This window comes from Pseudophryne corroboree, chromosome 6 (assembly GCF_028390025.1).
Source record: "Pseudophryne corroboree isolate aPseCor3 chromosome 6, aPseCor3.hap2, whole genome shotgun sequence".
Classification (NCBI taxonomy): domain Eukaryota; kingdom Metazoa; phylum Chordata; class Amphibia; order Anura; family Myobatrachidae; genus Pseudophryne; species Pseudophryne corroboree.
In genome coordinates this window covers 138,298,855-138,443,033 of record NC_086449.1, presented here as the reverse complement: position 1 = coordinate 138,443,033, position 144,179 = coordinate 138,298,855, and the positions used below count along the sequence as shown (strand labels likewise).

The following is a 144,179-nucleotide window of genomic DNA, read 5'->3' as shown; positions in this document are numbered from 1 at the left end:
GCAGGGCTCTCCATCCTGCCTGGTGAACTAACCACCCTTCTCACCAGCCGACCCAGGACAGGGACCCGCTGTTACTACCATCTGGGTCTGGAGATACTGCAGGGCCAAGAGGAGTTGATTCCCGGCTCGCCCCTGCACGTCTTTCACCGCCGGAGTCAGCACATGCGGTGTGCGGAGGGCAGCGGTTGCCATATTTAATCTCAGCCACACCAGGAGCTCCAGCTGCGGGTGCACGAGTCCGGGGAGCAGGTACCGCGCTGGTCACTGCCTGCCTCCCATGGACGCTACACTCAGGGATAGGGGTCACCTTTCTCTCCCTGCACGCTCCTCATAAGCTCTCTCCTGCTGGGTTCATCACCCCCACGCTGCTCCTTACCTGCCAGCTACCTCTGTGTCCTAGCGGCTGCATTGGGGAACGGAGGACTCCCTTCCTCTCTCCCTCCTCCACTCAGGCATCCTGATAAGTGTCTAGGACAGGCTCATCACACTGTACCCTGTCTTTCCCATACAGTCAACTTCTTTGCTGCTGCTGCTGCTGCATATACCCTTGTGTGAAGCTCAGTGTTACATGAGGCAACATACCTGTCGCTGCTGCTACATGTGCATCTGTGAGTACCCAAGTGATATATGTGTCGTCGTGTCTACTACTAGTGTCGCTGCTGCATGTGCACCTGTGAGATACCAAGTAATATATGACACTGTGACTGCTGCTGCCTGTGCACCTGTGGGACACCAAGTGATATATGACACCATATCTGCTGCTGCTGCTTGTGCACCTGTGAGACACCGAGTGATATATGACACAGCGTCTAAAGATAAGGATAAGGATACCTATTCAGATCACTCTCTTTCCCCCACATCTGCCGGCCGGTGAGATTCCACTGATAGGCTGGCTGTGGCTGACAAAATCAGTTCTTCCTCTGTTCAATGGGCCAAAGAAATCTCTGACATTATTTTGCCTCTTTTAGATGCTAAATTGGCTCCATTAATGGAGGCTATTAACTTGGCTGCTGCTCAAATAACGCAACACACCAAATGTCTTGTGGAGGCTAACGACTGCATTTCCACTTTAGAGGATGACCATCACGAGGCCGTCTCGCAATTACAAACGCATGACGCCACCCTTGCGGCTTTAACCGATAAAAACAAAGATCTGGAAAATTACAATCTGCGGAACAACGTATGCCTTATTGGCCTTCCGAAATCAGTCCCCCCCAAAGATCTTATGGGTCTGGTCTCTCACTGACTCCCTGAGAGTCTGGGTCTTCCTTCTTCTCCTACAACCTACATCATACTTGGTGGAAAGAGTGCACCGTCTCAGTCCTGACAAACAGTCACCTCAATAACGCCATAGACCGGTGATCTTCAAGCTCTTGAACTATCTAGATAAGGTGAAAATCATGGAGGCTTACCGCAAATCCAACAACCTTTGCTATGAGGACTCCAAACTGCTCCTTTTTCAGGACATTTCTTTTCAAGTTTCTTCACGACGCAGGGAATTCTCTCCGGTCTGCAAAGAACTTTTTTCACAAAACATTCGATTTGCCCTCCTTTACCATGCTAAGCTGAGGATCTTTCATGCCGGCAAACCATACTATTTCGAAACCCCTGATACTGCCAGCAATTTCCTACGCTCTTTATCCTTATCCTCCTCTGATTCACACATGGACGATGCCGTTTGACTGGTCATGGTTTGATAAGTATTGCCTAGTAGTCTAATTTCCTTTCTCTCCTTTTAAATGGATGACACAATGTTATGTTTATTATTTGTGTCTTTGTTGTTGTTATTGTTGCGGGGTATTTCCCCCGCTATAAAGTGGATGCTTGAGTGGAGAAAGCTCCTCTCTCTATTTTTCCTACCCATTCCCCACTACCCTTCTCTTACTAGTCTTCATAATATTTTAATTGTATTGCGATGGTTCTTAGAACTGTCAATTTGGGCTGAAATTTTTTTTAAATCTTTGGACAGGTGGCAATTGTTATATGCTATTGTTGCACTTACACGTATTGTAATATGTCTTGTTTTTCTGGTTTACTTTCTGTATTTCTTTTTGCTGGTTATCTTTGGTCCCTCCCCTGCTCGCTGGGACAGGTGGATGGATGCTTCCTTATGGCTTCCCCTTCCATGTTCCACCAGACTGGGTGTTGGATGATGTTGAGGTCTTCCGATACTGCAGTCCTTGTCAGCGTCCGGAGTCTTACCGGTACGCTGGGGCCACGGGGCTGGCTTCCTTGGCGTTGTGCGGACAGCGGCGGAGGTGGGCTGCTGCGCCGGATCCGTGGGGAGCAGTAGCGGAGGTGAGGGGGTCCGCTCGTGGCGGCGGGACGCCGCTACAGCGGGTCGCTCTTGCTGAACCGTTGCTTGGAGACCAGGGGCAGTGAGCAATGTGGCTTTGCAAAAAGGTCTGCATTACTGGGCGCCGCCATGTTGGAGACCAAGTTTTAAGCATAGTTCCTGTTTCCTGTTTCTTCCAGCCAATCCAGGGGAAGCTCTCCCTATAAAAGGTGGCTGGTTTAGGACAGGGATGCCAGTGCTTCAAGTTACAACCCTGTTGTAGGTGCTTTAGCCTGTGCTTCCAGGATTCCTGCTGTATCTTGGTTCCTCCTGATCCTGCTTGGTCGGTTCTCTGTTGCTGCTGCAGCCCTGCCGTTTATTGCCTGCTACTGCCTGTGGAAGCGCTCCTGGAAAACCCGGTCCAGTAAGACTCTTTGGGCACAGTCGGCCCCGGGTCTTCTGCCTCGTCTTTCAAGCCACACTCCACAGATCTCCTTCACCAGCCACGCCTTTGTACCACTGACCACAGCCTGCAGATTATTATCTTCAAGCCTCGTTTTCCAAACCACAGTCCACAGTCCTTGTCTCCAGCCACGTTTTCAACTACCATCCACAGTTCCACAGTTCATCATCTACAGTCTCGTCTTTCAAATCACAGTCCGCAGTTCTTCACCTCCAGCCACGTCTTTAACCATTGTGCTTCAGCCTCAGTTCCCTACCTCAGCCCTGTACATAATAAATACTTTCCATTGACTCTCAAATCCCGCCTACGTTCTTCATTGCTCCGTGTCCCATGCGAAGGAACTATATCCAGCCCCCTCATCTGGTTCATTCACAGCCTGCTACCTCCTCGGGCAAATCTCAGCTGCCGGATCCTCAAACCCTGCCAGACGTGACAGTAAGCACTGGCCCAATGGATTCGACGGGTGATCAGGCCTCAAGAGGGGATTCAACTGCAGATATCTGGTCTTGCTTAAGTAAGCAGGAGGCCACACAATCTCAAATCGTGCAGTTCATGCAGAGTATGTCCGAACGTCTCGATTCTCTCTGTGTTGCCATGACGGCACCTCAAGTATCTACAGCTGCTCCCACATTGGCACCTCCGGTCCTGCTTCCTCCTGTGCCAGTACCACTTCCACGTTTGCATTTGCCACCTCCCAGTAAATTTGATGGGAATCCAAAACAATGCCGCGTGTTTCTTAACCAGTGCGAAATCCAGTTCGAACTACAGTCGGCCAACTTCCCATCAGCACGAACCAAAGTAGCCTATATAATTTCTTTACTTACCGGGCAAGCGTTGGAATGGGCTTCACCTTTGTGGGAGAGGATGGATCCCATCTTATCTAACTATCCAGAATTCATGGCCACCTTTCGAAGAATCTTCGACGAACCGGGCAGGACTTCTGCCGCCTCATTGGTGAACCTGCGCCTGCGTCAGGGCACGCGTACGGTCAGTCAGTACGTGATCCAGTTTCGCACCCTTTCCTCAGAACTGAACTGGAACGAGGAGGCTCTCATTGCAGCTTTCTGGAACGGTCTCTCCGAAAAGATCAAAGATGACCTCGCAACTCAGGATGTACCTGATAAGTTGGATAAACTAATTTCTTTATGCAATAAGTTAGATCTGAGGTACAGAGAACGCTGTATGGAGAGGTTGCGGTCAGATCGCCCTAAGCCTAGAGTTGTTCTTCCACCAACACCATCATCACCAACTGTGGAAGAACCCATGCAGATTAATCGCTCCCACCTCTCCAATGAAGAACGTCAGAGACGTCGACAAGGGAACCTCTGCCTGTATTGTGGTGCATCTGATCACTTTGTTAAAACTTGCAGTCTACGTCCGGGAAACGCCCGCTCCTAGTTTGTGCTGGAGAGGTCAAGCTAGGAGAATTCTCAGAATTACATACCAAGAAAGAGTCTGTCCTGTTAACCCAATTGGAGCTCCCTTCTTCTTCTCTTCTCATCCCTGCACTACTCGACTCCGGAGCCGCCGAAAGCTTCATTACGTCAGCTCTGGTCAAACGATCTGGAATACAAATGGTTCCTTTGGATCGTACCATTTCTGTTACCGCAGTGGATGGAAGTTATATCCCAGAGGGTATTATATCCTTTCGTACTATTCCTCTCAAGCTGAAGGTCGGAGGTCTCCATTCAGAAAAAATCTCTTTCCTTGTAATTCCTAAAGCCTCTCATGAACTAATCCTAGGGTTTCCATGGTTAATCAGACACAATCCCCACATAGATTGGCAAACTATGGATGTTCTCTCTTGGGGACAAGACTTCTTTCAGAACTGTTTACCTTCAGTTAGACCTCTCTGTTCTTCCAACCCTTCCAGCCTTCCTGTGGAGTACCAATCTTTTCAAGATGTTTTCAGTAAGCATGGGGCGGAAACCTTGCCCCCGCATCGTACTTGGGATTGTCCCATTGAGCTAGTACCCAGTAAGACTCCTCCCCGAGGTCGAATTTACCCTCTCTTACTTCCCGAGACACAGGCCATGTCGGAGTATATACGGGAGAACTTGGAGAAAGGGTTCATCAGGTCTTCTACATCTCCGGCCGGAGCAGGGTTTTTCTTCGTCAAAAAGAAGGATGGGGGTTGCGGCCCTGTATTGACTATAGAGGTCTCAATGACATAACAATTAAGAACAGATATCCGTTACCTCTGATTCCAGAACTGTTCGACCGTGTTAAAGGAGCTACTGTATTTACAAAGTTGGACTTACGGGGGCCTACAATCTTATACGTATTCGCCCAGGGGACGAATGGAAGACGGCATTTAATACCCGCGACGGCCATTACGAATACCTGGTAATGCCTTTTGGCCTATGTAACGCCCCAGCCGTCTTTCAAGAGTTCGTTAACGAAATCTTCAGAGATCTCCTCTATGACTGCTTGGTAGTGTATCTGGATGACATCGTAATTTTTTCTAGGGATCTGAAGACCCACCGGGAACAAGTCAAAGAAGTGTTAACTCGTTTACGAAGGAATCAGTTACATAGAAACATAGAAACATAGAATTTGTCGGCAGATAAGAACCACTTGGCCCATCTAGTCTGCCCCTTTTTTTTTATATTATTTTTATCTCTAACCTTATTTGATCCTTATTTCTTTGTAAGGATATCCTTATGTCTATCCCATGCATGTTTAAATTGCTCTACTGTCTTAGCCTCTACCACCTCTGATGGGAGACTATTCCACTTGTCCACTACCCTTTCTGTGAAATAATTTTTCCGCAAATTTCCCCTGAACCTCCCCCCCTCCAGTCTCAGTGCATGTCCTCGTGTCCTATTGCTTCTCTTCATTTGGAGAATGTTTCCCTCCTGGACTTTGTTAAAACCCTTGATATATTTGAAAGTTTCTATCATGTCCCCCCTTTCCCTTCTCTGCTCCAAACTATACATATTGAGATTTCTTAGTCTTTCTGGGTATGTTTTGTGATGTAGGCCATGCACCATTTTAGTTGCCCTCCTTTGTACAGTTTCTAATGTATTAATATCCTTTTGAAGATATGGCCTCCAGAACTGAATACAGTATTCTAGATGAGGCCGTACCAATGACCTATACAGTGGCATTATTACTTCTTTCTTTCTGCTGCTGATTCCTCTCCCAATGCAGCCAAGCATCTGACTAGCCTTCCTCATTGCCTTGTTACATTGCTTACCTGCCTTTAAGTCATCTGAAATAGTGACTCCTAGATCCCTTTCCTCCTCAGTAGTTTCCAGTATAGTGCCATTAATACTGTATTTAGCTTTAGGATTTTTGAGACCCAAGTGCATGATTTTGCATTTTTTGGCATTAAACTGTAATTGCCAGACTCTTGACCATTCCTCTAGTCTACCTAGATCCTCAATCATTTGTTTTACCCCACCTGGTGTGTCTACCCTGTTGCATACCTTTGTGTCATCTGCAAAAAGGCATACTTTCCCTTCTGTAAGTTAGAGAAGTGCACCTTTGAAGTACCCACGATTCCATTCCTCGGTTACATTCTTTCAGGGCAGAGGTTACAGATGGACCCCGCTAAAGTCCAGGCGATTCAGGATTGGGCACTTCCAGCTACCCTTAAAGGAATTCAACGTTTCCTGGGGTTTGCTAACTTCTACCGAAGATTCATTCAAAATTATTCTTCTGTCATAGCTCCTATAACCGCATTAACTAGGAAGGGAGCTGATCCTGCCAAGTGGTCTCCGGAGGCTTTGGAAGCTTTTTCATCTTTAAAGGAGGCCTTCACGACTGCTCCAGTTCTTCGACAACCCGATCTCAGCCGTCCGTTCTTGGTGGAGATTGATGCCTCTACTGTAGGAGTAGGAGCAGTATTATCCCAGCTTTTCAAGGACAAGAAGGTCCATCCTTGTGCATTCTTCTCGCGAAGATTCTCCCCCGCTGAACAGAATTACGCTATTGGGGAACAGGAATTACTGGCAATTAAGTTGGCCTTTGAGGAGTGGAGGTATTTGTTGGAGGGAGCTCAGCATCCAATTTCGGTGACCACGGATCACAAGAACCTCCTGTATCTACAGTCAGCCCGATGTCTGAACCCACGCCAAGCAAGATGAGCACTCTTCTTTACCCGTTTTAATTTTAAACTCAGTTACAGACCAGGTACCCTCAACAAAAAGGCAGATGCATTATCTCGCTCCCTAAGTTCAGAAGAACCCTTTGGCCGTTCAAAAGAGCAATTTACCCTGGAATCCACCTCTTTTTCTGCAACTAATACCTCTCCACTTCCTCCTCCAGGGAAGATCTTCGTTGCACCAAATCTTCGCAAAAAACTTCTTACATGGGCTCACTTCTCCTCCTTCATGGGCCATGCGGGCGGTCATAAGACACTTAAATTCATTCAACGCTCCTACTGGTGGCCTCATCTCAGGACTGACGTTCAGGAATTCGTAGCTGCCTGTCCAAAATGTGCCCAGCATAAAAGTCCCAAAGGTCCACCAGCCAGGTTACTCCATCCTTTGCCGGTACCACTAAGACCATGGACGCATATTTCTATGGACTTTATTACAGATTTACCTATGTCTGGTGGGCGGAACACCGTATGGGTCATAGTTGACCGATTCTCTAAAATGGCACACTTTGTTCCTCTGGCTAATCTTCCATCTGCATCCCAGTTGGCAAAATTGTTTATAGCAGAGATCTTTCGACTCCATGGTCTACCCCAGGAGATCGTGTCTGATAGAGGTCCTCAATTTGTGGCCAGGTTTTGGAGATCCCTATGTTCTGCTCTTGGCTTGAAATTAAACTTCTCCTCAGGATATCATCCTCAAACGGATGGTCAAACAGAGAGAGTGAACCAGGATCTGGAGACTTTTCTGCGTTTATTCATGTCCTCCTCACAGGACGACTGGCTGGACTTCCTCCCGTTCGCAGAATTTGCCCATAACAATCTTTATCACTCTGCCACAAAATCTTCTCCATTCTTCATTAATTATGGTTACCATCCAAGAGTTCCTGACTTCCAACTTCTGCCTACGCTCGAGGTTCCGGCCGCAGAGTCAACACTTCGTCAATTTACTGAAGCCTGGAAACAAGTTCACAAGACTTTGCTCAAGACATCCAAGAGATATAAGACCTATGCAGATCTGAAACGAAAAGCTGTACCAAGCCTTAAGGTAGGAGATCGGGTTTGGGTTTCCACACGTAACCTAAGATTAAAGGTTCCTACAAAAAAGTTTGCACCCAGATTTATTGGGCCTTACCCAATCGAAAGAGTGTTGAATCCTGTGGCTTATAAAGTGAAATTACCTCCGCAGTTAAGAATTCCTAATGCATTTCATATTTCTCTCTTAAAACCACTGGTACTTAATCGGTTCAGAGCCGCTCTGCCTAAATCACCCAAGATCCAATCAGCACATGGAGATGAATTTGAGATTCACAAGATCCTCGATTCTCGCAGACGTTATGGTCGCATCCAGTACCTTGTTGATTGGAAAGGGTATGGGCCAGAGGAGAGATCTTGGGTAGATGCAGAGGATGTCCATGCTCCAAGACTTCTTCGGACATTTCATGCCAAGTTTCCAACTAAACCACATAGGTGTCTGGAGTCCACCCGCAAAAGGGGGGGTACTGTCAGCGTCCGGAGTCTTACCAGTACGCTGGGGCCGCGGGGCTGGCTTCCTTGGCATTGTGCGGGCAGCGGCGGAGGTGGGCTGCTGCGCCGGATCCATGGGCAGCAGTAGCGGAGGTGAGGGGGTCCGCTCGTGGCGGCGGGACGCCGCTACAGCGGGTCGCTCTTGCTGAACCGTTGCTTGGAGACCAGGGGCAGTGAGCAATGTGGCTTTGCAAAATGTCTGCATTACTGGGCGCCGCCATGTTGGAGACCAAGTTTTAAGCATAGTTCCTGTTTCCTGTTTCTTCCAGCCAATCCAGGGGAAGCTCTCCCTATAAAAGGGGGCTGGTTTAGGACAGGGATGCCAGTGCTTCAAGTTACAACCCTGTTGTAGGTGCTTTAGCCTGTGCTCCCAGGATTCCTGCTGTATCTTGGTTCCTCCTGATCCTGCTTGGTCGGTTCTCTGTTGCTGCTGCAGCCCTGCCGTTTATTGCCTGCTACTGCCTGTGGAAGCGCTCCTGGAAAACCCGGTCCAGTAAGACTCTTTGGGCACAGTCGGCCCCGGGTCTTCTGCCTCGTCTTTCAAGCCACACTCCACAGATCTCCTTCACCAGCCACGCCTTTGTACCACTGACCACAGCCTGCAGATTATTATCTTCAAGCCTCGTTTTCCAAACCACAGTCCACAGTCCTTGTCTCCAGCCACGTTTTCAACTACCATCCACAGTTCCACAGTTCATCATCTACAGTCTCGTCTTTCAAATCACAGTCCGCAGTTCTTCACCTCCAGCCACGTCTTTAACCATTGTGCTTCAGCCTCAGTTCCCTACCTCAGCCCTGTACATAATAAATACTTTCCATTGACTCTCAAACCCCGCCTACGTTCTTCATTGCTCCGTGTCCCATGCGAAGGAACTATATCCAGCCCCCTCATCTGGTTCATTCACAGCCTGCTACCTCCTCGGGCAAATCTCAGCTGCCGGATCCTCAAACCCTGCCAGACGTGACAGTCCTCATGGACAAATCGAAGACTTCTCTTAAGCTGGTCTCTTGGAATGTGGAAGGGTTGAACACCCCAATTAAGAGGTAGAAAATTCTAAGTCATCTCAAAAAATTTCGCCCTGATGTTGCGCTTTTACAAGAGATGCACTGGCTGCTCACGGACCCGAACGTAGTGCGGGATAATTGGATTGGTGGTTATAAATGTGTCTCTTACACTACAAAAACTAGAGGAGTGTTGCTCTTATTTAATAAATCTTTGCATTATGATATTAAGGGTGAATGGATGGATTTTGATGGGAGATTTTTATTTTTGAAGGTGGATATTGAACGGGAACGATTTACCTTAGAATGTATTTACACCTCCACAGGGCCAAATGTTGCCCTTTTTTTCTACCCTCTTTGTTAACCTGCAAAGATGGATGGAAGGGTCTTTAATTTTGGGGGGTGATCTAAATGTAGTCTTTGACCCTTCCCTCGATGTGTCAAGTGGGCCCATGCAGCCCCGTCCACCTTATCGTTATTGCTAGACTCACTGCAACTTATGGACCCCTGGAGGTTCTTACATCCTGACTCTAGGGAACATACCTTTTTCTCTCATCCACATAATGTATTCTCTCGTTTAGATTATTGGTTGGTCTCTGGTTCATTGATTCATAGAGTTGCAGACTCGACCATAGCTGACATGCTCTTATCTGATCATGCCCCCATTACCCTTACACTTACCCTATCAATGCCTCATCCATATTCTCATAATTGGCGCTTCCCAGACTACCTAGCCTCCTCTGATGATTTTAAACTTTACTTAACCCAATCCTTTCTTAACCATGCCCAGGATAATAGTGTATATACAGATGATAGAAATCTTTTTTGGCAGGCTTCAAAACTAGTCCTTCGGGGCCACATATTATCTTATGCCGCCACTAAGAAAAAACATTTCCAGGCCAGATTGTCCCATGCAACCCACGAATTACCTCAACATACAATTGCTAGGTAATCCTTCTGAATCTAATCGACTATTATACAAGGATGCCAAGTCAATCCATGACACCCTTTGTGCTGAGCAGGCTAAACTATCCTTATCATTTCAATCCAATAAATATTTTCGATGGGGTAATCACCCCGGGAAATTGTTGGCTAACTTAGTGTAATCTTCCTCGGCCCCTAAACACATCCTGTCTATTCAAACCGGGCAGGGCTCCCTAGCACTGACTCCGGAGACAATTAGTGATGTTTTCCTTGAATTTTTTTGAAACCCTCTACACAGCACCCCCTGATCAGCCCATCAAGGGTCTGGACTTCTTAACTCAGGCAGGCCTCCCTACCCTTTCTGACGATGATAGAGAACTTCTTAGTTCTCCCATCACAGACGCAGAGTTGGAGATTAAATCTTTACCTAACGGGAAGGCCCCAGGTCCAGATGGCCTATCTGCCACATACTACAAACTCCTCTCCCCACACATTCGGGAACACCTTTCTAGACTCTATAATTCAATCCTTACAGGTCATTCGGCCCCTCGTGATTTTAATACCGCTAGGGTAATTGTTCTACCCAAACCAAATAAAGACCCTACCTTAGTTTCTTCATATAGACCGATTTCCCTCTTGAATCAAGATTTCAAGATTTTTACTAAAATTCTTGCTTTCCGCCTCCAGCTGGTTTTGCCTAAATTATTACATCCTGCACAGACAGGTTTTCTTTGCAACAGACATTCGGTTCGTAACGTCCGCTCCTTGTTGGCAGCTATGTTTAAGACACATAACTCTTGGGAGACGGGAAACATAGTCCTCAGTTGTGACGCCGATAAGGCCTTTGACAGGCTATCCTGGGAGCACTTAAGTAGAATTCTTCAACATCAGGAATTTGGCCCGGACTTTTTACATGTGTTTCACACCCTTTACCACCAACCACTAGCCTATTTGACAATTAATGCCCATAACACCCGTTATTTTACATTGCATCGTGGCACCAGGCAAGGTTGTCCCCTCTCCCCGCTTTTGTTCAACTTGGCATTAGACCACCTTTTTCTGCATTTTTTAAAGGAAGATAGATGGCATGGAATCAAAATGAACCATCTGGAACTTAAATTCTCGGCATTTGCCGATGACATCTTGTTTTATTTTAGTAACTCACGTGTGGCACTGCCCCATTTGCTCTCCATTTTGAATTCCTTTGAATAAGTCTCTGGGTTTAAAATTAACTATTCAAAAACTGAAGCTTTGGCCTTTTTTCCCTTTGCCAAAACTGTCTGGAGATCTTCGTTCCCCTTTCACTGGGAGTCAGATTATAATATCACCTATCTCGGCATAAAAATCCCTAATCATCCCTCAAAACTATACACCTTAAATTTTTCCTCACTTCTTGCCAGGATTTACACTGACTTCTCTAAATGGGCTCACCTCCCTTTGACATACACTGGCCATTGTCATTTATATAAAATGATTACCTTTCCACATTTTTTATATGTATTGCAGATGCTCCCATTGATCCCGCCTAAAGATACCTTCACCCAACTGAACAAAGCATTGACCAAATTTATTTGGGCAGGTAAATGGCCAAGGGTCTCGCTATTTAAATTGCAACAACCAAGGACCGTGGGTGGTTTAAATTTACTGTGTTTGCGCACTTATGCAATGGCGGCAAACTATAGAGTTGCTTTGGACTGGATCAATGGACGCAGTGTATATGCAAATCAACAGCTAGAACAAACCTTCATGCCGAACTGGGACCTGGTCTCTTGCTACATGCTACGCCCCAATCCATGCCTGATTTTGTGAAAGATAATGTCCTGTTGTCTTCTACTTGTATGGCGTGGAAGACGGCGCGCTCCAAATCGAAATTGTCGTGGCAAACCTCTTTATTCCTGACCCTCTGGGGTAATCCCAATTTTGAACCACATAATACTTCTCCGATATTTTATACATGGTACAAGGAGGCCTAAAATATGTCCACCATTTTCTACGTAAGGATGATTTAGTCCTGTTCACACATTCACAGTTATTGGAACAGTTTCCATCCTTGACGATCCCCTTATTTCCCTTTTTACAAGCGAGTAGCTATGTACTATCAGTTCTATCCACTCTGACTGAGATAAATAGGACCAACACTTTAGATAAAGCATTACACCATGATCCCAATGGTTTCTTCTCTACCGCTTTTATATACACCCAATCACGTCCTTTACTTAACTTGGAATCTGGGGATGTCGGTTTGGAGAGATGTTAGTCGGAGTTCCCAGACCTTTCACTGAAAGCCATTTTAGATGCCACTATGACTTTAGATAAAATATTGGTCTCAATCTCCTATACAGGGATTCACCAAAAAATTTTTATGCAGGGCTTATTTTACTCCTAAACTGAAATTCCTCATTGGGGACGCCCCAACTTCTAATTGTTTTAAATGCGTCTTGCCGGAAGCAGACATAGTTCATTGCTTGTGGTCCTGTCCAAAGGTACAAGCCCTATGGCAGGCACTTCAACTATATATTGCGAATGAATTGAAAATTCGGTTCACTATTACTAAATCCTGGGCATTTTGGGGTATTTACCCTAAGACTCCCTTTCCTATGTTATCTAAAGGTAATCGTAATTACGAGTAAATGTAATTTACTCGTCAAACTGGCTGCGGCAGCAAAAAAAACTATACTCTCCCAATGTATACCCCCGGATTCCGTTCACATTGCACTACTCTACCCCAGAATTTCATTCTTATTTCAGTTAGATTGGACCAACACCACGCTTCACAAAGAAAAATTGACGGAGAAACATTTTGACACATGGCTCCCATACATTCATACTCTATCCCTGTCACTAAAAGGGGCCTTGCAGAAATGCTTTCAAAATACTGATTGGTACAATCTGACAGTGTTATGCTATGTACACATTATGCGATCCCATGCGATACGATATCGTATGATATTGTATACGATATCATATCGGATCGGATCGTGTGTACACTACAAACGATGTCAAACGATGTCTAGAAACAAAGTCATCAGTGGAGTACAAAAGCACACAATATCACCTCATCAAGACTGCATGCAGTCTGATGTACGATGTTGCCGGCGACCCGCGGGAGCACGCATTGTACGGTGGATCATGCATACACATTATTCAATATCATTTAGGACTGAACAATATCGTTCAGATTGTGAACGATATTGCATAGTGTGTATGGGCCATTAGACTCTGGTGTTCTGTTCTAACCTGCCCCTGGATAGGGATATCATTTCCTCTCCCAAAGCCGTAATTTGAACATATTATATCTGTGTTCTGCGCTTTACAAATTACGCTGTTGATGCTCTTGACTTTCTTATGTTGTACTGTTTCTTCCCTTGATTGCTTGCTGTAATATTATACAAGACAACTCCGATTCTGTTCTGTGTATTTGTGCAGTATATGTGTATTGCTTGTATTGCTTTTGCCTGTCAATAAACTTTTTTTGGGGAAAAAAAAAAGATAATACAGAGAATGTCTGAAGTGAGCAAGGAAGCAAAATGATAGAGGAATTTGGTGGGAAGGCCAGGGGGACGGTAAATAACAGCTACTCGAAGGTAAACCTTTTAAAATCGGTGTATAGCATGGACCTCAAATGTAGAGAATGTAAAGGAAGGTTCTGGGGGTATGAGTTTGTGGAAGTAACTGGCGGATTGAAGGACCCCAACAACAATGTGAGGCCCACAGTGGAAAATGCAGCATAAGAAGTGGTATCAGAGGGGGAAACCCAGTTTTCTGAAATGGCTAGGAGATTCAGGGAGTTGGGGTTAAAAAGGTCAAGGGTGGGGACCAAGTTGTTACAGACAGATCTGGCAATCCAGAGGGAACAGTTTGTGGGGGATATGTGAATGAGATGATCAGGGTTGCTGTAGTGTTGAGGTGAGATAACCTTAGAAGGCAGGGATGATGATGGAGCAGTCATGGTGTGAGTGCCTGAGCTAGGAAGGGAAACTGCAGGAGGTGAGCAGGGAAGGCGTTCAGTGTGATGTGGATGGAAGTGTGGTGAGATGACAGGAAGAGGAGGGAGGGAGCAGGGCTGAGTAGTGTGGTAGTAGGACCATGGTGGGGCAGAGGTGAATGAAAATTAAACCAGGAGTGGAGGGGAAAGAAAGCAGAGGGGTGGAGGGGAGACAGAGGAGAGGAGCGAGGAGGAGGTATAGGAGACTATGGGAGGAAAGAATAAAGGTGGGAAAGAATAAAGATACATGATTAGGTAGATCACAGTTTCTCAAACTCGGTCTTTGGGATCCCAAACAGTTCACGTTTTCCGGATCTCCTCACAGAATTGCTAACGTGAACTGTGTGTGGTCCTGAGGACCGAGTTTGAGAACAGCTGTGGTAGACACTGAGTGATGGGGAAGTTGAAGAAAACCTGGACGTAGTGTGGAGTGAGGTAAATAGGGGGAGGAAAACTGGAAATAGGACTGGAAGCTGTAAGAGAAATAGAGCAGTAGATCTACACAAATGCAGGTGAGAAATGCAGTGTTGGTAACAGTGTAAGCATAACGGCAGTAAATTTAGTTTAAAGTGAAGTAACAGCGTAGATAATATGGGCGCGTAGAGATTGATTTTGACTGTGTAAGAAATGAGAGGATGTGAGGGCAATAAAACAATTACAATTCAGCCAGGACTTTTAAGTGTATGAAGGCACAATTGCATTGGCACAGCTGTGCATTAAAAAAAGAAAGTACAAATAAAAGCATTTTCCCATGAAATGGAAAGTTTTTGAAATGTCCAAAACAGGGAGTTCAGTGCTGAGTAACCAGATTAAACAATCAGGAGGTGAATGATGTGATGAGTAAGTGAACTCACATTTGTTTTTTTTAAAGTAGTCCTTCAGTTTTCTGATTTTTGATCGGGTGATCTCCTCCTTTTTCACTGTGGTTGAACGTCGATATAATGCTAAAGTTATGCTTCAGTTTTATCACACTATGATAGATATGCACCCAGCCGGGTGTAGTATGGTATGCCGGCGGCCGGGCTCCCGGCGACCAGCATACCGGCGCCGGGAGCCCGACCACCGGCATACCGACAGCATGGTGAGTGCAAATGAGCCCCTTGCGGGCTTGCTGCGATTCGCCATGCTGTGGGCACGGTGGCGCGCTATTTATTCTCCCTCCAGGGGGGGCGTGGACCCCTATGAGGGAGAATATCTGTAGGTATGCCGGGTGTCGGGATTCCGGCGCCGGGATCCCGACATTCGGCAACCTGAAGACCACCTCACCCAGCCTATACAATGAGACTTAAATACACATAAAATGCATGTGTTCCTCTACGGGATACAGTCATTAGGTTGCCCACTATTGGAATTTGACGGCAGATAAGAACCACTTGGCCCATCTAGTCTGGCCCTTTTTTTTATCCTTTAGGCAATCTCAACCCTTTTTGAACCTTAATTCTTTGTAAGGATATGCATATGCCTATCCCAATCATGTTTAAATTGCTCTACAGTCTTAGCCTCTACCACCTCTGATGGGAGGCTATTCCACTTATCCACTACCCTTTCTGTGAAGTAATTTTTCCTTAAATTTCCCTGAACCTCCCCCCCTCCAGTCTCAGTGTATGTCCTTGAGTGCTAATACTTCTCTTCCTTTGAAGAATGTTTCCCTCCTGAACTTTGTTAACACCCTTGATATATTTGAAAGTTTCTATCATGTCCCCCCTTTCCCTTCACTCCTCCAAACTATACATGTTAAGATCTTTTAGCCTTTCCAGGTAAGTTTTGTGATTTAGGCCATGCACCATTTTAGTTGCCCTTCTTTGTACACTCTCTAATGTATTTATATCCTTCTGGAGATATGGTCTCCAGAACTGGACACAGTATTCCAGATGGGGCCGCACCAATGACCTATACAGTGGCATTATCACTTCTTTTTTCCTGCTACTGATTCCTCTCCCTATGCAACCAAGCATCTGACTTGCCTTTCTCATTGCTTTGTTGCATTGCTTTCATGCCTTCAAGTCACTTGAAATAGTGACTCCTAAATCCCTTTCCTCCTCAGTAGTTTCCATTATAGTACCCTTGAAACTATATTTAGCCTTTGGGTTTTTGAGACCCAAGTGCATGATTTTGCATTTTTTTTTTAGCATTAAACTGTAGTTGCCACGTTTTAGACCATTTCCCAAGCCTACCTAGGTCATTAATCATTTGTTTTACCGCTCCCGGTGTGTCTACCCTGTTGCATATCTTTGTATTATCTGCAAAAAGACATACCTTCCCTTCAATACCATCTGCAATGTCACCAACAAAGATATTAAAAAGAACTGGACCAAGTACAGATCCCTGGGGTACTCCACTGGTAACATTTCCCTCCATAAATTGCACTCCATTAACTACAACTGTCTGTTTCCTATCCTGCAACCAGTTCTTATCCATTTAACTGTTTTATAATCCACCCCCACGCTTTCAAGTTTATTTAGCAGTCTGCGATGTGGGACAGTGTCAAATGCTTTACTAAAGTCTAGATATGCTACATCTACAGCTCCCCCTTGATCTAATATTTTCGTAACAGAGTCAAGAAAGTAAATTAGATTTGTTTGGCATGATCTCCCACCAGTAAATCCATGCTGTTTTGGATCCTGTAAGTTGTTTGATTTAAGATATTCCACAACTCTTTATTTTAATAGTTTTTCCATTACTTTCCCTACTACTGATGTAAGGCTTACTGGTCTGTAGTTACTTGCTTCTTCCTTGCTTCCACTTTTGTGCAGTGGAACTACATTTGTTCTTTTCCAGTCCTCTGGAATAGCACCTGTATTTAATGACTGGTTAAATAATTCTGTTAAAGGTGTAACCAGCACATCTTTTAGCTCTTTGAGTATCCTTGGGTGTATCCCATCTGGTCCCAGTGATTTATCCACTTTTAGTTTTGAAAGTTCTGTTAGGACCTTCTCCTCTGTAAATGTAGTTTTATCTACCTTATTTTTATGAATGTCCTTGCAACTTAACTGTGGCCCCATCCCTCCTTCTGTAGTAAATACTGAGCAAAAATAATTATTTAGGTGATCTGCTATTGCCTTGTCTCCCTCCACCAAATGCTCACTCTCTGTCTTAAGTCTTATTATTCCTCCATTTGATTTTCTCCTTTCACTTACATACTTAAAAAAAAGTTTTGCCCCCTTTATCTACTGACTGGGCCATTTTCTCCTCAGCTTCTGCCTTTGCATGTCTGATCACTTTCTTAGCATTTTTCCGTCTGTCAAGATACACCTCTTTGTCGTTATTATTTTGAGTCTGTTTGTATTTCCTAAAAGCCATCTTTTTTTGCTTTCACACTAGTTGATACTTCTTTAGTGAACCACACTGGCTTCCTTTTCCTGGTGCTTTTCCTAACCCTTTTGATACAAAGGTTTGTTGCACTTAGTATTGCACTTTTCAGTTTTTCCCACCTCTCCTGCTCTCCTTCCAAGTTCCTCCAGTCCGCCAATGAATCACTTAAACATCTCCCCATTTTTGCAAAGTCAGCATTTCTAAAATCCAACACCTTTGTTTTTGTGTGACAGGAGTTGGATCCTGTCTTTATTCTTAACCATACTGCTTGATGATCACTGGATCCCAGGTGCTCACCCACATATATGTCGGATAGCCTATCACCATTTGTAAGAATTAAATCTAATATTGAGTCTTTGCGAGTGGGCTCCCTCACCAATTGCTTGAGAGATGCTCCCTGTAAGGAATGTAGAAATTTGGCACTTCTAGCTGAACTTGCAAAAGACCCCTCCCAATTTACATCAGGTAAATTAAAGTCTCCCATGATTATGACTTCTCCCTTTAAAGCCATTTTAGTGATGTCCAACAATAGGTTCCTGTCCAAATCCTGCCTCTGGCCTGGTGGTCTATAGATCACCCCAATGCGAATAATGTCCTTTTCCCCGGGTTTCTATGGTGACCCAAAGGTCCTCAGTTTTGTCTTCAATATTTTGTATTAAAGTAGCATTTATGCTTTTTTTTCACATACATTGCTACCCCTCCACCTATTCTTCCTATTCTATCCTTCCTAAATAAATTGTATCCTGGTATAGCTATGTCCTAGTCATGATTCTCATTGCCCAATGACTCTGTAATTGCCACAAAATCCAGGTTATCCCTCGTCATTATCGCAATTAGCTCTGGAATTTTGGGGGTAATTCCAAGTTGATCGCAGCAGGAATTTTGTTAGCAGTTGGGCAAAACCATGTGCACTGCAGGGTAGGCAGATATAACATGTGTAGAGAGAGTAAGATTTGGGTGGATTATTTTGTTTCTGTGCAGGGTAAATACTGGCTGCTTTATTTTTACACTGCAATTTAGATTGCAGGTTGAACACACCACACCCAAATCTAACTCTCTCTGCACATGTTATATCTGCCCCACCTGCAGTGCACATGGTTTTGCCCAACTGCTAACAAAATTCCTGCTGCGATCAACTTGGAATTACCGCCTTTGTCTCCTAAGCTCCTAGCATTTGTACACATAGCTCTAAGAATTTTGTCTGTGCATTTGTTAGTAGTAGCCATGTCCAGACCGTACAAAATAAATGACAAGTTTATAATTGAAATGACCTGTTTGGGGATGTTGCTCAGTGTTTGTTTTTTTGTTTTTTAATAATCAGCAATCACACTCTGTCCTTTACACCACGACACCTCACTAAATGTAAAGATATAGTACACCTGACCACAATGGCCAAATGATCAAAGGAGGTAAACACCAGAGAGCATGCAATAATAATAAACTATGTTTCACTGTGCAACTTCCCCACACATGCAATGCCAATTACAAGCCAATCATTACATCAAAAAACATACATGAGTTTGCATAAGAGAGAGCTGTAATGAGCAGTTTGGGGATGTCTTCTGATAGTTTAAAAAGAAGATAACACTGGTACAGGTGAGAATTCAGATGTTTTTGGTAAGCTATAGACATAAATTTGAATAGTTGCATTAGGTCAACATGGTCATTAGGTTGACATGAACAAGGTCGACATGAGTATATCACAATTTTTTTTTTTAAATCTTTGTCATAATTTACGATCCACGTGGACTACGAATGGGAATAGTAACTGGCGAGCGAAGCGAGCCATGCGGGGGGACACGGTGCACTAATTGTGGTTCCCCGTCACTTTACAAAGAAAACGACACCAAAGAAAGTTAAAAAAAACTAATGTCGACCTTTTTCCATGTTGACCTAATGACTGTCGACCTAATGACCCATACCCTCCCCTACAATGGATAGTAATAAAAGTGGCTTACAAAAGCAACCATGGCATTGCAGGATACCATGTATCATTAAGAAATAAAATAAGATCCTTCCTTCACGCAGACAAGAGTAGATTTGCCAGTCGACTTGGAAGGTACTTTTTGTCAATAGCAGATTTTCGATATCTAAAGCAGTGTGCAGAATGTCCAATTACCTTTGCATTTAACTAAATAAATCCAGCACATGAGATAGAATACTCTGCAGTATAGTAGTTGAGACAGAATATCCTGATTTACCCCGTATTGAGGATTTCTGCCGTGCTGCCCCACTAATCAGGAACTCCCTCCCTCGCTCATTCAGACTCATGGTCAGCCTCAACATCTTTAAATGGAAAGCAGTTAGTTTCCCGGCTGTAGGGATCCCAGCGGTCAGGATACCGATGCCGGAATCCTGACAGCCAAGGGAATCCTGGCGGTCAGAATACCGAACAGGGCCCGGAATCCCTCCTTGGGGGTTGGCCTATGCCATCCCCCGTGCGGGAATAAATCAGGCCCAAAGCATGGCGAGCACAGCGAGGGATTACGCTGCGTTCACCGTCGGGATCCCGCCTGTCAGGATTCCAGCGTTGGTTTTATGACTGCCGGGATCCCATACTGAATCCCTTTAAATAAGCCCTCAAGGCTCACACAAGTCTACCAGCAATCATAACTCTCTACCCCAGACTGTCCACCCACCCTTTCCTGTTCACTCTCCTGGTGGGTGTGGTCTGTTAGACAGTTACAAGGTCACAGTCAAAAGGTCGACGTGAAAAAAATCTGGGTGTTATTTTGTGTTTTTAAACATATATCACCCAAATTTGTTGATGTTTCAGCTTGCCACAAGGTTATTAAAGGTAATAGTTTGTGCAATGGATAATAAAATGCAGCAAAAGTTGTAAAAGCATGAAAAACCCCCCTAAAAAACATGTCAACCTTTTTCACGTCGTTGTTTCGACCTGTTTATAAACCACCTCCCTTCCCTTCCTCTTAGGGACTTCTGTCTTCGCGCTCTCCTCCTACACTATCTTTGTCACCAATGTTACTCTGCTCCCATCTCCCATTCCATCAGTGACTCTGATCCTGCTCGTCTCCCTAGGGTACAGACTCATTGATTGCTGTTTGCTTCCTACTCCCGTGTCACACAGGTTGTGGGACCCATTACCACTAGCAAGTCTCCCTATGCTCCTCTCTACCCCAGCCATTGTTTGCTTATTTGTATTTTGGTCATTCTTTGTATTTTTGCATGATACGTTATTTAGTTTTCATTTTACGGTGACAACTTGTGGCACCCTAAACATAAAAGTTAATAACAATGAAATTGCTCAGTTGACATTATACTGATGGGTAAGGTTCTTTCACATTCCCTACATGTTCTACATCTGAGAAAAAACCCGCACATCTAACATCAGAATAAAGAGTGTTCAATGAGTACTTTGCCTTTAATACAGACCTGTCCTTCCAATAATATGGGAGGATCCTAAAGCTAGGTACACACTATACCATGGGTCTGCAAACTCGGTTCTCATTACCCCACACAGTGCATATTTTGCAGGTCTCCTCACAGAATCACAAGTGAAAACTCCACATGCAGACCTTTTAAAATGTGTCTGTGAGTAATTAATACACCTGTGCACCTGCTGGGTTACCTGCAAAACATGCACTGTGTGGGGTAATAAGGACAGAGTTTGCAGACCTATGCACTATACAATTATCTGTCCAACCTGGCTGGTTGGAATGAGGATCTGGTAATGTGCCGATCATTTATTTGCTTCCAAAAACTGGAAAATGAACAAAAATGGTCATTCAGATAAACTGGTTAAACGGATTGTACCAATTTGTCTGAACGGCTGTTTTTGTCCATTTTCCAGTGTTTGGGAGCAAATGGGCGTACCTAGTTTTAGGCTACTATAAAGGAGGAATTTTCATACAGTTAGCCTCTGTCCAAAAACCGCAAACACCACCTTGTTATGGAGCTAGAGACACAAACCCGGTAACTGACTAACAAACAGCTGAGGATTCCTTATCTACAAGTCTCTTGGTCAGGGGTCAACTTAACTAAATATTTTTGGCAAATGCTGTCAAAACCCTACTGTGGCTTCAACAAACATTTTATACTCACATGAACACAGCGGACTCTCTGCTAGCTGCCAAACATACTCACAATAAAATCCTCCCAATTAGAGAAGCAAGGAACCTAAGAAGTAACATGTGCTCTTAATAAAATTGTGAAATGTTTTCAAGAATTTCATGCAACTATCATCCTCCTTTTCAATTTCCTGACCTATAAAATGTAACAATAACTTGTTTCTTGCCAAATGGCAATAATCTCAGATGCCCGACAGACTAAATAAGGACATATACTCTGAGGAAGATGTCCAGGATAATCAGGAGTCACAAATTTGGGGTGTTCCGGGAACAGCCAACCAGCACTCTACAATAAATAGTTACAGATTACTCTCACCGCCATTGTACACACAGCTAAACTGGCAGGGCCACCACCAGTGCAGTGGGGCATTATTACTAGTGTTAATAAACAATGAGCTGACTAAGGGCCCTCTCATCTAGAAGTGACCGTGGCACTTCCCCAATGATTAAAAGCCTTTTATTGAGTTCTACTTGTCCAAGGGACTAACAGGTATAGCCCGCTACAAGATAGCCGTCAACTACCATTAGGGTGGCCAATCCCGGGATCGGAATCGGCGGGATCCCATGTTTTTGACCAAAAATTGTCCGGGCTTCCAATCCCGGGGATTTCGGGATTAGGAAACCGGACAGCGTTGAGCAGCCTTGGGAGGCTCAGACGCTGCCTGTCTCCCCCTGATCACCTCCCCCTGCCCCTGGCTGTGTGCACTGTGCAGCATGACGTGAAGTCAGAGGTCACGCTGCGCAGCCAGCCGCCAGCCTCCCGCCACCCGAACCTCGCCTCACCTCTTTGCAGCAAGATGACCCACCTTCCCTCCCATCCAGATGAGGGTAAATTATGTGAACTGGGCGGGGAGGACATTGAAAAGGAACCAATCCCGGAATTGTTAATTTTTCAATTCAGATTCCCAGGATTGGCCACCCTAGCTACCATGGACTGGGGAGAAGACCCTAAAGAGTGACATTTTAAGAGGACATGATCATTTAATATTTATTGGTAAAAAGCTCCTTTTTCAGCAGGAATTGACATCTCCGTTCAAAACTGGGTGGAGACATCCCTAGCAGGTGGGCTAAATATACAGGGTGTAGGAGGATTGCAATATTCTACTCCTGAGAACATACATGCCACTAATCCCATGCTCCAGGAGGAGATATTCCTCTAAGGCATCCTTCACTGTGGAAATGAAAAGGGCCTATAAATTGGACGTTGCTTGAGAGCAAAGACATTTTGTTGACTGGGTGAAAGTCATGTCTTCTCTTGGTGTGTCTGGAACGAGCGCCACGTCTCGTGAAAAAATAGGATTTTGGTACTTACCAGGTAAATCCTTTTCTTTGAATCCATAGGGGGCACTGGAGTACTCTTGGGATATGGACGGCTTCCGTAGGAACAGCACTGAATATTTAAATTTAGAACACTCCACCCCTCCATATCCCCGAGTACCTCAGTGTTTTTTACTGAGCCGAACAGGAACTATAGAGAGGTTGACAATGGAGTATTACATATAACGTAACGGACAATAACGAAGTTGACACATAACGTTACTGAGAACTAAACAGTTGACACCCTAACCAGCACTTGATAATTTGAACCAGTCGGTGAGAGTGTGTTACCATAAGATCCTCAGAACTCACCACAACTAGGTAAAACTGCTCTGGGTGGGCGTCCAGTGCCCCCTATGGATTCAAAGAAAAGGATTTACCTGGTAAGTACCAAAATCCTATTTTCTTTTTCATCCACTAGGGGTCACTGGAGTACTCTTGGGACGTACCAAAGCTTCCCCCGTGGGCGGGAGAGCTGTTTGGCACCTGTAACACTAGGCGGCCAAAGCTAGATGCTGATGCCGCAAACGTATCAAACTTGTAAAAGCGCACAAACGTGTGCACTGAAGACCATATAGCCGCACGGCAAAGCTGCGTCGTAGAAGCTCCCCGACCAGCTGCCCATGAAGTTCCCACAGAACGTGTGGAATGAGCGGTTACTGATGTAGGCGGTTGTAACCTAGCATGAAGGTAAGCCTGACGTATGGTCAGTTTTATCCATCTGGATAAGGTTTGTTTAGACGCTGGCCAACCCATCTTGGCAGCATCATAGAGAACAAACAACGTATCCGTCTTACGAACTGAAGACGTTCGGGATACATAAACGCGTAATGCGCGTACCACATCCAGAGTTCCAGAATGTGCTGTCAACACAGGAACTACTATTGGTTGATTGATGTGAAAAGATGACACTACCTTTGGTAAGAAAGCGGGATTCGTCCGAAGTTCCGCTCTGTCATCATGAAACACCAAATACGGTGACTTGCATGACAAGGCACCCAAAACCGAAACACGCCTTGCCGAAGCTAAGGCTAGAAGAAAAATTGTTTCCAAGTGAGAAACTTTATATCCACTTGCTGTAAGGGTTCAAAATATGAAGACTGTAAGAACTCTAAAACCAGATTCAAGTCCCATGGCGCTGTAGGTGGAATGAATGGAGGCTGTACTCTGAGGACACCTTGGAGAAAAGTGCGTATAGACGGCAATAGAGCCAATCGTCTTTGAAAGTAAATTGACAAAGCAGATACCTGCACCTTTAGTGTAGATAAACGCAGTCCTCCATCTAACCCTGTTTGTAGAAATAACAAAAGGCGGGATAACTTGAAAGATGATGTCGGAAACTTCCGAGCTTCACACCAACCTATATAGGCACGCCATATTCTGTAATAATGAGCTGCCGTAACCGGCTTCCTAGCTCGTAACATGGTTGGTATAACCGAATCTGGAATGCCCTCTCTTCTTAAGAGGGCGGTCTCAACAGCCACCCCGTCAAACGCAGCCGCGCTAAATCGGGGTAAAGGAACGGACCCTGTTGTAACAGGTCTGGACGTAGTGGGAGCGGCCAAGGATCGTCTGCAAGTAGTCCTTGGAGATCCGAGAACCAAGCTCTCCGAGGCCAATGAGGCGCCACTAGTATGACTGTGACAGACTCTCTTTTGATCCGTTTTAGCACCAGAGGGAGCAACGGAAACGGTGGAAACAGATACACAAGACTGTACGGCCACGCGACAGTGAGAGCATCCACCGCCACTGCCTTTGGATCTCTTGTTCTGGACACATACTGGAACGTTTGGTGATTGTGTCGAGACGCCATCAGGTCCACCTGAGGATAACCCCATCGCTGAACCAACATGTGAAATACTTCTGGATTTAATGCCCATTCGCCTGGATGAAAATCCCGACGACTGAGATAATCCGCTTCCCAGTTGTCCACTCCAGGAATGAACACGGCCGACAATATCACCTGGTGGCATTCCGCCCAATTGAGGATTCGAGCTACTTCCCGCATTGCCATGCGGCTTCTCGTTCCTCCTTGTTTGTTGATGTATGCGACCGCCGTCGCATTGTCTGACTGCACTTGGACAGGCTGAGAGCGAAACATGTGCACTGCTTGTCGTAGCGCATTGTAAATTGCGCGGAGTTCCAGGACATTTATAGACAGCAATTTTTCGTGATCCGCCCAGAGACCCTGGAGCTGACAATTTTGAATTACCGCTCCCCAACCTCTGAGACTGGCGTCCGTAGTTAGAATTATCCAATTCCAGCCTCCGAACCGTCTTCCTGCTGTCCAATTGTGTTCTTTGAGCCACCAGAGCAGAGATACTCTTGCCCTTGGCGACATCCTCACCCTGTGGTGAATCTGCAGATGCGAGCCCGACCACTGGGCGAGCACATTCAGTTGAAATGGACGCGAGTGAAATCTTCCGAACTGAAGCGCTTCGAAAGCTGCCACCATTGTGCCTAAGAGGCGAATGCACAAGTGTACAGACACTGTGCGTGGCTTGAGCACTAATTGTACTAGATGGCATAGAATTTGTACTTTCTGCTGTGGTAGGTAAATTCTTTGATTGACCGTATCGAGAATCATACCTAGGAATTGAAGGCGTTGAGACGGAATTAGATGTGATTTCTTGAAGTTGACAATCCAACCGTGGTGAACCAGTACATCGTACGTTAGCAGCGCATGTTGGAGAAGCATCTGTTGAGACGGAGCTTTGATGAGCAGATCGTCTAAATACGGAACTATTGTCACTCCCAGGGATCTGAGATGAGCTATCATCACAGACATCACTTTGGTGAATACCCGAGGCACTGATGACAGGCCAAACGGTAGAGCCTGAAACTGGTAATGGTTCTGGCGTATTGCAAACCGTAAGAATTTCTGATGAGGCTGCCAAATTGGAATGTGTAAGTACGCATCCTTGAGATCTAGCGCAATCAAATTCCTTTGGCTCTAAACCCGCAATCACCGAACGCAGAGACTCCATTTTGAATCTGTAGTAAGTTACGTACTGATTGAGACCCTTTAAGTTCAATATTGGTCTGACCGAGCCATCCGGCTTCGGTACCACAAACAGACTTGAATAATAACCCTGACCCTGTTGATGTACAGGGACCGGAATCAAAACTGCCGAATCCAGTAGGGACTGAATGGCAATTTGCAGAACCGTCCTCTTGTCGTCCGACAGAGGCAATCCTGTCTTGAAAAACCGCAGAGGCGGAAGACAGTCGAACTCTATTTTGTAACCTTTTAACACTAAATTGCGGATCCACCCATCCGCGGATGTGTGGAACCACGCCAAATGGAACGTCTGAAGGCGTGCTCCCACAATCGGAGAACCGAGATGGGCTGGTAGCCCGTCATGCCACTGGTTTGTCGGTAACCTTAGCGTCCTGGCGGCTTGTGTTGGTTTGTTGGAAACCACGTCCACGACCACGTCTAGCAGGCGTGGCTGTTCCTCTGCCACGTCCTCGAAAGGACTGAGGTCTAAAGGATTTGAACGAAGGTCCAGCGTACCTCCTTCTTGATACCGGTGGAGGCAATGGTAAGAAAACAGACTTACCTCCCGTAGCCTCAGCAATCCATGCGTCCAATTCAGGACCAAACAACTTCTTGCCATCGTAAGGCAACGCCTCTATACCTCGTTTGACCTCTGCCTCCGCATGATAAGCACGCAGCCAGAGTGCTCTTCGTGCCGTAACTAGCGACGATGAAATACGAGAAGTGAGCTGACAGACGTCAGTAGACGCTGTACAGAGATACTCTACAGCCTCACTCATTTGATTTACAAGAAGTATCAGGTTTTCGTCATGTAAACCAGATTTGAGTTCTGTAAGCCATATTATGAGCGCCTTAGTGACCCAAATGCCAACCAATCCAGGTCTCAGCATCACACCTGCTGCTACATACATGGACTTTAGCATAGTTTCTATCTTGCGATCTGAAGGGTCTTTAAGCGTAGTAGCTGCTGGCACTGGTATGGTTAATTTCTTGGTAAGCTTCGACACTGAAGAATCAACTATTGGTGGATTCTCCCATGTACACGTTACCGAGTCTGGAAACGGGTAACTAGACTTAAATCTGCGAGGTATAGAAAACCGTTTATCTGGATTCTGTCGTGTTTCTACTAACATCTGATTAAGAGATTCCGACACAGGAAAACTTATTGGAGTTTTTTGTCGTTTAGTAAATACGACCTGATCATTTGTGAGAGGCTCCTCAGTTTCAGTAAACTTCAGAGACTGACGTACCGCTCTGATGAGATCATCAATGCCGGAACTGTTAAAATCCTCACCATCTGACTCCACTTCGCCCTCCTCACCCTCATCTTGTTCCGTGAGGTCTGGCATGGAATCGTCAGAATGCAACATAGCAGAAACTGGAAAATCATAAGACACATGAAATTTATCCCGTTTACCCAAAATGGATTTGGACCTTACGCAAGGCTGAGACGCCTCCGGTAGTTCTGGCGGTCTCACCCTAGACTCCGATCTTGCCGTTTCCCGCTCCTGTCGAGCGGCGGTCAATTCTGATTGTAACCTATCCAGTACATTTACTAACATTCCCCACGGAGGGTCCGGTGAGGAAATTGGTTGTAAAACTGGAGCAGAAATCGTATTCTGAACAGAATCCACAAAACATACTGTACATGTGGTAGATCCATCCGGTAACACACTGCTACAGACTTTGCAATTATGCTTTTTAGTTTTTGCTGGTGCCTTACTCATTATGGCGACAGACAATACAATACACAAAAAACAGACACTTGCACGACTCAGTAAAATAGTAGTAAGGTGTCTCTGTATATATATATATATATATATATATATATATATATATATATATAATCTGGCCAAGTGCAGTACATGTGGCCAGTACTATGAAATGTGATCCCAAATTCCCACTAACACCCCTGCGCCTCCGGTGGAGTAGAGATGTAGTACTGGAACGTTCTGGAATCACAGCAGGAAGACACAGGAAGCATGGTTAAAATGGCCCCCATGCCATGCTTACACATATAAATCACAGTGCTGGTTACAAACTTTGAACTGATTATAACCCTGTATGAAATTCTGTAAATACCCCTGCAGCCTAGCATCTGCTGTTGCTGCAGTATTTTCTTATGCCGCTGTATTGCCCCCTTATTCATCCGTTTATTGCCCCCCCTCCGTGAGGTAATGCCTGCATGCTCTTTCAGATGCAGAGCAGCGGGCAGCGCAGCGTGTGGGGCCGCCAGCAGGTATCGTGCGCCAAGACAGAGAGCGGATCGCTGTGCTGTGAGCCGCGGGAGCCGGGTGAGCAGCGGAAAAACAGCGGTGGGGGCCGGAGCAGTGCGAGCGGCCAGAGCAGCAGCGGCGGCCGGCGCAGTGAGCGGCCAGAGCAGCAGCAGCGGCGGCCGGCGCAGTGAGCGGGAGAGCAGCGGCGGCCGGAGCCGTGTGAGTGGGGCGAGTAGCGGCGGCGGCCGGAGGCAGTCTGCAGAGTCCCCAGGAACAATGTCCCCACACCTCGGGGCGGCAGCGGGAGCTGACCGCCCCGCTCACATACCTTCAATCCTGCAGCTTGTGAGGAGGCTCCGACGGGGCTTCTGTACAAGCGCCGGCCAGCCTGAGCAGGAGGATTTGTGTGTGGCTGTGAGGGAGCTCTTTCAGAGAGGCCCGACACGCCCCTGCTGCTATCAGCAGCTTGCACTATCCCTGACCCTGCCTTTTGGAAGAGGGAAAGGGATGTGTATAAAAAAGAAAAATATAAAAATAAAAAATATTCAAAGTAATTGTGGACCCAGCCACAAACGAACTGTTGCTATCGAGCACAGAAAAAACACTGGGGTACTCGGGGATATGGAGGGATGGAGTGTTCTAAATTTAAATATTCAGTGCTGTTCCTACGGAAGCCGTCCATATCCCAAGAGTACTCCAGTGACCCCTAGTGGATGAAAAAGAAAGTGAGAATAACATCAAATTTGGATTTCATGGGACACTAGCTCAAATATCGCAGAATGTATCACACAAGGAGATACAAGGTGCGTCTGTGTCTCAAGATTTCCTATTGACATGCCAACTAGGACTTTTAATTACCTTAAGGAATAGGTTTCAAAATGTATCTGGGATGGTGGGCATACAACCTTGGGTTAAATGGCTATTCTCCGTAAACCTCAGAAAAATGGGGGACTGGCTTTCCAAAACTACAATGTATTTTAAAAGCAACCCACTTTACACAGTGAGTGTTATGGTATTCTGCTACTAGAACTAGAGTGAGTTAACCACATCATAATTTGTACTGCCCTTCAAATCCCCCCTCCCCATAGAACCAATGGCCTATAGCAACACCCACTTGTTTGCTACAGATATGGGATAATAAATCCACTTGTACCTATAACCTACCCTCCCCTGAACCAATATGGTACAACCCAGGCTTCCCCTCTCAGACAGACATTGCACCTTTGTGAAGCTGTCCTGCCTTTAAAGAAATCAAAACTACCAAGCTCAGGTCTGTACCAAAGCATTCAACAAACTCACAATCCATAAACCTAAAAGCCTTTTTGATCAACAAGCATACCATGCTTGGTGTCAATTACAGGTCTAGCTTTACGATTAACAGAACTGTCCCTGGCATGGAACCACACGTTAAGTTGGGAGCGGGACATCGCGTAGCCATTAGACTGGGCACTGGCTATTCACTAATTGGTGTCTGGAGGTTCCATCGCCACAACTGATGAATAGCTAGAACCATCACAGTGATGGGGACGTATCAGAGCACAAGTGCTCAGCATGACACAAACAGCAGTTAGATTCTGGCTCCTAGCACCATGACCTATGGTTAGCATCGGCAATTCTGAACTTTCATCTCCACCCAGAGGGGGCAGAGCTGCATTATGCCCCCACTAGAGAGCGGAAGCCTTCATTGTACAGCCAGAGATTTGGGAGGGTCCGCATTATAAAGACACTGGGTAGTGGGCACTAGGATTCTCTGCATTTTCTACAGTGGTCATTACAGTTAGTGAATAAAGAATATTCTTGAACCTGGTCATTAGATTATTATGGGAATTGTAATTTGGGCAGGGGAAGTCTCCACATTTGTTTTATGTGGAATAATGGTGTCTAGAACCCTGGGTCAGTTGGTATTACCTGGTGTCGGATTATAGTGCTTTGAAATAACTAACCTTCACCCACCCACTACCCGCAGGAAGTTTACCTGTGTTTACTCTAAGACAAAAACTTGTAGACCTTCTGTGTACACAAGTCCCTCTCGCCTTATTCCTAGAAGGAAGCGGTTTTGTTGATACCACAACATAGTTCCCAGCACAGGCAGATTGGGACACAAGGAAGGGGCAACAATACATCAGCCTGTTACAGCCAGGCCAGTAGCACACAGCGGGGTTGCTGAAGGAGTCAGAAAGATGTACTGGACCAAAAACCGTGAGTTAGAGGTAAGCCAGGATTTAAACATAATGAAAGCCACCCAATGCTAGGCTGTGTAGGGTAGACAGCCTTTCTTTTTATGCTCACCTGAGCCTCCCTTCATCCATCCGATTACCCAAATACTGAAACTGCTATGAACCAATAACACCATGTGCGCACAATGCAGGGTGAAGGGGCTTGTGTCCCTCAGAGGCATGGCTTCAGGTAACAGATTTAGGAAAAGGGCGATGGTCAGATTATAAAAATAATTTTTTTTTACGTACCCCTCTTTTAGGGGTTTATTTACAGACTGTCGATTTCAAACCGATTAAATATACAAAAAAAAAAAAACAATGTTGGGCTTCAGGGGATGAAACACATTTAGATTTTTTAAATGTTCGTAAATGTGCATCTCAGTCCTGGAAATATCGATTTGAAAGAAATAATAATAAAAAAAAAATGTTGAGAATTGACCTTTAGTATACCCCTTTTACTACAGGAGTGTTCGAGGAAGAGAGGTAGAGGGCCTAATTCATGTTTGGATGGAATTGCACCAGCTGCAAGGAAGCTGCTGTGCAATTCCCTGTAATAAAAATTCAAATGCAACAAGAGTTGTCTGTAGGAGATAGCGACGCCTCCTGCATACATTTGTCTGAGGAAGCAGCCTTTGATCACCATCGCGACCACAACACACCATCGGATTTGTATGTAAACCATTGGACCCAGAGACATACACGGTTTTTTGTGCGAGAACACTCAGGCTCAGTGAAACCTGTGTGTTTTCGCCGCCACAGACCTGAAAAGCCGGCGCTTATTAGGGATTTTGTTTCACCTTCAGGTGAAACAAAATCCCAATAAGCCACGCCGTCCCCTCCAGTCAGTGTCCCATGCCTGCCGCAGCAGCAGCCTGGGACTGCAGGAGGGCACCAGGGAGCCGTAACCAACATCCCCCCCACCCCACACATCCCCTGGCGGTGGTCATGTGACGGAGGAGCCAGAGCTGTCTGTGACTGTAATGGTCAGGAGCCGGAGTCCAATGCTGCAGCAGATAACAATCCCAGATAAGCCGGCACGAGCTGCGGGCTAAAAAGGATAGCCCCGGGCAATATCCTTACCCACAGTAATGCATTTCATTGTGTGGAACAGCATACTTATGTAGAAATGCCAAGGTCCTAAGAAATCCAGATAACCCAGCCATGTTATTGGCAGCCCTTTTATGGAGAGAATTATGTATATTGCGTTTAGCAGTGCATTACAGTGAGGAAAACAACAAAACAAAAATAACGCAAATATGAGAGTTCAACAAAAACGGTCTCATGTCCTTTATTTGGTTTCAATTGTCTCCAACACAGGTCTTTGTAATGTAGCTGTTTTGGGGCCGACCCTACATTTCCAACCGAGTAAGACTTTTTAGTCTGCACACCGTACCAAAAACACAAGAACAAACCCATATATTTTAAAACACAATATATTTTCTATTTTGTTACAAAAGTCACATTTTCTCAATAATTTTCTTTTCCATAGAAAAAAAAACAAAACAGAAAAAAACAAAAAAACAAACATTGGAATGGAAGGGAAAAAAAAAAAAATAGAATGGGTTAAGGGAGGAAAAAAAAAAAAAAAAAACCTTCAGAAAATGGGAGAAGAAAAATAGGAGGCGATAGCCCAGGGAATGCCAGATAGATTACAAATAAAAATAGGTTGCTGCCCCAAGGACAGCAACTAAAAAGAGGAGATCAAGACTTTGTTCCTCCCCTGTTTTTTATTTCCCTTAGAACATACAAAAAAGGAAATCCATAAAAGGAAACATGCATACCCTATTTCCCCTATCCGGGCACATTATGTACAATATACATGGATTTTTCCTATTAATCCCATTTTCATTTTATTATAAAAAACAAAACAAAAAAAATAATATATATATTTATATATAAACACAAGAAAGAAAAAAAAGAAGAATAAAAAAGAAAAGAAAAAAAAAAAAAAGAAAGAAAAAAGGATGGTTAAACAACGTAATCCGCAGAGCTAAGAGTAAAATCGCTAGGTCAAATATTGACCAATAATCCGTGCGGGTCTGGTGTCGCCAAAAGCATTGAATGGCTGGCTGCTGGAGGGGAGATTTCCATACTCAGTCTGCCTGTATGTCACAGAGTACTGGAGGGTCGAGCTGTAATGCACAGGACCATTCTAGGATGTTCCATTAACAGACCTCTTAGTTACTGGTTCAACTCATCATACATGTCCTCAAGTGATGCATGCCATATACTAGCCAACACAATTAAATATCTGCACCAGTAGACCATGGTGTCCATATCCGCAGAGCATTGTCCTTATCCGCGGAGTATTATGTATTTAACAGGGCAAGATAAAATGGTCCCCCCATTTTCCCACCATCCTATATACACCTATCAGTGCAGAAACACATCCATGTCTGCAAAGCAGTATACATATATATACTAGTGCAGAATATCTGCAGAGCTGCAAAGGCTCCTCCTTTTAGCTGTGTGTGCTTTCTGACTTCCCGGGCCATGTAGTCTTTGAACGTCAGTCACTGGATTTGGTCACCAAGGACAGGGGCTGTGCCTGCATCATAGGTAAAGCTTGCAGGCTGGAAGAGAAGATCCCAGGCGGAGACAATATGGAGGATGTGAGTGGGATGGGTCGAGAGAGCAGAGGGGATCCAACAGAGGACGGCAGGTGCCCAGAATAACTGGAGGACGGAGGCGATTTGGAGGCCAGGAAGGCGGCAGAGTGGCTGAGCGACATCTGCATTCTTGCTTCAGGTTTGGTGGTGAGCGACAGCGGCTGAGCCTGTTCAGAGTGGGTGGCGGCAGGTGCTGCAGGAGAAGCCAGAGCAGCAGAAGGTGTGGCCGGAGAGTCCAACATGCTGCCATGGGAGGAGGCTGGACTGTCACATGACTTCTCAGCAGGAAGATGCTGCACGCACACCTTCTTGGGCTTAGTGACTGCAAGAGAAAAATGACAAGTCAACAACAATGCAGAGCAGATGGATGGTTCATCAGCAGAAAGTGACAAGAAGAGTTTACCAGAAGACATCGCGGGCACACATACTGCCCAATATGGACAACATATCGCCTAGCGTGTACCCAGTTTAACTGCATACATTGTACCTTTCCCTATTTTGTAAATGGAACGCTACACGTTCCATATCGGCTTTAAGACAAAATGAATATCTAGTGGTTTGAACACTGTGTTCACCATGTGCCTGTACTGTCACCAATAATGTGGGTGGAGCTGAAGACTGCAGTGGAGAATTAGAACTCGCAGTATTTCTGTGTGACCCTGTATTCAGGCTTTTACCGAATCTTATGGAATCAGTCTTTTTTTTTTTTGTGTCATGTGCAAGTGCTTCAGTTTGTACCCATAGGTCATTATGCGGAATTAGGGTTATTATACTTGTGTATTAATTTGTTATGCTACATTCATGGACCTGTATCATGTACAAGATTATTGATTCCTTATAAATATTCACAATAAAGTACTAAGAAATATCCATTTCCGTTCATAACATCTTCATTTCCCACTGTGGTTATGGTCTTGGGTCACCAGTCTTACACCCTGTAACGCTGTGACTGAGCGGCAGCCACTTGCACCTTGCATTGCAGAGATGAGATAGGATAGAAAATGTAAAACCCAATTTTAAGCAGCTCTCACATAACCAAAGTGATTCGCTGTAAAAGGTAACGCGTAGTCTGCTTCTGTCTATGTTGTGGGAATAGGTGCCACAGTTCTACTACTAGTTATAATTTGTGGGCGATGAATTTCTAGCTGTTCAGAGGGGTGTGGCATGTGTGACCGGCAGTCAGCATACAGACTGCGTTATCCCGGCAGCGGAATGCCGTCGGGGGATAGCAAGCGCAACAAGACCCTTGCGGGGCTCGATGGCGACCTGTGGTCGCCACAGGTTCTATTCCCACTCGGAGCGCCGTGGACCCCCACGAGTTGGAATAGGGTCTGTTGATCGGCATGTCGACTGTTGGGATTCTGAGGGGGTGGGATGTAGGGGGAGGTATTGTGACCAGCGGTCTCCTGACCGCCGGTCACAAAACTACATCCCCTGTGAACCCTACATCATGCCTCTCGTAACCAACCTAGTAATGCTGCCAATTAACACTACACTACACTACAGCCCCAATTAACACTACAGCCCCCCCCCCCCACACACACTCCCAACCAACAGCATCTACAGGAACTTTAGACACAGGATATAACCATCAGATTGAAAGCTTCCTTGACCAACAGTTTCACTATGTGACTGAACGTAATATGCATGAACCTAGAGGTTCTCAAATGCGGTCCACGAGGCACCCTAGCACTCCAGATTTTAAGTATATCCATAGTTGGTCACAAGTGACTTAAATTAGTGACTAAGTCAATTTGATTTAATTATCTGTGCCGAGCCATGGACATACCTAAAACCTGGATTGTTAGGGCGCCTCTACATTAACCCATTCCTCAGTTTTATTACAGGATGATGGGTCTGATTCAGAGATGTACACTAATGCAGCTGAAAGTGCAATTTTCTCTGCAAGGGAACTGCAGATATCAGCATGTGAAGCGGTCACCCACAAATGAAAGGAGGCGCAAACTGGAGCTACCGCAACTCATTCGCAATTGCGTACACGTGCGCAGCCTATATACAAGAACCTATGGGCTGAAGGGTAGACCTATGGCTACAGACTGGACACAGCAGTAGTCATGCAGGCGCCATGTTTTAGTACATTTGGGCTCGCAGCAGACATCAGATACACTCCCCCGAGAACTGCCACAACAACCTGTGTTTTAACAGCTACGTCCCAGAAACTTCATGTTAACATACCCAAATGAGCACTCTGTCAATCTCTTTGCATGCAGGCTCGCAGCGGCATCTTGATGCATGCGCAGTCTGAGGATAATCAGCTTTGCATACTTTGTCGGAATATCTGCAGGATCCTTTTTATTACAGTTATTCTGTACTACTGCCCCAGAAACAGCTCCCCCTGCAGGTTTGGCCTGAATTATTATACTTCCTGTACCACTTCTTGCATTTATCCGAAACACCGTATTTACCTTCTGCTTCCTGCGACTGCTTCTCTCTCTTCCTCTTCTTTCTCTTTCCCTGTTGATTACACAATTTCTGAGTCAATTAATGTAGGTACCGCATTTATTACTTAACATTATTTTATACAATGTATCTCTCACAGGGCTGCACATACTGTACAACTCTTCTGCAGTTAATGGTACAATCTAACCTTTAGATAAATAGTCCAAGGTTACAAGGTGCAAACAGTGATTTATGTATTAACAGTTTCTTATATAGCGCAGCAATTTCGGTGCACTTTCAACTGGACACAATGATATAACAAAAACTGGGTAATAAACAGTCAGAGGTAGGAAGGCCCTGCTCGCAAACCTACAATCTATGGGAATTTAATCCTATTCTTCCATGTGTTCATTACATCAGTCTCCTAGATAAAGCTGACAATGTGTGGCATGAACCAACATCCATGAAAGTGCAGCCTACCGATTTCCCAAGAACCCATCACATTAGTATGTCATGAGAACAATATCCCAAATTCCCAATGCACAGATTATATATTGGCTCAGCCTTCAGCACACTTACATAGTTGTCCCGTGCAGACCATGTTGGGTACAGCTGGGAGTGAAGCTGCCGCTCTTTCCTGGCTAACTCATAGTACTTGGCCTGTTCTTCCCGGGATAAGGAGTGCCACTGTGGAGACAGGACAGTTAGTTTTATTTGGCAAAACATCCAAAAGGTCAGCAACAGTGGAAATAAAAAAAAAAAAAAAAAAACCAAACACATAAAAACAAATGATAGTAACACACCCGACGACCAAGGATCTGGTTAATGGCAGCGCTTTCCTTTAGTGTGCACTCAGCTACGACCTTGGCTCTCATCTCTTTCATGTACAGCATGAATGCATTCAGCGGCTTTTTAACATGTGGCTTCTTCTCCTCTTCTTTCTTGACCAGCACAGAGGACTTCCTACAGAAGGACAGGCATGTTAATAGAATATTTAAGCCTTTGTTTTGCCCAACGACTAGACTGCTTAGGTTTTAAGCAGCGATCTCTTCGTGTGTACCCCCACAGCGATAGCGATGCGCAGCCTCGCGCAGCGCTATCGCTAGAGTGAGCCTGCATGCAGGCTCAATCTAGCAGGTCGCTCATTTCACCCGCGGTTCGCTCAGCACACGTCTCCCCAAATTGGGCCATTCACAGACCTTTAAGGTTTAGTTTTTTTTCTACAGTTATAGGACAAAGTCACCCACTAATTCCTAGTCATTAGACTATCTCCCTACCCGACCTCGCCACAAGATCTGCGTCTCTCATCCACACGCATTACTTGTTCACACTCAAAATTACAGGACTTTATCCGGGCTTCACCCACTCTGTGGAATGCCCTCCCATGCACAATAAGACTCACCTCTAATCTCCAAACCTTTAAACGTTCCCTGAAAACTCACCTCTTCAGACAATCAAATTCCAGACCCACCCACATAACCTTCAATGCATCTAATTACATCCTCTCTGTACAGTACACATAACATCGCATATCTTGTCTTTCTTTACTCTCACACCCTCCTGACACTTGGCCAACATTGCTGGGTGATCATATCATACAACCCATTAAGAACCTAGCAATCTGGTGGACCATTAAGCAATAGGTAGCATCTATCCTTGTGTATCAATGCCTATTTCCCTATAGATTGTAAGCTTGCGAGGAGGCCTTCCTACCGCTGTCTGTCTGTTTTTACCCAGTTTTGTTCTATTACTGGTATTCCCCAGTTTTTTCTATTACTGTTGTTCTAATTGTAAAGTGCAAAGGAATATGCTGCGCTATATAAGAAACTTAATAAATAATTGACTACATATATGTACTCTAGGGCTTGAGATACCCAAACATAGCCCTGATGGCACCCTAACGGTCCAGGTTTTAAAAAACAGTTCCAAGTGAGTGAGGGGTGCAGGGGTGAGAGATGGAGGAGAGTGAGGGAATGAGAGGTGTTGGGCTTATAGAGGGAATGAGGGAGTTAGAGATACAGGGGTGAGATGGAAGGAGGGAGTGCGAGGTGTAAAGGGTGAGTGGGAGAGAAGGAGAGTTGTATGGTTGATAGAGGAAAGGATGGAATAAGTGGCGCATGGTTTAAGAGGGATAGAGGCTATGAGAGGTGCAGGGGGTAAGGGAAGGAGGATGTAATAAGAGCAGGGGTGACATGACATTAGGGAAAGGTGTAATAAAACATGGGGAAGAGGTGGATGAGCACAGCTAAAATATGCTTTCTTTTACATTAGATAATGTTCATAATTATTGAAAATTCATTTCATAGTTCTAACGCTTCAGGGGTTCTAGGTGCACCTCCGACTCCCAGGCCATTCTATTCAGATTCCCACTGCGACCTCTGGTTTGCCCTTCTAGTGTCATTTTGACCTACCAGTGTGACACGTGCATACAGCTCTTCTCTAGGGAAAGACAGGCCACTTGCACTCACTGTGAAATGAGGGAGGATGTAAGATAGAGAACACTTACGAGTGGAGGTTGGGACTGAGGTTTCCACAGGACGGTTCTTGCTTTACAACAGGTGAAACAATGGCAGGGTGAGGGATCCCTGAGGTGTGCAAGCTGTGGTGAGGGGGAGGCACCATGTGTGGAGAGAAGCGACTGGAGACCAAACTAGATTATAAAAAACAAAAAACTTTGTTGTTAGAGATATTCTGTGTATATTATAACAGGGAACAGAACTATAGACTGGTTGGAGGAAGATACAATTTAGCCAGAGTATAGGGGTAAGAACAGAGGCCGACTCTCCAAGTTACCTGGACATCGAGGCATTCATCGCTAGAGCAGGATATGGGTGTCTGAAGCCACCAGGAGGAATGGAATACATGGGCTGGCCCTGCCTGAGAGAGAGACAGCTATTATGAAACAAACCACAAAACAAGATTATACAGATCAGATGTCCCACAAGATACATAAAAACTTACTGTGGGACCAGCCAGCCCAGGGGGTGAGGAATCTGTCCTACAGCTCCAGGAGAGAGCGGGTAATATGGAGACAGTTCAGACGGATGAGGAGGGCGGGGGATTCCTGTTAACGGAATAGACTAGCGAGTATTACAGAAACCCACAAAACTCAAATACCAATTATATCCAAAGACACCCCCACAACCTTACCCGTCTTTGGGTCTATATCGGGCGACAAATGTCCTGGAGAAGTCACTGGGGAGAATCGGTCATTGCTGTAGGTGATGAGAGGTGTTAGGGGGTGCATGTGATGGGGGTGTTGGACGACTGGCACCTTGTTGGACTGAGGAAAAGAAAACAAAACACAGTGTCAAACAGCAAGGCCAATGCTTACATTAGTTTGGACAGATGTAAAGTACAGTACCAACCCATCAGCTCCTGTCATGTTACAGGCTGTGTTTGAAAAAATGTCATGTACAAGCTGATTGGTTGGTACCTTATCTCTCGCCAAGCTTTGAGAAATCTCGCCTTATGTTTGCCTGTGCTCAAAATTATGTATGTATGTATGTATGTATGTATGTATGTATGTATGTATGTATGTATGTATGTATGTGTATATATATATATATATATATATATATATATATATATATATATATATATATATATACACACACACACACACACACACACATATATATATATATATATATATATATATATATATATATATATATATATATACACACACACACACACACACATTTATTCGCAAAGATGATTACAGACCTTCAATATTTCTAGTTTGTAACTCAATTGCATTTTGTACAAATATTTACATTTAAAAAATTACACAAAATTATTGCACAACACAAAAGACTTTACACAAGACCAAGCTCACTAAACCTGTAAAAGTGACAAAATGTAAAATTAAAAGGAAAATGGTATCACTGCAGGAGATGCTGTTTATACCCCCCTATCCCAAATGGATGGGAGTAGCAGGGATATATTTACAGAAGAGCCTCTTGAAGGACACATTAGTATTTGGGAGGCAGGCACAGGGCAGGCAGAGCCTCACCCTTCATTTGTTTTTTTCCAATGAAGGATTGTGAAGAGTTTAAACTTCCACCCCCCTCTCCTGCACTAAGTAGCAGCTCAGCTCTTGTTGCTGAAAGACTTAACGCCTAAAGAATAGCCAGGAATCCAGGTGCTAGCACAGGTACACAAAGGAGGAACAAAGGAGGCCTCACGTGTGTCAAGAAACATTTTGCACACACATGCAAGCATGAGCGAGCGTGTGAGGTTAGGAAAGCAAGCTTGTGTGCACTGTGCAGCAAGACTAAGCATGAAGACGTTCTGCTAGTGAATACAGTTACATACAAGATACACATACAGTTAACCACTTCCTCAATAAACCCGAATAAATCATATAATTGTGAGTACATCGAACATTCTATACACACACACAAATTAATAAAACATGGTCAAACACAATGGAAATAAAAAAACTGTATCCCAACTTTCTGCATAAAGCAGACCAGAGGATGGATTTGGGGGAATATGCTCAATTAATGGATTGACAATGGAGATTTAATTGTGCAGGAATGCAACAAGGAACCCTATAAAGATTATCCAACAGTATAATGAAGACCTACAAGCCCCCAAAGCAGCATGACAGTCCCACAAGTTAGTCACTTAAATTCACAAATGAATGTGAATCCATGCTTAGGATCCCAGGTCAGTGATTTCCCACTAGTTTATCCAACACTTTATGGTTCCATTACATATCAGGGGGGAGGGACGACTACAGAAACCCCTATATAGTAAGAGCAGCAGCTGAGGTACCCTCAAAGCCCAGTAGTCCCACCAATCACTATTTAGTACTTACCAGTGGGATTTACTGACATAGGCCAGAATTCAATTAGCCACAAAGTAAAAACCACAAGTAGTGCCTATTCAATTGTCAGGGAAAAAAAAGAAAGAAAAACCAGATTTGCGGTAATTTGACACAAATTTCAATTAATCACCCCTGAGCAGATGAAAAGTTGCTGAGATTTGGTTCATAACCCCCCTGGGACACCCCCCTGAATTACTAATTAGGAACTTAGGCCCTCATTCCGAGTTGATCGGTCGCAAGGCGAATTTAGCAGAGTTACACACGCTAAGCCGCCGCCTACTGGGAGTGAATCTTAGCTTCTTAAAATTGCGACCGATGTATTCGCAATAATGCGATTACTAACTACTTAGCAGTTTCAGAGTAGCTCCAGACTTACTCTGCCTGTGCGATCATTTCAGTGCTTGTCGTTCCTGGTTGACGTCACAAACACACCCAGCGTTCGCCCAGGCACTCCCACCGTTTGTCCGGCCACTCCTGCGTTTTTTCCGGAAACGGTAGCGTTTTCAGCCACACGCCCCTGAAACGCCGTGTTTCCGCCCAGTAACACCCATTTCCTGTCAATCACATTACGATCGCCGGAGCGAAGAAAAAGCCGTGAGTAAAAATACTTTCTTCATAGTAAAGTTACTTGGCGCAGTCGCAGTGCGAACATTGCGCATGCGTACTAAGTGGATTTTCACTGCGATGCGATGAAAAATACCGAGCGAACAACTCGGAATGAGGGCCATAGTTTTTAAATTATTTTTTATTGCCCAATAATGACATGTCATTTTTCAGAAACAAAAATGCAAAAAGCAGGAAACTGGGGTACAAGGTATGGGGGTACTTTATGAGAGGGATAAGTGTTTATAGACTTGCAGGTGGGATTAATCAGTCTGTTTCCACTTTTGTTTTTTAAAGTCCCCTAAAAGTAATGAAATATATACTTATACCCATTTTTATGTAACCCGACTTTAATTTTAGCACTTATTTTGCTGGAAAAAAAAATAGCTTTCTATCATTTTTAACATTTTACAAAAAAAAAAAAAAACCACGCATACAAAACAGCCATATCACCAAATTTAAGTACCAGAAATACTTTCATTATAACCAATAATAAACTTCTATACTGTTATCCAATGTTAGTTTAGCTTTTATTGGGAATAGGCAGATATACCGATTTTTCACTGCTGGCAACAATTTTTGCGGTATTCCCATTTGTAATTAAATAGGCGAATTGTGGAAACAAGCATATCTGTGAAAATCCCGTTTCCACAGCAACCCCCCCCCCCCTCCACACACACACAAAAACGGCAATCACGCTAAATTACCATGATATTGCGGCTACTGAATTCGGCCCATGAAGGGGATACCCATTGTAGCTAAGCAAAAGGTGAAGAACACATATATTAGTTCAGCTTCAAAGAACATTTTGGACTCCATGTAGACCCAGCAAGTGGCAGTCATATGGCAGCTTCACACTTCTCCAATCTGATGAAGCCAGGAACCAGAAACTGCGACAGAATGGGAACCATGGAGGAGTCCTTGCTTTAACTCGGGAAATACTAGTATTAATAGTTTACTCATAAAGGGTAAAAGGGAGAGCCACTCGCAGCATTCATGGGAGAGTAATAAAACGGCCAATGTATTAATAGATACATAAAAAAAACAAAAAAAACACAGATATAAAATAGGGGTCTATGGGGGGGGGGTGTCATTCCGAGTTGATCATAGCTGTGCTAAATTTAGCACAGCTACGATCAGGCACTCAGACATGCGGGGGGACGCCCAGAACAGGGCTAGTCCGCCCCGCATGTCAGTGCCGGCCCCCCCCCGCAGAAATGCAAAAGCAATGCACAGCGGCGATGCTTTTGCATTTGAGGAGTAACTCCCGGCCAGCGCAGCTCCTGCGGCTGGCCGGGAGAACCTCTTTGCTGCCTCTGGTCGCAGCGGCTGCGTGTGACGTCACGCAGCCGCATCTGTGGCCCACCCCCCGCACGGTCCGGCCACTCCTACGTTGGCCGGAACGCGCCCCCAAAACAGCGGCCAAATGCCGCCGTGCCGCCCCCTCCCGCACAGCGACCGCCTCTGCCTGTCATTCAGGCAGAGGCGACCGCTAGGGAACGACGGCCTTCGGCCGTCCGGCATGCGCCAGCGCACTGCAGTGCCGGCGCATGCGCAGTTCCGACCCGATCGCTGTGATAAACTGCAGCGAGCGATCTGGTCGGAATGACCCCCTATGTACTAAGCTTTGGAGAGAGATAACATGGAAAGTACCAGCCAATCAGCTCCTAACTGTCCTTTGTCAAACACAGCCTGTAACATGACAGGTAGGAGCTGATTGGCTGGTATCTCTGCATCTCTGTCCATTTCAGCTCTCTCCAAGGCTTAGTACATAGACCCCTATGTGGTTTAAGGCACCAGTCAGATGTAACCAGGAGAGAAGAGCACTGCAGTCATTTATTTATAAGCTGCCACAATGCTCTGCAGTGCCACAGGGGGGAAGCCCCATGTACAAAACAGGGACATGCAAATTGGACATAGAAACATAGAATCCAGCTTTTGGCAGCATACAAAGTATTGGGGGTAAAAGGCAGAGCGGAGACAAACGGCACAAGTGGGGACTGGGACAGCAGGGAGGGGACGCCACTGCAAGCTTTACAGAGCATGTAAAACCTTAGAGCAGGGGTATTAAACATGCAGCCTCCAGATGATGTGGAACCACACATCCCAGCATGCCCTAATAACAAAACTGCGGCAGGGCATGTTGGAATGCGTAGGTCCACAGCAGCTGGAGGGCCACCTGTTGGAAAGCCCTGCCTTAGGAGGATGGGGAATAAGGATTAGAGTGGTAGGGAACTCAGTATGTGAGTAGCAGCAGCAGGAGAGGAGTCTTGTAGGCAGGAGTGGAAGGATTATATAAGGAAGGAGGTGAGGCACAGGTCAGAGGCAGATCTAAGAGGGTGTGGGGGAGAGTATTGGAGATTAGATTTCAGATATATAAGAGGGGGGGGGCTTTTGTGGGTGAAAATAAGTCATTGGAGTTTCATTCTGGAGAATATAGGGAAACAGTATAGAGATTTACAACGGAATGTTGAGGATGCAGAGACGGCAGAAAGGAAGATGCGTATTGCGGTAGCATTTAGGATGGACGGAGTGAAGACAGATAGGAGAGTGAAATGCCTGCTAGGAAGAGGCTGCAGAGTCCAGGAGAGGGTAGAGCAGTGTTTTGGTTTCAACTTGGATAAGAAATGGCCACATTCAGTGGGCAGACCCCAACCTCATGAGGCACTGTGCAGAGGTCACTTCTAGGTAATCCACCAGCAAAACAACTAGCCTATTGACAGCCCTAGGTTGTTGATGTCACACTGTCTTACCTGCCCAAGTCCTGGGTAAGTATGGAAAAGGCGGTCAGAGGTAGTGGTAGGAGTACAGAGAGGGGCAGAGTGTCATGTGTAAAGGTAGCTGTCAGACACAGCTAAAACCCCTACACCAGATTGTTGAGGGTTAAAGGTTCCCTTCAGGGTCAAGTGTGAGAAAGGTAAGAAGATAGACCTACTGTGTCTGCCATAGTAGCAGAGACCTCATTAGCACACTGGACAGACACATGCAGAGCCCACACAATCTGCACACGTTACCTGCATACCCCATGCTTTTCAATACAGACTAGGACCAAAGCCTTCTTCTCACATTGTTAATATTAATAATACATTTTATTTATATAGCACTCTTTCTCCAATAGAACTTAAGGTGCTTAACAGATAAAATTAACATAAGAAACAAATGAAATACAGAAGCATGTAGATACTAAAAGGGACATTATGGAAATGCTTCAGTAAACAGGAAAGTCTTGCATCTGTTTTTGAAGGATTCTATAGTAGTGGCCTCTCGCACCGAGTTCCATAGAGTCGGAGCCGCATGACTAAAAGCTCGAACCCCAGATGAATTACGGGAGATTCTAGGTACTGCTACAAAAGCCCATCATCTATAGATCGCAGTAACCGAGAGGGGCAGAATGGAATCAGAAGCGGCTTTTGAAACTCAGTAAGCCGATCCTGAAGATGATTCTCCATGTTACAGGCAACCAGTGAAGGGAGTAGAGAATGGGTGTTATGTGTTTTGCACCGGTGTAATTATTTTTCTGGGAGACCAAGGTAGAGGGATACAAATGCATGTATGACTTCCTTAAGTGCTCGATTCTGGCTATGTTCCTCAAATGAAAGAGTGACGATTTAATTGTGGCCGATATCTGATGTTTAAGTGTGTAGCCACCATCCAGGACAACACCAAGATACCGCATATGGCCAGTGGTTTGTAATTCTGAATACCCAAGTGTAAGTCCAGTTGGCTGGTTATGTTAATGTCCAGTCAAGTATAGAGGGTTCCTTACTAGCCTTTAATCAGGATTTGTTCAGGGTGCAAGGATATCATGGATTAAGGATTATGTAACAGCCATGGAGAATTTTATTTAATAATAAAAAAAACAAAAAAACAACAACATTCTCTCCCAGCAACCATGTCCAGCTCATAACGCCAGAACTTATCTAATGCACAAACATATGTAAGGGATCAGATGGACAGGACATGTGGCACAAGTAAGCAGGTGTATTCCCATCCAACGTGCCTATTGTTTATAGTGGTAAATATAAAGGGGCCAGTGTGTAGTGTGTATAGTAAGAACTATATTAAGGAACAGGCAGGAGCTTCCTGTAATATGTACAACCTGCAAAGCCACCAGTAAAATATGCATCTGTGCAGCTAGGCCAGGTGGCACTCACCAGATGGGCAGGTGACGGCGACCTGGCATCCTTCAAGCCGGCAGTACTTGGAGCATCGATGAGAGGCCATTTCATCTGCAGATACTGCAAAGAGAATACAGACACAATTTAAACAAACACACAACCAAACATTTGAAACAAGTAAATACAGTGTAAATTAGGATGCAGACCCCCTCATCATAACAGCTGCCACCCCCTTGCCCTCACTGGAAGACTACCTAATGATAGACAACACTGACTCAGATGGTGCCCTTGCAGCTGGCACAAGGCAATATGCCAGCAGCACCAAGTGCCGATACACTGGACATAGAGCTTACATCAGAGTAGTGTGACCGCATGAGCCACCTGTGCTTGGGCAACTCTTTTGCACTTGGTATAAAAGCAAAGAAACAAAAAACAGGAGAAACCACTTAGGGATAAAGAGTATAATACACATGCTATAGAAGCATCAACCGGTTACTAACCCTCCAGTAAAAACACTGGCCCAACAGTTTTACCCATAACCACTACATTTAAAACACTTGCCATTAAATAGGTGTAATTAGTGGAATTAAAAGCAATTATCAGCCAAAAGTTTCCAAGAACAGAACCTTAAGGTCAAGTCGCTATGATGGTATAAAGAGTTACCTCTCAGCATTGTCAGCTATGGGTCCCTACATTTTAGGGATGACAGACTGAACATTATCATAAATATAATTTATGTATCGCTTTTCTCAAAAAGGACTGAAGGCGATAAACTGCATATAGGGGCCGATTCTGAGGTGCCTGCAATGCCGATGTTACATAAATTAGCAACTATTCACGCCTGGCATGCCTCCCATGGCGTCTGCGTACACAGTACACATTGCAATGTATTGGGCAATCCTGGGGCGGTGACTGGGAGACTGCTAAGTAGATGCACGAAGGTATTCCACCTGCTGGGTGTGTTATTGGGGTGGGGTGGGGAGGAAGCGTGCCCGTCGCAGATGTTGTGGACATTGGAGGGTATACTCTGATAGAGATTCTGCACCTAGCATGCAGGGATGGCTGTCATTAGGTCGACATGAAAAAAGGTTGACATGAGTTTCTCAATTTTTTCATTTTTTGACCTTTCATACTTAACGATCAACTTGGACTACAAAATTGGGAATGGTGCCCGAAGCTCGCGAGCCATGCGAGGGGTTGCGTATGGTGCACTAATCGGGGTTCCCCATCACTTTTTGAAGAAAACACCAAAAAAGTAACCTTTCCATGTCGACCTAGTGATCATGTCGACCAAACGTGGTCGACCTAACTCATGTCGACCTAATGAACCACACCCAGCATGCAGCTGGTGCCAGTCCCAATGGTAGAGACTGCACAAAGTGGGGGTCCTAGCCATTGTGAATTCGGACGCACGCTTGTACCCCAGGAGAAGGGCTTTTGCTAGCCTTAGAATAAAGTTGCAAGCTACATCAAAAGACATTGGGGCAGATGTATTAAGCCTGGAGAAAGGATAAAGTGATAATTACAAGGTGATAACGCACCAGCCAGTCAGCTTCTAACGGTCATTTTTCAAATCCATAATGATTGGCTGGTGCATTATCACCTTGCGCTTATCACTGGTTTATCACTTCTCCAGGTTAAGACATCTGCCCCATTAAATCAGTCCCAGTAGCGTGCAACAGAACCAACCCCATAGTGAGCAGGCATCGCCCCATCCTCTGTTGCCCTTTACACCTGTCCTGAAAGCAATCAATTAAACCTTTATCAAAATTACATTGGGGGCAGCCAACACTATGCTACATGTGTGGGAGTGAGTGCCTCCGCTGCAATACATGTCATATTAGCGGCCTGTAAAGCTCAGTCTATGGAGAAATCTGACCCGTTCTCCTCCCCCAGACGCTCCAGTGCTGGGGAGGATTTAGGGATTTGTGCAGGGTGAGGGGGGTAGCAGGAAACTGCCTGCATGGGCAGATATAAATCCTGGAGGATCCAGGGGAATGTTTACATGGGAGAAAGAAAACTAGGGCAGTGAAACCAACACAGAGTAAGACAAGGTCCAGCTGTGAGTTGGCAGTCCAGAGACTGGAGACCTTCTCCTCCTTACATCAGCTGCTACACAACAGGCTCCTTCCAACACAAGCAGCTAGAGCCCCTGCTAAACCATTAACCTGTTCATGCTGTCCGTGGCCAGAGCAGCTGAGTGCAGACAGGGCAGAGAGGAGAAGTGCCCAGTGCCAGGCCTGTCCTGTAGAGACTGGAGTTTAAGGGGATGTGGATAGGCAGCCTGTAGTGACTGGAATCCAGCAGGAAATGTCCTTATTGTTCCTGATGACAATTTCCAGAACTCCAGCAGACAAATGGCATTGTCGTCCAGAACAACCCCCCACCCCCGCCACTCAGAGCGGCTTTCCAATTTTAAACCCTCTTCCACTTGATAGATAAGCAGCAGAATGATATCTGCAGGAGGGGGAAGAGGCTAGAAGCGCTGAATGGAATAGTTCCTGTGATAAGAGTAGAGCACAGCTGAGTGATCGTGGAGGATTTGTAAGACAAGGAAACACCTGACTAAAAGGGCATCTAACAGGCCTACACCAGAGAGGCCCTCTTCCTGCAGCCCTCTTATCCCATGTATCCAGGGATTCCCCAACACATTCCTTTACTTCATCCAAACTCTTTCAGGCCCAATACTTATTTTCGAAGCATTTAAACTTTTGGTGACCTGAAATTAACAGTACAAGTGGGAATAGGCTCCTACAATGGGTTTGCCTTATTTATGGCCTAAATGGAAATGTAGGTGAATTTATGGCATGAGTAGACTCCAGGTCACATGGGTGTCCTGTCTCCTCCTTCACTTCAATCTGGTATGTTGGCATTGAGTTGTGTGCCAGCATAGCTTGCCCAAATGCATAGTCTATAGTAAAAATGTATTATATATATATATATATATATATATATATATATATATATATATATACACACACACACACACACACACACACACACACACACAGTGTCAGCAACTTCAGGGTGTAAAGGCATCAGGAAAGATTAACTAGAGCTTGCAACCTAAACTCTAGCCACAGTGTAGGAGAACGTACAGACTTCTATCTATCTATCTGAAGCAAAACTAAATCTGTAAAATATAAGTGAAACCGAAGTGAAAATTGCACTCATTACTGTGCAACATAACTTAGGCCGAAAGTTTTTACATGCAGCTCGTCACTGTACCCTAGTGGATATTCACACACACCCATAGTAACAATGCCCCCTGCATAAAACAGACAGCTATACACAGACAGATTTCTTAATGCGGAATTGTTTTCTTTGCTATAGCCTGCAGGAATGCTTCCCCTCCCACCCTCCCCCCTCTATCCTTTGCTCCCACTGCACTCCCCCGCCTCCTCACCCCCACCCCCCTACAATCAGTGGCACAGTCTCCCAGTCACTCCTGCCCTGGGGATGTTTACTTTGGCTGGGCCTAGGCCTATAGCTCTGGAAAAAGGAGAGGGTGAACGGGACTCAGGGAGGGGATGCAGTTAAACAAAGCAGCTATATGCTATAAAAAGTAAAAAAAAAAAAAAAAAAACACACTTTCTAAATGTGTGTAGTCCCTGGAGAGCAATCCCTGGACAAGGAGATTACTCCCATCATGGCCAGCACACCAAACCTAATCAGAATATTCACCAGCAAGGCTCACAAAAACCAAAGTGGACCAAGTATTGGCCCAGAGGAGAGTGAAGTGATGTAAAGGGTTCATATAAACACAGTGAATAGATAGTGGGTTAAAATAAAAAGTTGAGGCTTGAATAACTGCTAGTAAACTATAATGTCTGCCAATTACTAGATGCTGGCATGTAAAGCGGGTTTACAAGAACTAATCTCATTGGAAGAATAATTGAAAGTGAATGTGTTTGCTCAATCTACTGCGCAGCCCTGTGCATATGGCAATGACGAGGATTGCTAGTGGTGAGCAGCACTCAGAATTCGGTCTGCAAACACCCACAGCATTGGAACCCAATACCAAGGCCGTACAGCTGAACTTTAATTTGGGGCCTGATACAGCTCTAAGAAAAGTTCCCATCTATTTCTTCCCCCAGAGCTATAAAAAGCAGTGTGATTCGGGATGAAGCCAAATGCAAGGTGGCGGAGCTGTATGTGGGATTGCAGACAGCCTCCCTCTGACCCCGCGCAGGGCAATGTTTCCTCCAGCACAGCCTTTGATGCGGCTTAGAGTGTGCTGGATGAAAGAGAACCGGGTAGAGAGCGGGAGTCCCCAAATCTGGCAAAGAAATAAAAATTACAAACAGGGAACCCTAGAGCCCTCCTCGCTGCTCAATAAGGGGAGGGTATGGTTAACCCGTCCCTTACTGCCCACAGGCCCTGAAGGAAGTCTGCAGGCTGCAGAATTAATGGTACATTGCCACATAGCTAAACTGGTGGCACTAGCCATTATTTTTATAGTTCCCATTATTCATCCAGCCAAGTTTACAATCTATTTTTGTTTTTAGAGGAGCCCGGGAACAAGTGACTTGTCCAGGGTCACATACAGGCAATTCTTATACAGAGTCTCTGGTATGTCTGGTAAAGTCACTGCTCACACACTTCCTGCACACTGGATAATGCGGTGCTGCCTGAATGGCCTTGGTACTACTGCACATAACACACCACAGCCGCCAACTATTGCCAGTCTTCATTAGTAACACATGCACAAGTCTGGGATATGGCTTAGCAGGACGGGTTTGGTATCTGAATCAACATGTCTCAATTGTGAGAGCAACGCTTATGAGGTCACATGATCTTAAACTTTAAGGGTCACTGCTCATAGTACCTCAGTCCTACATTCCCAGGAATAAAAAGGCGAGGAGTGGGATAGTGACACAGAGACCAAGTAAAAAGTCTAGCTGTGTCCCCGACATCAGTTCTCTCACACCCCTCTTCCAGCCCCTGAGAACACAAAGGTGAGTAAACAACCTCATTCCTGAGAGATTACACCTTGCACAGATTAGTGCACACACCTCCCCCCAGCCACAAACAAATGGATGCTCACAGTAAAGGGACAAGACAACTTTAATGCAGCATGATTTAACACTCTAGACGAGGGGTGGGCAATTATTTCAGCTGAGGGGCCACTTGACACTTAGTCACTATCCGTGGGCCACGCATAAAATAGCAGCTCCCCCCCCCGTGCCAAAAATATAGGGACGTGGCTTCGTGTGGAAGGGGCATGGCCAAAAGATAATACAGATTCATATTAGGCTGCTCCATTATTCAAATTGCGCCACTTACACACATTACACCAGGTAGAGCCCCTTTTACACACATTATGGCAGGTAGAGCTCCCTTATACACAGTATGGATGGTAGAGTCCCCTTTTACACATTACAGCAGGTAGAGCCCCCTTTTACACATTAACATTTTATGTGGGATAACCATTGCGCAGCAAGCAAATTATCCAGTGTATTATGGCCCCTGGGTAAAGGTGCGACACAGTGATAGAACACCGGGGGGGGGGGGGGGGGTGACACAGTGACAGAACACAGGGGGGGGGGGGGGGGTGACACAGTGACAGAACACAGGGGGGGGGGGGGGTGACACAGTGACAGAACACAGGGGGGGGGGGGTGACACGGTGGGGGTGACCGAACAAACACGGTGGGGGTGACGGGGTGACCGAACAAACACGGTGGGGGTGACCGAACAAACACGGTGGGGGTGACGCGGTGACCGAACAAACACGGTGGGGGTGACGCGGTGACCGAACAAACACGGTGGGGGTGACGCGGTGACCGAACAAACACGGTGGGGGTGACGCGGTGACCGAACAAACACGGTGGGGGTGACGCGGTGACCGAACAAACACGGTGGGGGTGACGCGGTGACCGAACAAACACGGTGGGGGTGACGCGGTGACCGAACAAACACGGTGGGGGGGTGACGCGGTGACCGAACAAACACGGTGGGGGGGTGACGCGGTGACCGAACAAACACGGTGGGGGGGTGACGCGGTGACCGAACAAACACGGTGGGGGGGTGACGCGGTGACAGAACACGGTGGGGGTGTGACACGGTGACAGAACACGGTGGGGGTGTGACACGGTGACAGAACACGGTGGGGGTGTGACACGGTGACAGAACACGGTGGGGGTGTGACACGGTGACAGAACACGGTGGGGGTGTGACACGGTGACAGAACACGGTGGGGGTGTGACACGGTGACAGAACACGGTGGGGGTGTGACACGGTGACAGAACACGGTGGGGGTGTGACACGGTGACAGAACACGGTGGGGGTGTGACACGGTGACAGAACACGGTGGGGGTGTGACACGGTGACAGAACACGGTGGGGGTGTGACACGGTGACAGAACACGGTGGGGGTGTGACACGGTGACAGAACACGGTGGGGGTGTGACACGGTGACAGAACACGGTGGGGGTGTGACACGGTGACAGAACACGGTGGGGGTGTGACACGGTGACAGAACACGGTGGGGGTGTGACACGGTGACAGAACACGGTGGGGGTGTGACACGGTGACAGAACACGGTGGGGGTGTGACACGGTGACAGAACACGGTGGGGGTGTGACACGGTGACAGAACACGGTGGGGGTGTGACACGGTGACAGAACACGGTGGGGGTGTGACACGTTGACAGAACACTGGGGGGTGACACGGTGACAGAACACTGGGGGGTGACACAGTGACAGAACACTGGGGGGTGACACAGTGACAGAACACTGGAGGGGTTGGTACAGCGAGAGCTAAAGATCTCTACCCCCAACCTAAAAACAGTCTGACGCCACTGCCCGCACACACAAATATACGCACACTAACACACTATTTCTTTCACTCACTTTTTCCAGTAACTCACTGATCTGGCTGGCAGTGGCAGGGAGGATTGATCTGTAGTAGTCTGCTCTTGTCCCGTGTAGCCCCGCCCCCTTAGGTTCCGTGTAGCCACGCCCCCTCGTCGGCCCGTAGCACTGCCTCTTTTTCGGCTGAACACAGCCGTTGTCACTGGGGACTCTGGAGGCGCCGTGCAGCAGCAGCAGGGGAGACTGCATCGGCAGCTTGAAGATACTGCAGAGCAATGACAAGCAGTCGGGCCGCTTGTCATTGCTCGCTGGTGGGAGGCAGTGGGCCGGGCAGGATCGGTTTGCGGGCTGCATCCGGCCTGCGGGCCGTATTTTGCCCACCCCTACTCTAGACAATGGGTCTTCAACCTGCGTCCCTCCAGCTGCTGTGGAACTACACATCCCAGCATGCACTGCCTAAGTTTTAGCATGCCTTAATGGCAAAATGGTGGCTGGGCATGCTGAAATGTGACCCTCCACAGCAGCTGGAGGGTCTAAGGTTGAATCCCCATGCTCTAGGCCAGTGGTTTCCAAACGTTTTTGAATCACGGTGCCCTAGAATATCAGAATTTTTTTCACGGCACCCCTAGGCCAAAAATTTCTTATTGAGAAATTTAGAAAGAAATATTACATTAAGTCGATCGCGTTTATTATATGTCATCCTTAGGGTCAGTTGTGTGGTGAGGGACAGGATATGCTTCTGTTTGGCCACATATTTTATGACTGGCAGCCACCAAAACTGGCTTTGCCTATTATATTGACCATGAATAATTTGAATTGGTCCTGGACCACCAACCCTGGGCACCCCTGCAAGTGTCCCAAGGCACCCCAGGGAGCCACGGCACAGTTTGGGAACCTCTGCACTAGGCTATCAAGAGCAAAGGGGGATGAATATTTGTCACAGTGGCAGTATATATAACTAGCACACAGAAAACTTTGAGAAATTTCTGTCACTAAAAAAAAAAATATATATATAATATAAGATGGCGTATTAATTATTGCGGAAAAACACTTCAGCAGGCTACATGTAAACTTGGGCAGCCAATTATCACTTTGAATCATAATTGTGTGGCCACTGCACAGTCTCAATCCCAAACTGAGTGGTTGGGAGTTTGCAATCTGCTTTTATCTGCAATTAGACACAAGACATGTGCAATCTGGCCGTTCACATCCGTGGTGAGAAAGAAGTCTTGTTTTCACTGCCTTATAGGCCCCACACACGCGCCGACATCAGTCAAAGATATGAACGATCTCGTTCATAAATGAACGAGATACCGTTCATATTTTTGAGTGTGGAAGCTCCAGCGATGAACGATGCGGCCCCACGCTCATTCATCGCTGGTCCCCCGTCGGCTGTACATGCAGGCCAATATGGACGATCTTGTCCATATTTGCCTGCACTTCAATGCAGCCGGGTGACGGGGGGAGTGAAGAAACTTCACTCCCCCCGTCACTGCCTCTCCGCCGCCGGGTCGCCCGTCGGCCATATCCGCCATCGGGCAGCTTGGCGGCGGATCGGCCAATGTGTAGGGCCCTTTAGCGTCATCCATACTTACACTGCATTACACTTAACATTCTCTCCCCCCCCCCCAGTTCCATTAAAAATACAAAATAGAATTACCTTACACTAATCCTTTAACATATAAAGTAGTGCGGCGGCAGAACAGAGTTTCCACTAGATTGTGTGTACAGCACCGTAAAGGGAGAGCAGCTTCAGGCGGGGTGGATTACAGATAGTCATTAGTAAATGCTTTAACTAAAGCTAAAGTTGACAGGTTACTCTTAGAAAAACATTTGATATCCTTTAACATTTTCAGAACTGCAAAAGAAAAATCAAGTTTTACTTTGAAGAAGTACTGTGATGACATTTTATTCATCATTATACAAGATGGTCCCCCTTCTATAACAGACTGTATGGAGGGCATTCACCAAGTCCAATGATTGTGACAGTCACCATCTTACTAGCGTACCAGACAAGAGTGCTATGTGTGGTACATAATCTTCAGATGGAGAGCCAGAGAGAGTTGTACAAGAGGGAGGCAATCAATTTACTGGCTGCCGGGATCCTGGCCGTCAGGATCATACTGAATCCGATATGCACATACATAAGGACATAGTGATATTTTGTATCAAATATTGATACAAAAGGTCTGTAAAGGTGGGTACACATGGTACGACGTTATGGTCAACAGTCATTAGGTCGACCACTATTGGTCAACATTGACATGGTCGACATGGACACATAGTCGACACATGAAAAGTTTGACATGAGTTTTTCACATTTTTTTTCCTTTTGTGGAACTTTTACATACTTTACGATCCACGTGGACTATGATTCGAAACGGTAAACTGTGCAGAGCGCAGCGAGGCACCTTGCCCAAAGCATGGCGAGTGGACGCGGTGCACTACTTGGGGTTCCCAGTCACTTTTACGCAGAAAACGACACAAAAAACACAAAAAATTTATAGTAAAAAAAAAAACCTCATGTTGACCTTTTCATGTGTCGACCATGTCAATGTCGAACAATAGTGGTCGACCATAACATGGGGGTCAATTCTATTCGGCAACTAAAGAATAGCGCCGGGAATTAGCTCCCGACGCTATTCAATTCTGCTACTAGTTGCCCGCAATTGTCGGGAATTCTTCTCTCATCCCCGGGGGATGAGAGAAGAAACCCGACAAAAGTGCTGCCTCGCGGCCGGCGCGAGGCTGATTCTGTCGGGAATCAGCCTCGCGCCGGGTAGTTAAGTCGGAGAATGCCCGTTCTCCCGACAAAACTACCTGTTAAGTCGGTGAGAACGGGACATCGCCGACTTAACTTTAGCTGAATTGAATAGCGTCGGGAGCTAATTCCCGGCGCTATTCTTTAGTTGCCGAATAGAATTGACCCCATGGTTGATCATTCATACCGGAACCACAAGGAAGCCCATCACCATTCCCTAAAGGGGGTTACACATGGAGAGATCAGTGCTTAAATTCTAAGCAATATGACTAGATTGCTTAGAAATTAAGCATGGATCTCTCCGTGTGTATGCCCCACGGCGATAGCTATGACTCTAGATTTAGCCAAATCTAGTGATCGCTCATTTCACCGCCGGGTGAAATGAGTGGCCCCCCTCGCTCAGCACACATTACGTTTGGCCTGTTAGGATACTGGCCCAGGTGGAATGGTCACAGATTCATGCAGGTGATGTCCAGGTCTGAAAAATGCCAAATCATTTTTAAAAGGGTGGGATTGGAGTTCCGTGCGCAATTAGTTCAGCAAATATCTGCAGTGTTTTCTACCACATATATCTATTAAGATCATACGTTTTTATCAGTTATGTAAGAAAGTCACACTGGCAGAATTGGGGGATTTTGTGTTATGACTATGGATGTCCTATGCAGCCAGGCATTGGTGCACAGGGTCATCTGAGCTTCTGCACTCCTCTTGTGATCAGGATAGATATATATATATATATATATATATATATATATATATATATATATATATACACATATAGAGATATAGATATAGATATAGATATATATACATATATATAGATATATATATATATATATATACACACACACACACACACACACACACACACACGTAGATATATATACATACATATACATAGGCTAGATAAAACTAATTAATAAAAAAAAAAAAAAGCTGCTACTGTGGAGGCTTACAAGTAAAACTTCAAGTTAGTATTAGCTTGCATTATGTCATTAAGAATAAACAAGAAATTGCACTTCAACAATTTAAGGCTCCCAGAAGATTTGTTTTGGTTTTAGTTATTTAAAAAAACAAAACTGAAAAAAAAAAAAAAACCTGCAATTTTAGGGCCAATCAGCAGTGTATTCCCAATCAAGGGGACGCTGTATATTAGGAGACCACCCAACTAACTGGTCCACCTGCACTCATAGCAGTAACCTGGGGAAGAGTGGGAGGAGTGGTCTCCAGACAGGTAATCACAGGCTCAGTCACCTATACTCACAGGATTATTCAGTGATGATGATCACATCAACAACTCATTGTTGCACTCAGTCCAAAGATAAGAGAGAGACAGAGACAGAGACACACACACACACACACACACACACACACACACACACACACACACACACACACACACAGAGACAGACAGAGACAGACAGACAGAGAGAGAGACAGAGAGACAGAGAGACAGAGAGACAGAGAGAGAGAGAGAGAGAGAGAGACACAGAGAGACAGAGAGAGAGAGAGAGAGACAGACTCTCTTTCATACAGACAGTTCAGAGTGTAACGGACCATTAACATCCTTCCCATCATGACACTCTCCAGAGGGACAGAACGCTCTGCTTCTGGACTTCTCTTAATACATGGTTGCCATCACTTGTGCTGAAACACCTTTCTTATCCATTTACCTGTTCAACACAGGTGATGGCAATCATGCATTAAGGGAAAAGTCCAGAAGCAGAGCATTGTGTCCCTCCTTGAGAGGGTCATGTTGGGAGGTATGCATTACACATCGCATGTATAGTGAAGGAAGCAATATTGTGGCATGAACCAATGTTCATGTCATAATGACTGGAATCTGTGGCGCTTTATAACTAGAGATTAGGGAAATCACTGCACAAACAAATTCATTGTATACTCTGAAATACCCATCCTGCAAGGGCTAAGGGCTCCATTTAAGAACGAATCATAATCCCCTTAGCACTCGCTAAAGGGGTTATAGAATCAGTTTTGTATTTATGCTAAGCTTATCACCATTTGTGACGGTATCGCTTAGGGGGACATGTACTAAGCAGTGATAAAAGTGGAGAAGTGAGCCAGTGGAGAAGTTGCCCATGGCAACCAATCAGCTGCTCTGTATACTTTTATAGTTTGCAAATTGTACATTTTACATCACTGCTGATTGGTTGCCATGGGTAACTTCTCCACTATCACTGCTTAGTACATCTCTCCCAGTCCTCTATAGATGGCGGTAGCAGTACAGTCCCGACTTTGAAGCACAATGCGCAGGATTGTCAGTCGTGCATATGCATTAACCAGCAATGCGACACAGGAGAAGGCCCAGCAGGCCCTCACTGGAGATGTACGTTATGTTAAATACCAGCGGCATAGTCATTAGTATCACTGTGATGCTAATCAAAGCATGTCGCTGCTTTGAAGTACTATTTTTAAATGGAGCCTATGGCTACTCCATAGCGCCCTTCACGAGCGAAGTGCAATTGCCTTATGCGCGCGCACACATCACACTTTCAGTGCGGACTCTGCAAAGCATCGTTTTAGCCGAATAGGCTTCTTCTGCTGGCCCTACTGCCGGCAATAGGGATTGTAAAGCCAACGCCACATCTATAGCGGTATGCTAACCATACTGCTGTTTGCTAAATACAGAACAGAGCTCATAACCTCTTTAGCTCAGTCGGATTTTATTGCCAGTTTCGAAAAGCACAAAGGGAATATGCTCATGCGCTATATAATAAATACAGAGACTGTTCTTTATCTGGCGAGCCAGCCAAGTAATTACATATTAGCTGTACTTTATTCTATCGTTAGTATAACTTAATAAGCTAACCACCATCATCTCAGGATGGCATTACGTAGATGCTCTGCAATGTAAGAAAGCCTTATCTGGATCCCCCGCCAGCTTAAACAACTATTTTCCTGAACAAACGTCATCCAAGCATGCGCGCTCTACTTTCACCTTTAGCCAGTTGCACGAGAGGACCCTTGCAGAGGAGTGGGGTTTATGCTAGGCCCAAAGAGCAACCCCAGGAAGTTACAGTGTTACGACATTAAGCATCACTGTTATACATATCGAGTAGTGATCGTTTGTTAACTAGACCCCCATATGCATGTTATTCTTCATCCTTTTAGCAAGTCATCCCATTTGCCGATTCTAATGTAGTTTAAAAAAAAAAATACCTTAAAAAACGTATAATTTGGGGGAGATTCAAATGTTTGACAACTCAGTTGGGAGTCTGTTTTTCCCTATCTAATTTTCAAACATTTGAATCTACCCCTTTGAATGAATTAAAACACTAGTATCATTTAAAAAAAAAAAAAAAAAAAAAAACCACCACACACACCCGCTGGTCCCAAAATAGAGACAAATTCATTACCACAAAGCCACAGATACGTTATCGGGTACACAATCACAGCACAGAGAACCAAAACCCACATACTACACAGACACCCCCTTTCAGACAGAAAATGAAATTACCGGGTGAAGCAGTTCCACCCGGTAACTTCAGGAAACACGCGGGTCCTTTTTCTGTGTGAAAGGGTCGACCAGTGTTGTAATTCCCAGGACTTCGACCCTGGAATTTACCAGGGTCGGAGACACGGGAATTATGACACGGGTTGACCCTTTCACACAGACAAAATACCCGTGTTGATCTGCAAATTACTGGGTCGAAATTCTCGACCCGGTAATTTGCATGTCTGTGTGAAAGGGGGCGGGTGGCTGGGGTCAGGCAGGTCCCGGTAAAACGACCCGGTATTGAAATGCCGGGTAATTGCCGGGACTTTCAGACATTTCTGCCTGAAAGGGGTATGAATGACAACATACCCTGGATAATACACAGCAGACCACAAAGAATGGACTACAATACATTGCTATGGAGACCATGGCCAGGTATATGTTGAACTGTGTGAAGCAATCCCTCCACCAACAGATGTCTTTAAATGTGAATTATGTGTATATACACAGATACTATCTTGGTCAAATTTATGTTTCATTGGGATCCTCCTTTCTGTGCTGGAAATAAAACATGCCCGAGAGATGAAATATCCGCAGCAGCATTCCTGCTTGGAAGAGGACAGAACACAGCTGCACAGATCAGGGGAGGGAGAGGAAAGTAGCAGAAAGGAAACAGAATTAAGAAAAACAAACTAGAAAATGAGGAGCACAAAAGAGACAATAAGCCCAAAGCAAGGCTGTGAATCTAAGCAGTCCTGCAGTAACAGCCCCAGTATCAATTTAAATGCATTGGCCATTCTGTAAGAGGCTCAATCACTTCCAATGGTTCTGACAGACAATATGGTCTTTCTGGTCTCCTGCCTCCTTACACTCTAGTCCCCAGTCACATTAGCCCTCACTCCCTGTTACACTTTGTACCCCCTCCCTCCCCATGTTGTCTCCCTCCACTCCTGACAGCAGGACAAGCTGTTTAGGATTTCTCATGCAAGTTCTTTTTCCAGACCATTTTTTCCCCCCTCTTCCTAAAACAGCTGCAAATCCAGTTACAAGTTGGAATGTACAACAGGCTGAGCTCATGGGGGCCCTGACGTGGGGAGGGGGCACTAAGGGCAACATGGTTTGGGAGAAGGGAGGAAAAAAAAAAATTGCATATAACCAACTATCTGCTAGAAAAGAATTTAAAGCATGACTATCTGTATGTTGGGATATCAGGCATTACTGAAATTAACTTTCCAATTACAGTACTTGTGGGTCCCACAGGATGCGGACGCCATGTAGATATGTCCGTATACAGGGAAGCAAAGAGGCCTAGCATTTTGATGCACTCAATGTTAAATGATATTCCCAGCCCAATCAAACAAGGGGGGTTTATGGCAATCAAGAGGTTAGAGGTCAGTCAGGTCTTTGGCTTGGGTTCCCATGGAAACAAGGCCTATTCATAAGAGAAGCAGACCCTTCTTCAGCGAGACACAATGGGAGCCATTAGTAAAAGGAAGAGATGGAGAGTGCATACAAGGGAGGGTGAGGAATGCTCTGCCTCAAGAGGCATTCTATTTTGCTTTTTTAAATGCACTCTGATAGGTACCTGCATTTTTTTTTTTTTTTTTTTTTTTAAATGGAGAAGTTTTTCAAACCATTAAAAAAAAAAAAAAAAAAAACACAACACAACCCACACACACTTGCAAGTTGTTTTAATGTTCTGACATCACCAAAACAGTGAATTAGAAAAGTAAATAAATCACATAGCCAATGAAGAAACAGCTTCATGTTAACATCCTGGTGTGGAGAATAGACCGCTACAAGGATATCTTGGTAAGAGGCAGCCATCTTTGGTATTACAAACATTGTAGAGCGAATTAGGAAAATTAGTAACTGGCAAGCGATAGCATAAAGCCGCGGGATGTTATACTGGCCAAAGAAGATACAGATGATTTTAAAATATATATTATATAATTTTTTTAAGATACCGGCCTTATATTGTGTGCACAATAGCTTGGTGAATCCTATGCAGCTTGGCATTTTATAGAAGTACAAATTAGTGAAAACAAATTTTAATAGATATACTACACCTATACATCCATAAACATTTATAGTAGGCTTATTTTACTCTATACTTATTTAGGGTCTCTGAATAGCAAAGACGTATAGATAAATCACTTCATTCGTTGTGTACACTTTTTACTGTAGTGATTTGACCTTGGCATGTTCAACATCTCCGCTAGGGAATATTAGCCTTTAACCCTGGCTCTACAGGGGTTAATGGCTTCCACAAAACATTGCATGCCACTTCGAGTAGAAGTTATTAGTAGGGTCTATTGAGAAGGAGGGGTAGGGGCACATCCGCTCTGTTCTCTCAATGCTGAAATCTGAACCCCCCCTTCATACAGAAATGCACCGTAACCATTCATGCCACTTAATGCTTCCCTCAAAATATCCCCAAGGTCCTACAATTTCCATCATCAAAATCAGTCCGATTTTCATCACTGTATACCATAATCCCACAGGTTTCACTGATTCAATGGCGTTATAACAAAATCCAACCCACAACGTTCTATTTGCCCTAATGTTATTCTTGCCCCAATGTTATTCTTGCCTCCCCCATGAAAATGAGTTATGGACAAATCCAGCTTTCCCCCTCTAATCATTCACAGATTGTAATCGCCTCTCTTGAGAAGCCAATCCGTGCATCTACTGATCTCATATGACGACAATGCTCATCGACTGCCCCCCATCTACTGTAATTCCTCAAACGTGAATCATCTCGCATCTAAATAATGATGCACTGGTAGATATCTAAAAACCACATACCGTATTTAGGAAAACAGAAAGTCACAAATTCCAGGTCCCCACCAAAACCCTCCATGTATCACCCCAGCAGAGATTTCATTCTGTTTTTTTATGGTTTTTTTTCCAAAAATAGACCCACGGAGACTAAAAAACACAGAGAAGCAAATCTGGTCACTTGGCACCTATGTCTGCCTTAGGAAATGTGCACCACATCCTCTTGTCACTCAATAAATCAGAGTAAGAGACCCTTCTTCAGGAACATGATCCTTGTCCTCGTCACCCCTACAGCGAGTACAGCTGGTGTAATGGCTCAGAGTGGGGAAATACAAAAAAAAAAAAAAAAAAGTGTTATAACTTTATAATAGTAGGACTTGACTATACAACTGTGGACATTCTGTGACGGGGTTCAGAGTGGGGCAGAAACATGAGTGTAAAGAAGGGAGAGCAGTTTAACAGCTGCCCCTGAGGTGTCAATTATCCCAGAAACCTCTACACCACCTCCCACCCCTGACTGGTGTGAAATTACACAGGGCTCACAGGCATACTTCCTGGCCCAACTGGGTGCCATATGGAGACATGTACCAATCAGGCATGTGAATTATACAGCTGTGCTAAACTGAAGAACTAGCTTTATAGAGCAAACTATGCATTTCTCCTAATATCCACAAGACTAAATATTTAAAATAAAGTAACTACTGTATCGCAAACTACTGTATGAGGAAAAGTTCCACATATTTGTAACAAAAGAAATAAACTGCAGTTTGGGAAAGAAATAAAAAAACAAAAAACAAAACAAAAAAAAAACCACCATGACCTTTTTAGGGAACTCCCATTAGGAGTCCCCCCCTTTACATTCTCTATTTAGCAACGAACTTTAAAAAACAGACGTTTACCGTTCTGGGTATGGGTAGAATGTGCAGGATTGTCATTTTAACCCAAACTAGATTAAAAAAAACTAAAATAAACCACAGAAGAACCAAGGGGTATATCGATTACCTTTTACCAATAGGTACTTACAATCAGTATCCACAGTGGCTATACAAATAGAAAGGAAAAAAAAAAAAAAAAAAAACACCAACACACACACACACACACACAGGCAAAGACTAGGGAGATATTCCTTAAGCATATTAGAAATTATTGGGAAACGTTAATATTTTGACAGAAGCTATCCTTTTGGAGAAGGTAGTAAACTGAAAAAGGGTTAATGAAAAACAGAAAGTTATGAGCGCAGCTGGATTTTACTGCATGGGAATCATAATTAAAGACCCCCCCCCCCCCCCCCCTCACACACAACACGTACAGCCCCCACCTCACGCATACGCTCACAGCCCCCCTCCAAGACACTCATTCCCCAAAATAATATGAGCCAGATGTGCCCTTGCAGCTGTCTGAGCGTGTAGCAGTGACCAATATGGGGGAGATTAACCCCCTGTGCTTCAGCCTCAAGAGAGTAGGACTTTGTTTAAGCAAATGAGAGATAGACCAGGGGCTCAAAGTATAACAAATAAATACATAAACCACTATATTAAACAAAAAGTCTATATACATTGAAATTGCAAACATTACAAGTACACTCACACATTTGAGGTCTTCAGCACTGAACTATAAGCAGGTCATTGTTTTCCCATCTCTGCTTGAAAGCAGGTCCAGTTCAGTGAGCACCCAAGTTTAAATGGGGGTTAATTTAGGGTATGTCCCTTTTCTATATACTGTAGAATATCAGAATGATTTAGGCAAAGATCGTTCTAACGGGAAGGATAGGGATGTATTTTAAAAGAGAATTAAATGGACTGTTCAAAGCTAGAGGACAGTATGGAGGGAGCAATGCAAAAATACACTCTGCTGATGTTACAGCAATTAGCAGAGGGGAGGAGGGGGTAAGTGCATATTCTGGGACAGGAACTTCAGATACTAACCACCTATGCAACAGGGCACATAGCAGGAGTCTAGCTGTAAATGCTCTTAAGACTCAATGCCTGTTTTTTGAGGGGCTGTCAGGGAGGGGTCACGGTAGAAGGAGTTGGGGGTAGAGTTCTCCCGCAGACTCTGAATCCTGCTCAGCTGGTTTCATGGTCTGCGCTGTGCATTGTGAGAATGAATAGCTCCTTTCAGCCTGTGAGACAAGAAGCTGTGTGCACAGCCTGGGGAGGGAGAGAGGGGGTTACGTTGCAGACCATTGCCCCATTAACCTTTCACTGGCTGAATTCTTGTACTACAGGTATTGAGACACACAGACAAATGGCAAGGCAGGACCGTTAAAAGCACAGTAACAAAAAAAAAAAACAAAAAAAAAATATATATATAAAAAAAAAAATTGGAATAAAATTAAATAAAACATGAAATACATATGCTGTAAGTCTTTGACCTCCTTCTCTCTTAAATACCAGAACACAATCACTCAGGTAACATGCAAAATTAAGCTAGGAGCATTCAGTAGCTATGAGTAATTAAAGATGGTTGCCTCACACAGAACTTTGGGCAGCCATGCACTGGATGCAGAAGTGACACACTCACTTAAGGCTGTGCAGCGCTGTGAAATTCCACATGTCAGGGAGGGAGAAGGCGGAGGGTGCAAGAACACAGACCCCTTTCAGTCAGTAAAAAACACAAACCAGGAGCACAGCCGAGATAGAGCAAAGAAGGGGAGGAACGGTGGGGGACAGCTAGGACAAAACACACTCCATCTGCACTCAATAACTAGCCACGTCAGACACAAAGCCATACTGATTGCAAGCTTGTAAGGCTAGGAACTACCAATATCCAATAGATACATGAAGCAATAACATTTAAAGAAAACCTTTGAGTTTTACTTTGCCTGAGGACCAGAATTAGTGTCCTGCTATGGGCGCAGAAGTAGGTACAGGTTGAAGATGATAGGGCGAATGGGACTTAGTTCTCAGATAGCATGTTTACATCATGCACATTAGTAGGATTTCTCATTTTGAATGCTGCAATATTGTTCTGACCGCTTAATACAATATGGAGTTAAAATACCGGTTGTCTGGATCCCGGCGTTCAGGAGACAGATGCTGGACTCCCGACAGCCAATGAAATACTACCGGACAGAATCCTGACCTCCGCAGGGTATTCCCACTCGATTGGTGGGTCCACACCACCAACCACGTGGGAATATAACTTGCGGTGAATGAAGCATGGCGAGGAAAAGTGAGCCCGCATGGGGACTCTGCCTTGCTGCCGGGATTCCGACATACCGCTGTCTGTGTACAGACAGCCGTATCCTGTCTGTTGGACAAACATACAGATTCCCTTAATACTGCGTCTAACAGGATGCTGAACTTCACATTGAGTTCATATATAAATGTGCTAAATGTAATAGCGAATCAAGTTACTAACTAAATGAGGATGGTACCCTGTATAAATTAGTAGTCTTGGTCATCTTTACGTGGGAAGGGGCAAACATTTCTTGCCCAGATGACTCTGCAAAAAGGTCACTATGTATCTCATAGCCAGTGTTATTTTTGACATTATATGAATTATTAAGTAGGGCAGAACTTCCCAAATGCGGCCCTCAAGACACCCTAAAGGGGGGGGTACACACGGAGAGATCCGTGCTTAAATTCTAAGCAATCTGACTAGATTGCTTAGAAATTAAGCACGGATCTCTCAGTGGGCGGGATGTACTAAACAGAAAATGCGGTAAACTCCCTGTTTACCGCATTTCCTGATGTACTAAGCCCCGGCCGCCAGGTCAGCGCCGCGGCGGGGTACGCCAGCTTTAGCTGGCGTACATCCATAGAAGCCTATGGGGCTTCTCTCCGCGGCGCTGTGTGAGGGATCCGATCGGATCCCTCCCAGCATGCCCTGCGGCCGCCACCGTCACCCCGCGCATGCGCAGACTGACTTCTGGGGCCGAATCCCGGAAGTCAGGCTGCCGCTGCGCATCGCGGAGGACAGCTCTTATCGGAAGAGCTGTCCTCCGCAATGCTGATCGCATATGTTAGTACATATGCGATCAGCATCGTGGCGCAGGGCGGCGATGGGCGGCGATGTACATTAGTACATCCCGCCCAGTGTGTATGCCCCACAGCGATAGCTATGCCCATCGCCATAGCCGGTACTAGATTGTGCCTACATGCAGGCCAATCTAGTACATTGCTCATTTCACCGCTGGGTGAAATGAGTGCCCCCCACCCCCTAGCTCAAAACATCTCCCCCGTGTGTACGGGGCTTTAAGGCCAGTACTCACTGGCCGATGGCAGAGAGATGTGTGCTGAGCGAACCGCTCAGCACACATCTCTCCCGGCGCTCAGCACAGCGCGATCTGTGCTGAGCGTGCGGGGGGAGATGGGGGGGCCGCTCACTTCACCCAGCGGGTGAAGTGAGCGACCCGCTAGATTGGCCTGCATGCAGGCCAATCTAGCAGCAGCGATAGCGATGTGCGGGGCCGCGCATCGCTATCGCTGAGGGGGCTACACACGGAGCGACCGTGCTTAAAATCTAAGCAATCTAGTCAGATTGCTTAGATTTTAAGCAGCGATCGCTCCGTGAGTACCCCCCTTAAGGGTCCAGGTTTTAAAGATATCCATGGCTCAGCACGATGGTTAAAACCAAACTGACTGAGGTACTAATTAAGTCACCTGTGGCCAAGCCTGTATATACGTAAAATTGGACTATTTGGGTGCCTTAAGGACTGCATTTGGGAACCTCTGAACTATTGACTAGGGACATTAAAATGGCTTCTTTCTAGTAAATGTGTCCAAGTCTCAGAAAATGTATATTATATATCTCTATCTGCTTGATTTTTACTTAATATTCACCTTTTGCACTTATGTTAAGACGTCCTGACGAAAGAGTCTGTGGACCTTGAAACGTTGACGGGAATAAGAGGATTCACTAAACTTTATACGATCTTCTAAACTATCTAGTTGTCAAAAATATAAGATGGAATACTACATCAGTATTAAATGGTAGAGACTCGCAGATCGGGGCTATACACCAAGCACCATTTTCTGTGCCCAACAATCAGCATAGGCTTTCAGTGAAAACTGCAGTGAATTACCATGGTTCATTACCCATAGATCAACATTTGATTTAGAATACTACTTTAAAAGTAAAGCATAATAAACATTAACAGTGAATGTTAAGCCTCCATGAAAGCATCTATTCATGTATACAGGAGAACAAAATTACCAGTGCACAGGAAAAATAGCTGACGTGCTAAACAGGTTTGGAAAAAGTTATACATTTTCATTCGACATATAGTAGTAATAACGTAAATTAAATTTCCCTTTCTCATTGTCAATTAAGGGACCTTCATAGTTTACATAATGTAACAGGTCACTATGATTAAGAACAAACTTTTTCAATTATAAATAGTTTTTAGAAGAAGTAGCCAACACAAGGCTGTCACATCAGTGTGCTGGGATCCCCATTTCCATTTGCTCAGAATAAAAATAAAAAAAAACACACAGAACACAACACATAACACACAGACCATGTGGCTATAAACTCAACAACTGTTCACAAATAAAATATTACATTTTATATAAGATTAGATACATGTCACACACACACATATATACATATATTATACACACATACAGATATGTCCTCACACGTCTTTGCTGCAGTCTCTCCAAACAGCCCCTCTTGGCATGCCAGGTATCTTGTAGCATCTTTTCTTCTTTTTTTGTCGCAAATGTGTCTAAGTCACAACACAATGTGACTAGGACGCACAAGGAGACTCTGCTGATTAATTTGATAAATTACACCTGTATATCTCTCTGTGCGACAGTCCCTGAATCTGTATATGAAGTGCAACAATGTGGCAGCAGCTTTTTTCCAATATAAATTCTGTTCTTCTCTTTATACTGGCCTGGCTCAGTCAAACAATATACAGGTGTCATATCAAATTAATCTGCACAGTCTCCTCATACATCCTAGTCACATTGTGTGGGACCAATTTTCAGCAGACATAAAAAAAAAAAAAAAAGGGGGATACCTGACATTAGCAGACTTGCACGGGACCTGGTAACCTGGCAGGTCACTCACACCGGCCATTTCCTGCTGCATGGCTCAAGGAGGCTAGATGTATGAGGGCATATCTACACACACACACACACACACACACACACACACACACACACACACACACACACACACACACACACACACACACCTCCTTAATTCTCCCTTCACACAGTAGCATCTTTAGATACTCTTCCAAAAGTTTAAAAATTCAACCACTTCAAATTTAAAGCTTTCCACCATTCCCAACTAGTTCATCAATAGGTATGGACATCTGCGGCTATTTATATAGTACACACATTCTCTGTAAGGTGCTGTGTAATATTTTTTTTTCTTTACGTCAGCCCCTGCACCAGTGAAGCTTACAATCTATATTTCCAGACCACATGCGTACACAAGGACTCATTTTTGTAAATACCCAAATTAATGTACCCATATATTTTTGGCTATAGTCTCTTGAGGAAACCCACGCAAGCATGTGAAGAACCTCCAAACTCCACACAGGCAGATAGGTCCCTTTTTGGAATCTTAACCATGACCACATTTGCTGTGATGCAGCAAAGCTAACTACTGCACAACCGTGCTGCCTCAATATCATTTCAGCCACACGGTTTGATACTTAAAATCCAATCTTTAATCCTCATTGTTTTAAATGGAACTGTAACATGCATAGCCAGTTAAATTCTATTCCGGTTTCAACCTCATTGTAAAGTTGCAGAAATGAAAGGTGGCGATATTGCAGTGACAATATGGGATTGCTTTCCTCCAGATTTTTAGATATGGCCTTCAGCGAAACTTCGTAATTCATTTCTTGAGGTAGGGCACTATGAAACGGATACACTTCCTGGGCAGCAGTGCTGGTGGTGGCCCTTGATAAGGGTACTGAAGAATGAATTCACTACTCAGTACTATGTCCTATTCCTGTAGTACAGGCATGTCTGCAGTGGTTACAGCTAGGTGCTTCTGGGAACGGATTAGGATGTTTTTTTTTCTGTACACTGCCTGAGGGCCCCACTCCAGTTGAGACTTGTCCCCACCATTCGTCCGGAAAACAGCTCCTATAGTAGTGGATGGGCGTTGCGCTGTCGACTCGGTGTTACATCAGGACTCAAACCGAACATCTCAACTTACTTGGCAGAGAACCCTTCAGATTCCAAAATACAAATCATGGAACTATCCCTCCCCCAATAGTATAGGCAATGTCTGGCACAGAGGGAAGAGATATATTAAGCACCAGACTGAAAATGGTGGCCACAGTTTTATTATTACAAAGTTACATTTGATACAAATGTTATGCGAATATGAAACCAAAGAAAATACATCTATTTTTTTTAGAGCTGTGAATTTGACAATAGTCCAAATTGCAGTCAGTCAACAAGTCTCTGGGGTTGACTTAAGTGCTACATCAGATGCAATCAATGGAATAAGTTATTTGGCAAGCCTTTCTGGACAGTACTAAGTCATCTTAATCCGTTTAAGTTATGTATAACATACGACACAGTATAAAATGCATCGCAAGAGCAGGAAGCCTTCATATCTCAAGCTGTTGTGAAACTAAAAGTCCCAGCATGCACTGGATGTGTTGCTTCCCAACAGATGGAGTATATCAGGTTCAGCTAGCATGACCTATGTTCATTACTTAAGTGTACAGGGACAACATGGTTTTAAACAGAAACAAATATAAACACATTGTACTACATACGTGATAGAAAGTAAAATAGGCTGCATTATTGGTAAAACAAAGCAACAAATAATTCACTACAACAAACCATCACAGGCTACAAAATAAGGTTCAGGGAAGTGAAATTTGAGGCAAAACCCCAAATTACTAAATTAATAATAATAATAATAATAATAATAATAAAAAATAGTAATAATAAATAGTAACCACAGCAAGAGTGTTGTGTTGAACACTAGAACTGCACTCCACATGAAAATAAATCCTTCAACACAACTAGTACACTGTATTTGCATTGCAGACAGTTATGCAGATAATGGGGGGGGAGTTCTCAAATGTTGGAGAGAGATAAAGTGGAGAAGTTGCCAATAGTAACCAATCAGTTCCTAACATTTTTCTAGCACAGACCGTAAAATAAACAGTTATAAGCTGATTGCTATGGACAACTTCTCCACGGTATGATAACTCTCCCCCATAATCTGATGTTGCAGCAAGATATCACATTTCCAACACTCCTTTTTTAATGTCCCAGATTGGTGCTAATTCACAGTATAGGTTCCAAGGGATGGTTAGAGCGAATATTTATACATGATAATTTTACCCCCCCATTAGAGTTTGGCCATAATGTGCATAGGTATTCGTGTGCTGTGCATCGGGTCAGTATAAAGAGAATACACCAAAGGGGCAACAGGGGAAACCCTCCCCGCAACCCTAGGATAAAGATGCCTTTTTTTGCATTTCATACAGCCAGTATTCATAAAGGTACTGCATTGTATCTTGCTTAATGGGATTGCCTAGTTCAAGGTTACCTCTGGGTACAAGCTACACATAGATTTAGGATGAATAAGGATGTCTTTTTTGTCCCTCTGGACCAGACCATGCTCAGAGGAGTATCAAGCCAAAATCCAAGTAAACCATCTCTCTATAGTGTGGTCAACACTACATTTATAACACATAGCAGCCCTTGAATTTATGTATGTATGCAATATATTAAAAAAAAAAAAAAAAAAGTAGATGGAAAAAAAAAAAAAGTAATAAAACATTTTATTTTTATTTTTTCATACACAAAAAAGAAAAACAAAATACAAAAAAACAAAACCACACACACACAAACATCCTTTAAGACAATGTTTTACCAAGCTGAGCCCTTAACTCCACCCTTACAGTCCAGGTTGCTTGTGACAGTGCTCTAGGAGTCAGACTTAAAACTATTTGGGATCACTAACTGCAACAGTAAATATCATCCATATTCATGGTTGCGACAATGAACAGGTGCAACATCTCACCGCCAAGATTTGTAGGTAACAATAGGGTCCTGTTTGTTTAAGAGCAGACCCTGTATACCCAGGCACCCCCTGCTTTCATTCACTTAACACCTATTGTTAATTTCAGAACAGGAGGTCTCTGTTCACCCCCCCCCCCCCCCCTCCTCTCCCAATTAGTAGATGTTATTTCTGTAAGGCAACAGCACGGAAACCTGTGCCCAGGACACGCACGCAGGAAGAGAACACAGATAAGAGACGCCACATACAGGCTTTATGAAAGGGGTGGGCCTGAAGAGCCCACAGTATATATGAGAGTTCCGTAATAAAAAAATAAAAAAAACATTATTTCTACAGCCGGGTCTCATACCCAGCCGGTAAGAGCGGACATATAGAGAGAAATGTACCACTAGACAATGTAGCCACACAAAATGTACACTTTGTGTATACAAACTATACATGGGGTGTCATACGGACCCACAGAAAAATTAGTTGTAGGAAGGAAAGCAGGAAGGAAACTGGTCTCGGGGAAGGAAGAGCCAGATAAACATGCAGGTTGACCCAGAACACACATACAGCATTATGCGGCTCTACAGACATAGAGAAGGACAGGACACAGCATTGCCATCACAGCAAGGTGTCTTATACATGGATCAGGCTTCCAGCAGAGGTGGTAGGAGTATAGGTACCTAGGCTCATAGCTTACATTTCCTTTAACATCTGTGTGTAATGAAAACCGTTCCACAGGTAACTGCAGAAAAATCAATGTTGCCCTCAGCAACCAGCCAATGTTTCGGTTGCACAGTTCAGAAAATGTAAAGTCGCTACTGGTTACAGAGCCCTTTCTGTAGTTACCCAGTAAACTAGTACATTAATGTTCCACAGCTTTCAGATCTCAGCAAAAACCTACTCAAAACAGATTTCTGCAGCAGAGTGGTAAATACAGGTTTCGTTTATATAGTGGCAACATTTGGCAGAGCTGTGTAGGAGGAGGTTATAAACCCACAGCACATGAGGTGCTACCATACATTGCAGAGGGGGAAAGGGAACATGATTTAGGAATGGGCCACAGCCCAACTAACAAAACTGCAAGCACACCATATTGCATTGGAGTATATATCAGGAAAAAAAAAAAAAAACAAAAAAAAAACACCAAATACTTTTACAAGAGTATCCAAACATCTGAAAGACAGAAAGTAATGTCCCAGGCCGAAAACAGTTCAATTGATTACAACCAGTCCTTTCGCTTAATTATAACATGGAAAAAACAAATGCATGTTTGGGCACATATGTGAGCTAATGTACATGTAAATTCAATATGTCTTCCCAATTCCCCCTTCCCCCCCCAAAAAATAAATAAAAAAATAAAAATAAAAACACCATGTTGCTATCTAAATGCAGAAATACAATTTTGGACAGTATATTGTACTTTACCCATTGTAATACAGTTTGCCAGCGGTGCAAGTGTGCGGGTACGGGTGGGTACAGCGTACCCTTAAGAATTTAGCCGTGGGTACACCGTACCCACGCCAACGGGCCGACGCTCCGTCCCTCCCTCTGCTGCTCACCGCCGCTGATGTGAGGGGAGGAGAGCGCAGCCTGCGCCTCTCTTGCCCCTCAGTGTCTTCGTTCAATTCAGTGCCGCCCATGAGTCATTCAGAGCTCGCGGACCGGCAGCCAAGGCTGCCGGACTGCGAGCTTTGATTGAACCAAGACACCCGCCACAGACTGAGGGGAAGGAGAGTCGCAGGCTGCGCACACACACACACACACACACACACACACACACACACACACACACACACAGGACAGCAGCAGTGGTGAGTAGTGCGGGGGGGACGGGGACGCAGGGCCGTCTTTTCGTATGGACTCAATGGGCACTTGCCCAAGGGCCCCAGAGGTATAAGGGCCCTAGGCTGGTAGCTGAGGGTCCCCTCTTTCCAGGGGTACCAGATTTTTGAAAATCTGGCCTGGGGAACCAGAGATATCAGACTTCAAAGCAGTGGTCCCCATCCAAGCCTGTTAATTGCTCTTCCCAGCCAAATATCTCAGATTCTGTTTGACTTTTAGTTTTTCTGAAGGTATACTCCAAAAGCTGGGACGTTCCCCTTTTGGTGAACACTGACAGCTTGTCTCTACTATGCCCAGAACCAGAGATATCAGCCTTCCAGCAGCTGGTCCCTGCTCCAGCTCCAAACTGGTATACAGTTTTATATTTTCGTTGGTGGATTGCTCCGAACTCTGATCCCCAAGTCCCCAGAACCTCCTGAAAGGCGAGACTCTTTAGTGTTTTTATCCCATTCAAAGGTAAGAAATCTATCTCCAGGAACTGGAGATACCTGCAGTCAAGCAAGCTGCCCTCCCACCGGAAAATGGTAAATATTAAACCCACTCCACTATCCACCCCTCCCCTGCGCATTAAAAAACATCTGCCACCAGGGCCCCTTCATTCAGCCTAATGCCCCTTATACAGTTTAGTGTTCCCTCCGCCAGATCTGTGCAGTAAAGGATTAATTAGCAGAAATTACTGCTCCAGGTCCTACATGCTGAGCTGAAGATAGAACACCCCCTACCGCCCACGGGACATCAAAGTTGACGCTGATTGCACGCCCAACCGCTACCGTTGGAGAATAGGTAGTGGCCCCAGTGCATTGTTGTGCCCAGGGGCCCACACTGCTGTTAAGACGGCCCTGGGGGGAAGGTTTATACCTGGCACTGGGGTGGGGGGGGCATGTATACCTGGCACTGGGAACATATCTGGCACTGGGGGCGTATCTGGCACTGGGGGGGGCATGTGCATCTGGCACTGGGGGGGCATGTGCATCTGGCCCTATTGGGGTCATATGTGTATCTGTCCCTCCCCCTATATGTGTATATTGGCCATGCCCCATGTGGCATTTGGCTACACCCATTTTTTGGCGCGCGCACACATTACCTGTAAGACATTTTTTCTACTTGCACCACTGGCCATGCATCTCTTAGGGACACAACAGGCTGTAGATGAAGCAGCAGTGTGGGGTAATCTGCAAACTCTCCTACAATGACCACAGTCAACAAGCAAGAGATCTCATACAATCCTGACCACCGTGGGCTACTGTCCCAATAGTATCATTGTCTATAATTAAGCCATTTTCTATAACTCTGCACATCACTAACAAAGCAACCATTGCATCAGTTTATGTGGCAGAAACTTGCTGCATGGTCAAGTTCTTTACAACTAGAACGGAGTCCGCAAAGATGGTCACCTCCTCAGCCACCCACTGAGGTGGGACTAAGACTTCTTCGTTAATTGAGACAGGTATGGGATTTTAATTAGCCAGCAGTCATGGGTTGTAGTCTTGTTTGGGGTAGGTTTAGATGGCTTATAACCCTCCTCCTGTCCCTCAGGGTGAGGCAATTTACAATGCACACTGGGAGGAGGGTGCATCATTCCTGTCCTGTAGAGGAATTTAATTTGCAACCAGACAATTCACCCTGATCACCTCCCAAAACAGAGAACACAATGCGGCCTCATTAACAGCACTCAGGAGTAGTTGAGGGGGTCATTTAAATAATAAAGAAAGGGACAGACAAAAGCAGAGGGGATTGATAATCCCACCAACAGCTCCATTGTCCCTTAACCCCTTGTAAATCATTCACATCTCATATGGAAGAACATACAAAAATGTACAAGCGGATAAACATTTATATCCAAAGAAACACACAAATCCAGTTATTATTTGCCCAGTAAAGGTTGCACAGCACCAATCACAAATTAATAGGGATTATTACTCAGACCACTGGTGGCCATTTTTCTACCATCTTGCTCCCAGGGTGGTTTCAGTAAAGGGCACGCACATTCACAAACAGGCCCCTTAATCAGTGATGACAGACTGAAAATATTGTTCCCAGACTTTGCAGAAGCCATGAAGCAACTCTCAACCCCCTACCCCCACATTTTCTCTCATCAACGCCACATGTAAAAATTTACCAGTGCTCACAACTTCAAAATATTAATATACCACATGTCCCATTGCCCACAAAATTAAGGAACCTCTTTTATATGCTCACCACTTTAGTTATAGAAAAGTAAGACAGATCCATATCTCCTCAAACCCCTTGGTGTACTAGAATTTCAGCTGTTATTAACTCACTCAATTCAGGATAGATAGAGATATAGAGATATATACATACATACATACATACATACATACATACATACATACATACATACACACAAAAGTGAAGTAACAAAGCATAGTCTGTGTACCGAGGAACACGTTCTCCTGCTCGGCTTATAGAGGGCACACACAGAACTCAGTCAGCTTCCAAGTAAAACACCCTCTTATTCAAACTCAGTCTGCTTGAATTAGGGCAACAACAAAAAAATAAATAAAAATCAATTGTATTTTGTTTTGAAATATTTCAAGTGTGCCTGTCACCTTTACAGTGGAGGCCACCTTTCTTTGGTCAGAAATCATTTTCATAAAAGCTGCAGCAGCGCTGTCTCTAACTACTAATGAATTCATAGACTAAATATGGCTTCAGCACACAAAATGGCTGCCATCACTGCATATAAGCGATTGTTGTTACCCGGTCCTCAAAATGGAGCAGATAAAACGCACATAGATAAACCCATTAATATTCATTTACTTGCACCACAGTTACTGTAAAGTTCTAGAGAACACTATAAGCAACAACAATGTAATTTAGACAAACTAATAATTAGAGGGCACAACAATTTGCAGTGAAGAGTGGTGAGTGAGAGAAAGGGGTAGATGGAGCTATTCAGTCATAAGATAACTTACGCAGAAACTACAGTTCCTACTGCTAAAATTATCCTGAACATGGGCCATTTTCAGAGAGCAATCAAGATGCCCAGATTTAAAACAAAATTCCAAGCAACATGCCTACCAGCCTTATTTGTTCCACAGCCAGATTAGCAGTATGAAAGGTGCCAATTGTATAGAATTGCAAACTGGTCACACAAGAGGTTTGACAGAACAAATATCCACTCAGTGACACACTCAGGAGGTAAATGTGCAGGATGGGATCTCACACCACTACATAGCAAATACTCCATTATCGCGAGTCGAGTCAAGGCCTTAAACGCCCTTTCAGTTTAACAAATGTGGATAAATATTATAATTCAAAATAAATAAAAAAAAACTTTATCTGTCAAAAACAGGGATATAGAGTGTTTTCTTCCAACGAGTGGGGCTGGGGTTACTTGAAAAATACAATAGGTCACAACCTTTGCCCCATGCGCCTTGCTCACTGTCTCCCCTCTAACAAACTTGTCTGTCTCTTTAGACTGTAGGCTCTCACGAGCAGGGCCCTCTTCCCTCACTTACTGTATACCATCATCTCCTCACCACTGCCTACAACGGCATCCATCCCTTGGGTACTGACACCCAGCTGCTTATTTGAGTACTATGACCTCTGTTACAGGCATGTTTATAAGCTCTGTCCTGCAGTGTTCTATAAGTAATTTTTGTCTTGTTTGCTCAATATTGTTTTTGTACGGCGCTGCGGACCCCATATAAGCGTAATCCAAGACATTGATGAAATACCACTATTACGGCTAATTTACCAACAAATTCAAGACCAGATATATCCTCATTGTATAAAGCTAGTTACACACTCGAACGATGTAAGAAATGTTGCAGCGACCGATACAATTTCACTTACAATCATACGATCCCACAACACACATTTTTCTACACACTATGCAATCTGCAGAACGATGGCAAAATATATCATGTTGGGGGATTGTAACCAATTAATAGTTGCTCCTGTAGACTATAGGGAGTAATGCAGATGTGGTTGGAGTAGCATTGCACGCATCAAAGTGACGATTATCGGTACTCTGTGCATGTGCAGTAATCGTTCTGCGCGAGCGGGACCTGCGACAGCGGAGCAAAGGCGACACCAGACTGTCAGTGATTGGCAATCTGATGCAGTTTGGGGGCTGTTTCACCAAATGGTGGCGTATTGCCGCCATTACAGTGGAGGGAAGAGGCCAGGATATATCTGTCAGAGGACAGATATTTCCTGGCCTCTGGTTGGCAGCTGCAGTGGCTGACGTGCTCAACCCCATGAGTCACGCTGCCAACTGATTGTGTCGCAGATGACCCGACACTGCGTCTTAGGACGCAGTTCGGCTCTGTAATGCGGCAGGAGGTGTGACGCTTCCTGCTGCATTACCATAATAGAGCTATCACTGCTGCTTCCATGTGCATACTACATGTTCACCACGTTGCAAATACCGTCTGACGTGCAGCACACCAGAGGGGACGATGCAATAAACAAGGTGTGTAAATGATATATTGGGTGTACTGTAGACACTATACGATGGTCGTACAGATTGGTCGAAACTACTAAGATTGCACGATCTGTGGTATAGTGTGTACCCACTGTAGCTTTCATTGGTTAAGATATGAATTGCGTACAACCCTTATGGTACCATCAATTAGAAATAAAACATTTATTTTGGTGGTACAATCATTTTAGTCCTCAAAACAAATCCCACAGATTCCCGGAGTAATAAACCGTGAACTACCAATGCACGAAGGGTTGGATTGTCATTTGTGGGCTACACCTACAGATTTACACAAATGTTTACCCTGAGTGAAAGACATTGGGGGTCATTCAGACCTGATCGCACGCTAGAATTTTTCGCTGCGATCAGGTCAGAACTGTGCATGCACCACAATGCGCAGGTGCGTCGTATGGCTACAAAGCGGATGGTTGCTGGGCGATGGATTGTATGAAGAATCCATTCACACAGCCGATCGCAAGGAGATTGACAGGAAGAGGGCGTTTCTGGGTGTCAACTGACCGTTTTCTGGGAGTCGTAGGAAAAACGCAGGCGTGTCCAAGCGTTTGCAGGGTGGGTGTCTGACGTCAATTCCGGCCCCGGACAGGTTGATGTGATCGCAGCGACTAAGTTCTGAGCTACTCAGAAACTGCACAAAACTTTTTTGTACCGCTCGGCTGCACATGCGTTTGCATCCTTGCAAAGCAAAAATACACTCCCCTATGGACTGCGACTATCTGCTCGCAGCAGTGCCAAAAACCCCTAGCAAGTGATCAGGTCTGAATTATGCCATAGTCCCCACCCCCACAATTCTGCACGTGTTCCCACAAACCGCTCTTACTGTAAATCCTACACAATATCCTGTTCGTTTACCAATACGATCATTTAATTTCATGCAGATGAAAATAGCAATGTAACATGTTTGGATAGTTCTTACTGTGCGGGCACTCGGCGAGAGGGCACCATTGGGCAAGTAATGGCCTCCAAGGTCAGGAATCATCAGGAATGGGTATCCTGCATAGGGAGGTCCTTTGAAGAAAGCTGCGTCTTGGTGCTGCCTCCTAAATGCTGTTGGGGAAGAGGAACAATATGAGTAAATAGCTTGATAAACTCTGGTATAAAACATATGCAGCCCTATTACAATAGCTGTAACGATTGTAAAGGCAGACAGATCTAGATTGCAAGCTCCTCTAATTAGTTATCATGTATGGGATGGCAAGCCATATATGGATGTAGTCACAATTTTGTGGGCACAGATTTTAGAATATCAATACAAGGAAACTATCCAAATAATTATCCATTCACAATATTCCATAACACAATTTTATTTTAAGCATGGATTCACCTAGAGCTACATTACCCTCCTCAGAACACATACGCATAAGTTACATTAAGATGGAGTTTGTAAAATGAAAATGGACCCTTCCATACCCCAAAAAATTCTGAAGCACACTAAATTGACAAACGAGCCCTTCCAGATGTTATACTGCACAAAGTCAAACAAAACATTTTTTTCTACAGACATGAGATTTTGCCCTCCAATTTCCGGGGCCTGCTTTTCTCTAGCCATGTAAAAGCCTTTTCTCACTACTTCGGCTGTTGGCTAAACAGAGCGCATGCCCGTATTCACTTCAACATTAACAACATGGCTCCACGGTACTGTAACGCTTACATGAGCCTCACAAAAAGAAAGATGAGATCATGTATGAGTTATGTTGGACAAGAGAAATGCAGGTTTGACAAAATAATCCCACACCAATTTAGGCCAGCTGAAAACATATTCTGAGATACCACAGTGAAAGATTGAATAAATCAGTGGATTTCACAAACGTGCAGTGAGACAGTTAGGGAAAGGGAACCTTTTGTGTTGTGGAGACAAGGCAAGGCTACTAGAGCAGTAGGTAACTTATTTTTTATTCTTTTCAATCAGTGTACAATATATTTGTCATTACATGTGATGAAGACCACATGACTGCAATGTCAACACTGGAACTATACCCGCAACTAAGCTTAATAGAATTGCAGTTATTGCCATCATTTTAGACAATCACTGAAGAGCAACATCAACTCTGATGTCCTTGCACAAAGTTTTATTCAGGCCGTTTCCTCTAGGATTGGTAGACTGTGCCACACTTACACTTCTGCTTGCTATACAACTGCAGGCTCATATAAATACAACCAATTCTACAAACATATTTAGAAAATATTGCTGATATTTAAGTTCAAACTAAAAATTAAACGTATGCTAGGCAATTCCAGCAAATCAATAATGCTATTAAAATTTGCCAGTTTGGTTGCTTATGTACAGAACTTGCAATCAGTTTTGTGCTTCATGAGCAAGTGACTAAAGGATTGCAGAATGTCAGCATTTTATAATACATTATAGCGAGTTCTCCACAACAGTTCATTCTCAACACAACCATAGCTCCTAAATTACATGAGTCCATATTTTGTTGAGTGGATCATTTGAAACTAAAATAATAATAGTATTTATTTAGGATATAACGTCCCAAATTATTACTTTACACCACAAAATATAATAAGCTCCAACATTTATTCAATAAGAGCAATTACAAAAGCAACCAATTAAAGAACAAACCCTAAATTAAAATGTGAGGGTGACTCACCTTCAGACAGGTAATCCCGGTGTTTCTCAAAGCTCTCTCTTGGAGGGGGGCGCCTCTCCACCTAGATAGGGGGGTGGGGGTGGGGGAGGGATAGCTGGGTTACATACAAGTGGAGGACAAGGTTTCAGAAAAGATAAAATCGGGACTGTGTCGCACACAGTGCATGGGGTCCAGGATATGGGCCTATGTGTAAGGGGAGTTAGGGGGCAATTGGGGAGAAGCATTAGGAGTCTCACCACTAGGGGGCAGTATTAGGGGGTATTTGGGGAGAAGCACAAGGAGTCTCACCAATAGGGGGAAGTATGGGGGGTATATTGGGGTGCAGCATGCAAGCACAGGCTATACCTCTGAGTCCGAGTCGCTGCTGTGATTCTCCGACTCGTTGACCAGCGAGGATTTGACGTCTGCCAGGTCCCCTTCTGCAGAGCCCTCTCCGGGGCTCTTTTCCTCCTGCTCCCCCTCATCCTTAAACCGAATCAGCTCATCATTCGCCCCCAGCTCATCCCCCCCACCGCTGTTTAATTGAGGCATGGTGACCCCCCTGCCGCTGGCAGACCAGACCACCAGGGAGGAAAAAAAAAAAAAAAAATCAATAAAATACTAATAAAAAAACTCCAAAAATAAAATGAAGAAAAGGACAAATCCGAGCAGCCCTGGGCACTAACACAGAGCAGCCCTGTGCGGCATAGTGAGGAAACTTCCTAAACCCAAAGGAATGTTCCCAACTCAGCTAAACAACTTATTTCACTATACAGCCTGTAAATACTAAATCACTAACACCCCCCTTCCATGCACCCCCCTAAATACACCGCATAGCCAGGGTCTCAGCCCCCCCACCCCACTGCACAAGCAGGGTCTCCCCCCATTACACTGCACAGCCTCCCTCCTCCCCACTACAATGCACAGCCAGCCTTCCCCCCCACCACCACCTCCTTCTCAGAGCAAACTTCCTGCAGCCTCCTAAGGAATGAGAGGTTTTCACTCAGCAACAGAATGTCTCTTTGTATGTTACAATCTGCTCAGCATTGCAGCCCTGTGCAGACCACTGAGGGGTCCTAAAATCAGAAACTGGTGCAATAAGTCCAAAGGAAGTACCCCTTGCCCCCCTACTCATCCAATGCAACAAGTAGAACGTAAAAAAATGCAAATAAGCCCCCCTCCCCTTGTTCTCTGCCACCTCCCTTTAAAATCCAGAGGGACTGCGAAGTTCCTTGAAAGTTGCAATAACAAAAAAAAAAAAAAAAAATCACAGCTCCAGAAGTGAGGGATGTCCAATATGAGAGAGGAACAGCTTTCCCCAGCCAGCTCCAATCTTCTTATCAGGGTCTTCTTGCCTTTTTTTTTCTTTTAGAGAGGGGAGGGGGAGTACATACCCCCTGCCTGTAGGATCTGTTTGAGATCCTGCTCCTTTCCCTGGGTAAACTATAATGCGGACTTGCAAGAGCAGGATCCCCAGCCAGAATACATGGGAGGAGTCTCTGCATGCAAACTGACACTTATTTAAAAAAGAACTGCTCAATGGACAATTGAGGGAATGAGGCCAAGATTAACTCTTCTGCTTCTTGAGTGGGAGGGTAGGGGGTGGGATGCACCATTTAACTCCCAAGTTGCCACTGCATACCCTTTAGCAGCAGGATAGCTGATTTAAGCAAACTTCTAACGTGCAGTCTGTCTACATAGAACAGAAACAAGGCCTAGAGCTAAAGCTGTTACGATACTCCAAATATTTATTGTCTTCCCTTAACTTAAATAATTTTATAGTGTTCAGTTCTTCATTATTCCTGGAAGTCTCCAGGTACCTATGAATTGAAATGTATTATACACGGAAAGATCATCCGCAAACTGTGCAGATTATTACTAGAGAGACTATTTATTGTGTAAATCTTTTTATATTTATAGCATTCATAATTGCTAGCTTGGTGGGTCTGGTCCACTGCGGTTTGATGACCCCACTTAGGTCGACAGTGTCTAGGTCGACCACTATTGGGCGACAGTAACTATGTCGACAGCCAAAATAGGTCGACACAAACATTAGGCCGGCATGAAAAAAGGTCGACATGATATTTTTATTTAAACTTGTGCCGTTTTCTTTGTAGAGGGACCGGGAACCCCAATTAGTGCACCTGGTCTCCTCGCATGGCTCACTTCGCTCGCCATGCTTCGGGCAAGGTGCCTCACGCCGCTACCGATGCACTCGGCACAGGTTACTGTTCCCAATTGTAGTCCACATGGATCGTAAAGTATGAAAAAGTTCAAAAATGAAAAAAAAATTGTGAAAATATCATGTCGACCTTTTGTCATGTCGACCTAGAGCATGTCGGCATATTGACCACGTCGACCTAGAAACCCTGTCGACCTAATGCATGTCGACCAATAGTGGTCAACCTATTGACTGTCAACCTATTAGTGGTCGACCTAGAGACTGGATACCGTTCCCCCATAGTCACCATTCTACATCTAATTTGTTCAGGGCCTCGGACCTCCCATGAAAAATATTAACTGATTTGTTTGCGTGGAGACATTTGCTTTGTATTGGTAGTGTTGCCACATTGATTTGATTATCTAGGTTATGTGTGAAGGAGTTGCTCAAGTGTTGACTAAACTGGATAACAGTGACATCATAGATCCCATGATTCCCGACTTGAAGATCTGGGAATTGCAGCGAATTTATGGAGACACCAAATCCATTCCCAGTGTTGTGCAAGTCGCTCTCTTTTTCCCTGTCCCAGCCAACAACAAAAAAACATTGTAATAACTAATTAATTACCAAATATGTCTGATTCAATAGGGCTGTTTTAGAGTTTCACACAAGTGCGTTTTACTGAGAGATCTTGCTATTCTTCAGCCCAGCGCATGGTCCGTAGCCAAGAGTACGCATTTTGGCGCACCAACTGCGGATTCGGAATCGTACGCATGTCAGGCACATGTCGGCGTGTAGACGGCCTTGCCGGTTATTCAAAGGTGAGTGTATGCACCAGCTATAAAGACCGGTGCAGACGCATGCTTATAGTATTGCCAGGTACTTTGACAAGCGGATGGATAGGAGCAATGTGGCTGCCTAGAAGTATACAACTCTGGATGCAGGCGGAACCAGCTTGAATTTCTGTGCGTATGTAACACTGGGCCTGATTGAGAGAAGTGCACTAATGCTGCCATGGCTGCCAACAGGGGTGTTTTAAGAGAGGAGGGGACCCACATGCAGCCTCTGACATGATGCAAGAGTCTACTGCGCATGCACAGGTCTCCGGGAAGGTAGGGGGTAATTCCAAATTGATCGCAGCAGGAAATTTTTTAGCAGTTGGGCAAAACCATGTGCACTGCAGGGGAGGCAGATATAACATGTGCAGAAAGAGTTAGATTTGGGTGGGTTATTTTATTTCTGTGCAGGGTAAATACTGGCTGCTTTATTTTTACACTGCAAATTAGATTGCAGATTGAACACACCACACCTAAATCTAACTCTCTCTGCACATGTTAAATCTGGCTCCCCTGCACTGCACATGGTTTTGCCCAACTGCTAACAAAATTCCTGCTGCGATCAACTTGGAATTACCCCCATGGTGCAAATCACTCGGAAATGGCCTGCACTGATTTATGCCCTCACTGGAGTGCCGCCGCCGCAGTACTCTGGAGTGGTAAGTATAATATATGGGTGCAGTCTGGGCTCACCGTACACAGTGCACCCATTATAGAAACACCTATGGCTGCCAATTTGTACCCATGCAATTGTGACAGCTGCCGGGCGTCTCTGTACCACCACTTGCATACAAGGACACAACCACCCAATGTACATTGGTCAAACATCGACCTTCTGTGTAACCCTATGAATACTTGCTTACCCTCCCGGAAGCTGTGGGAAACTCCCGATTTTTTAGCTAGTCCCCCATAGCCCCGGAAGGGAAGGTGGCTACCTACAGAAGTGGGTACATACCTCCCAAATGTCCCGATTTTCACGGGACATTCCTGTTTTTTAGGGACTGTCCCGCTGTCCCACCCACGGCCGCAGTGTCCCGCTGTGGAGGGCAGTAGGGAGGCTCCTGTTACGCACAGCATCTATTCACAGGTGACAGAGGGCGAGAGGGCATGCCAGCAGCTCACAGAGCGCTGGGCATGCCCCCTCAGTGACGAAATCGGGTGGCATGGCTTCGCGATTGTGACACTCTCACAAAGCTGCGCCCCTTTCAAATAGGCCACACCCCTTTTCCAGACACGTCTGCGCACACGCACAGGATGCAGTGCGCGACTTTACACGTTGCGTCCGCATCCCAGATGGATGCGACTGCAGTGTGATTGACAGCGGGGGTGGCAGTGCGAATGACAGCAACTTTGGTGGGGCGCGGTATCCCAAACGGGGTGGGCATGGACTGTTTTCGGGGTGGCTGCGTGAAAACAAATGGCACCAGACCGCCTGACAGTGCAACCAGGGGTCAACCTTATGGGTAAATTTATTACCCGTCATTATGGCGGAGAAGCGGTATCAGGGCCCGTTATGTGCGCTATATCGCTTCTCCCCATGTATGAAGGCAGCGGTGCGGGCACAGTGACTATGCGCCATGTCCTTATCGGCGCTGCTATCTAAAAGATAGCAGGCCAATAAGCATGGGCAATGGATGCTGACCGTTCCGACACCTGCAGCTGTCCCCCAGCATGTGAGGAGATGGACGCAGATCTGACTGCAGATGCAGTGACTTGTGTCCATCTCTGGACAAGAGGCGAAGATGGCAAGCTAGGAGCTGGTAACAATCTTACGATATTGTAATGGTTTTGGATCCGTAAGCACAGCAAGGAGTGACCCTTAATAAGCATCATATCAACCCCTTTATCTCATTTCAATAATATTACTCCACAAAAGTAAATTTATCTTCAGCAGGCTCCACAAAACCAGGCTCAGCTGTGCGCCTGCGCCGCACTTTGCAGAGCGTCCCCGCCGCACACAACACCACCTCTCGGACTGTGCAAACATTGCCATCTCCATATTCTCTGTGATCTTGTTCTATAGGTTTATAAACTTTGGCGCACATCTAGGCGCATGGCAGCACCACAGGTGATACTGCTCTGCATACGGTGCTTCATAAATGTCGGAGGAGAGAGGTGCAGTCGGCAGACATCCCATAATATCTTGTCTCTCTCTTTATCTCATCTCATTGGTGGGCTTGTATAACATAAACCAATGGTGTCTCCTTTAAAATATTATTTACAGCAGAAAACGTCATAAAGATCCAGCAACAAATGATGCAATCATTGTATTATTATGATAATTGTCATTCATGTATATAGCGCTAGCACATCCTACAGCACTTTACAATTGGGAACACACAAAGTACCAAAACAAGGCTGGTTATTGACAAACAGATAAGAGGTAATGCTCTGCAAGCTTACAGTCTGTAGGGCATTTATCCCAAATCATGCGATAATAGCGGCTTGAGATATGGGTTTTGCGATTATACTTAAGTGGCTGACAAACCTGCTCATGTAATGTTTGCTCTCCTGTATGTGGGCCCTGATTAGAGATGTACTAATGGGGTCATTCCGAGTTGATCGTAGCTGTGCTAAATTTAGCACAGCTACGATCATCTTCCCTGACATGCGGGGGGACGCCCAGCACAGGGCTATCCCGCCCCACATGTCAGTGCACAGCGGCGATGCCTTTGCACTTCAAGAGTAGCTCCCGACCAGCGCAGCTTTAGCATGCTGGCTGGGAGCTACTCATCTCCCCGGCCCGCAGCGGCTGCGTGTGACGTCACGCAGCCGCTGCTGCCTGCCCCCCCCCCCCCCGTTCGGTCCGGACTCGCCTGCGTTGGCTGGACCGCACCCACGAAACGGCGGCCAAATGCTGCCGTTCCGGCCCCTCCCACCCAGCGATTGCCTCTGCCTGTCAATCAGGCAGAGGCGATCGCTTCCCTGCTACGGCCTTCGTATGCGCAATAGGGACCCGTTCGCTCTGCTGCATTAAAAAGCAGCGAGCGAACGGGTCAGAATGACCCCCTCTATGCCTATGTTTTCACAGTTTAGCAATTATACATGATCCTACACATGCGTAAAACAGGATGCATGCAGCATGACAGCAGTCAGGATGCCGATGGTCATGTGACTGACACCCGAATCCCGACATCACTAAGGAGACCGGCGCTGGAACACTGAAGGTAAGTATCGGGGTTCGCCTTGGGGGGGGGGGGGTGGTCCTAGCTGCCAACCCCTGAGGGTTAGCCCAAGCTACCACCCTTGGAGGGTCAGCCATAGCCGCCACCCCTCGGAGGGTTAAGGTTTGGCTAGGGGACAGGGAAGGGTAAAAATACTTACACCTTCCAATGTCCGTATCTTCAGTGTGCGGGATGTTGCTGTCGGTCATGTGATTGCTGGCATCCCGACTGCTGGTATACCATACCGAACCCCGTGAAACACAGAGGAAAGTGTCTATGCGCATGTGCATGCTGCAGTTTGCGATGACATTCGCATTGTCTGCATGATTGCAAGGTCCTAAGAAGAACTCTGCGAACCATGGCCCTCATTCCGAGTTGTTCGCTCGGTAAATTTCATCGCATCGCAGCGATTTTCCGCTTAGTGCGCATGCGCAATGTCCGCACTGCGACTGCGCCAAGTAAATTTGCTATGAAGTTAGGATTTTTACTCACGGCTTTTTCTTCGCTCAGGCGATCGTAGTGTGATTGACAGGAAATGGGTGTTTCTGGGCGGAAACAGGCCGTTTTATGGGCGTGTGGGAAAAAACGCTACCGTTTCCGGAAAAAACGCAGGAGTGGCTGGAGAAACGAGGGAGTGTCTGGGCGAACGCTGGGTGTGTTTGTGACGTCAAACCAGGAACGACAAGCACTGAACTGATCGCAGATGCCGAGTAAGTCTGAAGCTACTCTGAAACTGCTAAGAAGTTTGTAATCGCAATATTGCGAATACGTCGTTCGCAATTTTAAGATGCTAAGATTCACTCCCAGTAGGCGGCGGCTTAGCGTGAGCAACTCTACTAAAATCGCCTTGCGAGCGAACAACTCGGAATGAGGGCCCATGGGTGTATCTGGACGGAGACAGGGAGGTGGTCGAGTGTGCTTTCAAAAATGGGCCGGTCTGTGGGCGTGTTATGGGAGTTCCAGGGGTGTGTGTGCAATCGCAGCTGCGTTCCCAATCACAGAACCACAGTCTCACAGGCCAGTTGGCCTGGAATCTGCACAGCCTGGACTTACTCTAGGGGCGGTATTCAAATGATATATCACGCCCAATCTCCTTTCTAAAGTGATCCTCGTTATTGCGCATATTGCGCCCATAGTAATCGGGTTTAGCTGCGTAAAGGGTTGGATGCCCTCGCTACTCTGGGGGTAGCGAGCTGAAATGATTATACCACACCCGTTAGCAGAAACAGAACGGGTGTGGAAGGGGGTGAAAAGAATTGAATACCGCCCTAGGAGTCAGTGTGCATCCGCTGTTGCATCGATGGCGGTGTTTTCTCAGCCCACGGCGGATCTGCACACAACGCAGCTAGTGATGTTGTATGTAGCAACATTTGCTCAGTCTGCCTCACACTATTACAGGCGGGGAGTCTGTAGGCAGGCATAGCATATTTTCGCACATCAATTACAAGCGCAATCGCAGCTGCTAATACAATAGCGTACAACTATGAATCAGGCCCATATTGTTATAAGAGGACTATGTAAAGGGCCTTCCTACCTCTATGTCTGTCTGTTTTTACCCAGTTTTGTTCTATTACTGTTGTTCTAATTGTAAAGCGCAACGGAATATGCTGAGCTATATAAGAAACTGTTAATAAATAAATAAATAAATGTAAAGGGACCTATTTATCAAAGATATTAAGGATCCCACAACTGTCTATAAGATCGGAAAACCAACCCCCATAGATTTCTATGGGGACTGCTCAAATGCCGTATTTACATACATGTGTATTTTAACATATTCCTGTAATGCAGTAAGAAATGATAGTTATGGTCTAAAACCCGGACCTCAGTTTTACTCTTAAGCTGAAGATATTGCATATTGTTTTAGTCTCTTTATAAAAACGTATGTGACATCGGCACCTGGAATAAACAAACACTGCTGCAATCTGCTGCAGTAGTTACCACATGACTTCCATACTAAGAACTCGGGAGGGGGTCTCAGTTTACCCTGTAGCCCCTAATCTCCTTCCTCTCTTTTCTCTCTACTTTACCCCACTTTCTATCACCTCCTCCCATTCTCACCCCTCTACCTCCTTACAGCCGAGCTACATGGGAGGGGCCTCCCAAATCTGTCAGTGTCTTATCCAAGGCTGGAAGGAAAGTGACAGAAAACAATGTTTCTTTCTTAAAAATCCCTGGAAGGGAAAAGAGAGAAAGAAAAAAAAACAGGAGACCTCTGAGTTCAGACAATTAATCACTGGTTTAGGAGCCCCCCTCCCCCCAGTCAGTCCACTCTCGGAGAACTACGATGGGACACACATCTGTGCAATCTTTCATGGGTTAACATAATTGGGAGAATGTGCAGGACCCCTTGAGTAAGTTATTCACGCATACACTGCCTCCTTGCCAAAGTTTATATACAAAACAGTTGTTCCGTATTTATAGAGAATCCACAGAAACACTAAGGGGCAGATTCAATGAAGTGCGAGGTTCTGATGAAGGACGGCTGCGCGCATTGCGACTTACTATGGCAGGAAAATTCTGCTTGCTTGTTGCGTGCGCCTCTAGGGAAAGCGAGCAAAGGGGGTAATTCAGACCTGATCGCTAGGCTGAGTTTTCGTACAGCGGGCGATCAGGTCTAAACTGCGCATGCGTATGCACCGCAATGCATAGGCACGTCGCACAGGTACAAAGCGGATCGCCGCTCAGCGATGTGTTTGTGCGAAGGTTCCATTCGCACGGGCGTTCGCATGGAGATTGACAAAAATAAGGCGTTTGTGGGTGGCAACTGACTGTTTTCTGGGAGTGGTTGGAAAAACGCAGGCATGTCCATGTGTTTGCAGGGAGGGTTCCTGACGTCAATTCTGATAACGGACAGGCTGAAGTGATCGCAGCGGCTGAGTAAGTCCTGGGCTACTCAGAGACTGCATAAAATCTGTTTGTACAGCTCTGCTACACATGCGTTCGCACACTTGCAAAGCTAAAATACACTCCCCCTATGGGGGTAATTCTGAGTTGATCGCAGAAGGAACTTTGTTAGCAGTTGGGCAAAACCATGTGCACTGCAGGTGTGGCAGATATAACATGTGCAGAGAGAGTTAGATTTGGGTGGGTTATTTTGTTTCTGTGCAGGGTAAATACTGGCTGCTTAATTTTTTTTTTTATTAGATTGCAGATTGAACACACCCCACCCAAATCTAACTCTCTCTGCACATGTTACATCTGCCCCTCTGCAGTGCACATGGTTTTGCCCAACTGCTAACAAATTTGCTGCTGCGATCAACTCAGAATTACCCCCTATGGGCGGCAACTATGCAAACGCAGGACTGCAAAAAACACCCTAGCGAGCGAACAGGTCTAAATTACCCCCATAGCCCAGCAAGGTTTCCAGTGCCATACATATTTCAATCACATCTACACTTCTGAATGAAGGGGAGGATCTGGGTTGTAATGGGGCATCCTCACATAGCCAAGTTCAGCAAGGGTCTGGGGGCACATTGGGTGCCATGCTTGCAAGCTCTAATATGCCTGTCTCCAGGTGTATCATTATGCCCAAGAATAGATGGGTGCAATTGTGCCCTGATAATGATGACGAGTAGAAAACCAAGCGAATGGATGGGTGTCAGCTGCATGTAATAACCGTATAACTCTTCCATGCATGCAGTGTGGGACCACATGCACCTAATTTCTATCCATCTCTAAATCAAGCCCAAAGAGCGCATGCATCCTGTATATCCAAAATAGGACTATTGAATAGCGTCCAATTAATTCTGCACAAGGCCTTTGTGAGCGATGCCCAAGCCAGAGTATTGGGAGGTGTGCCCATGCCCCCTTAAAAGAAAAGTGTAAAAATAATATGCATGACACCACACACTGAATGGGGGGGGGGGTGCAGCGCACTACAAAGGAAGACATTAGTCCCCCATAGCAGCGCTGAGCAATTAACTTGGCCCAGGCACCCGCCAGACACCCACTGGTTACCCGAACCTAGGTAAAGTGTACCCACCTCCCTCTCTGCACCACTGATTCTGCATATGCAAATGTACTAGGGTGCATAAATCTGAAAAAAAAATACAATTTGCAAGGGTACACTGCCCACTTTTAAAGTTAATAATTCAACTCCCTTATCTATTACTCCTAAGTAAATAATGATATACAATGTAGATATCTTTGGTGAAAGTTTATAAGGCATGAAAGAAAAATCACTTTTCCATATTTACATTGACCACTATTGGCTAGGTAATGACGTGGACCTGTCAACTACACTAGTTTCTAGTTAATTTATAGGCTGCATTCGCTTAAATATTGGTAGAACTCACAGCATGTCTGCCTACAGTGTGTGTAGTGAGCAAGTACTCTTTCATTAATAAGCTGAGGCTGAATATAAACTTTGTAGAGCGCTAAAAGTTTTCAACATAAAAAATACGTACTACGTCTATGTGTAATCTCCAGCATTGAGTACCATGGGACTTTGAACTATCGGGGTCATTCCGAGTTGATCGTAGCTGTGCTAAAATTAGCACAGCTACGATCATCTTTCTGGACCTGCGTTGGCCGGACCGCGCCCCCTAAACGTCGGCTTAACGAAGCCGTTTAGCCCCCTCCCGCACTGCGACCGCCGCTGCCTGTCAATCAGGCAGAGGCGATCGCCACTGAACGACGGGTGCATGCGCAATTCCGACCCGATTGCTGCGCAACGATAAACTGCAGCAAGCGATCGGGTCGGAATGACCCCCTATACACCAAACTATTCCATGATTTCCTGTCCTAAATCTCAGTGCACTGCGATCATTGTTGGACTGGGCATGTGTAGGACCAACCATCGATTCAATGTAAAGTTACTGTATGCAGCACATGTCTTATAATATTTACAGGCTTTAGCAACCAGTGGCGCTTTAGTTGTTGTGAAACTACTGCTTATGATCAGCAGTGGCGAATTTCCCATTAGGTACGGGGAGCATGTGCCTAGGGGTGACACTTGTTTGGGGGCGGTACTTGGATGCTTGTGTTGGTATTGTCAGCCCAAAAAGTCATCTTGAGTGTAAACTAGAGATGTGCACTTGAAATTTTTGGGTTTTGTGTTTTGGTTTTGGGTTCGGTTCCGCGGCCGTGTTTTGGGTTCGACCGCATTTTGGCAAAACCTCACCGAATTTTTTTTGTCGGATTCGGGTGTGTTTTGGATTCGGGTGTTTTTTTAAAAAAACCCTAAAAAACAGCTTAAATCATAGAATTTGGGGGTCATTTTGATCCCAAAGTATTATTAACCTCAAAAACCATAATTTCCACTCATTTTCAGTCTATTCTGAACACCTCACACCTCACAATATTATTTTTAGTCCTAAAATTTGCACCGAGGTCGCTGGATGACTAAGCTAAGCGACCCAAGTGGCCGACACAAACACCTGGCCCATCTAGGAGTGGCACTGCAGTGTCACGCAGGATGGCCCTTCCAAAAAACACTCCCCAAACAGCACATGACACAAAGAAAAAAAGAGGCGCAATGAGGTAGCTGTGTGAGTAAGCTAAGCGACCCTAGTGGCCGACACAAACACCTGGCCCATCTAGGAGTGTCACTGCAGTGTCACGCAGGATGGCCCTTCCAAAAAACACTCCCCAAACAGCACATGACGCAAATAAAAAAAGAGGTGCAATGAGGTAGCTGTGTGAGTAAGCTAAGCGACCCTAGTGGCCGACACAAACACCTGGCCCATCTAGGAGTGGCACTGCAGTGTCACGCAGGATGGCCCTTCCAAAAAACACTCCCCAAACAGCACATGACGCAAAGAAAAAAAGAGGCGCAATGAGGTAGCTGTGTGAGTAAGCTAAGTGACCCTAGTGGCCGACACAAACACCTGGCCCATCTAGGAGTGGCACTGCAGTGTCACGCAGGATGGCCCTTCCAAAAAACACTCCCCAAACAGCACATGACGCAAAGAAAAAAAGAGGCGCAATGAGGTAGCTGTGTGAGTAAGCTAAGCGACCCTAGTGGCCGACACAAACACCTGGCCCATCTAGGAGTGTCACTGCAGTGTCACGCAGGATGGCCCTTCAAAAAACACTCCCCAAACAGCACATGACGCAAAGAAAAATGAAAGAAAAAAGAGGTGCAAGATGGAATTGTCCTTGGGCCCTCCCACCCACCCTTATGTTGTATAAACAGGACATGCACACTTTAACCAACCCATCATTTCAGTGACAGGGTCTGCCACACGACTGTGACTGAAATGACGGGTTGGTTTGGACCCCCACCAAAAAAGAAGCAATTAATCTCTCCTTGCACAAACTGGCTCTACAGAGGCAAGATGTCCACCTCATCATCATCCTCCGATATATCACCGTGTACATCCCCCTCCTCACAGATTATCAATTCGTCCCCACTGGAATCCACCATCTCAGCTCCCTGTGTACTTTGTGGAGGCAATTGCTGCTGGTCAATGTCTCCACGGAGGAATTGATTATAATTCATTTTAATGAACATAATCTTCTCCACATTTTCTGGAAGTAACCTCGTACGCCGATTGCTGACAAGGTGAGCGGCGGCACTAAACACTCTTTCGGAGTACACACTTGTGGGAGGGCAACTTAGGTAGAATAAAGCCAGTTTGTGCAAGGGCCTCCAAATTGCCTCTTTTTCCTGCCAGTATAAGTACGGACTGTCTGACGTGCCTACTTGGATGCGGTCACTCATATAATCCTCCACCATTCTTTCAATGGGGAGAGAATCATATGCAGTGCCAGTAGACGACATGTCCGTAATCGTTGGCAGGTCCTTCAGTCCGGACCAGATGTCAGCATCAGCAGTCGCTCCAGACTGCCCTGCATCACCGCCAGCGGGTGGGCTCGGAATTCTGAGCCTTTTCCTCGCACCCCCAGTTGCGGGAGAATGTGAAGGAGGAGATGTTGACAGGTCGCGTTCCGCTTGACTTGACAATTTTCTCACCAGCAGGTCTTTGAACCCCAGCAGACTTGTGTCTGCCGGAAAGAGAGATCCAAGGTAGGTTTTAAATCTAGGATCGAGCACGGTGGCCAAAATGTAGTGCTCTGATTTCAACAGATTGACCACCCGTGAATCCTTGTTAAGCGAATTAAGGGCTCCATCCACAAGTCCCACATGCCTAGCGGAATCGCTCTGTGTTAGCTCCTCCTTCAATGTCTCCAGCTTCTTCTGCAAAAGCCTGATGAGGGGAATGACCTGACTCAGGCTGGCAGTGTCTGAACTGACTTCACGTGTGGCAAGTTCAAAGGGCAGCAGAACCTTGCACAACGTTGAAATCATTCTCCACTGCGCTTGAGACAGGTGCATTCCACCTCCTATATCGTGCTCAATTGTATAGGCTTGAATGGCCTTTTGCTGCTCCTCCAACCTCTGAAGCATATATAGAGTTGAATTCCACCTCGTTACCACTTCTTGCTTCAGATGATGGCAGGGCAGGTTCAGGCGTTTTTGGTGGTGCTCCAGTCTTCTGTACGTGGTGCCTGTACGCCGAAAGTGTCCCGCAATTCTTCTGGCCACCGACAGCATCTCTTGCACGCCCCTCTCGTTTTTTAAATAATTCTGCACCACCAAATTCAAGGTATGTGCAAAACATGGGACGTGCTGGAATTTGCCCATATTTAATGCACACACAATATTGCTGGCGTTGTCCGATGCCACAAATCCACAGGAGAGTCCAATTGGGGTAAGCCATTCCGCGATGATCTTCCTCAGTTGCCATAAGAGGTTTTCAGCTGTGTGCGTATTCTGGAAACCGGTGATACAAAGCGTAGCCTGCCTAGGAAAGAGTTGGCGTTTGCGAGATGCTGCTACTGGTGCCGCCGCTGCTGTTCTTGCGGCGGGAGTCCATACATCTACCCAGTGGGCTGTCACAGTCATATAGTCCTGACCCTGCCCTGCTCCACTTGTCCACATGTCCGTGGTTAAGTGGACATTGGGTACAGCTGCATTTTTTAGGACACTGGTGACTCTTTTTCTGAGGTCTGTGTACATTTTCGGTATCGCCTGCCTAGAGAAATGGAACCTAGATGGTATTTGGTACCGGGGATACAGTACCTCCAACATGTCTCTAGTTGGCTCTGCAGTAATGATGGATACCGGAACCACGTTTCTCACCACCCAGGATGCCAAGGCCTCAGTTATCCGCTTTGCAGCAGGATGACTGCTGTGATATTTCATCTTCCTCGCAAAGGACTGTTGGACAGTCAATTGCTTGGTGGAAGTCGTAAAAGTGGTCTTACGACTTCCCCTCTGGGATGACCATCGACTCCCAGCAGCAACAACAGCAGCGCCAGCAGCAGTAGGCGTTACACGCAAGGATGCATCGGAGGAATCCCAGGCAGGAGAGGACTCGTCAGAATTGCCAGTGACATGGCCTGCAGGACTATTGGCATTCCTGGGGAAGGAGGAAATTGACACTGAGGGAGTTGGTGGGGTGGTTTGCGTGAGCTTGGTTACAAGAGGAAGGGATTTACTGGTCAGTGGACTGCTTCCGCTGTCGCCCAAAGTTTTTGAACTTGTCACTGACTTATTATGAATGCGCTGCAGGTGACGTATAAGGGAGGATGTTCCGAGGTGGTTAACGTCCTTACCCCTACTTATTACAGCTTGACAAAGGCAACACACGGCTTGACAAATGTTGTCCGCATTTCTGTTGAAATAATTCCACACCGAAGAGCTGATTTTTTTGGTATTTTCACCAGGCATGTCAATGGCCCTATTCCTCCCACGGACAACAGGTGTCTCCCCGGGTGCCTGACTTAAACAAACCACCTCACCATCAGAATCCTCCTTGTCAATTTCCTCCCCAGCGCCAGCAACACCCATATCCTCCTCATCCTGGTGTACTTCAACACTGACATCTTCAATCTGACTATCAGGAACTGGACTGCGGGTGCTCCTTCCAGCACTTGCAGGGGGCGTGCAAATGGTGGAAGGCGCATGCTCTTCACGTCCAGTGTTGGGAAGGTCAGGCATCGCAACCGACACAATTGGACTCTCCTTGTGGATTTGTGATTTCGAAGAACGCACAGTTCTTTGCTGAGCTTGAGTCTTTTCATTTTTCTAGCGAGAGGCTGAGTGCTTCCATCCTCATGTGAAGCTGAACCACTAGCCATGAACATAGGCCAGGGCCTCAGCCGTTCCTTGCCACTCCGTGTGGTAAATGGCATATTGGCAAGTTTACGCTTCTCCTCCGACAATTTTATTTTAGATTTTTGAGTCCTTTTTTTACTGATATTTGGTGTTTTGGATTTTACATGCTCTGTACTATGACATTGGGCATCGGCCTTGGCAGACGACGTTGATGGAATTTCATCGTCTCGGCCATGACTAGTGGCAGCAGCTTCAGCACGAGGTGGAAGTGGATCTTGATCTTTCCCTATTTTTGGAACCTCAACATTTTTGTTCTCCATATTTTAATAGGCACAACTAAAAGGCACCTCAGGTAAACAATGGAGATGGATGGATACTAGTATACTTATGGATGGACGAGCGACTGCCGACACAGAGGTAGCTACAGCCGTGGACTACCGTACTGTGTCTGCTGCTAATATAGACTGGATGATAATGAGATAAAAATAAAATATATATATATATATATCACACTAGTACTGCAGCCGGACAGGTATATATATTATGTAATGACGGACCTGCTGGACACTGTCTGTCAGCACTGCAGACTCCTAAAGTAAGCTACTAGTATCAAGAAGATAGAAAAAAAAACCACGGGTAGGTGGTATACAATTATGGATGGACGAGCGACTGCCGACACAGAGGTAGCTACAGCCGTGGACTACCGTACTGTGTCTGCTGCTAATATAGACTGGATGATAATGAGATAAAATTAAAATATATATATATATCACACTAGTACTGCAGCCGGACAGGTATATATATTATGTAATGACGGACCTGCTGGATACTGTCTGTCAGCACTGCAGACTCCTAAAGTAAGCTACTAGTATCAAGAAGATAGAAAAAAAAACCACGGGTAGGTGGTATACAATTATGGATGGACGAGCGACTGCCGACACAGAGGAAGCTACAGCCGTGGACTACCGTACTGTGTCTGCTGCTAATATAGACTGGATGATAATGAGATAAAAATAAAATATATACATATATCACACTAGTCCTGCAGCCGGACAGGTATATATTATGTAATGACGGACCTGCTGGACACTGTCTGTCAGCACTGCAGACTCCTAAAGTAAGCTACTAGTATCAAGAAGATAGAAAAAAAAACCACGGGTAGGTGGTATACAATTATGGATGGACGAGCGACTGCCGACACAGAGGTAGCTACAGCCGTGGACTACCGTACTGTGTCTGCTGCTAATATAGACTGGATGATAATGAGATAAAATTAAAATATATATATATATATCACACTAGTACTGCAGCCGGACAGGTATATATTATGTAATGACAGACCTGCTGGACAGTGGACACTGTCTGCAGAATGCGTTTATAAAAACACCACACGACGAGTGTTTAACTTTTTCAGGCAGACAATCATAATATACTGGTGGTCAGCAGACAATCACAATATACTGGTGGTCACTGGTCACTGGTCAGTCACACTGGCAGTGGCACTCTGGCAGCAAAAGTGTGCACTGTACTTAAAATATGTACTCCTGCTATAACTGCTCCCCAGTCTCCCCCACAATTAAGCTGTGTGAGCAGTGAGCACTCAGCACAGTCAGATAATGATATACAGTATTACATATGATGCAGCACACTGGGCTGAGCACAGATATGGTATGTGACTGTGCCACACTGTGTATCGTTTTTTTTTTCAGGCAGAGAACGGATTAATTAAACTGGTGGTGGTCACTGGTCACACTATCAGCAAGTAGTACTCCGTCCTAAGCAGACAATCACAATATACTGGTGGTCAGTGTGGTCACTGGTCAGTCACACTGGCAGTGTGGCACTCTGGCAGCAAAAGTGTGCACTGTACTTAAAATATATTATTTATGTACTCCTGCTCTAACTGCTCCCCAGTCTCCCCCACAATTAAGCTGTGTGAGCAGTGAGCACTCAGCACAGTCAGATATACAGTATTACATATGATGATGCAGCACACTGAGGCTGAGCACAGATATGGTATGTGACTGTGTCACACTGTGTATCGTTTTTTTTCAGGCAGAGAACGGATTAATTAAACTGGTGGTCAATGGTCACACTATCAGCAAGTAGTAGTACTCCAGTCCTAATATGCTCCCCAAAATTAGTGAATACTAAATAGTGTCTCTAACTCTCTACTCTCTTCTCTATAAACGGAGAGGACGCCAGCCACGTCCTCTCCCTATCAATCTCAATGCACGTGTGAAAATGGCGGCGACGCGCGGCTCCTTATATAGAATCCGAGTCTCACAATAGAATTCGAGCGTCGCGAGAATCCGACAGCGGGATGATGACGTTCGAGCGCGCTCGGGTTAGCCGAGCAAGGCGGGAAGGTTCGAACCTGCCTCGGACCCGTGTAAAAAGGCGGAAGTTCGGGGGGGTTCGGATTCCGAGGAACCGAACCCGCTCATCACTAGTGTAAACGGGCGGGACATGCACAGACTGCCCCTGTAACCTGTCCTACTTAGTAAATATGTCTACATAATTAAAAATAAAAAAATGTCATAGTAGCTTTTTTATTATTCTATTAAATTGGCTATCATAAAATGAGGGCTTACCAATCAATAAAAATAACAAAAATTAATCAGGCGGGGGCTGCCGTTACTGTTATGCCTAGGGGTGCCCTCACCCTTAAATCCATCCCTGATGATGAGACATAACGTATTGTAGTTAATGAGCTCATCAGAAGCACATCTCCTTTCCTCCAACCTTTTCCATTGCGCAGCTTGATTGTATGGAAGGTCTTCACAAAGCTGTTCGGTTCCAAGCCCATGTGCATTGGCCAGCTGAATGTAGTATGTAACGAAGGAGGGTGTCAAATGTTTGACAATATTTTTAGTGCCAATATATTTACTAATAGTTAGCAACCGTGGTTGAATAAGTTCTGTTTTTCAACCAGGTGACCGTCTTATCCACATACCAGTAGTTCCCAAACTGGGCACTGCAGGAGCCTAGGGTACAAACCGTTGGTGGTTATAGGCAAAACCAGTGCTGGTGGCTGCCAATAATAAAAAGCAGAAGCACAACGCTGCCCAGCACCACATGACTGACACTAAGGATGACAGGTAAGCACAATTTGCGTAATAATGTTTGCTGAATTTCTCCCAAAAATGTTTTTGCCTAGGGGTGCCATGAAAAGAATAACATCTAGATTCAAGAGAGTTTGGTAACCACTGTGCTATACCAAATCTATACCCCATATTTCCGACCTTCATCTACCCCAGTCTCCGGCACCGCATCCCATAATCTGTGTCAGTTCTAGAAATTAGGAGTAACAAAATGTCTGCCTGAATGCTCAGTAAGTGCTTAGTATGTCCCTTATGACGTTAATGAATGCTTTCTCCTTCCAGGGTAATCAAATAATTTCCAGGAAAGATGAATAAATATGAATTACCCATTGTTAGCTTCATGATAAAATAATGTTAGGCTGTGACAAATTTTTCGTTAAAAGTTTGGATACAGTTATCAGTGACTGACCACACTTATAGTGAGCCAAATTGTGCATTTCCAGTCATTTATAACTAGAATGACCAGATTATTTGGCCAATGTCTGTACACACAGGTGCTCAATGGCCAACCAAATGTGCCAGAAACATCACATTTTGATTAGTTAGCTTGGTCTGAGGTCAACAGACACCACAATGATAGGCCAAGCATTCATAAACTTTTATTAAGCACCTTGAGTCCTGTTTGGAGAAAGAGCGCTATGTAAATAAAATTATTATTATTATTATTATTATTACTACTACTAAATTAGGGCTAAATGAGAAACCAAGATTACCTATAAGGTGGTCTCATATTGTGCATTGCTCCGACAAAGGCTGGTATCCAATTAGCTGTGACAATTTACCACAGCGCTTGGATTCGCTGGGGGCTATTCAATCAGCCCGATACCCAGTACTTATCAATGATTATGCTCTGGGTACCTCAGACACACATAGCATGGTCCCCGATAAGAGACCCTTTTACTGAGACAACACCAATTGGATTCCTCCTAGCACCCCCTGCGGCGTAGGTGTCACTAGACGCATGCACAGACGGGCTCCCAGGTCATAAACCCAGAAGTCCACAACTGCAAAGGACAGCTCTTACCGCAAGGAGCTGTTCTTTGCTTAAATGATCATGCGTACAGCGTTAGTAAATGCTGATATGCATGCGATGTTTGGTGGGATTCAATGCGATGATTGATTCATCTCGCCCTGTGGACCTATAACACCTACTCCACCCGCTCGTAGCCAGTCATCTCCTGCAGCTGCTGTGGTGCGCCGTCGCTATGGGATACAGGTTCCAACTCACGCCAAAGACTTCCTCGCACCCCTTATTTCACAGCTGTATTGTGTATTGAGTACTGTGGTTATGCTGCTTACTGTACTGTTCTGTTCATCCTGTACTTTCTTATTGTTTGCCGCAATAAGCATAGGTGTGCGCAGGGGGGGTGCCTGGTGCGCACAGACACCCCCTAATGTCTGGCACCCCGATCTCACATGCCTGATGCAGCGATCGCCAAGCAGGCTGATTACTGTCCCCTCTGCGCTGCACCTTGTCAGGACTGCATTACTGACCTGGGTTAATCAAGGGTACCACTGCCACCGGCTTTCAAACTCCCGGCTCCACCTCCATGTACAAAAACAGCGTGATGTGACGTGATTACATCATGCTGCTCACATGCCCCCCCGCCACATGCCCACCTCTCTCCTTCTATGCTATGTCAACGCCAGCCACTGATGAGGATCAGCATGCAGCCAGCGTTCCTCTTAGGAAGACAAATTCAATACTGGCAAACGTCCGGCAGCAGCATTGACACGTCACTCATTTTTCCAGCAGCAGCAGCAGCAGCAGTACTAGTCTGCGACTGTCAGTGTCAGTGAGTGACTGACTTGTAAGTAAGCTGCTGCAGCTTGCAGGGGAAAGAGAGGGGGAGCAAGACCAGGCTGAGGAGGAGCAGTATAATTGCAGTGAGTGCCATCATGGGTGTTTGTTTGGTGCACACCACAATATCTGACAATGTATCTGCTTTATTAAGATTGCTACAAAGGTGGATATTTTATATGCGTTGACCGTCAGTAGATGGTGCTAGACACGCCCAAAAGGCGATGCTAGACACACCCCTCCAACGGTGCACCCCCTAATAAAATGTGCTGCACACGCCAGTGGCAATAAGACCGTACAGGGAAAGTACTGTGGAACACTTGTGGTGCCCTATAAATAAAGTGTAATAATAATAATAATAATAATAGACATAGCCAGTGCTACAGGTTGGATAAAATAGACAAGGTGCAATCATGATGCATTACAACCTTCAGAAAATAGAAGACAAATATGCACCTATGAAAGCTAATACTGCTAACTTGCTGTCCTTAATTACATTGTGAAGACAAAAAAAGGACAGATATAGAAAAAAGCTATGGTTTATGTAAGAATTGTGGGCATGCCAGAAAAATCAGTGAGAAATTATTTGGATGATATGCTGGAGAAGTGGTGGGTCCAAGTGTTTTGACAGAGAGAAGTCCACAACAGAGAGAGTAGACAGGGTATATCAATTCCAGGTACAGAGTCTGAGTACCCATCAGGACTCCTGCTACATTTAAAGATATAGGGGGTCATTCCAAGTTGATCGCAACTTTTTGCTGCTCGTGCGATCAACTAGACGCCGGCTATGGGGGAGTGTATTTTAGCAATACAGAGCTCTGATCGCTTGTGCAGCCCTGCTATGCTAAAAAAGTTTTGTGTAAAACAAGACCAGCCCTGCAGTTACTTACTCTGTGCGTTCGATCCAGCAATGAAGGTCCCGGATTTGACGTCAGACATCCGCCCTTTAAACACTTGGACACGCCTGCGTTCGGATCTCCACTCCCGGAAAACGGTAAGTAGACGCCCCGGAACGCCTCCCTGCTGTCAATCTTCATGCGATCGCGCTAGCAATCACTTTCTTCTTTATTCTGGCCGCTGCCCGGCGACGACTGTCTCCGGGCAACGACGCGTGTGCGCAATGCGGAGGCCGCGCATGCGCAGTTCCGACCCATTCGCACCGCAGCGATGAACTGCTGTGTGCGAACGGGTCGGAATGACCCCCATAATTGTAAATGATAAAGATGGAGATGTATTCCACAGGTTGGGTAGGCTGTGGGGACTACTTGAGAGCAATCATCATTGGCTCTGTGTACTGATTTCTCAGTGGCTGTACAAAAAGTCAAGCCCAGTTAAAGCAGCACCTTCAAGAACTCAGCTTCATCATTCTATACTAATACCCCTTTTCCACTGCTGAAATAACCAGAGTTATTGCCGGGTTAACCCAGGTTGCGGCTCAGTGGAAAAGGGTCCCTGAAAAATAACTAAGTTCCAGTGACCCAGGAATCCGACCCGGGTAAAGAGGCAATGGAAAAGGGGGCGACCCGGGGCGTCCCATTAAAAGCATAGGGAGAGCCGGAACACCAGTGCTTGAAGATGATGTCATCTCCAAGCGCCGGCAGAACAGAAACACTGCACACGGGTGTAGTGTGACAGGGGCAGTGACTATATAGACTTATATTCCAAAACCTTGATCGGACCTGAGATTTCAGTGGAAAAGGGGTATTAGCTAAACTTTAGACGATGGCTGAGGAGAGGTCACCTTTATTCACCATTTCCTGAGAGGCAGAGGACAGGGTCAACCAAAAGTCCTGCCAAGGTTACAAGCTGGACTTTAATGGTAGTGTTGGAGTGTAAATTTTTATTGTACTAGTAGTGAGTTAAAAAGTGCTGGCAAAAATGTTCATAACAAAGGTTTGTTTTATACATGTCTAGTGCTTAGGTTCTCAAACGCGGTCCTCAAGGCACCCCAACGGTCCAGGTTTTAAGTTTATCCATGCTTGGTCACAAGTGATTTAATTAGTACCTCAGTCAATTTGTTTTAACCATCTGTGCTGAGCCATGGATATACCTAAAACCTGGACCATTGGGGTGCCTTGTCCTGTGCTGACATGCCCTGTGCTGGGCACTCCCAGCATGTAATTTTGCGGGTTATTCATGATGCATCGCAACGCGATGCAACCACAATTTCCCCGTTCTCGGTGCTGATGCAGGTCCCGTCTTGTGTGTGTGCGACCCTGCCAATGTGAACGCATCACATTGGCTGCGAATGCCTCAACCTGATTGACAGGTAGAGGTATTCGCGGAGTGGGCGGGGGTGGTGACGGATCGTTGCGGGGGCGATGTGAGGAGAATGGGGTCGGGGCGGCAGCATTTTCGGAGTGGCTGTGTGACATCACACGCAGCCATCCCGATGAAAAAAATGGCGTCGGGCTGCCTGCTTTCGCGGCTGGGCTGCAGAGGCAGGGGGTTGTCTACTTGTTGCTGCAACCGTAATTAAATTGTGGTTGCAGCCGCTGGACAGGCCATTCAGCATGCTGGGTGGCCTTGCCCTGCGATGGGCGCCCCTTAGCATGCGAAATAAAGGAATCCAACCTGAATAACCACCTTTATGCGTAACATAAGGGGAGCCTTGCCCTGTGGTGCCATGCCCTGTGCTGGGCACCCCCAGCATATAATTTTGGAGGTTATTCAGATTACATCACAATGCGATGCAACCACAATTTTCCCATTCCCGGCGCTGACGCGCACGCGCAGGTCCCGTCCTGCACGTGAGCGGGCCGGCCACATTGGCTGCGAATGCCTCAAACTGACTGACAGGTAGAGGCATTCGTGGGGCAGGCGGAGGTGGCATGGCCCTACCCTGCGATGGGCAGCCCCAAGCATGTGAAAGAAAGGAATGCAGATTCTGCTTTTTAGCAGAATCTGCAGAATTTAGCAGAATCCAACCTGAATAACCCCCTTTATGCGTAGCAGTCATTTCTATTTTAGCAAAAACTGCTACGGACTGTCACTAACCCCCAAATTCTGCAAATATCTATTACAGTGCCCACAATTAAAGAAAAGTGTGTATATCTTGGAATTAGTTTATATCTTTAAACTAATCAAAAGGTAATACTTAACCACACATAACGGAGGGGGGTGGAGGCACAGGAGTTGATCCAGTTGCCCCACTGTGCTAGAATGAGAAATGAATGGAACTGTCCACTAAACAAGGGTAGGCAGTGTGGAACAGATATGGAGCGTTAAAGGTGGGACAAGTTTATTCAACAAACCCATAATAGAGTCCCCATGTAAATATTTATAGGTTTATTTATTCAGGTGAGACATGCTTTGAGGTACACCTGGGAACCTGAGTTGGTATAGATAGACGTTAGGGGAAGCATGCATACAGGGGCAAGAAAAATGGGAAAGAAACCTAGCAGTCCTCCCTGATGGGGAATGGGAATATATATACCAGGGCCCGGCCGGACTGGCCATCTGACACTTCTGGCACGTGCCAGAAGGGCCGATGGGCAGGTGGGCCGATTCGGTCCCCCAGAGAGCCGGGAAGCCCGAGCGCAGCGCAGCCCCCGGCTCTCTGGTTCAGCCACCACCATTGGTCTCCATGGAAATGGGGGCATGCCGCGAGTCCACGCCCCCGGACTCGCGCCGCACCCCTGCCCCCAGCAAGCGTTGCCATGGTAATGGGGGCGTGCCACGAGTACACGCCCCCATGATTTGCGGAATGCCCCCGTACATCATGGCGGCGCGCCCCCGTGACGAGCGCGAGCTCACAAATGCTCGGGCCATTTTTGAGCCTCAGAACGTCGCTGTACCAGGGCATGCTCATGAGGCAACATCATCAGTCCCATTTATTATTAATATTATAATTATAATTATTATCCTTTATTTTTATGACGCCACAAGAGATCTGCAGCGTCAAGTTACAGAGTACATAATCAAATAAGCAAAACAAGACAAAAAAAGTGACTTACAGTTCAAGACAATATAGGACAAGTACAGGGTATATAAACATACAGTAGCTGAATCAGCAGACGACACTGAAATAGGTATTAGGATTACTGTTGAAGGGAGTATGGAGGAGAAGATGGTTTAAGTAAGAAAAAGAAGGGCACATCAGGGAAGAGGGCCCTGCTCTTGAGAGCTTACATTCTAAATCATATACGGCAGTATATTGTGCATAAGGTGTATCCCCATAAGGTTAATGATGTTTGGTTGAAGAAAGAGACCAATCTGTCCTAGATGTACGGGAGAATCAGATCCTTTTGTACACCTCCTGTGGAAATGCCCTTAAAATACAGATTTTTTGGTATGATGTGACACAGCAGAACTAATGTTGCTGTTTCCTTGGTCACTCATAGGCTATTGAAATTGGACTAACAATGAAAAGACTGGTGGACAAAGTAACCTGGAAAAATATAATAAATGTGCTTGCGTTAGCCAAAGGTGAGTATAGCGGGACCGGAGATGTCTCTGGATGGTCCAGACTCTCAGTAGTGGGTAGTACTGGATAAGGATAAATGTGGGACACGAGAGCTTCGCTTACTAAAGCAAAAATAAAATGTAGGCATACTTGGTCCAGGTGGACTAATCCACCATATACGCTGGGAAGAGAAGGCTCCTCTGTCTAGGGCTGGTGGGCACCCATTGTTTGGGCGATTAACATAAAGCGTGATGTAAACATGTAGGATGTAATCTTAACTCCAGAGGGCGATGCTTCAGCATGTATGGACAATGAGTCATCTGGACACACAAATATGTATGATATGCTGTTGTCAAGCATTCTGCCACCTGATATGTTGCTTGTTTACATGCTAAACATAAAAAGAAGAATGTTAGTTGCACACGTTCATTCATGCTACATTATAGGACCTCTAAGATAGAGACTTAAGGATACTTTAGGGATATTATGTGTCCTTATTAACATAATTATAGATATAAGTAATAATTCCTCTTCACATTTATGGGTTTTGGTTTCTTTTGTGTGGTTTTATTTTCGTCATGAGGCCTCATTATTTGTATTGGTCATTATTTGTATTGTAAAAATTCCATAAAACAAACTTTATTTTAAAAAAATTAAATGAACAACTTTGCCCCTGTGAATGTCTCATATAATGTAAACATACTACTTTATTTGTACCCACTGCTGAGACACTTCTGTTCCACCACCGTATGGTACATTTACCTGTGGTGTCTGTTGTTTAATATTAAAATCAGGGATGTGCCTAGTTATTTTGCCTGAGGTTGCAACTGAAATTACAACTTATCATCCCTTGCACAGACTACTATTATCTGTTGCATATGAGTAGTGTGTACCTCATAAAAGACCCAAATTGTCTATTTAATCGTCATTACCCAGTCAATAAGGTAGTATCCGCTAATACAGAATATTGCAGCAATAAAATCAGCGTGACTCTAATTAATACCTTCTATTTTCCAGCTGCCAGAGACAGATGCCAGCACACAGCGGAAGCATACCGCTCTATAGACTGAACCGTACAGAGCATATCATGTTACTGGTGACAAGGTCCTGGTGAACTGAATGCTCATGAATATTGGCTCAGCACAGCAGCCATATATGATGACTAGTTATAGCTCTGTCCCACACAACAAACTTTGCATTTAATTGGAGCAGCCCTCCCATACCACACTAAGCACTGGATGTATACCTATTGTCCTTTTCCTCCCTGGTGGGCTTCTTCTCCTCCCCCTACCCAATGTTTTAATCCACATTTCCAGCTCTACCTCCCTGCATTCAAAGACCTGAGCTTCTGCAAGGGGGAAAAAAATGTTTTGTTTAGTGTATAATTAACTATTCTCTGGCTAATGCGTTGTTTAACGAGGTGCAAGGACAACTAATTGTTCCCATTGTGTGGAGCAGTTATGAAGCTACCACTGTTAAAGAAGCAATGCCTTTGCATTTAACCCTTCTCATACCAAAGGTACACCTAACAAACTGTGGCCTTGCATTTCTCTATAGTCTTAATAGCCTCTACTGTAGTACATAATTATAAGACCAGATAACAAGCCATGAGAGCGTATGAATACCCAACATGCCGCCCCAACATAATAAAGTTGGACAATGCGTCATTCCACTATGATTAGGCTTACCCTGGGCCGGACTGGCCCACAGGGACAGAGGGGAAACCACCGGTGGGCCCTACTGCCTGTGGGTCCACCCCTTTCTCTATGGATCAGGTTCATTATACATTTACTACAGTTTACTGCACAGGACCATAGTGTATTTCCTACAGTGCATTGCTTTTATTACTTTTGTACATTATCATGCATGCACTAGCAGTATTTACTATATATATTTTTTATCAAGGGGACCAGATCAAGCACTCCCTAAGAGTTAGCAAAGTCTCTAAGCATGGGCCCCTACCACCGCATCCCCCAGGTGGGCCCTTTATGCACCAGTACGACACTGGTCTTACCATACTATCCCTTTAGATCGGGACAATAATGAATTACACAGGTTCTGTGGCTGGCTCCCTTCAAGCTTACAATTCACCTGGTTTTTATCAGTCACCGAACCTGTGTAATCTATGAGCATCCTAGTTTAAAGGGATGTATAGTAAGCCTAACTGGAAAGTGGTTAAAATACTGCTAGTCGGGATCCTGGCGGTCACAATGCCAATGCCGGAATCCCAACAGGTGATGAAATGCCGCCGCCGGAATACCGGCGACATAGGTTATTCTGCCTCTATGGGTGTCCACGACACCCATAGGAGAATATAATCTGTGGTGAGCGCAGCAAGCCACCGTGCCCGCAGCGTGGCGAGTGCAGCGAGCCCGCAAGGGGCTTTCTAGTGCTCACCCTGCTGCTGGCATACTGGTGGCCGAGATACTGCTGTCGGTATACTGACGGGCGGCATCCCAGCCGCCGGTAATTCATACTGAACCCGCCTAACTATGATGGTCAATTTTCTATTTTAAGCTAAGAATAAGCATGTATCCTACCGCCACATTAGCATTTCTTCATGGATGTGTGCTCATATCTGACTTCTTTGTTTGTTTGTTTGTTTGTTTGTTTGATTGATTCATTACTTCAGATAAATTCCTTCAGAGTGCAATGCATTTTGTTTAGAACTGTCACACATATAAAACACAGCCTATGCCTACTCACAGTGGAGGCAGCCATTTTGCAGCTGAACCAATGTCCATGAGCAGATAACCTATAGGCCCATACACACAAGCTGATTTTGAGCTGAAGTTAGCTCACTTTTGGCATTTTGAGCTCAAACTCGGCCAGTGTGTATGGCCGGGCGATGAGCGGTGAGCGCTGATGCACACTCTCGCATCATCGCTGGCCGCCGCCGCCGTCCGTCGGGCTGTTTTACAGGCCGAGTGAACCACTTTCCATAGTCTCCTACTGTGGAAAGTGGTTCACCCCATTGTGAACATCGCTGGCACAGTGAAAATCGCTCAGTGTGTATGCACTGAGCTATTTTCCTGCCAGCGATGTTCATATCATCGCCCAGCATACACACTGGGCAAAAACGCCCAGTGTGTATGGACCTTATCACTTGAGTAGGATAGGAACCAGCGTAGTCACAAATTGACTGCCTCCCCCTTAGTTATGTCACTCTTTCCTCATCAATCAATCAGCTATAAATTGCTTACAATTTTCAAACTGGATAATTGAAAATGGCAAAGTAATGATAAGGCTTTATAATGTTTTTGTAATATCGGAGAATGTGTGCCCATCTATTATACAGTACTTACCCCAAATTACTTTCTAATGCCCAAAAATCTCAACCATAAATGCTGATTATTCGTGTAACAAGTGTGTTGGGTTGGGTAGGGGACATTTTCTTTTAGTCTGGACCTGTCCTAAAAATCTTCAGTTGGATGGACAAAGTTAATTAATTCTTCCAGATGGAATCAGCATAATGACTGGTCTTTCAAGCTGGTTATTTTCTGTTTGTCCCACAGGAGAATGCAATGGTAATTGTTAAGGAGGGGATGTTTAGAGTGGGAATTAGGCATGGAAAAGAGCAAAATGCATTAAAAAGGATCTTGCTAGAAGGGGATCTATTTAACTTTCTTTTCTGGAGGGCTAAATGGGTTAAAAACTGTAAATAATATTTAATAACGCTAGTCATCATGTTAATCACATTTCAAGAAAGAAATACTATAATAATGTACTTTTTATTGTGTATATTTACTCATTTGCGGCTGGTATGTCGAGTGAGGTGCCCTGGGGCCCCTGCTATTCAATAAGACTGCAGTTAGGATTACACTGTGGATTACCATTGTTAGTAACATACCTTTATTTGTTTTAGGACCACATCACGGTAATGACTATCAATTTGTCAAGGGATGAGGAAACGGAATATTATTTATTAGAGAGGAACATGCAAACCTGGGCCAGAGATACAGTATATGCTCGAACATTTATGGCTACAAACTGTGTCTGTACAAACACACTAAACACAGATGTCCACAATAATGTATAATACAAACAATGGTGTAAACAAGGTGCTTAAAGGGCAAAGAAACCTATTACCGTATACAATGGGTATTTAGCCAGTGAAACGGCTCATTATCGCCCAGTATATAGAACGGATACAGCTGGCAATAACATCACTGCATGGTGAAGCCTATTTAGCAAGTATTGTGGTTTACCTCATAGACTAGTACATCTTCTGTGAACATCATCTCAGCATTGTGGCGCAACTATAATGGGTGCAGGGTGTGTGGTGCACCAGGGCCAATGCGCGAAGTGGACATGCTGGCATCTGTAGTGCGCCAGTAACAAACTATTTGTACTCTTATAAACATTATTAACCCAACATCCACAGCCCAGGTCTGTTGGAATGAGCCCTGGTTCTATCAGCATAGGGATGGTTTCTCCTGAGGGAAACACCAATTTGTTTGCAGGCTCAATCTCTGTGTATCACCCATATGGGCAGTGTCGGACTGGGGCATGTAGGGCCCACCGGGGGAATGCAGTGGTAGGGGCCCATGTTTATGGGTGTGGCCAGTCCGCAGAGGGGGTGTGGCCTGCCACCTCATTGGTTTGATTTACCATTAGAGAGTGCAACATCTGGGCCCCTTCCTAAATATATTCAGTAAATTCATCTGCTGCATGCATGATAATGTACCAGATTAATAACAGATTAATAACAGCAATGCACTGTAGAAAATACACCATAGTCCAGTATAAGGTAACATATGTATAATGTATAATTCAAGTGCACAGTCTGGAACCTGATCCTTAAAGCAGGAGGTGGGGCCCCAGGCAGTGGGGCCCACCGGTGGTTTCCCCTGTACCCCTGTGGGCCAGTCCAAGCCTGCATATGGGTGCAGGGTGTGCACATACCGCACACCCTGCACCCGTATAATTATAATTACCGCTCCGGAGTCCAGCGATGGCTGGCCTGCCGACATAAATTTGTTAATTTGTTGCCGCATCTGTTTCCTCGTGAATTGCGCGTGCATAATACAGATGTATCAGGCAGGTGCGTAGCCAGAACTTTGTGGGCCCCCTAGTAATGTTTTGTAGGGGCCCCTATCCCAATGCTTCTAGAGAGACAGCAGTTGTTAATTGTATGCCCCATAATAGTGCTCTACTTAATTTTCTAATCCATAGTAGCGCCTCAGTTAATGTATTCCCAATAGTAGTGCCCTAGTTAATGTGTTCCCAAATAGTAGTGCCCTAGTTTATTTTATGAACATTAGTAGTCCTCTAGTTCATATTATGTCACATTGGGGCTAATTCAGACCTGATCACTGCTGTGCGTTTTCACCCAACGGTACGGGCATGCCTGCGTTGGCCGGACAGCGCCCCCTAACGGCGGTCAAATGCACCGGTGCCGCAGTGCGTCGGGGCATGCCAGAGAGCCGACTGTTGTCTTAGCCCTGCGATCGCCTCTGCCTGATTGACACATCTACTACGATCAGGTCTGAATTAGGCCCATTGTACACACAGTAACCCCAGTTCACATTATGACATACAGTCCCCAGTTCACATTACAGTGTACCCACTTCATATTATACTACACCATAGTGCCTCCGCTCTTATATTGTGCCACATTACAGTGCCCAAGTTCATATTATGTAATATTATAATGCCCACCAGTTCATTTTATACCACATTGCAATGAGCAGGTCCGGGGGCATAACTAGATTTATTGTAGGCCCCACGGCAAAAGTTTGTAAGGGCCCCTATTTACCACCCAATGATGTAAAATGCTTATTACACATATAACTGTGACAGAGAAGGTGGGCCCCTATCAACTCTGGGCCCCATTGCAGCTGCACTCCCTGTACCTATGGTAGCTACGCACTTGGTCCCCAATAACAATGCACACGTGCCATGTTCCCGCGGACCTGTGCCTGCGCAATAGACTCTGGAATAAAGCTGGAATCTACTCGCTGTCAAAGGGGAGTGGGGTGTGCACCAATCCTGCAAGTGGGCCCTTTCCTCTCTTAAAACTTCATTGGTGTCACCTGTACTTGAATGCAACCTTTTTCAGAAAATGTGCAGCTCAAATTCATGCAAAGATATACTACGGCAACTGGAGTACACTCACCTCTGCTCCAGCCTCACGGCATCCATTTTAGGACATCCCTACTGCACTTCTTAATGCAGTGGTTCCCAAACTGTGTGCTGTGGCACCCTGGGGTGCCTCAGGACACTTGCAGGGGTGCCTCAGGTTGGTGGTCCAGGACCAATTAAAATGATTTATGGTTAATGTAATAGGCAAAGCCAGTGCTGGGGGCTGCCAATCATAACATGTGTGGACAAACAGAGGCAAATCCTGTCCCTCACCACACAATTAGGGTGATGTCAGATTGTGTTTGGTCTGTGTTCCCGGAGGGGGCGCTAGTGGGTCAGTGGAGGTAGAAGGAAGGAAACGAGGAGGTTGGATAACGTTCCTGCGCATGAGCGCAATGGTATTTTATTAGGCAGATGATAATAACAGTATTGAAGCAGAAACAATAATAACAGATGAAAAGTCAATCACTCAGTATGGTAACTGAAAGTCTATGGCAATGGATGACAGATGAATTGAGAAATAATATCCGGAAATATATAATCAGAAGAACAAATGTTTATGAAATAGTTCTGGCTTGGAAACCAGTGCAGGGTTTTAAAACAGGAAACTTGAGGCAGTAGATGGAAATGGCAAACCTGAGCATAAGCAGGAGTCTGACTTCACAGTGCAGGTGATGAGGCACTGGCAGCAGCAAGCTGTGTCACAGGTGGAGGAATGAACACACCTGGAGTCAGTCTTCAACTGCAGGCTGAAGCACACAAGGTGGTGATGAGTGTGAAGCCTTATGCAGGTTGCAGGTATTGCTGGGCCTTGAAGTTCCACGGAAGAGTGCAGAGTAACCAGGAGTACAAGTTCTTAGCAGAGAACCAGGAACTCAGGAGAAACAGGAACCGATCCTTTCACATAGGTCGCTGGAAAGACACAAAGTCCAGGATGCCTGTAGACTGAACCTGTAGCCTCTTATGTACCCCATGGTGCACAGGGATTGGGTGAGTGAAGGAAAAGTGGGTGCGGCCAAGCACCGGATTGGCCGCAGTATACTGGCTGTTTGCAGACTGTCATGGCGGCGCCCACGCCGCGGCCCAGCGAGGACGCGGCGCGCCACACGCCCGCCGTCCCAGGAGTGTCCCCAGGACCCTGACGACGTCCCACGGCAGGGGCACAGGCGACAGGCGACCGCAGGGAGCCAGGACGGAGTCCGCAGCGGCGGACGGATGCCAGCCTGGTAAGTCGATTCCTGACAGTACCCCCTCCTTTAGGGGTGGACACCGAACACCCACGTGGCTTGGAGGGATGAGTGCTGTGGAAGACACGGACCAACCTAGGAGCATGGACATCAGATGAATTCACCCAGCTTCTCTCCTCTGGGCCATAACCGAACCAATCGACCAGGTACTGGAGACGTCCATACCGGCAACGGGAGTCCAGAATCTTGTTGATCTCGAATTCCACGCCCCGCTGAGTTCGAACCTTGGGACCTACTGGAAGAGTATTCTGAAAGCGGTTTAGGACTAAAGGTCTGAGGAGAGAAATGTGAAAAGCGTTAGGTATACGAAGGAAAGATGGTAATTTCAACTTGTAAGCCACTGGGTTGATGACACTCTCGATAGGGTAAGGACCAATGAAGCGTGGTGCAAACTTCATGGATGGGACCCTGAGACGAAGGTTGCGGGTTGATAACCAAACCTTGTCCCCAGGTTTCAAATGGGGAACCGCACGTCTCTTGCGGTCGGCGAAGATCTTGTATCGACTGGAGGCCTTTTTGAGGGAAACATGAATTTTTTTCCAAATGGATGAAAACTGAGTCAGAGCAGTAGTGGCAGCAGGAACATCCATATGAGGGAGTTCTTGGAATTCAGGTACACGGGGATGTTGCCCATATACTGCAAAGAATGGTGTCGTTTCAGTAGCAGTATGGTATCGAAAGTTATGGGCAAACTCGGCCCATGGGAGCAGATTAAACCAATCATCCTGGGAAGATGACACATATAACCTTAAAAAAGTCTCAAGTTCTTGATTGACTCTCTCTGTCTGCCCATTCGTCTGAGGATGGTATGATGACGAGAATTTCAATTTAACCTGCATGGCAGAACAGAGGGCCCTCCAAAACCTCGCTACAAACTGTACCCCCCGATCAGATATTATTTCAGAGGGTAAACCATGTAAGCGGAAAATCTCCTGTAGGAAGATTTGGGCAAGTTTCGGGGCAGAAGGAAGACCCTGGAGAGGAACGAAATGAGCCATCTTGGTGAATCTGTCCACTACAACCCAAATGGTATTATGTCCCTGAGAAGGAGGAAGGTCAGTGATAAAATCCATGGACAGGTGAGACCAAGGACGACTAGGGACAGACAAGGGTTGTAACTGACCTGCTGGAGACTGACGAGGAGTCTTGTGCTGCACACATTTAGGACAGGATGCCACGAAATCCTGGATGTCCATTTTCATCTTTGGCCACCAATATGACGCAGAAAGGAACTTGAATGTCTTCAGGACACCAGGATGACCAGTGAACTTGGATTGATGGGCCCAAGATAGCAACTTGGGACGGAGTTCTGGGGAAACAAAAGTCTTACCAGGAGGAGGAGCTTGGGAGACTTGAGAGGCAGCGAAAACCACGGGACTCAGGATGGAATGTGGCACAGAGTCAGATGTTCCCTCTTCAGATTCCATGGATCGGGATAATGCGTCGGCTTTCACATTCTGTGAACCTGGGCGGAAATGAAGCTTAAAATTAAAACGTGAGAAAAACATAGCCCACCTGGACTGGCGAGGGTTAAGGCACTGAGCTGCTTTTAAATATAGCAGGTTTTTATGATCCGTGAAGATGTTAAACGGATGTTTGGCCCCTTCTAGGAGATATCTCCATTCCTCGAGAGCCAGCTTAATTGCCAGTAACTCTTGATCTCCCACGGAGTAGTTAGCTTCTGCAGGAAGAAACTTGCGAGAATAGAATCCACAAGGGTGGACTTTCCCATCAGATCCCTTCTGGGAGAGAACAGCTCCAACCCCAACTGTAGAGGCATCTACCTCCAACTCGAACGGTCTGTTGACATCTGGCTGCGACAGCACTGGAGCAGACATAAAGGCTAGCTTGATCTTCCGGAAGGCTGCCAAGGCTTCTTCTGACCAGTTGGAATGGTCTGCCCCTTTCCGAGTCAGGTTGGTAATAGGAGCGATGAGAGTGGAGAATCCTCGAATAAATTTTCTATAGTAGTTGGCGAAACCCAGGAACCGCTGGATAGACTTGAGGGAATTTGGAATGGACCAATTGGCAATAGCTTCCAATTTTGTCGGGTCCATCTGAAGATCCGATCCGGAAATTATATAACCCAGGAAGGGTACAGAGGGAACTTCAAAGGTGCATTTAGATAGTTTCCCGTAGAGACGGTTCTCACGAAGACGTCGGAGAACTTCACAGACTTGTAGGCGATGAGATGGAAGGTCTTGGGAAAAGATAAGAATATCATCTAAGTAAACAACGAGGTACTTATACAGGACATCACGAAAAATTTCGTTCACAAAGTGTTGAAATACCGCTGGAGCATTACTCAACCCAAATGGCATTACCAGGTATTCATAATGGCCATCTCGAGTGTTGAAAGCTGTCTTCCACTCGTCACCACTCCGGATTCTGATGAGATTATAGGCACCGCGGAGATCTAACTTGGTGAAGATGCGGGCCCCCTTAACTCTATCGAAAAGTTCGGTAATGAGTGGTAAAGGATAACTATTCTTGATGGTAATGTCATTGAGACCCCGATAGTCAATGCATGGACGCAGTCCTCCATCCTTCTTTTTGACAAAGAAGAAACCTGCACCAGCGGGTGATGATGACGGACGGATGAATCCTTTCTGAAGATTCTCTCTGATGTAATTACTCATCGCCTCAGTTTCAGGGACAGACAAAGGGTAGGTGCGCCCCCTAGGTGGCTTCTTGCCAGGAAGGAGATCGATGGGACAATCCCATTCCCTATGGGGCGGCAGAATATCAGCAGCCTTTTCACAGAAGACGTCTGCGAAGTCTTGATAAGCTGCTGGGAGACTTAGCTGTGTCTTTACTTCGGTAGACTTAATAGGACACACTTGGGCTAAGCAGGATAGATGACAGTGTGAACCCCATGAGGTAAGCTGCAACGTTGTCCAGTCAAACTGCGGGTTATGTAGCTGGAGCCAAGGCATGCCCAAGACAATCTCCTGGGTGGCTTGAGGGATGACCAGGAACTTGATCAGTTCTGAATGGAGAAATCCAACTCCCAGAACCACTGGGGTAGTTTGATGTGAAATGTTCCCCTTGGAGATTCTACTACCATCCACAGCAGTAATGTACACTGGACAAGAAAGTTCACAGGTAGATAGGCAAAATTTATTTACCGCAGCTTGGGTGATAAAATTTCCTGCAGCACCGCAGTCCACTAATGCTGACGCAGACTGGAGCCCAACGGAAGTCTCTAGCGTCACTGGAAGAATGAGATCTTGTTGAGAAGGAGCTTGACTGAAAGATCCTAACTTGACTCCTCCCTTACAAGTCAGGATCTGGCGTTTCCCGAACGCATCGTGCAGGAGTTAATTTGATGGCCCGCAGCAGCACAGTATAGGCAGAGTCTCTCACGTATTCTTCTTGCCCGCTCTTCAGGAGTTAGGCGGGACCTATTTATCTGCATAGGCTCGTCAGAAGAGGGAGACTGGAACTGTACAGAAGGTATGAACCTTGATCTGCGAGGCTCACTCCGAGCGCGTTCATTATTGCGTTCGCGGATGCGAGAGTCCAACTTAATGCACAGGGAGATTAAATCAGACAGTTGAACAGGAATGTCACGGGTTGCCAGTTCGTCCTTGATCCGATCCGAGAGTCCGTGCCAGAAGGCTGCTACCAGAGCTTGGTTGTTCCACTGAATCTCTGCAGCCAACGTCTGGAACTGGATGACATATTGTCCCATGCTTCGGTTACCTTGACGAAGTTGGATCAGGTCTGCCGAAGCTGATGTTGCACGACCAGGCTCGTCAAAGATCCGTCTAAAGGTTGACACGAAGTCTGAGTAGTTGTTGATCAGAGGGTCAGCACGTTCCCACAGGGGAGACACCCAACTCAGAGCAGATCCAGAGAGCAAGGAAATGATGTAGGCAACCTTGGACCTTGGCGTGGGAAAGTTATGTGGCAATAACTCAAACTGTATTTCACACTGATTGAGAAACCCGCGACATAGTTTAGGACTGCCATCATATTTGCTCGGCACGGGCAGGTGCAGACGTGACACTGGAGCTGATGCAGCCGACATAGAAGAACTTACAGCACTGGCAGGTGCTGGAGTAACAGGAACAGTAGGTGAGAGTACACTAGGCAGGGATTGCTGCAGTGTATCCAATCGGGAGGACATCCCTTGCAGGAAGTGAAGCATCTGCTGCTGCGCAACCTCTTGACCATCCAGACGGGAGACCAGATCTTGCAAGGCCTCTGACCCCACACTCCGTCCACCATCCGAGTCCATCGATCCTGGACTTACTGTCAGATTGTGTTTGGTCTGTGTTCCCGGAGGGGGCGCTAGTGGGTCAGTGGAGGTAGAAGGAAGGAAACGAGGAGGTTGGATAACGTTCCTGCGCATGAGCGCAATGGTATTTTATTAGGCAGATGATAATAACAGTATTGAAGCAGAAACAATAATAACAGATGAAAAGTCAATCACTCAGTATGGTAACTGAAAGTCTATGGCAATGGATGACAGATGAATTGAGAAATAATATCCGGAAATATATAATCAGAAGAACAAATGTTTATGAAATAGTTCTGGCTTGGAAACCAGTGCAGGGTTTTAAAACAGGAAACTTGAGGCAGTAGATGGAAATGGCAAACCTGAGCATAAGCAGGAGTCTGACTTCACAGTGCAGGTGATGAGGCACTGGCAGCAGCAAGCTGTGTCACAGGTGGAGGAATGAACACACCTGGAGTCAGTCTTCAACTGCAGGCTGAAGCACACAAGGTGGTGATGAGTGTGAAGCCTTATGCAGGTTGCAGGTATTGCTGGGCCTTGAAGTTCCACGGAAGAGTGCAGAGTAACCAGGAGTACAAGTTCTTAGCAGAGAACCAGGAACTCAGGAGAAACAGGAACCGATCCTTTCACATAGGTCGCTGGAAAGACACAAAGTCCAGGATGCCTGTAGACTGAACCTGTAGCCTCTTATGTACCCCATGGTGCACAGGGATTGGGTGAGTGAAGGAAAAGTGGGTGCGGCCAAGCACCGGATTGGCCGCAGTATACTGGCTGTTTGCAGACTGTCATGGCGGCGCCCACGCCGCGGCCCAGCGAGGACGCGGCGCGCCACACGCCCGCCGTCCCAGGAGTGTCCCCAGGACCCTGACGACGTCCCACGGCAGGGGCACAGGCGACAGGCGACCGCAGGGAGCCAGGACGGAGTCCGCAGCGGCGGACGGATGCCAGCCTGGTAAGTCGATTCCTGACAGGTGACATATAAGCACAATTTACTTAATTTAATATTTCTTTCTTAATTTCTCAATAAGAAACCTTTGGCCTAGGGGTGCCATGAAAACAATTCTGATGCTCTAGGGCACTGTGCTTGTAAAAAGTTTGGGAACCACTGTCTTAATGCATACCTGCCTACATTTGGGCATTCCAAACCGGGAATCCTGCTAATAATGGGGGTGCGGTCTCAACAGGAAGTGGGTGTGGCCTTGTTGGGGGCATGGCCTAACTTCACGTCCCACATTCTTGTCATTTTGGGGACATGCCCAGTGCTCCGCGAGCAGCAGTTTGCGGGTCTGTGTGGAAGGGGCAGGGTTAAAAATATCCACAAATATGGATATTATCTCCCCATCTTGCTCACTTCAATTGGAAGTTGTCGGGATGCGGAAAATCTGTCTACACTTCCAGGGGTGCGAGACTTCGGCACTAGGCGCTCGAGCGGACACAGCAGAGGTAATCTCTGAATTAGGCCCGTATTCTCTACACGGTAGTAACGTTTCATGACTTTCACTGTGAATTTAGCACACTATTATATCCAGTAGCGACTCTTGCCCGGGCAAACGGGATTTTTGCCCAGGGCGCCGCACTCCTGGGGGCGCCTCCGCCTGTCCCTTCACACTGGTGCCGTGCGGCACACCTGACGTCATTGCGCACCGCACGGCATTGTGGGAGCAGTGTCAGACCTCTAGTGTCTGTGTGCAGCACTATGGGAGAAACGTCATGACGTCTCTCCCATAGATCCGAGGAGCGGCGGCCGGAGACGGAGGACAGCAGCAGCGGTCTGGAAGCAGGTAATTTTGTATAATAATACTGCGCTATGTATATATATATATATATATATATATATATATATATATGTTATAGCAGCTCCATAAGGAAATAACAATTAAAACAATTTAAAAGGAGCGCTTGACTATGATTTGAATGCTCATACCTGTAAAAAAGAATTTTGGATTAGTAAAAATGTTAGAGCTGTAACATTTTTACTAATCCAAAATTCTTTTTACAGGTATGAGCATTCAAATCATAGTCAAGCGCTCCTTTTAAATTGTTTTAACTGGAAGCAGGAGCGCGGCTTTGAGTATTTTTTATTTATTTTGTAAGCTCAGCTACCTGGGGCACAGCAACAGGGGGCACATCTACTGAGGGCACAGCAACACTATGGGGGCACAACCACTGAGGGCACAGCAACGGGGCACAACTACAGGGGCACAACTACTGAGGGCACAGGAACAGGGGGCAAAACTACAGGGGCACACCAACAGGGGGCACAACTACTGAGAGCACAGCAACAGGGGCAAATCTACAGGGGCACAACTACTGAGGGCACAGCAACAGGGGGCACAACTACTGAGGGCACAGCAACAGGGGGCACAACTACTGAGGGCACAGCAACAGGGGGCAAAACTACAGAGGCACAACTACTGAGGGCAGAGCAACAGGGGCCAAAACTACAGGGGCACATCTACTGAGGGCAGAGCAACAGGGGGCAAAACTACAGGGGCACAACTACTGAGGGCACAGCAACAGGGGACAAAACTACAGGGGCACAACTACTGAGGGCAGAGCAACAGGGGGCAAAACTACAGGGGCACAACTACTGAGGGCAGAGCAACAGGGAGCAAAACTACAGGGGCACAACTACTGAGGACAGAGCAACAGGGGGCAAAACTACAGGGGCACAACTACTGAGGGCAGAGCAACAGGGGGCAAAACTACAGGGGCACATCTACTGAGGGCAGAGCAACAGGTGGCAAAACTACAGGGGCACATCTACTGAGGGCAGAGCAACAGGGGGCAAAACTACTGAGAGCATAGCAACAGGAGGCACTACTACTGAGGGCACAGCAACAGGGTGAAAACCACAGGGGCACATCTACTGAGGGCAGAGCAACAGGGGGCAAAACTACAGGGGCACATCTACTGAGGGCAGAGCAACAGGGGCCAAAACTACAGGGGCACATCTACTGAGGGCAGAGCAACAGGGGCCAAAACTACAGGGGCACATCTACTGAGGGCAGAGCAACAGGGGGTAAAACTACAGGGGCACATCAACTGAGGGCAGAGCAACAGGGGGAAAACTGCTGAGGGCACAGCAACAGGGTGTGTGTGTGGGGGGGAACTTTTTCCCAGGGGAGCCTCATGGCCTAGAACCGGCCCTGATTATACCCAAAACATAACTGTACACTTGTATGACAGTGAACAGTTAACTGCCACCTATATGGAAATGCTTGTGTGACACATTCACAAGAGAGGGAAAGGATTGCGATGCAGGACAACAATACGCTCAGCTGCAGTATGTATTGATTGCTTTGTCCAAATCCTGGCACTGTTGGGTATGTCAACAATGAATCAGACTCTGTGCTAGTTACTATCCTGTGACTTCATTTCCTCTCCAACGAGGCAATAAGAGTACCTATATCTTACACGCGCACCTTGGGGAAACCTAGAGGTTTGGCAGATCCTATGTTGAATTGTTGATAGGTGTCAGCAGCGTGTGTGGAGGACAGGATACATGATAAATCATACTTACCTGCTCTCCTGAACGTGCAGGAGACACAGAATTTTTGGGTAGTTCCCCACGCCCCTGGAAGAGTGGGCACCACTACTGCATCCCGCCCACCTCCTACTGAAGAGGGCAGAATTAGGAGATTACTATATCCGCGGTCCTCAAGGAAGGTACGGGGCCTACTGATGGGTCCATATGAAAACGTCTGGCCCGGCACCACCTCCGTCACTGCCCACCTGAATCTGACACTATTAAAGTAGTTAAGTATGCAATAATTAGCTTAACCAGGAATTGGTTTATCAACAAAGCAGAACAGCGGGATCTGAGACAACGCGGCAGTAGTGCACGCAGGGGGGGTTTCTGAGCACCCAGAAACCTCCCCTGACGGACCATAATCTTTTTTTTTTTTCAGAGACGGAGACAGGCTTGTCTTTGTCTCTGTAGCAGCCGCGGGCCCCCAGCTGAGATCAGAGCTGCCCGGCCTCCCACTGTCAATTCAGCTGTCAGCGCTTCCGCGTCACTTAGCTTTCATATACCTTATGAAGCACTGCCAGCTGAACCGGCAGTAGGAGGCCGGGCAACGCGCCGCAATCACAGAGAGGGACACAGGAGGATCTTTTCCGCCCAGCTGCCCTGCAGGGCTACGAAAGAGTTACGCATCTCCTGTAGCAGCCACACAACGGACAAGCCGTGTGTGTAAGTATGCGGTGTGCCCTATGTTTGAAAGTGTAATGTTTGTGTATGCTGCGTGTATATAACTATGCTATGTGTAATGTGCTGCATGCTATGTATGTCTGTATCTGTGTGTATGTATGTGTGTAAGTATGTTATGTGCATGTATGCTATGTGTGTGTATGCCCTGTGGGTATTTTTAAGAATGGTGTATGTGTGTGTGTGTGTGTGTGTGTGTGTGTGTTTGTGTGTGGTGTGTGTGTGTGTGTGTGTGTGTGTGTATGCTATGTATGTGTGTGTATGTATGCTATGTGCATTAATGCAAGTATCCTGTGTGTACTGTATGTATATGTGTATATATATATATATAATTTTATATAGTATGTGTGCAAATCTGCCGGATTACCAGTTCATAAATGCCCAGATGCTCATTTCAAAGAGGATTCAGCATGGTAAGGAATGGCACTCAGAGACATCCAATATATCAAAGTATCAGGTGTATTATAGCATCAACATATAGCATCGGGTAAGAAGACAGGAGTCGAGAAAGTGAGAAGAACAAGAGGGGTGGAGGAGAGAGAGGATTGAGAAAGGAGGAGTCAAGAGGGAGAGGAATGAGAGAGGGAGATGAGAGAGAGGAGGAGTTGGGAAAGGGAGAGGAACGAGAGTGGAAGATGACAGAGAGGAGATGTTGCAATAGGGAAAGGAATGAGGGAGAAAGATGACAAAGAGGAGGAGTTGGGAAAGGGAGAGGAATGACAGAGTAAGATGACAAAGATGAGGAGTTGGGAAAGGGAGAGGAATAAGAGGAGATGACAAAGAGGAGGAGTTGGGAATCGGAGAGGTATGAGAGAGGTAGATGACAAAGAGGAGGCATTGGGAAAGGGAGAAAAACAAGGGAGGGAGATTACAGAGAGGAGGAGTTGGCAAAGGGAGAGGAACGAAAGAGGGAGATGACAGATATTAGGAGTTGGGAAAGGGAGAGGAATGAGAGTGGGAGATGACAAAGAGGAGGAGTCAGGAAAGGGAGAGGAATGAGACAGGCAGACGACATTGTGGAGGAGGTGGGAAAGGGAGAGAAACGAGAATGAAAGATGATAGAGAGGAGGAGATGGGAAAGGGAGAGAAATAAGAGAGGGAAATGACAGAGAGGAGAAGTTGGGAAAGGGAGAGAAACGAGAATGGGAGATGACAGAGAGGAGGAGTCAGGAAAGGGAGAGTAACAAGGGAGGGAAATGATGGAGAGCAGGAGATGGGAAATGGAAAGAAACATAAGTGAAAGATGACAGGAGGAGTTGGCAAAGGGAAAGGAATGAGAAAGGGAGATGACAAAGAAGAGTTGGGAAAAAGAGAGGACAAGGGAGGGAGATTAAATAGAGGATGAGATGGCAAAAGTAGAGGAATGAGGGAGATGCCAGAGAGGAGGTGTCAGAAAAGGCAGAGAAACTAGGGTGAAAGATGACAGAGAGGAGGAGTTGGGAAAAAAGAGGAATGAGAGAGGGAGACAACAGAGAGGAGAAGTTGAGAAAGGGAGAGGAATGAAAGTGGGAGATGACAGAGAGGAGGAGTTGAGAAAGGGAGAGGAATGAAAGTGGGAGATGACAGAGAGGAGGAGTTGAGAAAGGGAGAGGAACGAGAGTAAAAGATGACAGAGGGAAGGAGTTGTGAAAGGGAAGGAACACTTAAGAAAGATGACAGAGAGGAGGAGTCAAGAAAGAGAGAGGAACGAGAAAGGAAAATAAAGGAATGGCAATTAAATGTCATGCTGGAGCATGTGTTGACTTAGAGTGCAGATGAACCTAACCTGAGTGACAGTTGGGTGTTGAGAGTAGAATTATCTAGAGATTGTACATAGTTACCCTGTCAGTATATGTTTAATAATTTATTCACCTGAGAACATGACCTGGCATCCATTATTCTCACCATCTGTGTTTGTGAACACACTACCTGCTTCACCTATATCAAACCCATACGTACTCAGGCCCGGCGACAGGGGAGGTCAAAGGGGGCATCTGTACCGGGCCCCGAGCAGCAGAGGGGCCCCGTGGATCAGGCAGAAAAAAAGTGACCAGAGAGTCTATTAATTATTTTGATACTGTCCGCTCCGCTTACGGTAGATGCTAGAATCAAGTTGGAGAAAGGACCTCTGATGTCAGGGGGATTAGCCATGACGCCAGGGCGAGGAGCTAGGCCAGCAGGATAGTTCTTGTACTATCCACGCCACCAACTACTCCCTTTAGTAACCCGGTTGCAAGCGAAGCAGAGCGAGCCACCGAGCTCGAAGCGCGGCAATCGATGTGAGTCTGCGAGGGGACATTTCACGTACCCTGTTCGGGCATGGCTCCTCCCACTGCTGACATGGCTCCTCCCCTGATGACATCAGAAGTCCGCTTGCTGGGTCAGAGTGGACAATCAGCACGTCCCAATCAACCTCCCCTTTCTCCCCCACAGTTACCCGTCACTTGGTCTGGTCCCGGTGGATGTCATGATTTAGTAACACATGACACTGCATTGTTCAGGCTCTTCCCTGCCGTTCTGCCGCCGCCGAGGAGCTCCAAGCAGTCCCCCTGAGCCCAACAGGCAGAAGGAAAAACTGCTACTCGGGCACATCACTGTGACAGACAGCAGCAGTCCCACCGCAGCCCCACCACTGTCCCTACACACAGAGTCACCCTGGCTGTGGTAAGAGTTCCCCCTGGGTCCTGTGGCACACTCACCACACTTTATATATATATATATATATATATATATATAAAAAAGTATCTATATATATATATATATATATATATATATATACACTGCTCAAAAAAATAAAGGGAACACTAAAATAACACATCCTAGATCTGAATGAATGAAATATTCTTATTAAATACTTTGTTCTTTACATAGTTGAATGTGCTGACAACTAAATCACACCAAAATTATCAATGGAAATCAAATTTATTAACCCATGGAGGTCTGGATTTGGCGTCACACTCAAAATTAAAGTGGAAAAACACACTACAGGCTGGTCCAACTTTGATGTAATGTCCTTAAAACAAGTCAAAATGAGGCTCAGTAGTGTGTGTGGCCTCCACGTGCCTGTATGACCTCCCCACAACGCCTGGTCATGCTCCTGATGAAGTGGCGGATGGTCTCCTGAGGGATCTCCTCCCAGACCTGGACTAAAGCATCCGCCAACTCCTGGACAGTCTGTGGTGCAATGTGGCGTTGCTGGATGGAGCGAGACATGATGTCCCAGATGTGCTCAATTGGATTCAGGTCTGGGGAACCAGCGGGCCAGTCCATAGCATCAGTGCCTTCATCTTGCAGGAACTGCTGACACACTCCAGCCACATGAGATCTAGCATTGTCTTGCATTAAGAGGAACCCAGGGCCAACCGCACCAGCATATGGTCTCACAAGGAGTCTGAGGATCTCATCTCGGTACCTAATGGCAGTCAGGCTACCTCTGGCGAGCACATGGAGGGCTGTGTGGCCCCCCAAAGAAATGCCACCCCACACCATTACTGACCCACTGCCAAACCGGTCATGCTGGAGGATGTTGCAGGCAGCAGAACGTTCTCCTTGGCGTCTCCAGACTCTGTCACGTCTGTCACATGTGCTCAGTGAGAACCTGCTTTCATCTGTGAAGAGCACAGGGCGCCAGTGGCGAATGTGTCAATCTTGGTGTTCTCTGGCAAATGCCAAACGTCCTGCACGGTGTTGGGCTGTAAGCTCAACCCCCACCTGTGGACATCGGGCCCTCATACCACCCTCATAGAGTCTGTTTCTGATCGTTTGAGTAGACACATGCACATTTGTGGCTTGCTGGAGGTCATTTTGCAGGACTCTGGCAGTGCTCCTCCTGTTCCTCCTTGCACAAAGGTGGAGGTAGCGGTCCTGCTGCTGGGTTGTTGCCCTCCTACGGCCTCCTCCATGTCTCCTGATGTACTGACCTGTCTCCTGGTAGCGCCTCCATGCTCTGGACACTACGCTGACAGACACAGCAAACCTTCTTGCCACAGCTCGCATTGATGTGCCATCCTGGATGAGCTGCACTACGTGAGCAACTTGTGTGGGTTGTAGACTCCGTCTCATGCTACCACTAGAGTGAAAGCACCGCCAGCTTTCAAAAGTGACCAAAACATCAGCCAGAAAGCATAGGAGCTGAGAAGTGGTCTGTGGTCACCATCTGCAGAACAACTCCTTTATTTGGGGTGTCTTGCTAATTGCCTATAATTTCCACCTGTTGTCTATTCCATTTGCACAACAGCATGTGAAATTGATTGTCAAACAGTGTTGCTTCCTAAGTGGACAGTTTGATTTTACAGAAGTGTGATTGACTTGGAGTTACATTGTGTTGTTTAAGTGTTCCCTTTATTTTTTTGAGCAGTGTATATATATATATATATATATATATATATATACACACACACACACACACACACACACACACACACACACACACTATATTTAGCACTGTTTAATACTCTGCACTCTTCTGCTTCTAATAAATGATTGCCGGGTGCCTTCCATCAAAAATCATGCAATTCAAAGGGTATATTGGCAGCACTCATGGACTTGGTTCTCCCAAGATTCACAAGCAAACTCTCCAAATTACAACTTTTTGGTTTATTCAACCGTCATCAGGTACCTGAATAAAGCAAAACGTTCTAATTCGGAGAGTCCATGAGTGCTGCCAATATACCCTTTGAATTGTGTGTATATATATATATATATATATATATATATACAACAATAGTAGAGGAGCACCACAGGAATATGTATAAAACCTAATAAAATTATTAAGTTGGCACCACCAACCATTAGTGAGTTGTGGATGGGAGAAGGAAACTATATTATATTACGGTCACTGTTGTCATATGAATATTATTTTATTTTGTTGATTGAATTTGTGAACTTTTATAACGCTTTTAATAAATATGAAATTGGAACAGTGTATGCATTCATAAGTACATGTACAATTCACTAATGGTTGGTGGTGCCAACTGAATAATTTTATTAGGTTTTATACATATTCCTGTGGCGATCCTCTTCTATTGTTGTGTCAAAGTCGAAAAATATAGCGACCTATGATGCCTTGTACTAACCCCATGCGCTTGCCCGCTGCACGTGCACATTCTCTCCCGTGCGTGCGCATATTCGCAGTTGCGTGACGGCGTCTCCACGGTCGTGCGCTCAGGGGCGTGGTATGTGCATTTACGGTAGAGTTTGTGTGCGTCTGGCGGGCGACTCGATCGTTACATAGTTAATCCAAGTAGTATATTTTATAGGTTATGGTCCCTTTAATAATATCTGTAAGTATGTTTAGTGTAACTGGTTCATGAACAAAGGAATTCCTCTTTGCATGATACGAAGGGTCAGACAGGGTCTGAACAGTGGTGTTTAGTACCTAACCGAAGAGTATTTTATTAGAAACATTCCGGTGTTGGTTAGGAAGAGATCGGTCGCTCCAGCGTATAGTTATATATAAAAGTAGTTTATGGACTTTAAAAGTATTTGCTGTTTTATTACACATGTGGGGGGAAACCTGAGATTCCCTCCCACCTGAGCATTTTGGAATAGTCACAGCCCACCTGTTCAAAACAAACCTATGACCTTTTGTTGTAATGTGAAGACAGATTCCTGTGTCCAATGAACAATGAGATTGTAGGGCCCTTTGTAGTGTACTGTATGCTGTGTATATAAGAAACAGCCAGGCTGGACCAGCTCAGTCTACTCTCCACAAAAGGTTTTCATCACTGACTAACTTGAGAGCTGGTGACCAGGACTGCGCAGCGATCATTCCCCAGTGTGTAAGTTTTTCTCTGTGACCAACTTAATCTCTGTCTGTATTTGCCATACTCTCTCTCTCTCACTGTTATTGTTTAGGATTAAGAAACTGTTGTATATTGTATAATTTCAGTTATTCTGTTTAGGTGTTTTATGTTAGTGCTGTAGTGTATAAGCTGTAACTGTTTTCCCCCTTTACATACTAAAATCATCTAGATAAAGGTTTTGGAACCTCAGCAAGGTGTCTGTGTTTCTCTAGCTAGTACAAAGGGTTTCTGAGTATCTCAATCACTCAAACAGCTTGCTTAAATATCCAGGTTAACCAGTGGTATATCATTGCAGTATCTCAATACTAAGACTTACAGTATAATCAGGCTCTGTGTTTAAAGTTTATAAAAGTACTGTCTGTGTGTACGCTCGCTGTGTGTATTCCATACACCCAGCGCAGTGTGTGTACGTTACTTGCGTACCACGTGTGAGGGCTTCATACGCAAATAGCGTACGGAGTGCGTAGCACGTGCACGAGGTTTAGCGGCCATTACGGCTACACGGTATTAGTATATAGCTAATGTTAAAAGGTAGATAACGGACTCTATCAATTGGGGCCTCGTCCTTCCTCCACATATCCGCACTAGCGAACACAAGCAGACTTTATCTGTCAGCAAAGGGGGAAGGTAGTATCCCTTGGTATCCGTGTTGGTGGTTGGGGATACGGTAGTGCTGACTAGATAAGCGTCTGCATCGCTACGTTGTTGGAGTGCTGGTGGAATCCGGAACCGAAGAAGGTAAGAACATTAAGCTATTGTCTTTTTAAATCTGGTTTTAATTTCTATTTGGTGCCAACTGCACACGCAGATTGGATTGCTTGTCTGTTTAAATAGGTTTAAAAGTATTTTTAATCGCTCTGCATAGCTTGATAGTTTTATTTTTAACTCAGGCCTAAAATAACTTTAGGGGCTAGCATGATGATTTTCCTTGTGACAAGGGAGGCCGCATGGTCTGTCCTCCATTTTGTGTAGCCCTCATGGATGTGGAAGGGGGAGGAGCAGCGGCCATTTTGGGAAGGTCAATTTTTTTTTTCTGAATGGCTGATTTTCAGTTGACTCGGGAAATAATCAGCCATCCATTGTCAAAAAGAAATCATCATTTAATGAGTTTTTAATGCATTTATCTAATCCATATCATAAATCAATTATAAATAGTTCAGATGGGGATTAATGAAAGTTAATAATAAAATAAATATTTGAACGACACACAGAAATAAAACAAAGTTGTTGTTTTTTTTTTTTTTCCCCTCCCTTCAAGAGCCTGTTTAACTCTGCTACTTGTGAGATGGGCCATTGAAATGCAAATGAACCTGTGTAACTGGGTTTTGGTTTTTTTTTCTCCCAGCAGTGAAAGAAATCGCCTTCACAGATAGTTAAAAAGCACATTCATATGCAAATTAGAAGCACTGAATAGGGTCTCATAGATGTAATAGTGATTAGTACATAGATGTAATATCTATATGTGCGTGCTTACATCAATGTATGTTATTAGATTAATTTAGAATTGCATTTTCATCTGTGTATTTTCACATATCTCACTTTCCTGTTTGCCATTTATCATTGATAACGTGCTGAGAAAGATTTGTTGCTATTGGTAGTTAAAAGTAAAAATAATACGTAAAGGAGTAATTTGTAAAACACGCACACGGCTTTGCCTAAAGATACAAGGAAAGATCTGTGTGGTGCTCGGTAGATGATTACAGTTAAAGATCATTTACATTGATATAAACGTGTTAGTTGTATTTCTGTGGACATATCTGGCCTGCATACACGTGTCTCTAACAAGGGGCAGAACGAGCGTACGCGACGCAAGGGCCGACGCACGGAGCGTATATTACGCAACGAAGCGTACGGATACGCCCACGTAATACAAATCACACGATAGTATTGTTTTAGTAGGCGATACGGAGGCAACGCGATAATAGCGCAAGTCAATCTCAGTGTCCTAAATTTTAATCTAAAAGGAACCTTCTCTAGTTGCAACTCCTCTGGGACTAGACTGCGATACTGAATGAAAGGGATTTCTGTACAGAAACGAAAGTAAAGAGTATATGAGGTGAAAGAGTGTGTATATACATATAAGTTTCTCATTTTTGGTTGGAACCTAGAAGTCGAGTTCTCGTGAGGTACATCCGTGAAAGTGACGGCGCGTGGTGGCTTGGGAGGCATCCCTTGTTAAATATTGAAATAAGAGCATTAGAGTATAGCAGACCAGGAGGTCCAGAGAGACAGACCAGGAGGTCTAGGTACAGCAGACTAGGAAGTCCGCTATAGATAGAGTCAAGAAGCACAACCACAGGAGGGTTGGTGCGGTACCCATATAGGCCATCAAGCTCTGGCTGAAGGAATTCGCAGCCGTAATTTTCGATTCCATTGGTCGTTCCGCACATAACATTAGTTGCTTATGTGCAGTACGATTGTACCGCATGTAATTGTGTGTATTAGTTTGTAACTTGACCCAGTACCATTTGCTTACGCTAGAGGGGTCATAAACGCTATTTGTACATTCTAATGTGATTTGTGTAATTTTTTTTATTTTAAGGGAGGTTCGCTGGTCACTCAGGAATTCTCTAACAACCGATACTTGCTGGGGACGGGTAACCTACTCCCACAACGCCCCAGTAAATAAAGGTTCGTAGCGACCCTAGGTTGGGTACAGCAGCTCTGAGTCAGTGATTGAAGTACTGGCCAACGTGGGCGACAAGTGTGTGAAAGCACTCGGTTGAACTTTCACCGTCGGCCTACCCCGGACATCTTGGTTTTTGTAAGGGTTCGCTGAAGACCCTGATTTGAAGGTCAGAGGTAGTGAAAGCAACACCTGCAAAGATGGGGGCCAGTTGTTCAGGTAGGGGGCGATCAACCCTGGTTCAGGTTGATTTAGTAAACCGGCCAATAGGGTCGGCAAGGTATATCATGTGTGAGAAATACGGTTCACACACAGAGGTTTTGTGCGATGAATGGGAAAGAATGACTGTGCATGACGGGGAAAAGTTCCCACGGGTAGGCAGTTTTAGCCCCGAGGTGTTACAAAATCTAAGGAGAAGGATATGTCTCATTAAATCTGCAAAGAGACGGATCAAACATTATGATTATTTACAGTTATGGCAACGGGAAAGTGAAATACAAGGAGGATTAGCTTACACAGCTGACTCTCATTCTGGTAAGAAAAATATGACAACAAGAGAGAAAGTGGTTACAGAGAATGGCACACTGGGGTATGATAAACATGCACTTAGTAACTGTATAGATGATAAGAATAATTGTAACGAATGTAACAATGATAAAAGTAAAACTGTTAAATGTACAACTGTTAACCCGTGCAAGTTGCACTCCATGTTAAACTTCCCTCAGGATTACAAGCAAGAAAGTGAGCCCAGCACGAGGTCGGCACCATTTCCAGCAGCCATCATACAAGACATCCAGGTGGACGCGACCAAATCGGTAAAGGCAGTAGTCAAACCCCCTTACGGAGGGTCAGGTGAGGTCGTGTCCACAGGTACGTACAGTGTTATATATCATGCACAAACAAATGTATCTCATATTGTAGAACCAACACAAGATGATGTTATAATTGAATGGAACATCAAAAGACACCTGGAGTCACAGGGCAGTAAGCAAATGACAATCAGTAGACAAGCCCTGACAACGAAGCCACACCAGCTTAAGCCCCAAACCCCTGTGAGAAATTCAAATGTGATAGTTTGTTATCATTGTCACAAAGAGGGACATTTTGCAAGAGATTGTAGATCAAGAAATATACAAAAGTCATATCAACCCCCTAGACAACGACATGACCATGATATCCAAAGAAACAGGGAAGCACAGGGAGGTAAGAAGCCTCAGATCCCTGTGGGTAAGTCAAAGGTGATAAGATGTTATAATTGCCAGAGGGAAGGTCATTTTGCACGAAGTTGTAGGGTTAAAAATCCACAAAAGGTATATCAACCCCCTAGAAAAAAAAAAACATGAGCAAAGTCATGATACACGAAATTGTAATCAGGGATCATATAAGAAGAAGTTTGGGCCGCACCTGTAATATGCAGTCAGGAAAGTTGATCATTAGGCCTGGTAGTAAACCTGAGGTTACAGTTAATGATATTGGGAGGTCAGTTCCGTGTAGACACAGGAACGGCCGGGTAAACTTTGTAATTTATCTGTAAATGTTTCTTTTTCCCCATCTCTGACATTCATCGGCAGAACTCAAACATCACATAGCTGCTTGGTCTTTGCAGAAGTCTACCTAACCCCAGTGTGACCTACCGACATTGGTGTGTCCTGGCCAGGCACAAAAGGGTGGAGTGTGGAAATACTGGTGGGGGGAGACTGCGCAAAGATACCAATGGATGTGATGGTGTGACAGCCTGATGGTGAACGGAAGATCTGACAATGTTTTTTGTTTGTTTGTTGTTTTAGGTAACATATATATGAATTGTTCTCTCTCTCGTTTGTTTTTTTTTCTCTTCTCTCTCATGTTCTCATGCTTTACAGATGGTATGTCACACATCAGTTAGACAAATGGTAATGCAAGATTTTTGCTCCTTACAGAAAGATCGCAGATTTGGAAGGAATATTGTATCACCAGAATGTTCGTTTGGAAGATTGAGAGACAGCACCTTTGAGATGACGACAGAGCAAGAGGAACAACAAGACTAGAAGACATCGTAACATTTTTCTTTCCCCTCAATTATTTTTTGTACCCCCATTACAAATTTCTCCTTTTCCTCCTATAAGATGGACTTGCCCCAAGAGACTGTGATCCGGATTTTCCTGTTGACCATGATGTTGACCAGAGCAGTCTGTTTCGGTGAGAGTACCATGGAGGTCGAGAAAGGATCTGGAATGGGTTCTGATGACCAGGATGGAGGCGTAGATTTCCAAGAGCAGCACAATCACTGAGTAAAGGCGAGTATCAGAAAACGATCTGATAGCATTGACAATAGAAGGAATTGTGAAGGATTGTTAGCTGAAGAGAACTGCATCTGTAGGCATTATGACAATATAGTTGAGGATGGGTGCATCAAGAAATATCAGTCCAGTTTTAATGTCCACATGGACCGGCATCCATTGAGTGACTATCACTCCTTAGTGGGTAAAGTGTTAAACCAGACAGACTGTTGGGTATGCTCTCAAGTACCTCAAGGTCATAGCAAATCAGGACTAGTACCATTCCCTTTAACTGTAGGAGAGGTACTTGAGTTAAGTGGTGGGAGGCCGGTGGACAAGAGGTTTAATATCTCTAGTCCTCCTAGTTTGAAGCTCCACCAGTATCATGTGGATAAGTCCTTAGTATGCTTTAACATTTCCAATCCCAGAAAGCCGGGAAATTGGGAAGTGTCATGGAGTAATCAAACCATGACATTTTCATATAGAGCTGACAGAATGCCCATAGACACAGAGCTTATACGCCAGATAGCCAACAGTGGAAAATATTTCCGGTATAGGTACACTCTAGGAAGTAGGACCATGCGAGTTGGAGAAGTATCACCAGGATACTGTGCACATATCGTACAACCGGATACGTGTACTAGACAGATGGGAGAGTTAGGGTTAGGAGATTTCACATGGAAAATTTGTAACATGGTAATGTCACACTCTGTCCCATATGTTCTCCCCGATGATGCATATTTCATATGCGGGAGAAAGGTGTATAAGTGGCTTGCCCCAAACTCAGAGGGATTGTGTTACATTGGAAAAGTACTGCCTGAAGTAATGACTGTATCCCATACCAAAATGAAAGACATTCACCGCGGTGCCCAAGCTCCTTATACTCACACTCATTACGAGCACGTTGTTAAAAGGCACCTGATAGAGAGGACAGAGCATCCGGCCTCTGATCTGATCCATGAATCCACCGGGATTCAATTCCTACTCGCGTTAGATATCACTCGTACCGCCAGAGGAGTGATAAATTATAGATACATATCTGCGCTAGCAAACTTGTTAGACAATATCACCGAAATGTATGACGACACGTTCAGGTACACTGGGAGAGAGTTACAAGCCTACAAAACAGAGCTGGTTCAGCATAGGATGATTCTCAATTATCTCACAGCAGTGACAGGCGGGTATTGTGTCACCCTAGCGACTCAGTATGGAGTAAAGTGCTGCACGTATATTACAAACAGCACTGAGGACCCGGCCGAGGTCATAGACCAAAAGATGGATGACATTTTGCAATTGAAGTGGGAGTTCCGAAGGAAACACAATCTCACACTCGCTGCTGGGGGTAATGAGCTGACCAGTTGGGTGTCATGGTTGAACCCACGAAATTGGTTCTCTGGTTTAGGAGAATGGGCCCAAGGTATTATAATGGATGTAGGGAAATTTCTCTTGTGTATTCTGGGAGTCGTCATATTGGTTGGTCTGATATTTAGATGCGTTCGGACTTTAACGAAGTGTAAAGGTAGTACCAGAGTGATGAGTCTGAGGAGCGAGGACACTGTAATAACAACAACTAATTTGATTTATGACCCAACGATAGAGACAATGTTGTGATGAAAATGTTATTCCACGGTCCGTTTCTTTCACCCGTTTCTCCTTTGTTTTCCTCCAAGGTACAAAGACATCCGCTTGGAAGAAGAATTTGACAACCTCTTTTATACAGACCATTGATGAACTATGTCACAGACCCCCAATATCCCTAGTGACTTTAACTTTTTACGAAAGCCCAATACTTTAGAGACTGTAATTTTATGGACAATGGAACAGCTTTTGCTCGCTATTTACAACAAAAGCACCGAGAGACATCAGACAACATGTACATCAGACAAGACATCAGACAAGACCTCAATCGGCGACTGTTTATTTAAACTCACATAGTTTACGACTGCATTTTTAACGATTGTTTCTTATCTTCATCTCTACAACCTCCAGGTAGTATCTCACATAGTCGACAGGTGATTCTCACATATTAGCATTCACATGTTCCCCCCCCTTCATGTATCATCAACTAAATGTGCTCCCCCATTTGTTGCAACCAAAAGCCAAAAAGAGCTCGGTAGAGTTTGACAGCCCATCCACAGACCCTTGATACGGGATAAGAAGGATTCAAATGTATACTTCGCAATACCTCGAAGCTTGATTTAAAACACGTACGGCACGATGATGCATGACCCCTCAAACATGGATTTCATACACACATGCTTTTACTGTCTCACTAGGTCATACTTTTCCCACCTTCTCCTCTCCTCCCTTTACCCAATCATAAAAAGGTATTTACATGATGACATATATTTTTCTGTTTGAACTGTTTAGGAAGTAGCAGTTATTGGTGACTGCCAAAGGGTGGACTGTCAAAGTCGAAAAATATAGCGACCTATGATGCCTTGTACTAATCCCATGCGCTTGCCCGCTGCACGTGCACATTCTCTCCCGTGCGTGCGCATATTCGCAGTTGCGTGACGGCGCCTCCACGGTCGTGCGCTCAGGGGCGTGGTATGTGCATTTACGGTAGACTTTGTGTGCGTCTGGCGGGCGACTCGATCGTTACATAGTTAATCCAAGTAGTATATTTTATAGGTTATGGTCCCTTTAATAATATCTGTAAGTATGTTTAGTGTAACTGGTTCATGAACAAAGGAATTCCTCTTTGCATGATACGAAGGGTCAGACAGGGTCTTAACAGTGGTGTTTAGTACCTAACCGAAGAGTATTTTATTAGAAACATTCCGGTGTTGGTTAGGAAGAGATCGGTCGCTCCAGCGTATAGTTATATATAAAAGTAGTTTATGGACTTTAAAAGTATTTGCTGTTTTATTACACATGTGGGGGGAAACCTGAGATTTCCTTCCCACCTGAGCATTTTGGAATAGTCACAGCCCACCTGTTCAAAACAAACCTATGACCTTTTGTTGTAATGTGAAGACAGATTCCTGTGTCCAATGAACAATGAGATTGTAGGGCCCTTTGTAGTGTACTGTATGCTGTGTATATAAGAAACAGCCAGGCTGGACCAGCTCAGTCTACTCTCCACAAAAGGTTTTCATCACTGACTAACTTGAGAGCTGGTGACCAGGACTGCGCAGCGATCATTCCCCAGTGTGTAAGTTTTTCTCTGTGACCAACTTAATATCTGTCTGTATTTGCCATACTCTCTCTCTCTCACTGTTATTGTTTAGGATTAAGAAACTGTTGTATATTGTATAATTTCAGTTATTCTGTTTAGGTGTTTTATGTTAGTGCTGTAGTGTATAAGCTGTAACTGTTTTCCCCCTTTACATACTAAAATCATCTAGATAAAGGTTTTGGAAGCTCAGCAAGGTGTCTGTGTTTCTCTAGCTAGTACAAAGGGTTTCTGAGTATCTCAATCACTCAAACAGCTTGCTTAAATATCCAGGTTAACCAGTGGTATATCATTGCAGTATCTCAATACTAAGACTTACAGTATAATCAGGCTCTGTGTTTAAAGTTTATAAAAGTACTGTCTGTGTGTACGCTCGCTGTGTGTATTCCATACACCCAGCGCAGTGTGTGTACGTTACTTGCGTACCACGTGTGAGGTCTTCATATGCAAATAGCGTACGGAGTGCGTAGCACGTGCACGAGGTTTAGCGGCCATTACGGCTACACGGTATTAGTATATAGCTAATGTTAAAAGGTAGATAACGGACTCTATCAATTGGGGCCTCGTCCTTCCTCCACATATCCGCACTAGCGAACACAAGCAGACTTTATCTGTCAGCAAAGGGGGAAGGTAGTATCCCTTGGTATCCGTGTTGGTGGTTGGGGATACGGTAGTGCTGACTAGATAAGCGTCTGCATCGCTACGTTGTAGGAGTGCTGGTGGAATCCGGAACCAAAGAAGGTAAGAACATTAAGCTATTGTCTTTTTAAATCTGGTTTTAATTTCTATTTGGTGCCAACTGCACACGCAGATTGGATTGCTTGTCTGTTTAAATAGGTTTAAAAGTATTTTTAATCGCTCTGCATAGCTTGATAGTTTTATTTTTAACTCAGGCCTAAAATAACTTTAGGGGCTGGCATGATGATTTTCCTTGTGACAAGGGAGGCCGCATGGTCTGTCCTCCATTTTGTGTAGCCCTCATGGATGTAGAAGGGGGAGGAGCAGCGGCCATTTTGGGAAGGTCAAATTTTTTTTTCTGAATGGCTGATTTTCAGTTGACTCGGGAAATAATCAGCCATCCATTGTCAAAAAGAAATCATCATTTAATGAGTTTTTAATGCATTTATCTAATCCATATCATAAATCAATTATAAATAGTTCAGATGGGGATTAATGAAAGTTAATAATAAAATAAATATTTGAACGACACACAGAAATAAAACAAAGTTGTTTTTTTTTTTTTTTTCTCTCCCTTCAAGAGCCTGTTTAACTCTGCTACTTGTGAGATGGGCCATTGAAATGCAAATGAACCTGTGTAACTGGGTTTTGTTTTTTTTTTCTCCCAGCAGTGAAAGAAATCGCCTTCACAGATAGTTAAAAAGCACATTCATATGCAAATTAGAAGCACTGAATAGGGTCTCATAGATGTAATAGTGATTAGTACATAGATGTAATATCTATATGTGCGTGCTTACATCAATGTATGTTATTAGATTAATTTAGAATTGCATTTTCATCTGTGTATTTTCACATATCTCACTTTCCTGTTTGCCATTTATCATTGATAACGTGCTGAGAAAGATTTGTTGCTATTGGTAGTTAAAAGTAAAAATAATACGTAAAGGAGTAATTTGTAAAACACGCACACGGCTTTGCCTAAAGATACAAGGAAAGATCTGTGTGGTGCTCGGTAGATGATTACAGTTAAAGATCATTTACATTGATATAAACGTGTTAGTTGTATTTCTGTGGACATATCTGGCCTGCATACACGTGTCTCTAACAAGGGGCAGAACGAGCGTACGCGACGCAAGGGCCGATGCACGGAGCGTATATTACGCAACGAAGCGTACGGATACGCCCACGTAATACAAATCACACGATAGTATTGTTTTAGTAGGCGATACGGAGGCAACGCGATAATAGCGCAAGTCAATCTCAGTGTCCTAAATTTTAATCTAAAAGGAACCTTCTCTAGTTGCAACTCCTCTGGGACTAGACTGCGATACTGAATGAAAGGGATTTCTGTACAGAAACGAAAGTAAAGAGTATATGAGGTGAAAGAGTGTGTATATACATATAAGTTTCTCATTTTTGGTTGGAACCTAGAAGTCGAGTTCTCGTGAGGTACATCCGTGAAAGTGACGGCGCGTGGTGGCTTGGGAGGCATCCCTTGTTAAATATTGAAATAAGAGCATTAGAGTATAGCAGACCAGGAAGTCACGGACCAGGAGGTCCAGAGAGACAGACCAGGAGGTTTAGGTACAGCAGACTAGGAAGTCCGCTATAGATAGAGTCAAGAAGCACAACCACAGGAGGGTTGGTGCGGTACCCATATAGGCCATCAAGCTCTGGCTGAAGGAATTCGCAGCCGTAATTTTCGATTCCATTGGTCGTTCCGCACATAAGATTCGTTGCTTATGTGCAGTACGATTGTACCGCATGTAATTGTGTGTATTAGTTTGTAACTTGACCCAGTACCATTTGCTTACGCTAGAGGGGTCATAAACGCTATTTGTACATTCTAATGTGATTTGTGTAATTTTTTTTATTTTAAGGGAGGTTCGCTGGTCACTCAGGAATTCTCTAACAACCGATACTTGCTGGGGACGGGTAACCTACTCCCACAACGCCCCAGTAAATAAAGGTTCGTAGCGACCCTAGGTTGGGTACAGCAGCTCTGAGTCAGTGATTGAAGTACTGGCCAACCTGGGCGAGAAGTGTGTGAAAGCACTCGGTTGAACTTTCACCGTCGGCCTACCCCGGACATCTTGGTTTTTGTAAGGGTTCGCTGAAGACCCTGATTTGAAGGTCAGAGGTAGTGAAAGCAACACCTGCAAAGATGGGGGCCAGTTGTTCAGGTAGGGGGCGATCAACCCTGGTTCAGGTTGATTTAGTAAACCGGCCAATAGGGTCGGCAAGGTATATCATGTGTGAGAAATACGGTTCACACACAGAGGTTTTGTGCGATGAATGGGAAAGAATGACTGTGCATGACGGGGAAAAGTTCCCACGGGTAGGCAGTTTTAGCCCCGAGGTGTTACAAAATCTAAGGAGAAGGATATGTCTCATTAAATCTGCAAAGAGACGGATCAAACATTATGATTATTTACAGTTATGGCAACGGGAAAGTGAAATACAAGGAGGATTAGCTTACACAGCTGACTCTCATTCTGGTAAGAAAAATATGGCAACAAGAGAGAAAGTGGTTACAGAGAATGGCACACTGGGGTATGATAAACATGCACTTAGTAACTGTATAGATGATAAGAATAATTGTAACGAATGCAACAATGATAAAAGTAAAACTGTTAAATGTACAACTGTTAACCCGTGCAAGTTGCACTCCATGTTAAACTTCCCTCAGGATTACAAGCAAGAAAGTGAGCCCAGCACGAGGTCGGCACCATTTCCAGCAGCCATCATACAAGACATCCAGGTGGACGCGACCAAATCGGTAAAGGCAGTAGTCAAACCCCCTTACGGAGGGTCAGGTGAGGTCGTGTCCACAGGTACGTACAGTGTTATATATCATGCACAAACAAATGTATCTCATATTGTAGAACCAACACAAGATGATGTTATAATTGAATGGAACATCAAAAGACACCTGGAGTCACAGGGCAGTAAGCAAATGACAATCAGTAGACAAGCCCTGACAACGAAGCCACACCAGCTTAAGCCCCAAACCCCTGTGAGAAATTCAAATATGATAGTTTGTTATCATTGTCACAAAGAGGGACATTTTGCAAGAGATTGTAGATCAAGAAATATACAAAAGTCATATCAACCCCCTAGACAACGACATGACCATGATATCCAAAGAAACAGGGAAGCACAGGGAGGTAAGAAGCCTCAGATCCCTGTGGGTAAGTCAAAGGTGATAAGATGTTATAATTGCCAGAGGGAAGGTCATTTTGCACGAAGTTGTAGGGTTAAAAATCCACAAAAGGTTTATCAACCCCCTAGAAAAAAAAAAACATGAGCAAAGTCATGATACACGAAATTGTAATCAGGGATCATATAAGAAGAAGTTTGGGCCGCACCTGTAATATGCAGTCAGGAAAGTTGATCATTAGGCCTGGTAGTAAACCTGAGGTTACAGTTAATGATATTGGGAGGTCAGTTCCGTGTAGACACAGGAACGGCCGGGTAAACTTTGTAATTTATCTGTAAATGTTTCTTTTTCCCCATCTCTGACGTTCATCGGCAGAACTCAAACATCACATAGCTGCTTGGTCTTTGCAGAAGTCTACCTAACCCCAGTGTGACCTACCGACATCGGTGTGTCCTGGCCAGGCACAAAAGGGTGGAGTGTGGAAATACTGGTGGGGGGAGACTGCGCAAAGATACCAATGGATGTGATGGTGTGACAGCCTGATGGTGAACGGAAGATCTGACAATGTTTTTTTTTGTTTGTTGTTTTAGGTAACATATATATGAATTGTTCTCTCTCTCGTTTGTTTTTTTTCTCTTCTCTCTCATGTTCTCATACTTTACAGATGGTATGTCACACATCAGTTAGACAAATGGTAATGCAAGATTTTTGCTCCTTACAGAAAGATCGCAGATTTGGAAGGAATATTGTATCACCAGAATGTTCGTTTGGAAGATTGAGAGACAGCACCTTTGAGATGACGACAGAGCAAGAGGAACAACAAGACTAGAAGACATCGTAACATTTTTCTTTCCCCTCAATTATTTTTTGTACCCCCATTACAAATTTCTCCTTTTCCTCCTATAAGATGGACTTGCCCCAAGAGACTGTGATCCGGATTTTCCTGTTGACCATGATGTTGACCAGAGCAGTCTGTTTCGGTGAGAGTACCATGGAGGTCGAGAAAGGATCTGGAATGGGTTCTGATGACCAGGATGGAGGCATAGATTTCCAAGAGCAGCACAATCACTGAGTAAAGGCGAGTATCAGAAAACGATCTGATAGCATTGACAATAGAAGGAATTGTGAAGGATTGTTAGCTGAAGAGAACTGCATCTGTAGGCATTATGACAATATAGTTGAGGATGGGTGCATCAAGAAATATCAGTCCAGTTTTAATGTCCACATGGACCGGCATCCATTGAGTGACTATCACTCCTTAGTGGGTAAAGTGTTAAACCAGACAGACTGTTGGGTATGCTCTCAAGTACCTCAAGGTCATAGCAAATCAGGACTAGTACCATTCCCTTTAACTGTAGGAGAGGTACTTGAGTTAAGTGGTGGGAGGCCGGTGGACAAGAGGTTTAATATCTCTAGTCCTCCTAGTTTGAAGCTCCACCAGTATCATGTGGATAAGTCCTTAGTATGCTTTAACATTTCCAATCCCAGAAAGCCGGGAAATTGGGAAGTGTCATGGAGTAATCAAACCATGACATTTTCATATAGAGCCGACAGAATGCCCATAGACACAGAGCTTATACGCCAGATAGCCAACAGTGGAAAATATTTCCGGTATAGGTACACTCTAGGAAGTAGGACCATGCGAGTTGGAGAAGTATCACCAGGATACTGTGCACATATCGTACAACCGGATACGTGTACTAGACAGATGGGAGAGTTAGGGTTAGGAGATTTCACATGGAAAATTTGTAACATGGTAATGTCACACTCTGTCCCATATGTTCTCCCCGATGATGCATATTTCATATGCGGGAGAAAGGTGTATAAGTGGCTTGCCCCAAACTCAGAGGGATTGTGTTACATTGGAAAAGTACTGCCTGAAGTAATGACTGTATCCCATACCAAAATGAAAGACATTCACTGCGGTGCCCAAGCTCCTTATACTCACACTCATTACGAGCACGTTGTTAAAAGGCACCTGATAGAGAGGACAGAGCATCCGGCCTCTGATCTGATCCATGAATCCACCGGGATTCAATTCCTACTCGCGTTAGATATCACTCGTACCGCCAGAGGAGTGATAAATTACAGATACATATCTGCGCTAGCAAACTTGTTAGACAATATCACCGAAATGTATGACGACACGTTCAGGTACACTGGGAGAGAGTTACAAGCCTACAAAACAGAGCTGGTTCAGCATAGGATGATTCTCAATTATCTCACAGCAGTGACAGGCGGGTATTGTGTCACCCTAGCGACTCAGTATGGAGTAAAGTGCTGCACGTATATTACAAACAGCACTGAGGACCCGGCCGAGGTCATAGACCAAAAGATGGATGACATTTTGCAATTGAAGTGGGAGTTCCGAAGGAAACACAATCTCACACTCGCTGCTGGGGGTAATGAGCTGACCAGTTGGGTGTCATGGTTGAACCCACGAAATTGGTTCTCTGGTTTAGGAGAATGGGCCCAAGGTATTATAATGGATGTAGGGAAATTTCTCTTGTGTATTCTGGGAGTCGTCATATTGGTTGGTCTGATATTTAGATGCGTTCGGACTTTAACGAAGTGTAAAGGTAGTACCAGAGTGATGAGTCTGAGGAGCGAGGACACTGTAATAACAACAACTAATTTGATTTATGACCCAACGATAGAGACAATGTTGTGATGAAAATGTTATTCCACGGTCCGTTTCTTTCACCCGTTTCTCCTTTGTTTTCCTCCAAGGTACAAAGACATCCGCTTGGAAGAAGAATTTGACAACCTCTTTTATACAGACCATTGATGAACTATGTCACAGACCCCCAATATCCCTAGTGACTTTAACTTTTTACGAAAGCCCAATACTTTAGAGACTGTAATTTTATGGACAATGGAACAGCTTTTGCTCGCTATTTACAACAAAAGCACCGAGAGACATCAGACAACATGTACATCAGACAAGACATCAGACAAGACCTCAATCGGCGACTGTTTATTTAAACTCACATAGTTTACGACTGCATTTTTAACGATTGTTTCTTATCTTCATCTCTACAACCTCCAGGTAGTATCTCACATAGTCGACAGGTGATTCTCACATATTAGCATTCACATGTTCCCCCCCCTTCATGTATCATCAACTAAATGTGCTCCCCCATTTGTTGCAACCAAAAGCCAAAAAGAGCTCGGTAGAGTTTGACAGCCCATCCACAGACCCTTGATACGGGATAAGAAGGATTCAAATGTATACTTCGCAATACCTCGAAGCTTGATTTAAAACACGTACGGCACGATGATGCATGACCCCTCAAACATGGATTTCATACACACATGCTTTTACTGTCTCACTAGGTCATACTTTTCCCACCTTCTCCTCTCCTCCCTTTACCCAATCATAAAAAGGTATTTACATGATGACATATATTTTTCTGTTTGAACTGTTTAGGAAGTAGCAGTTATTGGTGACTGCCAAAGGGTGGACTGTCAAAGTCGAAAAATATAGCGACCTATGATGCCTTGTACTAACCCCATGCGCTTGCCCGCTGCACGTGCACATTCTCTCCCGTGCGTGCGCATATTCGCAGTTGCGTGCCGGCGCCTCCACGGTCGTGCGCTCAGGGGCGTGGTATGTGCATTTACGGTAGAGTTTGTGTGCGTCTGGCGGGCGACTCGATCGTTACATAGTTAATCCAAGTAGTATATTTTATAGGTTATGGTCCCTTTAATAATATCTGTAAGTATGTTTAGTGTAACTGGTTCATGAACAAAGGAATTCCTCTTTGCATGATATGAAGGGTCAGACAGGGTCTTAACAGTGGTGTTTAGTACCTAACCGAAGAGTATTTTATTAGAAACATTCCGGTGTTGGTTAGGAAGAGATCGGTCGCTCCAGCGTATAGTTATATATAAAAGTAGTTTATGGACTTTAAAAGTATTTGCTGTTTTATTACACATGTGGGGGGAAACCTGAGATTTCCTTCCCACCTGAGCATTTTGGAAAAGTCACAGCCCACCTGTTCAAAACAAACCTATGACCTTTTGTTGTAATGTGAAGACAGATTCCTGTGTCCAATGAACAATGAGATTGTAGGGCCCTTTGTAGTGTACTGTATGCTGTGTATATAAGAAACAGCCAGGCTGGACCAGCTCAGTCTACTCTCCACAAAAGGTTTTCATCACTGACTAACTTGAGAGCTGGTGACCAGGACTGCGCAGCGATCATTCCCCAGTGTGTAAGTTTTTCTCTGTGACCAACTTAATCTCTGTCTGTATTTGCCATACTCTCTCTCTCTCACTGTTATTGTTTAGGATTAAGAAACTGTTGTATATTGTATAATTTCAGTTATTCTGTTTAGGTGTTTTATGTTAGTGCTGTAGTGTATAAGCTGTAACTGTTTTCCCCCTTTACATACTAAAATCATCTAGATAAAGGTTTTGGAAGCTCAGCAAGGTGTCTGTGTTTCTCTAGCTAGTACAAAGGGTTTCTGAGTATCTCAATCACTCAAACAGCTTGCTTAAATATCCAGGTTAACCAGTGGTATATCATTGCAGTATCTCAATACTAAGACTTACAGTATAATCAGGCTCTGTGTTTAAAGTTTATAAAAGTACTGTCTGTGTGTACGCTCGCTGTGTGTATTCCATACACCCAGCGCAGTGTGTGTACGTTACTTGCGTACCACGTGTGAGGTCTTCATATGCAAATAGCGTACGGAGTGCGTAGCACGTGCACGAGGTTTAGCGGCCATTACGGCTACACGGTATTAGTATATAGCTAATGTTAAAAGGTAGATAACGGACTCTATCAATTGGGGCCTCGTCCTTCCTCCACATATCCGCACTAGCGAACACAAGCAGACTTTATCTGTCAGCAAAGGGGGAAGGTAGTATCCCTTGGTATCCGTGTTGGTGGTTGGGGATACGGTAGTGCTGACTAGATAAGCGTCTGCATCGCTACGTTGTAGGAGTGCTGGTGGAATCCGGAACCAAAGAAGGTAAGAACATTAAGCTATTGTCTTTTTAAATCTGGTTTTAATTTCTATTTGGTGCCAACTGCACACGCAGATTGGATTGCTTGTCTGTTTAAATAGGTTTAAAAGTATTTTTAATCGCTCTGCATAGCTTGATAGTTTTATTTTTAACTCAGGCCTAAAATAACTTTAGGGGCTGGCATGATGATTTTCCTTGTGACAAGGGAGGCCGCATGGTCTGTCCTCCATTTTGTGTAGCCCCCATGGATGTGGAAGGGGGAGGAGCAGCGGCCATTTTGGGAAGGTCAAATTTTTTTTTCTGAATGGCTGATTTTCAGTTGACTCGGGAAATAATCAGCCATCCATTGTCAAAAAGAAATCATCATTTAATGAGTTTTTAATGCATTTATCTAATCCATATCATAAATCAATTATAAATAGTTCAGATGGGGATTAATGAAAGTTAATAATAAAATAAATATTTGAACGACACACAGAAATAAAACAAAGTTGTTTTTTTTTTTTTCTTTTTCTCCCTTCAAGAGCCTGTTTAACTCTGCTACTTGTGAGATGGGCCATTGAAATGCAAATGAACCTGTGTAACTGGGTTTTGGTTTTTTTTTCTCCCAGCAGTGAAAGAAATCGCCTTCACAGATAGTTAAAAAGCACATTCATATGCAAATTAGAAGCACTGAATAGGGTCTCATAGATGTAATAGTGATTAGTACATAGATGTAATATCTATATGTGCGTGCTTACATCAATGTATGTTATTAGATTAATTTAGAATTGCATTTTCATCTGTGTATTTTCACATATCTCACTTTCCTGTTTGCCATTTATCATTGATAACGTGCTGAGAAAGATTTGTTGCTATTGGTAGTTAAAAGTAAAAATAATACGTAAAGGAGTAATTTGTAAAACACGCACACGGCTTTGCCTAAAGATACAAGGAAAGATCTGTGTGGTGCTCGGTAGATGATTACAGTTAAAGATCATTTACATTGATATAAACGTGTTAGTTGTATTTCTGTGGACATATCTGGCCTGCATACACGTGTCTCTAACAAGGGGCAGAACGAGCGTACGCGACGCAAGGGCCGACGCACGGAGCGTATATTACGCAACGAAGCGTACGGATACGCCCACGTAATACAAATCACACGATAGTATTGTTTTAGTAGGCGATACGGAGGCAATGCGATAATAGCGCAAGTCAATCTCAGTGTCCTAAATTTTAATCTAAAAGGAACCTTCTCTAGTTGCAACTCCTCTGGGACTAGACTGCGATACTGAATGAAAGGGATTTCTGTACAGAAACGAAAGTAAAGAGTATATGAGGTGAAAGAGTGTGTATATACATATAAGTTTCTCATTTTTGGTTGGAACCTAGAAGTCGAGTTCTCGTGAGGTACATCCGTGAAAGTGACGGCGCGTGGTGGCTTGGGAGGCATCCCTTGTTAAATATTGAAATAAGAGCATTAGAGTATAGCAGACCAGGAAGTCACGGACCAGGAGGTCCAGAGAGACAGACCAGGAGGTCTAGGTACAGCAGACTAGGAAGTCCGCTATAGATAGAGTCAAGAAGCACAACCACAGGAGGGTTGGTGCGGTACCCATATAGGCCATCAAGCTCTGGCTGAAGGAATTCGCAGCCGTAATTTTCGATTCCATTGGTCGTTCCGCACATAAGATTAGTTGCTTATGTGCAGTACGATTGTACCGCATGTAATTGTGTGTATTAGTTTGTAACTTGACCCAGTACCATTTGCTTACGCTAGAGGGGTCATAAACGCTATTTGTACATTCTAATGTGATTTGTGTAATTTTTTTTATTTTAAGGGAGGTTCGCTGGTCACTCAGGAATTCTCTAACAACCGATACTTGCTGGGGACGGGTAACCTACTCCCACAACGCCCCAGTAAATAAAGGTTCGTAGCGACCCTAGGTTGGGTACAGCAGCTCTGAGTCAGTGATTGAAGTACTGGCCAACCTGGGCGAGAAGTGTGTGAAAGCACTCGGTTGAACTTTCACCGTCGGCCTACCCCGGACATCTTGGTTTTTGTAAGGGTTCGCTGAAGACCCTGATTTGAAGGTCAGAGGTAGTGAAAGCAACACCTGCAAAGATGGGGGCCAGTTGTTCAGGTAGGGGGCGATCAACCCTGGTTCAGGTTGATTTAGTAAACCGGCCAATAGGGTCGGCAAGGTATATCATGTGTGAGAAATACGGTTCACACACAGAGGTTTTGTGCGATGAATGGGAAAGAATGACTGTGCATGACGGGGAAAAGTTCCCACGGGTAGGCAGTTTTAGCCCCGAGGTGTTACAAAATCTAAGGAGAAGGATATGTCTCATTAAATCTGCAAAGAGACGGATCAAACATTATGATTATTTACAGTTATGGCAACGGGAAAGTGAAATACAAGGAGGATTAGCTTACACAGCTGACTCTCATTCTGGTAAGAAAAATATGGCAACAAGAGAGAAAGTGGTTACAGAGAATGGCACACTGGGGTATGATAAACATGCACTTAGTAACTGTATAGATGATAAGAATAATTGTAACGAAT

The 144,179-nt window shown here is 45.2% G+C and overlaps 1 protein-coding gene across 2 annotated transcripts; it reads right to left on the bottom strand.

Annotated features, from left to right (window-relative positions):
- Window positions 1-31,691: 31,691 nt before the first annotated feature.
- On the bottom strand, window positions 31,692-79,473 carry TCF7L1 (transcription factor 7 like 1). 2 transcript variants are annotated; one of them, XM_063931894.1, is made up of 12 exons: window positions 79,015-79,473; window positions 78,670-78,730; window positions 76,980-77,110; window positions 45,032-45,115; window positions 38,588-38,720; window positions 38,399-38,501; window positions 38,231-38,314; window positions 37,944-38,087; window positions 36,241-36,400; window positions 36,017-36,124; window positions 35,464-35,530; window positions 31,692-33,359 (listed from the first exon to the last, which is right to left on the bottom strand). In XM_063931894.1, the coding sequence occupies exons 1-12, from the start codon at window positions 79,198-79,200 to the stop codon at window positions 32,938-32,940; spliced, it is 1,683 nt and encodes a 560-aa protein (XP_063787964.1). In that variant the 5' UTR covers window positions 79,201-79,473; the 3' UTR covers window positions 31,692-32,937. The 2 variants fall into 2 exon arrangements, with proteins under 2 accessions (XP_063787964.1, XP_063787965.1); XM_063931895.1 differs by having other exon boundaries at window positions 35,464-35,512.
- Between the last annotated feature and the right edge of the window lie 64,706 nt (window positions 79,474-144,179).

Coding starts and splice junctions, on each gene's coding strand:
- TCF7L1 (XM_063931894.1), bottom strand. CDS start 79,200: ATGCCTCAATTAAACAGCGGTGGGGGGGATGAGCTGGGGGCGAATGAT. Junction 36,125..36,240: donor ACCAGATCCTTGGTCGTCGG/GTGTGTTACTAT, acceptor CTGTCTCCACAG/TGGCACTCCTTATCCCGGGA. Junction 33,360..35,463: donor GCAGTCGCAGGAAGCAGAAG/GTAAATACGGTG, acceptor TTTCTCTTGCAG/TCACTAAGCCCAAGAAGGTG.